Source organism: Macaca thibetana, chromosome 1 (genome assembly GCF_024542745.1).
Source record: "Macaca thibetana thibetana isolate TM-01 chromosome 1, ASM2454274v1, whole genome shotgun sequence".
Classification (NCBI taxonomy): domain Eukaryota; kingdom Metazoa; phylum Chordata; class Mammalia; order Primates; family Cercopithecidae; genus Macaca; species Macaca thibetana.
Window position 1 is genome coordinate 191,967,168 of NC_065578.1, and position 134,662 is coordinate 192,101,829.

The 134,662-nt window shown below is 38.9% G+C and overlaps 3 protein-coding genes and 1 pseudogene across 5 annotated transcripts in view; all 4 read right to left on the bottom strand.

Annotated features, from left to right (window-relative positions):
* Positions 1-27,300: 27,300 nt before the first annotated feature.
* Positions 27,301-50,624, bottom strand: FMO2 (flavin containing dimethylaniline monoxygenase 2). Its single transcript, XM_050783746.1, has 9 exons — positions 50,480-50,624; positions 49,993-50,130; positions 42,724-42,912; positions 41,755-41,917; positions 39,076-39,218; positions 34,553-34,752; positions 33,001-33,356; positions 30,860-30,932; positions 27,301-29,865 (listed from the first exon to the last, which is right to left on the bottom strand). The coding sequence occupies exons 2-9, from the start codon at positions 50,122-50,124 to the stop codon at positions 29,514-29,516; spliced, it is 1,608 nt and encodes a 535-aa protein (XP_050639703.1). The 5' UTR covers positions 50,125-50,130; positions 50,480-50,624; the 3' UTR covers positions 27,301-29,513.
* Positions 50,625-54,482: 3,858 nt separating this feature from the next.
* Positions 54,483-55,559, bottom strand: LOC126960025 (peroxisomal membrane protein PMP34-like; annotated as a pseudogene).
* Positions 55,560-84,699: 29,140 nt separating this feature from the next.
* On the bottom strand, positions 84,700-110,154 carry LOC126950496 (putative dimethylaniline monooxygenase [N-oxide-forming] 6). Its single transcript, XM_050784135.1, has 8 exons — positions 107,684-110,154; positions 102,631-102,819; positions 99,798-99,960; positions 98,579-98,721; positions 96,586-96,785; positions 94,128-94,483; positions 92,169-92,241; positions 84,700-85,653 (listed from the first exon to the last, which is right to left on the bottom strand). The coding sequence occupies exons 1-8, from the start codon at positions 107,813-107,815 to the stop codon at positions 85,311-85,313; spliced, it is 1,599 nt and encodes a 532-aa protein (XP_050640092.1). The 5' UTR covers positions 107,816-110,154; the 3' UTR covers positions 84,700-85,310.
* Positions 110,155-128,283: 18,129 nt separating this feature from the next.
* Positions 128,284-134,662, bottom strand: part of FMO3 (flavin containing dimethylaniline monoxygenase 3) — a 24,105-nt gene continuing 17,726 nt past the window's right edge. For all 3 annotated transcript variants that reach the window (XM_050783969.1, XM_050783978.1, XM_050783988.1), the window contains 3 exons: positions 131,732-132,087; positions 129,821-129,893; positions 128,284-129,001 (listed from right to left, as the gene is read on the bottom strand). In XM_050783969.1, coding sequence (XP_050639926.1) covers positions 128,659-129,001; positions 129,821-129,893; positions 131,732-132,087 — 772 coding nt within the window. In that variant the 3' untranslated portion in view covers positions 128,284-128,658. The remainder of the gene's footprint in view (positions 129,002-129,820; positions 129,894-131,731; positions 132,088-134,662) is intronic.

Here is a 134,662-nt window from a genome sequence, read left to right on the forward strand (position 1 = left end):
CACAAGTATACATATGTAACAAACCTGCACATTATGCACATGTACCCTACAACTTAAAGTATAATAATAATAAATAAATTAAAAAAAAAAAAAAAAAACCTTGGCCTAAAGCTGTCTCTACATGAAGCAAACTATAACCTAATACATGTATATATATCATATATAACCTACCTTAAGACTACATTCTTGTAACCAGCAACTGAGTCTCAACAGTAGCAACTGAGCTTTTGGTCAATCACAGGCTGGAAGCTGCTCAGACATGTCCCAATAAGGCAAGTGCTAGGCTGGAACAAATCAGGCTATTTCGGTATGTCACTTCCTTATTCTATCTAAAAATATGGACTGCCCACATTGCCAGGTAGAGTCTTCTGAACCTTTACTGGTTCAGGGTACTGCCCAATTCATGAATCATTTGTTTGCTCAAATAAATTATGCTAAACTTAACTTGTCTAAAGTTTTTATTTTAATAGCATCATACTGTTTGAAATGCTTGTTCCTTGGTGCCATAAAGAAATAACACTTGAATATAAATTTAATTTCCTCAGCAAGGCCACTTCTATACTTTCTGCAGAAAGGGTACACTCACCAGCAGTTTTGCCATGAGGGTACCCTGAACAAAGGAGACAGGGTCATTTATAACTTGACACATCCACCTTACTGCTGTGTCCGGTTTCCATTGGCTAGAACAGGACCTCACATTCTGTGTTTGTCCCGATTGGCTAACACATTAGAACTTTTTAAAAGAGGCAAAAGCAGAGGAGAACAAAGGAAGGAGGAAGTAACTTGTAGAATGCTGAGAAAAATAAAAACACCTTCAAATAAGGAAGAGAAACATGCTATGACCTAATGCTTGCTTGGACTAGTATAAGCATGCAGGGCAAATATTTAGGCTAAACTATAAGAGCTAAGAACACAAAGTACATTGATTTCTTTATTACGGCTAGCAGATATTTAAGAATGTTAGTATAGGTCTTTGAATAAATTTTGCTTTTAAGAGAAGTTACTATTTATTCCTAATCAGATGGGGAGAAAATCTTTCAAGAGGAACCTCTACTTTTTACAATTCCTCCTCTTCTTATTTCACAATTCTTCTTCAAACTTGTTTAATATGTTTTGACTTAAATGCTTTGTTTGTCCTTTTAAGAGAAGTAATTTTTCTGAATCGGGTGGAGGAGAGTTAGGAGTTAACTCTGTAATCATGGCAGAGACAAGTTTTTTGTATAAAACTTCGAAGGTAGGGAATAATATAACAGAGTACAAGAATAAGTACACCAATAACAAGAGCAGATGAGGTGAGAATTGAAGTTAAAATTTCTTTTTATCTACTGAACAAATGTTCTATTATTTTAGGAAAAGGGTTGTTTATAATTTTTGGCAAGTTTATTGGATAGGGCTGTTAATTCTTGTAGCACTTTTGTTATAATTCTGTCAGAGGCAGTATTTTTAGGAAAAAAGGTATAACATTAAATTTTAATTATGACACACACACACACACAAACATCTTCTTTTTCTGCTGATATTATATTTAAAGTTATTTTATTTTTCTAGGCCATCTGGCTGGTATGTCCTAATCTGGACATACCAGTCTGGGCCTCTGGCCTACCATGCATACACGCATAATAATCACTTTTATTTAAAGTGCAAATAGAATATTTAATTCATTCCAGTCAGGCATTTGCATCTTGATATTTTTGTCTTGATGGCTAAGGTCTGTCTTATATCTCTTATTTTTACAATAGACACCTTAGTTTTATTATTAGATGTAGGAGCAACCGGTGTGGGATCTAGAACTGAGGCTACTGAAGAAGGGGAAGATGGGGGAATAATGTTTAAATTTTTAAACATTTTAAATGTTTAGAACAATGAATATTTAAAAATGAATAGTTTAAAAATGAATATTTTAAAACTACTTATGGGGTCTTTTCCATTTATGTCAATCTCCGTACCATAGAAGCAACTAAGGGCTGGTCTAGAGTTAGTTAAGGTGGAGGTGGTGATAAAGAGAAGGACAGAGTTACATTGATAATGCTGCCAGTTAGACAGGGTAGTCCTTTTGGTGGAATAGATGAGGGGTTTTAGATCTGTACAAACCTTTTTTGTGGAAGTCCGACTTCGCTCCTAAGTAGTTTAAAGGATGTAGTCCTATTTACTACAAGGTTGCCAGGCTGCAGGAGCAGAAAATCGGTGTCTTGGCTGCAGGTGATCACAATGATGAGTGCTAGGGGTAACTGTGTCCATTAGAGGGCCGGGTCATAAATATTTATGTGAAAAGGCTAACTGTCATTGATCTTTTACATCTCCACAAGGTATGGCAGAGCAAGCACTAAAGGCAATGGTCTGAGGTGAGTCAGACTTAGTTACATTAATAACAAAGGAGTTAGTAACAGAATAAGGAAAGGAAAGGAAGCAATATAGAAGGCATATGAAAATTAAGCTTTCTTTAACTTTAACTTAGTAGGGCTTGATCTTAGTACAGTAACTTATGATTCTGAAGAGGTAAATGTTTTCTTGACTCGAGTATGGTGGCTCCATTCTTTCTCAGCTGTGCGGACAGCAATCTCAGTGGTTAACAGCATAAAATAGGGTTCTTCCCAGGCTGGTTCGAGTGTTTTTCTTTCTATCTTTGGATGAGAACGTGGTTTTCAGGCTGGTGCTGGTGTACTGGAAATTCTAGGAATGGTACTTGTGCTAAAAGACTTTTAGTTCTGAGGGAAGGGAAAGTGGAAGATAAATTAAGTATGTAATTTCTGCTGCATATCCTGGGGCTTGAGGCCTCATGGTGACACCTCCTGCTCCATCCCCGCTCAGCACCACCCAGGGGATGCTGTGGCCTTGCCCTCTCTTAAGGTCTTGGCCTTCTTGTGGCCTTCACTGCCCCTGTGCGCTGTGACCTTGGGGATGAGGGGCCTTGTGACTTACCCAGCCACCTTTGGGCCTTAAGAAAGCTAAACACCATTTTACATTTGACAGTGTTTTTTGTATGATTTTATACCAGATAAGTTAAATTTAACTTTTATGTTAATGTGCTATTAATGTTAAACTTAATTTTAATAAAATATTGTAGACATTTATCTAATTTTAATGTCTGACTAGAAGGTAAGACTTTTATAGACTCTTTTTAACTTTTTATAATTTTTGTTAAAGAGCAGGTTAGTGCTTAAGAAAAATCTATTGTGCTTTTACTTTAACGTCAAGTTCACAGAAAAACTAGATGATATCTCTTTAACTTTCGCCATCATGTTTACACCCAGAATTTCCTTTACAATTAACATTTTAAAACTTGCTTAAACTTTTAAAACAAAATATATATTTTTTAACTTTTTAATGTAGGTAAAAATCTATATTCTTATGCCTCCTTATAATCCTGTTATTAAAAGTATATTTTATTTTTCATACATACCTTGTACATAAACTGTTTTTTAAATAGTTTTACATTCAGGAGGCCTAATTACTTTTAAATTATACAATATTTCTTGCATGAATTCCTTTCCATAACTTTTCTTATGACTTTCACAGACGATCTTCAACTTGTCTTAACTTTCTGCCTTCCTTTTACACTATTTCTTTTCGTAGTTTCACCCTCTGTGTCTTTCTTTGATTTCTGTCTCTTCTAGTTTCTCTCTTACTTACTCTTTCCATCTATTTATCTGTCTCCTCTCATTTGGACTCTACTTTCCTCTCTGTCATCCTCTGTTTCCTTTTCCCCTCCGGAGTTCTCCAGCTCCTACCACAGGCAGGGCCAGGCCACAGCATGGACTCCACCCCTGCGCACGTGCTGTCATCTGTTTCTCCTGTTTTTTCTTTTTTCCGATTTCCCTTTTTACTTTTTTCCCCCTCTTTCTTCCTAGACTTAGTTTCTTGGACTGGGTGGGTTTTGTGCAGCTGCAGTCCTGGCCCCAGGGGCCATCCCCCACGTTCTCCTCCTGGCGCCAGCCCCTGCCTTCTTTTTCACTTAGAGCCTGGCTGGGGAGAGGGACTTAACTCTTGGTGTGCCTGGCTGTCTGGTGTCACACCTGCTGTTTTTGCTCTTTCTCCTTTCCTTTCCCCTAGGGGAGTGAGCGGTGGGAGTGGAGCTTAACCTTTTCTTTCCCTGAGAAGAAGGAAAAGGAGAATGTGAATATATATGTGTGTGTGTGTGTATATATATATATATATATATATATTTTTTTTTTTTTACCACCAGAGGTTTTTGTGAGGTTCAACCCCTCCACCAATGGGGATTTCTCACTTCTTTTTGAGATTGAACTTCTTATCAATGGGGATTTCTTTCTTTTTTTTGAGGTTCAACCCTCCTATGGCGATTTTTCACTTCTTTCTGAGGTTCAACTTCTTTCTTAATGGGGATTTCTTACTTCTGTTTAACTTCTAAGATGTCTTGACTAAGGAATACTTCACCACCCCCAACAGATTTTTTTCCTTAGTCCTGACTAACGAATGATTTACACCCCACCCCGCCATGGTCTTTTTGGTATGTCTTAACCAAGGAATGCTTTACTGTCTTGGGGCTTGTGGCTTTTTCTTTAGTCTTGACTACTAAGGAAATACTTAACTGACTTTTCTTTTTTTTTTTCTTTTTTGTCTGTGTGCAGAGTTTCTTAGTTCACATGATATGTGAGGATCCTTTACTCCAGATTGCCAGCCAGTTTTTGTTGTTGTTGTTATTAACTTTCTTTTTTTCTTTTTTCTTTTTCCTTTTTTTTTTTTGTGTTGCAGAGGATCTGGGTTTATTCATCACACTGGATGGATCTTGAGTCCTTATCCTTGAGGCCACTGCAATGAGTCAGAGGAGCATGCTTCTTCATGATAGAGGACTGGAGACCACCTCTGTAGGAGAATGTATCCCTACACAGGCCACCAAATTATTTGAAATGCTTGTTCTTTGGTGCCGTAAAGAAATAGCACTTGAAAATAAATTTAATTTCCTCAGCAAGGCCATTTGTATACTTTCTGCAGAAAGGGTACACTTGCCAGCAGTTTTGCCATGAGAGTACACTGAAAAAAGGAGACAGGGTCATTTATAACTTGATGTGTCCACCTTACTGCTGTGTATGACTTCCACTGGTTGGAATGGGACCTCACATTCTGTATTTGTCCTGATTGGCTAGCAACTTAGAATTTTTCAAAAGAGGCAATGGCAGAGGAGAACAAAGGAAGGGGGAAGTAGCTTGTGGAATTCTAAGAAAAGTAAAAACACCTTCAAATAAGGAAGAGGACCAGGCTATGACCTAATGCTTGCTTGGACTGTAGCAGGATGAACTGTAGAAAAAACTCTCAGACATTGAGTTAAAGAAGGAAGGGGTTTGTTCAGCTGGGAGCATTGGCAAGACTCCTGTCTCAAGAGCTGAACTCCCTGAGTGAGCAATTCCTGTCCCTTTTAAGGGCTCATGCTCTAAGGGGGTGTGCGTGAGAGGGTCATGATCAATTGAGCAAGCAGGGGGTACATGACTGGGGGCTGCCTGCATCAGTAATTAGATCCGAACAAAACAGGATAGGGATTTTCACAGTGCTTTTCTACACAATGTCTGTAATCTATAGATAACATAACTGATTAGGTCAGGGGTTGATCTTTAACTACCAGGCCCAGGGTGTGGTGCCAGACTGTCAACTTATGGATTTCATTTCTGTCTTTTAGTTTTTACTTTTTCTTTCTTTGGAGGCAGAAATTGGGCATAAGACAATATAAGGGGTGGTCTCCTCCCTTATTACCCCCTTTGAGACTCTCAATAACGGGAGTTCTCACTTTCATTTTTACTACCTATGTCTTTTTGCAAGACAGATTGATAGTGATTCATATAGTACACTTGTGCTGAAACATTTTGATGAACTAAGGTAGCGATGAAGCTTTTTATCATTTGAAGAAGTACAGGTAGCAAACAAGGGAGCAGTAAGCAGGTTCCTATTACTATTATAACTCTTATTATAAGAGTTTTAAATCCTCTTAGTGCTGGGAACCATTTTCCAAACATGGCCTCAGGATCAAATCCATGCCACACTTACACAGGCACATATGCCAGTTTTATCATATCTCTAACTATGTCTTCAACTACTTGCCCTTGATTATCTATGTGTAGGCAGCAATTAGTAAGGTTAAATTTCTTCCAGACCTCTCTTTCAGCTGCTAGCAAGTAGCTGAGAGCTAATTTATTTTGATAGATAGCATTTCTCATCTGAGTTTCTTGCCAGGCCAGAATAGTCAAGGCTCTGCTGGTTTTATTAGTGATTATTTTTAAGACAGTTTGTAACCATATGATTTGGTTGATCATGTAAATGGGGGTCCAGTATCCCCACGAGTTGTCTTGTGCCCAAGTAGCAGGCCTAAATATTGTATGAGTCTCTCAGGGGGCCATTTATCATTTTTTCAATTTCCTATAGCTATGCTTCTTTTTTGTGGGAAGCATAGACAGGGAAGCCCAGGAGTTCACCTGTTTTTATGGGCAGTAGGAAGAAAGATGGTTTAATAGTGCCAATAACACAACTACCTGCCCGCTGGTCAGGTAATTTGGCATAAACTCTATGCCCACATATCCAGTATAATCCAGTGGGGGCTGTCCAGTCCTGGTGGGACTCTGGGTGGGTCCACATGGTTTGCAACTTTGGAAATTTACTAAATGGACTTCTCTCTGTGTGATTTGAACTCCACCAAGTGACTGTTTTTGTGGTATCATTATACAGTTTCTGTCTCAGACAACTAAGTTGTCCTACAGGGTGAGTGAATTCTTTTCCTTTGCTAGTTATGCAATATTGTCCAATAATTGAGGTTTTCAGGGCCCAGAAATTATCAGGGCGATTCTTTTGAGCAGGGAATTCATCAGGAACTGGGTCTCTAGGTACTAATTCTTTGGCTTCTCGTGGCCATTGATCTCCTATTATACTTCCTCCACATACATAACATAAAGTGACATTGAGAGACTGGGCTACATGCTTGGCTAATTGCAGAAACAAATTTCTTGTTTTTCCTGGAATTTCTGGTACTGGCACATTTAGTTCATCATAGAAAGTTTGAAACACTGGCTCAGGAGAGCGTTTGTAAACTTCTCCTCGAACCAAGATATTTACTCGAGGATCCAGTCCGGCCCCATAGATTCTTAAGGTCACATGCTCCTCTTTTTTCTAGTGAGGATCAAGGGGATTTGTTATTACTAGATCTAAAGGGCTACATTGTCCCTTAGTACAGGAAGGGTCATTTTTTCCTTTCTGAAGGTGGACTGGATCCTTTTCATTTTTTTTTATCCAAGTGGCCTAAATGACAGAAGACCAGTATTTATATTTATTTCCACACAGTCCTAATTTATGACAGATGTACTTATTTTGTGCTATATAGCCTCTTTTCTAATTAAGAGAACCACACCTTATTTCTAACTTACTACTATTAATGACAGCACAGGCATCAAATTTTAAGGTGACTTGTTTGGCCACCCCTTTTTCTTCTGTTTTGCTAACATTTTACTCATATCACTTCTGAGCCCCACCAGTCCTCAGTCCTTAATCTTATTTTAAAAACTGTGGTCACGGGAGGCTCAGATGGGTCTTAACACACATCAGGTTGGTCATTTCCTGGGCAACATAGCTTGAATAGAATAGCATTACACAAACAAGTTCTTTTTAGAGTTCCAGTACACTTATAATAATCATAAAATAATAGGACCGTAGCAACCTTTTGTCCTACGTCAGTGACTTGATATGTACACTGGGAACAGTCCTCAGTCTGAGGAAGGTCATTTGAAGTCCTTACTGTAAAAGTCCAAATTTTAAGGAAAATGGGTCGTGCACTGAGTTTTCTCATGCTTCAGCCATGCGTGGACCAGTCAGCTGCCGGGTGTGACTGGAGCAGGGCTTGTCATCTTCTTCAGAGTCACTTTGCAGGGGTTGGTGAAGCTGCTCCCATCCACGTACTGATCATGGTCTACTGATGTTTAAGATGGTCTCAGAGGTTGGGCCTGCTAGAAAAAACTGAGTCCAACACCTCTACACAGTTATGTTCAACTGGGCTCTCTGATACCGGGAGCAAGGTGGTGGGGTTTAGGGTGTTGCAAACTTCAATGGTTATGTGGGGATTTTCACATAGCAAGCTTTGATACTGAGTTAATCTAGCATTTGTTAACCAATGACGTCCTTTGGTAGTCATTAAAGTTACCACGGCATGGGGGGGCCTTTATATTCAGGTTTTGCCTAAGGGTTAGTTTATCTGCTTCTTGTGCTAACAGGGCCATTGCTGCTAGGGCCCTTCGACCTTGGAGCCAGCCTTTGGAAACCCTGTCTAGTTGTTTTGAGAGATAGGCCACTGGCCTTGGCCAGGGCCCCACAGTCTCGGGTTAAAACTCCAACTGCCATTTTTTTCTCTTTCTGACACATACCGCGTAAAGGGTTTTGTCAGGTCAGGTAGCCTCAGGGCTGGGGCCGACATGAGTTTTTCTTTTAACTCATGAAAAACTCATTGCTGTTGGTTGTAATAGATGCAGTTTATCTAATCTACATTTTTATTAACTGTCACCTACCAAAATATTGACTCAAATCCTGCAGCTATTTGATTTCAAGCTTTAAATTAATCTGCTATTCCTCGTGGGACTCCAATTGTGTCTAAATAGACAGGAGAATCGAAAGACGTATAAGGGCCTTTTCTTGCTTTACAATGTTTTATTTTATTTTTTTCCTTCTGGTTGATGAAATGCCAGGGTGAAAGGGATAGCCAATTGTACTAAAGTACAAGGGCCACTCCAGCTTTTCGGCACATTGCCCAGTAAAGGTCCACCACAATACCACTATACATCTGCTCGGGGATGAACAAGGGCTGATTGATTGACAAACTCTTGAAAATTCTTAAACTTACTGCATCCTTTCAGGTCTCCAAGGAATTGCTAAGTTTCCTTCCTGTCGTGAGAGACATGAAGTGAACTTAGTGTTGGGAGACAGAAGCTGGATGGCCCTCAGGGGCTGACCTGCAGGGTGCCAGACTTTGGTTTATAGCAGAGAGAACTTGGCATGACTTATTACTCCAGGCTGTAGAATCCTGGAAAAGAGCTACCATGCAGTCCACACCTGGTCGACTGGAGGACCACCTTAGTGGAAAGGGGACAATCTGGGCCTCTGGCCTGCCATGTGCACAAGCCTAACGTTTGCTTTTGTTTATCGTGCAGATGGAATATTTGATCCGTTTTAACCAGGCATTTGCATCTTGGTATCCTGTCTTAATTGTTAAAGTTTGTTTTAAGTCTTTAACTTCTATGATCCTCTAGTAAAATGAATGTATGGTTTTAGGAAATTACAAAAACTGGTTGGGACAGTCCATCCTTGCTCTTTAGTGGTCCACAGAATTTTGGACCAACTATATCATGAAAGCTCCACATCAGGGGGCAAGGCTCCTGGTTGTCACTGGGGTCTTTATCAAAATCTCCCCAGATTAAATGGTCCTAGTTTACTAATGCCCAGTCTGAGGAGAGTCAGGAGGGACAGAAGTACTTTTCTGAAGTAGAAAGTTGTGTTTGACTTGGCAAGTCCCCACAGGTTATAACAAGGCAAGCATTAAATGCAATAGTTTGAGTCAAAATTGACTTGGTTATGTTAATAACTAGATGGTCAGCAACAGAGTGAGGAAAGAAGAAAGAGTAATAGATTAGATGAAAAGAGTTAAATTTTTCTTAGCTTTAGTTTGGTAGGGTTTTCCCCTGGGTCTATGGCTCATGACTCTGGAGGGGGTGGTGTTTTCCTGAGTCAGGTGTGATGAGTCCATCCTTTTTTTTTTTTTTCTTCTTCTGTATGAACAACAGTCTTGGTGGTTAGCAGCACAAGGCAGGGTCCTTCCCAGGATGGCTCGAGTTTTTCTTCTTTCCACCCTTTGATGAGAACGTGATATTCAGGCCGGTGCTGGTTTGCTGAAATTCTAGGGTGGTACATGTACTAGAAGACGTTTAGTTTTTGAGAGAAAGGAAAGTGGAAGATAAACCAAGTATATAATTCTTAAGAAACTGACCTTTTGTTTTAAATGAGGGGTCCTTGGCCGGGGACTTTATAGTCCTTAGTGCCTTTTTACTGAGATATTTCCTTTAGCACCTATTTTTATCAGTTTTTAAACCAAAGAAAGCCAAATACCACTTTATATTTAACAATGCTTCTCATGTGATTTTTATACCAGATACACTAAATTTTATCTTTATATTAGTGTATTAATGTTAAACTTAATTTTAATAGTAGACATATTTATCTAATTTTTAATGTTTGATTATAAGGTAAGATTTTATAGACTCTTTTTAACCTTTTATAATTTTTGCTAAAGAGCAGGTTGGTGCTTTAAGAAAAACCTGTTATGCTTTTACTTTAATGTCCAGTTCACAGAAAAACTGGATGATACTTCTTTAACTTTAGCTAATATGTTTACACACAGAATTTTCTTTACAATTAACATTTTAAAACTTGCTTAAACCTTCAACACAATAATTTTTTGAACTTTTTAATGTAAAAATGTACATTCTTATGCTTCCTTATAATTCTTTTACAAAAGGTATATTTTACTTTTTTTTATACACCTTGCACATAAACTTTTTTAAAAAATTTTCAATAGTTTTACATTCAGGAGGCCTAGTTACTTTTAAATTATACAATATTTTTTTGCATAAATTCTTTTTTATAACATTTTTGTCTTTCCTGACTTTTGCAGACAATTCTTTGAGATGCCTCAACTTTCTGAGTTATTACAAATATTTCTTCCTTTAGACAACTAGTTAATTTATTTCAGGACAAGAATTTACCATATAATACTCTTTTTATATAAATTCCACCCCCCCTTTTTTTTTTCCTTAGGATACTTTTGAACTGGTGAGGTGTGCTCACAATGAGGTTTCTTCTAAAAGTTATTTTTTTTAACATTTTTTGTTAGCAAAGCAGTTGCCGCTACAGATTCAATGCATTTGGGCTATCTGTGGGTTACTGGGTTAAGGATTTTTGATAGGAAGGCCTCAGTGCTTTCGGGATACGCCCTTGTTTACACTGACAACAAAGTGGTATTGGAGTGGTATAGGGTTACTGAGAATACCTTCAATGAACAATTATAGGTTTTAAATTTATCTTGGCTTTTAAAGGAATAAGGTACACTTTTTTCTTTTTTTTTTTTTTAATTATACTTTAAGTTCTACATATGCACAACGTACAGGTTTGTTACATATGTATACTTGTGCCATGTTGGTGTGCTGCACCCATTAACTCATCATTTACATTAGGTATATCTCCTAATGCTATCCCCACCCCTTCCCCCACAATATGCCCGTGTGTGATGTTCCCCTTCCTGTGTCCAAGTGATCTCATTGTTCAATTCCCACCTATGAGTGAGAACATGCGGTGTTTGGTTTTCTGTTCTTGTGATAGTTTGCTGAGAATGATGGTTTCCAGCTGCATCCATGTCCCTACAAAGGACACGAACTCATCCTTTTTTATAGCTGCATAGTATTCCATGGTGTTTATGTGCCACATTTTCTTTATCCAGTCTGTCACTGATGGACATTTGGGTTGATTCCAAGTCTTTACTATTGTGAATAGTGCTGCAATAAACATACGTGTGCATGTGTCTTTATAGCAGCATGATTTATAATCCTTTGGGTAAATACCCAGTAATGGGATGGCTGAGTCAAATGGTGTTTCTAGTTCTAGATCCTTGAGGAATCATCACACTTTTCCACAATGGTTGAACTAGTTTACAGTCCTACCAACAGTATAAAAGTGTTCCTATTTCTCCACATCCTCTCCAGCACCTGTTCCGTTTCCTGATTTTTAAATGATTGCCATTCTAACTGGTGTGAGATGGTATCTCATTGTGGTTTTGATTTGCATTTCTCTGATGGCCAGTGATGATGAGCATTTTTTCGTGTGTCTGTTGGCTATATGAATGTCTTCTTTTGAGAAATGTCTGTTCATATCCTTTGCCCACTTTTTGATGGGGTTGTTTGTTTTTTTCTTGTAAATTTGTTTGAGTTCTTTGTAGGTTCTGGATATTAGCCCTTTGTCAGATGAGTAGATTGCAAAAATGTTCTCCCATTCTGTAGGTTGCATGTTCACTCTGATGATAGTTTCTTTTGCTGTGCAGAAGCTCTTTAGTTTAGTTAGATCCCATTTGTCAATTTTGGCTTTTGTTGCCATTGCTGTTGGTGTTTTAGACATGAAGTCCTTGCCCATGCCTATGTCCTGAGTGGTATTACCTAGGTTTTCTTCTAGGGTTTTTATGGTATTAGATCTAACATTTAAGTCTCTAATCCATCTTGAATTAATTTTTGTATAAGGGGTAAGGAAAGGATCCAGTTTCAGCTTTCTACTTATGGCTAGGCAATTTTCCCAGCACCATTTATTAAATAGGGAATCCTTTCCCCATTTCTTGTTTTTGTCAGGTATGTCAAAGATCAGATGGCTGTAGATGTGTGGTATTATTTCTGAGGGCTCTGTTCTGTTCTATTGGTTTATATCTCTGTTTTGGTACCAGTACCATGCTGTTTTGGTTACTGTAGTCTTCTAGTATAGTTTGAAGTCAGGTAGCATGAAACCTCCAGCTTTGTTCTTTTGGCTTAGGATTGTCCTGGCAATGTGGGGTCTTTTTTGGTTCCATATGAACTTTAAAGCAGTTTTTTCCAATTATGTGAAGAAAGTCATTGGTAGCTTGATGGGGATTGCATTGAATCTATAAATTACCTTGGGCAGTATGGCCATTTTCATGATATTGAGTCTTCCTATCCATGAGCATTGTATGTTCTCTCCTTGAAGAGGACCTTTACATCCCTTGTAAGTTGGATTCCTAAGTATTTTATTCTTTTTGAAGCTATTGTGAATGGGAGTTCATTCATGATTTTGCTCTGTTTGTTACTGGTGTATAAGAATGCTTGTGATTTTTGCACATTAATTTTGTATCCTGAGACTTTGCTGAAGTTGCTTATCAGCTTACAGAGATTTTGGACTGAGACGATGGGGTTTTCTAAATATACAATCATGTCATCTGCAAACAGGGACAATTTGACTTCTTCTTTTCCTAATTGAATACCCTTTATTTCTTTCTCTTGTCTGATTGCCCTAGCCAGAACTTCCAACACTATGTTGAATAGGAGTGTGAGAGAGGGCATCCCTGTCTTGTGCCAGTTTTCAAAGGGAATGCTTCCAGTTTTTGCCCATTCAGTATGATATTGGCTGTGGGTTTGTCATAAATAGCTCTTATGATTTTGAGATACGTTCCATCAATACCGAATTTATTGAGAGTTTTTAGCATGAAGGGCTGTTGAATTTTGTCAAAGATCTTTTCTGCATCTATTGAGATAATCGTGTGGTTTTTGTCTTTGGTTATGTTTATATGCTGGATTACATTTATTGATTTGCGTGTGTTGAACCAGCCATGCATCTCAGGGATGAAGCCCACTTGATCATGGTGGGTAAGTTTTTGATGTGCTGCTGGATTCGGTTTGCCAGTATTTTATTGACGATTTTTGCATTGATGTTCATCAGGGATATTGGTCTAAAATTCTCTTTTTTTGTTGCGTCTCTGCCAGGCTTTGGTATCAGGATGATGTTGGCCTCATAAAATGAGTTAGGGAGGATTCCCTTTTTTTCTATTGATTGGAATAGTTTCAGAAGGAATGGTACCAGCTCCTCCTTGTACCTCTGGTAGAATTCGGCTGTGAATGCATCTGGTCGTGGACTTTTTTTGTTTGGTAGGCTGTTAATTATTGCCTCAATTTCAGAGCCTGCTATTGGTCTACTCAGGGATTCAATTTCTTCCTGATTTAGTCTTGGGAGACTGTAAGTGTCCAGAAAATTATCCATTTCTTCTAGGTTTTCTAGTTTATTTGCATAGAGGTGTTTATAGTATTCTCTGATGGTAGTTTGTACTTCTGTGGGGTCAGTGGTGATAACCCCTTTATCATTTTTTATTGTGTCTATTTGATTCTTTTCTCTTTTCTTTTTCATTAGACTTGCTAGCGGTCTATCAATTTTGTTGATCTTTTCAAAAAACCAGCTCCTGGATTCATTGATTTTTTGGAGGGTTTTTTGTATTTCTATCTCCTTCAGTTCTTCTCTGATCTTAGTTATTTGTTGCATTCTGCTAGCTTTTGAATGTGTTTGCTCTTGCTTCTCTAGTTCTTTTAATTGTGATGTTAGGGTGTCGATTTTAGATCTTTCCTGCTTTCTCTTGTGGGTATTTAGTGCTATAAATTTCCCTCTACACACTGCTTTAAATGTGTCCCAGAGATTCTGTTATGTTGTATCTTTGTTTTCATTGGTTTCAAAGAACATCTTTATTTCTGCCTTCATCTTGTTATGTACCCAGTAGTCATTCAGGAGCAGGTTGTTCAGTTTCCATGTAGTTGAGCAGTTTTGATTGAGTTTCTTAGTCCTGAGTTCTAGTTTGATTGCAGTGTGGTCTGAGAGACAGTTTGTTATAATTTCTGTTCTTGTACATTTGCTGAGGAGTGCTTTACTTCCAACTATGCGGTCAATTTTGGAATAAGTGTGATGTGGTGCTGAGAAGAATGTGTATTATGTTGATTTGGGGTGGAGAGTTCTGTAGATGTCTATTAGGTCCGCTTGGTGCAGAGTTGAGTTCAATTCCTGGATATCCTTGTTAACTTTCTGTCTCGTTGATCTGTCTAATGTTGACAGTGGGGTGTTAAAGTCTCCCATTTTTATTCAATGGGAGTCTAAGCCTTTTTGTAAGTCTCTAAGGACTTGCTTTATGAATCTAGGTGCTCCTCTATTGGGTGCATATATATTTAGGATAGTTAGCTCTTCCTGTTGAATTGATCCCTTTACCATTATGTAATGGCCTTCTTTGTCTCTTTTGATCTTTGATGGTTTAAAGTCTGTTTTATCAGAGACTAGTATTGCAACCCCTGCTTTCTTTTGTTCTCCATTTGCTTGGTAAATCTTCCTCCATCCCTTTATTTTGAGCCTATGTGTGTCTCTGCATGTGAGATGGGTCTCCTGAATACAGCAAACTGATGGATCTTGACTCTTTATCCAATTTGCCAGTCTGTGTCTTTTAATTGGACCATTTAGTCCATTTACATTTAAGGTTAATATTGTTATGTGTGAACTTGATTCTGTCATTATGATATTAGCTGGTTATTTTGCTCGTTAGTTGATGCAGTTTCTTCCTAGCATTGATAGACTTTACATTTTGGCATGTTTTTGCAATGGCTGGTACCGGTTGCTTCACTTATGAAACTTAGTTTGGCTGGATATGAAATTCTGGGTTTAAAATTCTTTTCTTTAAGAATGTTGAATATTGGCCCCCACTCTCTTCTGACTTGTAGAGTTTCTGTCGAGAGATCTGCTGTTAGTCTGATGGGCTTCCCTTTGTGGGTAACCTGATGTTTCTCTCTGGCTGCCATTAACAATTTTTCCTTCATTTTAACTTTGGTGAATCTGACAATTATGTGTCTTGGAGTTGCCCTTCTTGAAGAGTATCTTTGTGGCATTCTTTGTATTTCCTGAATTTGAATGTTGGCCTGCCTTACTAGGTTGGGGAAGTTCTCCTGCATGATATCCTGCAGAGTGTTTTCCAACTTGGTTCCATTTTCCGCATCACTTTCAGGCACACCAATCAGATGTAGATTTGGTCTTTTCACATAATCCCATATTTCTTGGAGAATTTGTTCATTCCTTTTTACTCTTTTTCTCTACACTTCTCTTCTCACTTCATTCCATTAATTTGATCTTCAATCACTGATACTCTTTCTTCCAGTTGATCGAGTCGGTTACTGAAGCTTGTGCATTTGTCACGTAGTTCTTGTGTCATGGTTTTCATCTCTGTCAGTTCGTTTATGGTTTTCTCTGCATTGATTATTCTAGTTATCCATTCTTCCATTCTTTTTTCAAGGTTTTTAGTTTCTTTGTGCTGGGTACGTAGTTCCTCCTTTAGCTCTGAGAAGTTTGATCAACTGAAGCCTTCTTCTCTCAACTTGTCAAAGTCATTCTCCTTCCAGCTTTGTTCCATTGCTGGCAATGAGCTGCATTCCTTTGGAGGGGGAGATGTGCTCTGATTTTTTGAATTTCCAGCTTTTCTTCCCTGCTTTTTCCCATCTTTGTGGTTTTACCTGTCTTTGGTCTTTGATGATGGTGACATACTGTTGAGGTTTTGGTGTGCGTGTCCTTTCTGTTTGTTAGTTTTCCTTCTAACAGTTAGGACCCTCAGCTGCAGGTCTGTTGGAGTTTTCTTGAGGTCTACTCCAGACCCTGTTTGCCTGGGTATCAGCAGCGGAGGCTGCAGAAGATAGAATACTGCTGAACAGTGAGTGTTGCTGTCTGATTCTTGCTCTGGAAGCTTCATCTCAGAGGTGTACCCAGCTATGTGAGGTGTGTGGTGTTGGTCTTCACCTAGTGGGAGATGTCTCCCAGTTAGTCTACTCAGGGGTCAGCAACCCACTTGAGCAGGCAGTCTGTCCATTCTCAGATCTCAAGCTCCATGCTGGGAGAACCACTGCTCTCTTCAATGCTGTCAGACAGTGACATTTACATCTGCAGAGATTTCTGCAGCTTTTTGTTTAGCTATGTCCCATCACCAGAGGTGGAGTCTACAGAGGCAGGCAAGCCTCCTTGAGCTGTGGTGGGCTCCACCCAATTCGAGCTTCCCGTCAGCTTTGTTTTCCTACTTAAGCCTCAGTAATGCAGGCACCCCTCCCTCAGCCTCACTGCCACCTTGCAGTTAGATCTCAGACTGCTCTTCTAGTAATGAGGGAGGCTCCATGGGCATGGGACTCCCTGGAACAGGTGTGGGATATAATCTGGTATGCCGTTTGCTAAGACCCTTGTAAATCACAGTATTAGGGTGGGAGTTACCTGATTTTCCAGATGTTTTGTGTCTCAGTTTCCCTTGGCTAAGAAAAGGAATTCCCTTCCCCCTTGCACTTCCCAGGGGAGGCAATGCCTCGCCCTGCTTCAGCTCTCGCTGGTTGGGTTGCACCCACTGACCAGCACCAGCTGTCTGACATGTCCCAGTGAGATGAACCTGGTACCTCTGTTGAAAATGCAGAAATCACCCGTCTTCTGTGCCGTTTAGGCTGGGAGCTCGAGGCTGGAGCTGTTCCTATTCTTGGGTGCCGCCCCCCACTTTTTTTTCCTTAACTACTTGTATATCTCTCTTTCTTTCTCTCTTTGACTTTGTCTCTCTCTCTTTGACTTTCCTCTTGCCTCTGTCTCTTCCTCTCTCTCTCTCTGCCTCTCTCTTTCTTTCTTTCTCTCGCTCTCCTTGGCTCTCTCTTTATCTCTTTTCCTCTCTGTCTCTTCCTCTCTCTCTTTGCCTCTTTTCCTCTCTGTCTCTTTCCTTTCTCTCTCTCTGCTGGTCTTTCCTTGCTTCTGCCAGCCACTTATGCTGCTGTTCTTTCAACCACTGTGCGTTGGGGGAGCTAAAACCAGCTGTAACCAAGTGTCTATGTACGGGAACTGGTCTGGGTTCCCTGGCTTACATGTTACCTTGTGCCATACCTTTGAAACAAGGGACCTGTCCAGATTTCCTTCTAATGGCCAACCTACCTCTAATGCTGGCCAGTCTATCTTACACAAATATTTTTTTTTAAATATACTTTATGTTCTAGGATACATGTACACAATGTGCAGATTTGTTACATATGTTTACATATGCCATGTTGGTGTGCTGCACCCATTAACTCATCATTTACCTTAGGTATATCTCCTAATGCTACCCCTCCCCCCACCCCCAACAGACCCTGGTGTGTGATGTTCCCTTTCTTGTGTCCAAGTGTTCTCATAGTTCATTGTTCAAATCCCACTTACACAAAGTTTTAAGTTTTTCTGGTGTCATAGTACTCCATAGTCTCCCTTAAATTCTTTTTTGAAATTTTTCAACATAGTTCCTAGTAGGGTGGGCTTATTTGTGCCTGATCTATGCTTCTTTGAGACAAAACACCACGCTCACACCACATGCGCCCTAGAAAACAAAGAATGGTAAAAAGGGCACACACACACTTTTGCAGTTTGTACCAAACCAAAATCAAAACCAAAATCAGAGTTTCCAGAAATCCAAGCCAGATCAAAACCAAAACCAAAGTATCAAGCAATCCAAGTCAAGTAAAAAACAAAAACCAAAGTGCCGGTACAGGAACACTGTGGATGATCAGGTCACGCTTCCACTCAAATGGAGTAGAGTAGGCAAGTTCCCGAGACCAATCCTGTCGAGCAATTCAAGCCAAGTCAAAACCAAAACCAAAGTGCCAATAAAGACATGCTGTGGGTGATCAGGCCATACTTCCACTCAAATGGAGCGGGCAAGTTCCTAAGACTGGTCCTGTCAAGCAGTTCAAACTAAGTCAAAACCAAAACCAAACCAAAACCAAAGTGCTGATAAAGGCATGCCATGTGTGATCAGGCCATACTTCCACTCAAATAGAGTGGGCAAATTTCAAAGACTAGTCTTACTAAGTTTTAGATGTCCAGACTCCAAGTGCCCGTTCCTTCCTGGTGTTCAGCAACTGCGTTGATACTCCACAGGGTCCTGTCACACACTGCTCTGGTGAGGTATCCCACTGGGGCAAATGCCTACCCGGGAGCACTCTCAGGATCTGCGTCACTCCGGTTCATTGGAGTCCCCCACAGGGATGTTCCACAGGGCAGGCTTAAGCTGCCTAAGGAGCTGCCTCAACCATTGGCCAATCACCTTGCTTCCCTGTCAGGGAACCAAGAAATGTAGCAGGATGAGCCACAGACAAAACTCTTCAGACACCGAGTTAAAGAAGGAAGGGGTTTATTTGGCCAGGGGCATCGGCAAGACTCCTCTCTCAAGAACCGAGCTCCCTGAGTGAGCAATTCCTGTCCCTTTAAAGGGCTCACAACTCTGTGGGGGTGCATATGAGAGGATCGTGATTGAGCAAGCAGGGAGTATATGACTGGGGGCTGCATGAACCGGTAATTAGATCCGAACAAAACAGGATAGGGATTTTCACAGTGCTTTTCTATACAATGTCTGTAATCTATAGATAACATAACCAATTAGGTCAGGGGTCAATCTTTAACTACCAGGCCCAGGGTATGGCGCCGGGCTGTCTGCTTGTGGATTTCATTTCTACCTTTTAGTTTTTTCCTTTTCTTTCTTTGGAGGCAGAAATTGGGCATAAGACAATATGAGGGGTGGTCTCATCCCTTAGGCCAAGTATAAGCATGCCAAGGCAAATATTTAGGCTAAATTGTAGAGCTAACATAAAGTACATTGATTTCTTTATTATGGCTACAGATATTTAAGAATGTTAGTATAGGTGTTTGAATAAATTTTGCTTTTAAGGGAAGTTACTATTTATTCCTAATTAGATAAAGAGGCAAGTCTTTGAAGAGGAAACTTTACTTTACTTTTTACAGTACTAAAGAGTGGCAATGTGGCTTCTAGATACAAGTGCCAGTTACCATGATAAAATGACATTCAATTTAACCACCATAAAAGCATTGACAGTGGATGAATTAGGATTATAGAATATTGGATTTGATAGACTTTAGTCATTATCTGCCCTCTATTATATGCTGAAATCAGAAAACTAAGTCCCAGAGAGGTAAGGCAACTTTTATAGAGACTGCAAAGGTAACCTAAGAGTAGAAGGCAAGAGGGTAAACATTATTGCAGAGTTAAAACAAAATGATTTGTTAATACAGAAGCAGAGGAGACTATTTTTGGCTGGAGGGACTCAGGAAAGCTTCAGGGAGAACAGCATTTGACCTAGGCATTGTAGGAAGGATGGAATTTTAACTATTTGAGGCTGAGGAGGCAATAGTGGAGTAGCATTGAGACAGCCAGGTGGGAGGAGATCCCCAGAAAAACTCCAACCAGCATGCACACAGGGGTGGAGCCTCAAAAATTTGTACCATTTGCAGTGGGGAAGAGCCTGGCCCCTCCTCTTCCTGTGTGAAATTTGAATGGCCAGGTGGGAAGCACTCTAGCAGGGGACTCTGGCCTTGTGGAGAGTCACTGTTTCCTTTTTTTCTTCCTTTTCACCCAATAAAACCCTGTCTTACTCACCATTCAAATTGTCTGAAAGCCTGAACTTTTGTGGCTATGAGACAAATAACCCTATTTTTAGCTGAACTAAGGAAAAACCCTATAACATTTTTGGCACCCAACATGGGGCTTGAGAAGTGGCAAGTGAAATGGAGACTCAAAACCTCTCACCGTTGGTTTTAAGCCTTTTCATCCTCAGACTTCTGAGGGTAGGGGGAACCATTCCCCAATCCCCTGTTGTTCCCAGGCCGTTTCCTTCCTTTTTTGAGACTGACCAGCAAGCAGAAACTCCCCACTGCTCTCCCCTCCCTTCTGGGGCTGGAATGCATGGCCCAAGGGTCGTGTACAGCCAACTGGCTGGTGTTTTCCACCATGCACCACCAAAGTCTTCACCTTCCCCTGCTAAGGCGTTTTACTTCATTGAACAGTAATTAAACTTTTCTCCTGGTGCAGGAACCAGTTGTATAAGAATAAAAGGGTCTGTCCCAGACATTTTGAAGCTTTTTTCTTTTCTCTTCCTCACCCCATTGGCAGTTAACCTTTAATTTGTTTTTTCTTTTAGAAGACGTTTTTTTACCAGGCCAGGCCCCACACCTGTCACCGTTCATATTTTCTGCAAAGATTTTGTTGTGAAATCAAGCCTCCGTTTTGTTTTACATCCTGAGGCGTGGCTGGTAACCACTTGGCAAGGTTTCACTTAGCAATCTTGCCTTAGGGGATGAGCCCTCTCTGATTTGATATCTGCATGTTTTCCTAGGCATGTCTCTTAAAAGTTCCCACCCAGTGACTGGGTTTTCTTCTGCTTGTCTGCGTGTGTACTTGTGTAATGTCTGTAAAAAGGACTCTAATTAATCTGGCCCAAAGAAGGACAAACACTTGAATCTAAGATTTTTTAAAGGAAAGATAAAATCTCTGATGCCTTTCAGTTCACTTGACCTTAATCTTTAATAAATAAAAACGGCCCTTAAGACTATTGGTAAAATGCAGGTCAGATGCAAGATTTGCTAAATTTTTTGAGGTTACAAACTGCTTTTTGGGTTTTGAGACCTGTCTGTCTTGCCTGCTTCACAATTGGTAGTGCCTGGGGATATATCGAACTAAACATGCCCTAGATTAAGAAGGCAAACCTTGGCAGCACTTACCACACAAGTAAAGCAATTTAGCAGGTTTTACATTAAAGTTAAAAATTGCCAGGAGTTACCATTATATCATGTAATATAAAAATAGATTTACATGTAAAATGCATAAGAACAGTAAAATGTGTTTTTTAGTAAAAGGTTATAAGAAGACATGGAAATGTAAACTTCTGCCTTGGGTTAAATGATTGTTTTGAGTTAGATAGGAAAAGCTGAACATTCAAACAAGTGGTAGAAGCATTGTGGAAGTTAATCTTGCTGAAGAGGTTCTCTATGTGAACATACTGACGAAATTCAAAGGGTTATAAAAGGTTTTGCTTCTTTAAAATTTATCAGTCATCATTTTGGCAAAATAAATAATTTATGGTAACCTGGAATTCTATTTCATAATATCAAGTGCTTTAAACAAATTTAATAGGCTTCCCAAAATCAAACTTCAGTTTCCAAATGGTCTTTCCTGACACTTAACTCTTTGGATAGTCTAGAGAGTCCCTAGAGTGTCCAGAAAAGAGAGGTAAACAGGATTATTTGACATGTTTGGGTACATGGTATTGCCAAAATGATGTTCAATCTTCTTTAGGTTAAATCTTGGTAAATAATGCTAATATATGTTCCAATATTGTGTGGGATTTCTAAAATTCTAATGTCTAAGTGTATGCTATCAATCGTATTAAGATTGTGATGTTATTGTAAACCATGGAGATAACCAAACTTCTTTGTCAATTTTGTTTGTAACTGTAACTACCCTGGACATTTTATTATTCACAGACAATTGTTGTCTTGCTTTAATCCTTTTCAAAAGATTCTTTATAATAAGTTACAGAACTTTAACAGGTGTTCTCAAAAACAGATTTCTGATAACTTTAGAGATTGTAACATTGGAATAAAAGAAAATGTACAGGACTCATAAAAAGCTGAAATGTTCACAAATATCAAGCAAAACAAGAGTTAACTAAATGGACTGAACTGAGAAAGCTGAAGCAAACTTTTTGACTTCTGTTTGTAATATTGCTGATCCTTGTTTTGTTTTTCAGTCAAGGAAACTTATTTTGAGCTATTTGTGGTCTTTAATAATTAAGAAATGTGTACTCCTATTATCAAAAATTGGAGCATGTTTGTTTCTCTCTGCCCCGTTCTTTCAGAATTTAGAACATATCTGTGAGTATTCTTAACTTATGGCAATATAGTTGTTTGCATCCATGTAATAAGAATCCAGTTTTCTTTTGCAACAGGACACAATTGGAGAAAGCGTTTATTGTACCAAGGCTTTGACTGGAAGGGTATACTTCCTTTTAAGGAGTTAATCTCAACTTACAGAGTCAATGAAAGCCCAGTGGGGAAACTGGTCTCATACCCTTGTCTACACAGTCCCTGTACAGGGTTCCTGACCTGTGGTCAGTAAAGAATGTCACTTTCTAACAGGTCTAGGAGCTCCAAGTTTATCTTGGGACCTTAAGAGGAGAGGATCACCCAAATCACAGGCGTTTAAGGATACAAACCCATGGATGGGCTCAGCTTTAAAAGGTCTTATCTGAGACTCCTCATTGAACAGACTTCCATCAAAGCCAGTCTAAAAGACCCATGTAAAACGAATTATTCTTGCTGCACTTTATGCAAATAATCAGGCCAAGTATAAGACTAAAGTCTATTTAAACAACTAATTCCTATGATTTCTTAACAAAAATGAGGACTGGAGAGAGAGAAATTATGTTCTAAAACTTATCATACATTTGTCACTAAATTCTAAACTCATTAGTTGTTTTTGAGTTTTTGCCTATGTTTTAGACTAACCCTGCTTGCTCCTGTGAACCAACCAGCAATCCCTGGCTGCAGCTCAGAAAGAACAAAAGGGATAGGTGACATAGAAATCTGGATCAATAGTTTAGTTCTGAGCAATTATCCTGCAGATCCTGCCAGGTGATGAGAATAAATAGCATGCCCCAGACTTGGAGGTTTTCTTTTTGGGAAAGTAAGACCAAGGGAGCTAACCAAAGCAGAGCGCCATGAACTCAAATCTCAGCAAGCATAACTACAGCTACCAGTTTCTGGATGTGTCACAAGATGTCCTTTCCTCTCCCTTGTTCAAGGAGGACTTAATTCCACAGCCTCACTTTAGCATTTGCTTATGATAAAGAGTCCATGTAACCCCCAAGATACATTCTTGTCCCAGACTCAATTCCAAGTGTTGGATCAAAGCCCTAGGAAGAAAACTGGATCTGGGGAATCCAGGGGCAGAGAGCAACAGATGTTAAAAGGCACAGAGCGCAGGTGAGTCTGACTCATTTCTGCTGATTAAGCCAAGCCCAAGCTTCCTGTTTCATGGATAAAGGCTATATTAATATCCATAGCATAAATGCGATCTAGGGAACTCCAAGGCTACTGACAGCAGGGGAAACAGGGCATACATGGGTAAGAGTGGATGACTTCCCCGCCGAGCCCCCCTGCTTCACGAGTGCAAGCCACTTTAAAACCCATGCAGCACCTGCCAAGGTCACTGGAACTTGGCGATGCAAGGATGGAAGATGAAAAGAGGACATTCTTCCCTCTCTCCCTCCTGTATCCCATGTATCTGCTAGGGAAAGAAGGGAACCAGAGATGCCTGCTCTTCTGTTTCTAGATGGGTAGTGATTCATCTTCAGTCTATACCCCTTTCGAATGCATCCTGAACCCCTGGGACGCCTTTAAAAACTGCCTTAAGTTTTCCTTTTTCCTCCTCAGTTTTCTCTTCACAAATAGGTAATTGCATCTACATACTGTGAGACACTTACATCAGATGCATCCTCCAAACTGGAAAGAGTTAATTTCCCAAACCTTAAACTTGTTGGCTTAGGATTGGACTCAGGGGAGGGAAACCCAGAAGCCCAACATTCTGGCAAAAAGGTGAAGTTTTTTACTTTTCTCCTTTTTTTTTTTTTTAAGCAGTCAGGCTTTTGGCCTCCCTCTCCCTGTGCAAACTGGTAAAAGGCCTTGGAATTTTTGAGCTGTCTTTACCTCTCCCTTTGTTTTGCTTAGATATATGTTTTCTAATAACCTGGTTTGTCTGTCCTTGCCTTCAGGTCATCAAACTCCAAATGGTCATGCACCCAGAGCATCTGACAATGGCCCCTTTTGCCAGGAACCCTTAAATAGGCCTCTAAGGAAGCTCTGTCTGCTGTTTCCCCAAAACAGTGCCTCCTGTCAGCAGGAAGCAGTTAAGATTGGTCTTTGTCCTTATCCTTATTCTAACCACAGTTAGATGTACTTCTTTAGAGGGGGAATGAGACAGCCAAGTGTGAGAAGGTCCCTGAAAAAACTCCAACCAGACTCTTCACTGGGGTGGAGCCTCAAAAATTTGCACCATTTGTAGCAGGGAGGAGCCTGGCCCCTCCTCTTCCTGTGTGGACCCTGGAGTTTGAACTCCAGGGCAGGAAGCACCCTAGCAAGGGACTCTGGCCTTGCGGAGAGTCCCTGTTTCCTTTTAATTCTTCCTTTTTACTCAATAAAGCCCTGTCTTACTCACCATTCAAATTGTCTATGAGCCTGAACTTTCATGGCTGGGGGACAAAGAACCCCATCTTTAGTTGAACTAAGGAAAAGTCCTGCAACAGCACAAAGCAAGACCAAGTGCAGCCATCTCTGTAGAATAGTGAGTCATGTGGTTTGGCCGGAAAGCAAGTATGGTTGGCATAGCAGTGGGAGGTAAGGCTGAGAAGATAGGTTACGATCAATTAGAGAGTTTTGATTGACAAAGGAGGCGATAAACCTGTGGCAGTCATGAGAATGTGCCTCATGGATCTCTAATATAGTTAGTATAGGCAGTATAATTGACCAAGCTCTTCAACTGCTGTACTTGAGATACACTTCTGTGCTTGTGCTAAAGTCTTGCTTTCCTATGAGCTGTTTTCAGCCAGTGGCTAAGTATGTTAGAGAGACTTGGGACACTTTTGGTGGCTTGAAGACTTCTCAATGGTGAATCTTCCTGCTGAATCTTCCTTAGCCTGCACAGCAGTCTAAGATGTTTCTACCCAACATTTCTTCCCTCTCTTTTTCACTCAGTATCAGACTTGTATTGCAAGCTGATGACTCTTCCAGGTTTTCACTCCTTTATTTTAGTCTTCTTTCAGTTACTATAGCAGAATATATAAAGCAAAAGAAATTTATTTCTTTTACAAAGAAAATAAATTTATTTCTTATAGTGCTGAAGGCTGGGAAGTTTAAGATTGAGAAGCTGTCATTTAGTTGGCCTCTGGTGAATGTCTGATCTGCAGTATAACATGGCAGAGAAGTGAAAGCGGAAGTGGACATGTGGAAAAGGAAAGGTGTGGCTGCATGAATTCCTTCGTGATGCTGGAACCTTCCTGACCCAAACACCTCTCACTAGGCTCTACCTCCCAACACTGCTGCATTGAGGAATTAAGGTTCCAACTCATGGACTTTTGGGGGACACACTAAAATCTTGGCATACTCTCTTATTTTCCTTCATACAGGTATTTTGCTTAATAAAATCCTTGCATATTTAGTCTTATTTTGATATCTGACCTGGATTAAGTAGAATTTAGTCTTAGAAGCCTTTGACTTAGCTTCATTAATCCATTTAGTCACCAGGCATAATGGACAAGAAAGTGAATCCTGTTCAGTGTTAACACATTCTGCCCCCTTGGAAACAGCCAAAGTTGCAGGTCAGTAGCAGCAGCTTCCAGGATGAAAGACTGATGATACAAAAGAGGCTTCCCTTTTTATCCTCATTATAATGTAGATGCTGTATTCTTTCTGGGTTAAGCATCTTCAATCTTTATTATTTCAAGTTATTGTTTCAAATTGTATTACATACCATGTCCCTAGTATTTTATTTAAAATATCTTTATTTTTCTGTAAAGAACAAGTGTGCCATATTTAGCTTTTGATAGAAAAAATTAAGAAACTATCATAAAGAGAATAGTTAAAAGAAACGCTAGTAAAGGGAGCCAACACAAGGAGAGATTTTGGAAAAAGGGTGGTGTTTTAGTCCATTTTGTGCTTCTATAACAGAATATCTGAGACTGGGTTATTTAAAATAAACAAATTTATTTGGCTTAGTTGTAGAGGCTAGGAAATTCAAGACCAAGGGGCCAGCATCTGATGAGGGGCTTCTTGCTGTGTCCACCCATGGCAAAGGAGAAGGCGGAAGGGAAAAAGAGTGTATGGGGAAAAGAGGGAGCCAAACTTGCTTTTATAACCAACACACTCCTGAGATAATGGGATTAATCTTTTCATGAAGACAGAGACTTCACCTAATCACCTCATTAGGCCCTACCTCCCAATACTATTGCCAGTTTCAAACACATAACTTTGGGGGACATATTGAAACTATTGAAGGTGATAACCAGTTAACATTCTTTACAGGAGAACAAAAATTGTAAACTGCAGCTAGAGCATTAAGACTGAACAGAAGGAGGAATTTGTCCTTGAAGAATGGGAAATTTTGTGCGCTACTCTCTGAAAGCAGTTTTTATTTTTATTTTTTGAGAGATTTCAGACTAATGGTTTCTAGATTTAATGCACACAGGAATCTTCTGGGGGAGCTTATGAAAACTGTGGATTTCAGCAGAGATGTCTATTCAGCAGATCTGAATTGTTACTATATTTATATTCAGGAATCTTCACTTCTATAAGCTCCCTGAGTTTTTGTGATGTAGGTGGTCTGTGGCTAACAATTTGAAACAAACTACTCTAGATGGTTTTCCTGGGATAGTTTGATGGTCAGGATATATGGAGGCAGAAGGATAGATGGATGAGTCTTCTTTAACCTTTGAGTCAACCTCAGAGGCAGAGTTCTCTATAAATAAACTATTTACATTTTTCAAAGATACCAGAACATTTGGAAAGATTTCAAGAGATTTCTAAAAATTTTAGGGACATAAATTTAATAATATTTTCCTCGTGGAGCTATATTTCCGCACTGATTTAGCATTAACCTGACAAATGCTTTTCAGTCTCTTCCACTGTAGAAGTAGGAAAACAACCATAGCTATTAAATGGGTAGTGATAATGACAAAATAAGGCAAGTTATGCAAAACAGGACAATGCCTTACATATTATAAAGCAGGAATTGCCAAAGTTTTGCTGTAATGGTGAGAATGTAAGTATTTTAGCTTTGTGGGTCACATAGGTTCTGTTGTGACTACTCAACTCTAAAAGTGTTGCTTGAAAGCAACCACATAAAATAAATGAATGAATGTGGCTGTGTACTATTATAAAAATTTATTTACAAAAACAGGTAGTGAGCTAGATTTGGCCCACAGGCAGTAGTAATTCACTGACCCTTGCTATAAAGGCTTGATAAATTTTATTAGTATTATTAATACAATGGCTTACAAAAAATCTTTAATACTTAACAAAGCAATATATTTTTTAACCAAGAACTAAGTATATACCTCATTTACAATTTTTTAAAACAAATTTGCTTATGGGAGCAATGAAGAAAAAAAATCTTGCCTGTAAATCCTGGTATAACTTAATTGAATTTTAAAGAAAAAAATTTAACTACAGAGACTGACATTCCATTGTTCTAGGTCCCTGAGGGAGAAATCCAGGCCAAAATGAAGAACAATGTTCACAAAGGCTTGGTAGAAATAAGAGGAGAAATTTGTTGAAATCTTCAACATCTCTGACCTTTGTTCTCTCTTGGAAGGGTTTGGTTTGGACTCACGACAGAGCTCATTTTACAAAGCACAGTTCATGGAAGGAGCAGCTGTAACAAATGTTCCATTAGGAGATATTTGTCTATTACGTTGCTCAATGTCTATTGACATTGAATTGCTTTTGTTTGTTTTAGACTTCAATTCTAAAAAAAAGTTTGTCTCTCCTAACAGACCAGTATACTTCCTTTTACCAAATGTTAGAGGTTACATATTGTTTATTTAGCTTTTTGCCTTGGTTATCTGTAAGACTGGAGTTAGATACAAGTGTCAATCAATATAATGCTTTGCATCTACTTGGGAGATACACCTTTTTTCCCTCAATTCTTATTTTTCCAAAATGTCAAAGATTATCCTAAATGTTATTGCATAGGTATCTTTCATTGTAAATTCCTTCAGATGCTTTTTAGATCTAGCTGAAATATAAATCAAAAATTATAAATAAAAGTAATTTGGTCATATTTGGCAAAAAGAATGCTGTTTTCTATGTAAAGGGCCTCCCAAAGTAACAGATATATGAGTATAAATAAGATAAACTGTTAATAAATTCTTTATAAATAATGAAGTGTTTTGTAAATAAATATATTACAAGACAACATTATGATCTTTAGTTCTAGAGTTCAACAAACCTGGGTTCCAATTCCAGCTGCCTCACAATATCAGCTGCTCTGAATCTTAGTTTCATCATCTGTGAAATGACTATAATAGCTGTAACCATCTCACAGAATTGTTGTGAGAATTAAATGAAATAATACATATGATGTGCACATAGCGTAATGTCTGGCCTACAATAAGCATTAAACATTTATATTTGTTAGGTAGCTATCATGACATTTTAATTTTTCTAGCAGTATTTCTGTCAAAATATAGGAAATGTGGCTATTTGCTTAGCTCTAAATATGAGGTCCTAAAAGTTCATCTGAGCAATTACTGATGTTTTCTAAATCTATCCTCTCACTTTTTCCTCTAGTAGTTTGAGTGATCCCCGACTGAGCAGATGAAACATGACCTAACATCTGAGAACTCTGTTACCAAGTAGGGTGGATAGAAGACCATCAAAAACATTGTTTGGGAGTCTTAAATATTTACCCACAATTTAAATTGTCTAATAATTTAAACCATGGGCTGCTTTTCATGCTGTGTAATTCTATTATTTTTCCATACAACTCCCGTATATCAGGGCTGGCAGCACTATTTACCTGAGCCGGTCTTTTTTTTTTTTTTTTTTGAGGCGGAGTCTCGCTCTGTCGCCCAGGCTGGAGTGCAGTGGCGCGATCTGGGCTCAGCGCAAGCTCCGCCTCCCGGGGTTTACGCCGTTCTCCTGCCTCAGCCTCCTGAGTAGCTGGGACTACAGGCGCTGCCACCGCGCCCGGCTAATTTTTTGTATTTTTAGTAGAGACGGGGTTTCACCGTGGTCTCTATCTCCTGACCTTGTGATCCGCCCGCCTCGGCCTCCCAAAGTGCTGGGATTACAGGCGTGAGCCACCGCGCCCGGCCACCAGTCTTATTTTATTTTACTTTTTGGTAACTTTCGTGAACTGAGGGAAGCGTGGAATGGCAAAATTGCATGACACAATTTGGTTTTGTACATAGACCCAATTCTGCTAATTCTCTACAATTTCCCCCTCACCTGTACTACCTAACTCTAAAATATATTATTAGAACATGAATTTAATATTTTTTCTTCTAGTTTTTTTTTTTTTTTTTTTTCTTTAGGAGGTAGTGACTGACAAGATAATAAAGCCCAAAGTGTTATGCTGACTAGGACCATTGAAGTTGGCAGAAAAAGGCCACAACAACAGCAACAAGGCCCAGGATTTTCAACAGAAAGGAAACTGGGAAATTAGATGAATCCTTCAGGACCCGAGTCTTTAGTGGCTTCAGTATCCTTTGTTTCTGGGTGAAGATGGCACTCCTGGCTCCTTCCCATTGCCCAGGCCCAGCTAGGCGATACTGATAGGAGTTGCAGGGTCCGAAAAACAGTCTCACAGCCAGTTTAGGATCTTTGAACAAGAGAGAGCAGAAATCTGGCTTCGCACCTATCTCTAAGGCGAGCTCATCCAAGTAGTCAACATAATTGGTCTGCAACGTCTGGCTCTGGCTTTCTCCAAACCTTAGTGAAGAAAGTAAAAAGGGAATATTCACAAAATGTTCTCAGTTTTCTAGAATATTAGGCATTCAAAACTGCTAAAGGAATGAAGGAATGAGTGAATACATGAATGAGTTTTGAATGAATCTCTGGTGGAAAGTATGAGTTTATTGTTCCAGGAGGCTCATATCTCAGATTGAGAATAGGCCCTCAAAGAGCCATGAATTCATGGATGCTCTAGAAATGTGACAAGATGATCACCATTGTTTGGCATTTTTTAAGCAGTGGCAAATCTCCAGGCAAGTACATACTAGTCAGGATGGCGGCAGGGATTCATGAGATAATGCGTATGAAAGCATAGCTTGGTGTCTTGCTCACAGGAGATGCTTAATATTTGCTTGTTAAATTACTAAAGTACCTGGCAGTCTGGATGACATATAGTAGATAATCAATGTTAGGTAAAATTGAATGTGAACAAGAGAAAACTCCCTACACCTGATGTGAACCCCAAATCAACTTTCCAAGGGTACTCGATCACTGTTGAACCTCATTTTACCTCATCATAAAGTACAAATCCTTGAACCTTCACACCAACCCCTTACTAATTTATTTTGATGGGGATTCTCCAGCTAACTTTTCACAGCTATTCAAGCTACTATCACCACCGTCTCATCCCATTCCCTCTCTAACCACGGAGTGTAGGTGGCTTGAGAAGTTACGGAATCTGACATGGGCATCATATAGAACTGAGATGAAATTAAGCCAAGGAGAAGTGCTCTGATTTGGTACAATTCTTATCTTTAAGTATTTGGTTCTTAACCTAGTATGTATAAGAATCGCTTAGGGAAAAGATAAAAATGCAATTTTTAGCCTCACACACAGAGTTTCTGATTCAATCATCTGGGCTCTAGCCCAGAAATTTGCATTTTATCAGGCATCTAGGTGGTTCTTGTAAGTAGCTAGATCACTGTACTTCAAGAAACACTGCTTCATTTAAAGAATTAAAAAATATTCTTACAGGTCAATTCTTTTTTCATTCCTTTTGATAATGTCCATCATCATAGTTCTCTCTGAGGGCAGGTGACACAAGCCTAAGGAATAAAAGGTTGGTTTGAATAGTAAGTTTGAGTCAATATCATTACTTTATCTAGTTATTGATTCTTAAAATTAAACTCTGGCCATTGAACCATGTCATACCAGTCAGGGCTTCTGTGCTGTTGAACTTCATGGGGTGCCACTCCCATAGCACTCCATGTGACGCTGTCCAGGGAGCACAGTCTACGGCATGGACTACAAGATGGAGAGGGCCAAGAGAAGAGGCTGGAAAAGGGAAGCATGTCTGGAAGCCTGGCAGCCATGACTAGCAGTTTGGCCTCTATCCTAAAGGTGATAGGAGGCTGTGGAAGTTTTCTGCATGAAGTGAGAAGATCAGATTTATTTTTTGGAAAGATCTGTCTGGCTGCTGAATTTAGGAAAATGGACTCCAGGGACGCAAGCCCAAAGTTGGGGAGACCGGTAAAGAGGCTGTTGAAATAAACCTGGTGAGAGATGAGAGTCGGGCAGTAGAGATAGGGAAAGATTGATGCAGGAGTTATTATTGTGAGTTCATGATTACATTGCCTGCCCACAAATGTCCCCTGAGCTTTGAATGTGTTGAAATATGGTCAAGTCCCCTTGCCTAGAGTCATCAGACATCTGATACTCAAGCAGTCCAGGCCTAAGTTCCTCACTGAAGCCCTCCTGTCCAGACTTGCATCATTTTCTGCACACCCCCTTTTATTTACAGCACTACTGTCTACCTGGTTTCCAATGCCGGAGATCTGTAAGTCCTCCTTGATTCCTCTCTATTTCCCTGACTTTCCCACACTGAACCAATCATAATGTCCTGCTGATTTTTCCCTTAATGCTTTCTCACACTTATGGCTTCCTTTCCACTTTGTATCTCTGCCCTGGCCCAGGATGCATCATATTTTAGCATAAGTTACTTCAGTAACTTTCTCTTTCATCTGTGAGGCTGTAGTCTTTCCCCACTTTCAAATCTATATTCCACACTACTGATGAAACAATCTATCCAAAGTGTAAATCTGCTAATGCCTGTTCCTTGCTTATAACCCTCCATTGGTGCCCCGGGCTGAAGAGCTTTCTAAAATGCATATTCCAGGTCCCTTGGCCAGTCTTACTTAATCAGGGTCCCTAAGGATCCATCAGATGATTTTCATGTGTAGCCATATTTGGGAAGAACTGATCTATAATTTATAATCTAAGCGCCATAGCATGTCTTACAAAATTCCTGTGTCCTGTCTCCTTCTTCAAGAGTAATCTCTTTTCTCTCTCTGCCTCATATGTCATGCTCTAGGAATGTCAAATATAATGTGCCTTTCCATATGTATCATTGCCTCTATGCTTTGTTCAGGCAATCCCCTTTTCTGCCCCTGAAAAAATGCAGTTATCCAGGACGTTTTCCTTTATCATGTGCCCTCTCCTTTTTCTACCATGATAAGTGCCCTTTTTCTCCTTCCCTGAGCACTCCATATATTACTCAATCAAAGCATTTGTCGTATTATGTTGAAATGGTTTGTTTAAATTTCTCTCAGTCCCACCAGTTCACAGCGTAGGGCTAGGTATTCAGTAATACCTAGCTGAACAGAATTGAACGCTGGAGGCAGGGAGATAACACTGTTCTGAGGAGTATGAAGTGCTACACAGGCACTCAGAAATAAACCTTTTAATAATTTTATAACTTGTAGGGATTTGTGAAGTTGAGCTACTCAGGTATTAAGAGTTAAATTGATTTGCACATATGCTGAGGACGTTTTAAACACCACATAGGTAACACCAGGAGACACAGATGTTTTTCTTAAACTTATTCTCTCACGATTCAAAGAAAAGTTAACATGCACTTAGCTTTATGCCAGTTGAAATTCTCTTGACAGTCTAATAGTTTAAAGGGATGATTGCAGGTATTTATTATGACCAGATTCCTGTATTTGTTAATCTTTGAATTCTCCAGTAACTTTTTAGAAAGCTAATCTTGTGAGAGCAGCCAAGGTTGTCAAACTTTTTCTTGGCAACCGTTTTATCTCAGGCAACATTCTCATCATTATTGATAAACTTCACCAGATCTGAAACACTTAGCCACTCCCCTGCCCACACACTTACCTTTGAAAACTCTTGTCACCCAACGAGCTTGAAGTTCAGCAGTTGGGAAAATGGAACCTAGGGGCTGGATGAGACCAATGCATGCAAAGGTTGACTTCTCCAGGTGAGCTGGGAATATGTACTTATACAGTGAGACCATATTATTCTCTACTTTAACAAGTGAATCTTCAAGGAAGGGAAAAGAGAAACTATATCCTGTTGCAAAAATGATGACATCAATGTTCTCCTCCACTGTTCCATCCTCAAAAATGGCAGAAGTTTCTGTGAGCTCTTTCACTGTAGATTTCACCTTGATGGCTCCACAGAGTAGACGACTTGGGACATCATCATTTAGTACAGGTTCCTTCATAATGTATCTGAGACATACAGAAGAAAAACATTCTGAAGGATCACTTCCTGAGGAATCTTGAACCCTCTTGACATTTTTGGGGTATGGCTCTGAAAATAAAACAGCTTTTCAAATATCTGTAAAACTTTAACTTAACTGGTTGTCTGTGCCAGTCCTTATTTTCTGACTTAATTCTCATGTCACAAATACCTCCCATCAATAAATAAGGGAAAACATGTAGGCGATGTGAGTGAAAGAGATTTTAAAGAAGGAAGCATCCCCTAGGGCTTAGACAAAATCCCTGAGTATTATGGTGGTTATTATACCATTTCTGTTTTTAACCTTTGTCATGCTATCTAGCTTTTATTATTTTGCTGTTTTATTTAACTCCTATTTGATCATAAGTAAGGAAGACAAAATTTGCTAAATTTCTACTACTTTTGAAACCTATGAAGGGATCAATGTGAAAATTAATGTATAAAATTAGGTTTGGTGATATTTGTTAGTCCCAAATATCCATGGAGTCTCTGTTAGTAATAACATGGATGTTGATGCAAAGTCTGCTTATATTTTTTTGTAGATTTGAGAACATTTTCTTTTTCTTTTTTTAATAGACAATACATGGCACTTATGTCCGATCTTAGAATATGGTAGTTACATGGCAGGCATTTGTTAAAAGATTCTGAAGCTCTTCTGTTTTTTAAGGGAAGAAACCTGTAACAACTAAAGCAAAAGAACCATTCATAACATTTGCTTGTGCTTAAATCACTGACATATAACTGACATCAACAGAGATGTGTCTTTTAGCAAAGAAAAAGGAATGTGTTTCAAGGTTGCCCATGGGAAGAACCTTCATGGTATAGGGTTAGCAAAGCATAAATTATTAGATGGAGAATTACGTGTTTCCCACCACACCCCTCTGAAAGGCAGTTCATAGTCTCTTGAAACAGTTTTCTCCAATGTTAGATAACTCTGGGCATTAGAAAGTTCTCTCCTAGTTTTGCTTTCTGGAGCAGCTTGTAACACTTTTGCTTCATCGTCTTAAGTGTTTTTTAAAGGTATACAGAACAAATTTAGAATCCAAACTCCAGGACCTATAAGGTACTCATATTGTTAGATTGTAGTTTGAAATACTGCGTTAGCAATTTGAATCTTTGTTAAGGGAGACACCTTCAGACAACTTTGCTCACCAACGAGTATACCATTAAAGCAAAATAACTCTACTTGTTTTGAGGCTCAAGGCCATAATTTTCATGGTTGAACCACCGATTCATCTGTTGTTCTATCATCCATTTTACAACTGTTCGTGGCAGTACATTGCGGAGCATAGAACGAAACCGGGTGTGGAACACCGAGTCCCAAGGATAACCATCTTCAGAGACACGACTCATGACCCAGGTGCCATGCCTGGTGCTGATAAAAACCTGGCAAGCAAAAAGAAATGCAGTTTAAATTAGGGCATTGTCCCATTTAGGAGGAATCTACTACGAAGGTAATGTATCACATGTGTAGCCCCAGAATTTACAGAGATTCTGTTTTAAAGATGATTGACCTCAATGTAAAGTATCTCCTAAACAGGGGTACCCCATGGCATTTACACTGTTATAGGAAGACTGCAACAAAGTCTTGAGAACTTCATGCAGACATGAGAAAGTCTTTGGGCTAATTCTGATGATGAAATCCACAAGTCTTTCCCATGTTTACAGTTGTGGTTTGCTGCTCCTTAAGAGAAAGTTCCTCCCTCCTCTCATGTTTTCCACCCACCTAAGTTTCTTCTATAGTGCAGGTAGAATGATTATAATCCTTGGAAACATGTGATTATAGCCTAGTGACTACATAAGTATAAGTATATGCATCTGCATATCTCTGGATGGAGAATAACAAGGGAAATAATCTTCCTTCCATACTTAAAAGACTTTATTATTGTGTGTGTGTGTGACAGGGTCTTGCTCTGTCACTCAGGCTGGACTGCAGTTGTGAAGTCATGGCTCATTGCAGTCTTGACCGCCTAGGCTCAAGTGATCCTCCCACCTCACCATCAGACATGACCACCACATCAAGCTAATTCAAAAAATATTTTTGTAGAGATGGTCTCACTATGTTGCCCAGGTCAGTCTCAAATTTCTGGGCTTAAGCAATCCTCCTGCCTCAGCCTCCCAAAGTGCTGGATTACAGGCATGAGCCATAGTGCCTGATATGTATTTTAAAAGTTAAAAACTGTGAACTTATACTGTGATTCTCTGTCTCTTAAAGTGCACATCTGAATCCTCTTTCAGATGTATTCTTCACCTTGTTTACTAAGATTTCTCATTTCCAAAATGTACATTTAATCTCTTTTCAAATGTATATTTTGCTGTGTTTACTGTTACTCCCTCATTGTCCAAATGCATATTTGAACCGCTTCTTAAATGTTCACATACCATCCAATGAGTTTTGTTTAAGGCTATACTTGATAAACACATAAGATTCACTTGCAAGGTAACCAATTTACTTAAGAGGATTGGATATGGGCTGCTTGGGTTTGAATCCAAATCACACTACTGTGGGTGAACTATTTCAATCTGTGTTGCCATAGGTGAATGATTTCAATCTGTGCCTCAGTTTCTCTCTCTGTAAAATGGGGGTATTAACAGTACCTACCTCATGGCATTCTTGTGTAGATTAAATGAGGTGGTATATATAAAGTACTTGAAATATTGCCTGGCAAGTGATAAGTACTGCTAGCTGTTATTTTGTAAAGTTAGGCTGGAAAAGAGGAGTTTCATACAGTGCCTTATGTCTGGAGTGAACCAGAATTTGGAGACAAATTTTGTGGGGATGGGCCTTAAATTCTTAGCTTGTGAAGTAGCACCTACACCAAGCATTCCTGTATTGCTGGTCTGTGTGTGGTATATACCTATGTTCTGAATTTCTCCTGCCGTTGCCCTTAGGCTGACTTGGCAATACTTTGATTAGATATTAGATACAAAAATATTTCCATTAGTGTCTCTTTCCGTTATTTACTGTCCCCTCTTCTTCCTCAGGATCAAACCCTGTTTCAAATGGAATGCTCTACCTGTTTGATTCACTCTTTGTCTGTTGTGACCCTCCCTACAGCAGGGGAGTCTAACCTGCCTTAGTGACACTAGCTGCAACAGCGAGAGAAACATGAGGATTTAGGCTCAGTCTGCTTTATCTGAGACGCATGCTTTAGGTCAAAGGCCAGAGATTTGGTTTTTGGTCAGAAGTATGTAAATGACTGATATGGTTTGGCTGTGTTCCCCCACCCAAATCTCACCTTGAATTGTAATAATCTCCACGTGTAAAGGGCGGGACCAAGTGGAGATAATTCAATCATGGGAGAGGTTTCCGCCATGCTGTTCTCCTAATAGGGAGTAAGTTCTCACGAGATCTGATGGTTTTATAAGGGGTTCCCCCTTCGCTCCCATTCTGGCTCCTGCCACCTTCGTAAAGAGGTGTATTCCACTGTGATTGTTAGTTTCCTGAGGCTTCCCCAGCCATGTCAAACTGTGAGTCAATTAAGTCTCTTTTCTTTATAAATTATCCAGTCTTGGGTATGTCTTCATAGCAGCATGAGAATGAATTAATACAATGATGCAGCACCATCCCATATGATCTTGAATGGTGCTTTTGGATTGTGGTAGAGAGTGCTGTGTCCTTATAAAGGTGAATTTCTTTTAACAGAGCAGTGCACACTCAGAATTTTGGTGAGTTCAGGTGATAATTTCAAGTTACTCAGATGCATGTAGTTCTGTTCCTAGCATGTATAGCTCCTGTAAAGTCTCTGGTTAGTCTTTTCACAGAAGGCTTGAGAGTATATTACTCTGTGTAAAAGGTTTTATGATTGTTATAGATTTATGTTGTTACTCTAATAAATGTTGAAGAGATTAGTGCAGATGAATGATTATAATCCTGGAAATGTATGATTATAACATATTTAGGAGGAATCTACTATGTAGCTGATGTATCACATGCATAGCAACAGAATTTATTGAGTCTCTGTTTTAAAGATGATTGACCTCAAAAGTGAAGTACCTCCTAAAAAGGGGGCACCTAGTGGCATTTACACTGATAGAGGAAGATGGCAACAAAGTCTTTTGCACTCTGTGCAAAAGATTATTTAAGGAGCTGTAAGGCATGCAGATAGAGCCAAGGTAGTTTCTTAATACTGAATCTGGCACCATAAGGCTTTCTGTGGGGCAAGACCAATACAAGGAACTGGTTCTTGCCATCTAAGATTTGATATCTTTGGAATGAAGAGATCTAAGTCCAAATCACTGGTCTGACAACATGTAGTAGTCTAGGATGGATCTTCACTTGGCTGACTGCTACATCAGCTCCTCACATACTGCCCCATTATACACTGTTAGGCTTTGTGGGTGTTCCCAGCATGAAAGAGCCTAGAGCTGGTACTCTCACTTTCCAGCTCTGCTCCTCTCCAGGCTGTCACAGTTCCTGCCCCCTCACTTGTTCTTCACACTGAGATAAGTGACAAGAGGTTTGTTCTCACAAAGTGAAGACTTACTGGGTCTAGTAAATCTCCTTCTGGTGTTAGTGACTTGCTCTGTTCCCAGGCTGGTACTGACTGACACTGACTGATGGATGACTCTGACAGGGCCCAATGTAACCCCTTCATTAACCTGCTGGGCAGGCGTCATGTTTGCTTATAACTTTTGCCGCTGGGTATCTAGAGTCCTGAAAGTGTAAGACTCAGAATGAAAATGATTTGTTGGTTGTGCAGAGGGCCATGGTAAGCCTTGGGTGGCCAGAGATACCAGGCTGAGGGAGCTAGTGTAAGAGTGATTTGGCATCTTGTTCAGGCCTTCTTGAGAGGGGATGCTTTGGGAGAGGACCTTTAGTGATTTTTCTTTCTTTGCCTAGGTCTATCCTTGCAGAAGGAGTTTATTTTTTTGCTATTCCTTACCACCACTGTCAGCAGCAGCATCGTATAATGTTTGACTTTTTGGCAGCTCAGCTGGTGTCATTCCTGAGCAGGTGCTAAGAGGACAGTGGTTAGAAGGCCTCAGGAAGCACCTAAATATCTATGATTTTAATTGAGAGACCTACTATCCATTTAATCTTTTCTTTTAATAATATTTGGGTAACTGAAGATTATATTTCAAATATAATTCAAATATGCACTAAATTTCTAAAAGCCACTCTCCAGAATATGAACAGATTAACCTCTCATTAAACATCCAGGTAGAAACAAGGTGTCTTGGCTGGGTATGGTGGTGCATGCCTATAATCCCAGCACTTTGGGAGGCTGAGTTGGGCAGATTGCTTGAGTTCAGGAGTTTGAGTCCAGCCTGGGCAACGTGGTGAGACCCTCATCTCTACAAATATATGAAAATTAGCTGGGTGTGGTGTGGCATGTGCCTGTAGTCCCAGCTACTCAGGAGGCTGAGATGAAAGGAAGGCTGGAGCCCAGGAGGTCAAGGCTACAGTGAGCCATGTTGATGAAAGGCCTCTTTCTGGAAAATCATCTGGTCAAAAGTTCACGTTTTAAAAATGGGGGAGCCATCGCCCAGAGAAGTGAAATGAATCACTCTAGGATACATGGCTGGTTAGTGACAGAGCTAGGAGGTAAACTGGTTTCTTGACTTCCAGATTTTCTATGATGCCACAATGGGCTACCAACCAACTAGTTAATGAGGATTTGAGCCGTGATTATATAGCTGGGGTTCTCCAGTATAGCATCCCCACTTCCTCCCCTCCAGGTACATGGTAAGCAGAGAGCATCGCACCTGAGCAGCATTCTTACTCAGCTCAACAGCAATATCGGAGCCCGAGTTTCCCATTCCGATCACCAGGATGCGTTTTCCCTCAAATCCATCTGGATGCTTGTATTGGCGGCTATGGAAATATTGGCCTTTGAACCTCTCGATACCTTCAGGGGGAAGAAGAGAGAAGTCTGAGCTCCAGAGCAACTATGTCAAGCTGATTTCAATAAAACTGCATTGCCAGCTTTTCCTTTCTGCAGTCAATTTGTTTTGCCTCTTCTCTAAAGGAGTAAAGCACATAAAGTTTAGGTACCAGACCAGGTGGGGCCTGTAATCCCAGTGCTTTGGGAGGCCTAGGCAGGTTGATTGAGCTCAGGAGTTTGAGACTAGCCTTAGCAGCATAGTGAAACCCTGTCTCTACAAAAAAAAACAAAACAAAAATTAACTGGGCATGGTGGCGCATGCCTGTGGTCCCAGCTACTCAGGTGACTGAGGTGGGAAGATTGCTTGAGCTTGGGAGGTAAAGAATGCAGTGACCCCTGATTGCATCACTGTACTCCAGTCTGGGTGACAGAGTGAGACTGTCTCAACACCAAAAAAAAAAAAAAAAAAAAAAAGGACCAAAGGGGTTGATTTTGATTTCGGAGGTTCTGATAGAGACAAACAAATGGTCATGAATACAGCAGGACCAGATACTGCAGGACCAGATACTGCAGGACCAGATACTGCAGGACCAGATACTCTCTTCTGGCTTCCCATTATACTATTTTGGACTATATAATGACGCTTGACACTTTAATATCACATATTAGGCAGGGTGTAGTGGCTCAAGCCTGTAATCCCAGCACTTTGGGAGGCCAAGGTGGGCAGATCAACTGAGGTCAGGAGTTTGAAACCAGCCTGGCCAACATGATGAAATTCTGTCTCTACTAAAACTACAAAAATTAGCCAGGGGTGGTCATGCACTTGTAATCCCAGCTACTTGGGAGGCTGAGGCAGGAGAATCGCTTGAACCTGGGAGATGGAGGTTGTGGAGGTTGCAGTGAGCCGAGATTGTGCCACTGCATTCCAGCCTGGGTGATAGAGTGAGACTCCATCTCAAAAAAAAAAAAAAAATCACTTATCAGATACTCTTAAATATTTCTTAAGCACATTATGAAGTACTATTATAATTGTGTAATAGTTAGAATACAATTTAGCAATCTTATTTTCCAAAAGTAAACAAAAACTAAAACTAAAAACCAGGAACATAGGAGTTGGTTTCCATATTGTGTAAGTCAGTGACTTGCTGGTGGTTAATCACAGACAAGCTTCTCTGTGTCCTTTCCTAGTTACTATTACACTTCCCAGAAACATACGACTTTATAAAGGATTTGCCATTGACGGTGGGGTTGCTCGAAAGAATCTTTAGATTATTGGTTCTCAAAGTGTGGTCACATGGCCAGCAATATCAGCATTGCTTGGTGTTAGAAATGCAAATTCTCAGCCTCATGCCAGACCTACTGTCTTAGTTTGTCTTCTATTTTTAACAAAATATCTGAAACCGAATATTTTATAGTGGAAGGAAGTTATTTTGGCACACAATTGTGGAGGCTGAGAAGTCAAGGTTGAAGGGTTGAATCTGCTAAGAGCCTTCTTACTGGTTTGGACTCTTCAGAGTCCCAAGGCAGCACAGGGCATTGCATGGTGAGGGAGCCAAGCATGCTAACACGCTAGCTCAGGTCTCTATTCCTCTTCTTATAAAGCCAGCAATTCCACTCCTGTGATAACCCAAGAATCCATTAACTCATTTATCCACAAATGGCTTAACCCATTCATGAGGGCAGAGCTCTTATGACTCAATCACCTCTTAAAGGCCCCATCTCTTCATACTGCCCCATTGGGGATTAACCTCAATATGAGTTTTGGACAGGACATTCAAGCCATAGCACCTATTAAATCAGAAATATGGAGGGTGGGGCCTAGCAATTTGTGCTTTGAAAAGCCCTCCAGGTGACTCTATTTGGGAACAATTGCTTTAGATGAGCAGGTCTTAATCCTGACTATATATTAAAATCACCTGAGCAAACTTTCATTGCTCTAACCCTACTCCATAGTGTTTGAATCTTTGGGGGTAGGTCCCCAGGCCATCAGGGATTTAGAAGTTCCCCCAGGTGATTCTAATATGAAGCCTGGCCTACGAACCACTATATTACCATTTTCCTGAGGGCCTTGGGAAAGAAGTGTGTTCTCTGAGGAAAGACTTGGGTGGACCAGAACAGGTGGATGCAGGGTTCTATTCTTGCACTTCTCTCCCCATCACTAACCTGCAGAAGCATTTCTTTCTAGGAGTGCTCCCCTTGTGTGTGAGAATGGACCTGTGGAAAAGGCTCGGTGTTTGACAGGGTAGAAAAAGGCCAATGCAAGCACACGACTAAAAGGGCCTCTCCAACAGAGAACAAGTTTGATGTGCATTCTCTAAAATTCTGCTGAGGATTTAGTGACTTCCAAGGAAGTTGGCTCTGAGTTCTATGTGTGATGAAGACTCAGAGGCCGATAGAAACAAAGATGCTGTTTGGTGTCTTTCATCTTTTTAGCTCTATCTCAATCTTATTGAGCCAAGTTGTGCCTAGTTGCAGCAATGAATCCTGCCTGTCAATCTAAACTACATATAAAGTACCTGGAAACCTACTCCAAAAAGCTGGGAATCCCTGCGGGTCTTACCTGGAAATGACTTCAGTGGGATATGAGGTAGAAAGTGGTGGCCAGTGCAAACCATAACTGCATCAAAGACAGCACTCTGCTCCTTGCCATTGCTCTGAGTGACAACCTTCCATTGGCCAGAGGATGAGAAATCTGGACACTTTCTCACACTAAGGACAGTTGTCTTGAAGAAACAGAGAAGGCATCATTGAGAATTACTCCAGGATAACATGGGCCAAGTGTGTCCTTCTCATCGCTGCTTCGTGCAAGAGGCCTGACTCAGCAGTGGGACCAGTCTGTTAAGGGTGTTGAATACTGAGTAAGGACTTGAGAGAGAAAAGAAAAACAAGTTCTTATGAAAACTGTCAGAATCCAGATGGAGTCACTAATGTTAAGAAACCCGACAAATAGAAGTGGGAAAGGCCAGAAAGAGTGGGTTCTCATGGTGTGTGCCTGGTAACAAAAAAGACTACAAAAACCACCACCTTGCAGAAAGACCATTATAATCTTACACAAAAATGACTTCTACAAGAACATCTGCTCAGTGACTGTCCAATCTTGGACTGGCATCACCCTTGTTATTGCTCTTTATATTTATATAATTATTTCAAAACAATTATGTAATTGTATTTTTCCCCCATTTAAAAACTTTTGTCTTCCTTTAACTCCCTGAATATACACATAGTTTACCATGGCATGTACATTCTCATTACAGTGCTCTATTACAAAATAAGTTTTTTAAAAGAACTTCTGTTTGTTATTTGATAGTCTGAACAAGGAAACCAATAATTCAAGCGATCATGCAATTGGCATATGTCGGGAACGTTAAGTGTAATAACACTACTTTTTGGGTTTTACATCAGGTTGTTATATTTCAACAAACACTTAGAATGGGATAGTTTATTCATAATTGCTTTCATTATCGAATAACTTTTCTATTTAAATACCTGGACCAATGTAGAGAAACCCATTTCCCCAAAAATACCTTACCTGGAACTGAATATATTTTAACAGATCAAATTTTTTGGCAAAAATCCTGAAATATTCCAGAAGTTTAGAATTATGCAGGAAGTTTGGAAAATCTTCGGGCATTGGAAAGTCACTAAAACAGGACATTTCTTTGCTGGTGTTGGTAACGACAGATTGATAGATGCTTGCTCGGCCATCTTCCACCTTCTCCTGAAGGATCAAATACAATAGTGATAATTACACACTCAAATTTTTTGTTTGTTTTTTACTCTTCCTACATCTAACCCCTGGGTGATGCAATTGTCTTTGGTTGCTGTGGTGTGATGACAATGTTTAGGTGATGAGTGCAGTCTATGTGTTCCATCAATCATTCTGTGATGACACCAGTTTGTTGCCTGCCTGTAACACTCACTGTGAGGGGTAGGAGTGATGTGGCAATGGTGAGGTTGGGCACAGGGACAATTATTTTGGCACATTGCAAGATATCAGGATCCTGGGTCTCTACCTATTTAATGCCAGTCTTTGGGACAACCAGCTTACTTCCTGAATTCCCCTTGGGGAGGCTGTATACACCCACCAGCTCTTTAGAAACCAGTAAACCCTGGGACACTGGGCAGAGAACATAATAGAGAATTTCAGTATTCTAAAATGAATACTTTTGGAGGAAGGGAGTTTGCACATTTTGACACATTTTGATTTGAATCCCTTTACACAAATCAATCATTGTCAAGTGATAAAGGTGAGTAGCACTGATATCTTATTTATTTATTTATTTTTGAGACAGGGTCTCACTCTGTGGCCCAAGCTGGAATGCAGTGGCATGATCATGGCTTACAGCAGCATCAACCTCTGGGCTTAAGTGATCTTCCCACCTCAACCTCCCAGGTAGCTGGGACCACAGGCATGTGCCACTACACGGGCTATTTTTTTTTTTTTTTTTGTAGAGATGAGGTCTTAACCATGTTGCCCAGGCAGGTCTAAACTCCTGAGCTCAAGCAATCCACCCACCTCGACCCCTAAAAGTGCTGGGATTACAGGCATGAGCCACTGCGCCCAGCCCCAAGACCAAATAATTTTACAAGTAGCATAGAGTAGAGATAAATAGGAGGGTTCTGGAGTCAGACTGACTGTGTTGATGTCCTAATTCTGCCACTCATGGCTTCGTGACCATGAGCAAGTTACATAGGTCAGTTTCCTCATTTTCCTCTATAAAATGGGGCTCACTAATAACTTAAACATGCAACAATTGTTCCAAGGCTTTAATGAGAGTGAATAAAGTACTTAGCAGAATGTCAGGCTCGAAATACATACTTAAGAATATTGATCTCTTTTCTATTATTATTGGCCACTAGAGTTAAATTTACTAAGCCAGCCACAGTTTTGAATCAGTTAAACTAAGACGGTTATACTACAGCCAAAATGCTAGTTTTTAAAAGACCCAACAATTTGGCTTGAAAATGTGGTTGGCTCCTCTATCAGGTCAATTTTAAGGGAATTTTGAGTGATGAGAAGAGCTGATTTGATGTCTGAGGCCCTACGGTAATCTTAGGGCCGGGGCAAACTTTGGGAGGTTTTATTTTACTTGTGTAGTCTGTCAGCAAACAATAATGACCTCACAATTCTTTCTCTGAAGATCAAGTGATAATGCTTTCTTTTTTTTTTTTGAGACAGGATTTCGCTCTTGTTGCCTAGGCTGGAGTGCAATGGCATGATCTCGGTTCACCGCAACCTCCCACTCCTGGGTTCAAGTGACTCTCTTGCCTCAGTCTCCTGAGTAGCTTGGATTACAGGCATGCGCCACCATGCCCAGCTAATTTTGTATTTTTAGTAGAGGCAGGGTTTTTCCAAGTTGGTCAGGTGGGTCTGGAACTCCCAACTTCAAGTGATCCCCACCTGCATCAGCCTCCCAAAGTGCTGGGATTACAGGCATGAGCCACTGCGCCCTGGCCAAGTGATAAACTTTCATTGTTGGGTTAATTGGTAAATAGCAGCTAAAAAAAGAAACCCTTGTCTTTATATGTACTTCTTTCTACATTTAGTTTGCTAAAGTAGGTGTCTGTGTATTTAGAGAAATCTGGGTAAAATTGGCCTAGTTTTCCTAGTTATGAAGAGATGATTAACATTGATTTAATAGACAAGTATGTATCAAATGCTTATCCTGACCAGGGCCTGGGCTTGGAGTTAGGGATAAGATGCTAACCGTACAAACATAGTTTATATCTTTATGGAGCTTATTGTTGTATTGAATTAAAATGCACTTGAACTTAGAGACGTGAAAGTGGAGATAGAGGGTTTATTGTCAATCAAGAGGAGGACAGAGACAGTTTTCAAAACCGATATATTTAACTCACATATTTACTTAAGTACTCGTACTGCCTGGATAACATTTAAGCATAAATATAGATAGTCTGAATTTCCTTATATATAGAATTTGCCATAATTTTTTTAACATAAATGATCATATAATAAAGAATTCTTCTAATATAGAATTTTCAGAATGTCAGAAAACTCTAGCAAACCAAGTTAATTCAGATAGCACTTATTTAGAATTTATGATCTTTTGATCACGATCTGAATTGAAGTTTATGTTTGACTTCATGACAATGAAAAGGTTGTAAACTAAGTTTAAAGAAGATTATAAGGGTAATATTTAATCTACTCAAGGGAGCAAATTTATAAAGCAGAAACAGATTCACTTATTATAAATGTGAATTACAAAAACTTACAAATTAAACTTTTTGTTTATGAAACATCATTATATTGACCCTTACCAATCAATAATTTTGCTTTCATGGGTAGTTATCATAAACAGTTAGAAGTAATAAAATGCTTTTCTTTAAAAATACTCTGTGATTCTGTCATTTCACTCTTTTAGATGGACCTTACATCTATGTGCTCCATTACTCGAATTGAATATGTTTGAAACTCTTCTTACTTCCTTGTCCTATAGTTAGAGGCAAAATTACAATTCTCAAATGCCAGTCAGTCGACCAGTTGCATTAGAAGATGGGTCCAGATATGTGGTGGCACAAGGCTGTAATCCCAGCTACTCAGGAGGCTGAGGTAGGAGAATTGCTTGAAGCCGGAGAGTGGAGGTTGCAGTGGGCAGAGATTGCACCAGAGTCCTCCAGACTGGGTGACAGAGTGAGACTCCATCTCAAAAAAAAAAAAAAAAAAAAAAAAAAAAAAAAAAAAAAAAAAAAAAAAAAAGGCCCAGATTCCTGTATTTTAGAAGTGCTCCCTAGCTGCTTCTGCACAATGAACTTTGTGAACCACATCTCTGTTAGAGTATTGCTATCTTCTGTCATCTTTCACTAGGCTGGTGTCCCCCTTGATCACAGGCCTTGATCACTGATAGAGACCCCTAATTAAGCTCCCTGGCTCAGGTATTTCCCACCTTTTTTTCTGCTGCTTTCAGGGTAAAGGGTATACACTCATTGGCAATATGTTTGGAATATTGGATCTTGGGGGAGCCGTATTTTAAGAGAGAAAATGATATTTCAGATTGAACTTAGAGGAAGAAAATCAAGATTGAGATATGTCTAGAGAGTATTATGTGAAAATTAAAATAACTAAACATATACATCTGGAAAAGGAGGAGATCAAAATCCAAATATTAAAAGAAAACCCAAAGAAAAAAAAATGTACATGGTAACTCCCACGTGACTACAAGGTATTAGGAACAATAAAGGAAGCAGCAAAGGTTAGTGGCTGAAAGATGATCATGTTTTCCTCTATCAATACTTCAGCAAGGTTATTAAGTGTGAGAGCTCCAAAATTATAAACCCTCATTTTTTTTCCCCACCACCTATGTTCCCCTGAGCAAATTCTTTATCTGAAAACTGTTTCTTTTTAATATGTAAATAAAGATAATAATACGTACTTCCTAGCAGTATTGCGAAGAAAAGAAGGTGACGCTTGCCAAGAGCTTCCCATTGCTAGAAAGAGCTAAAAATACCTACCTGTCCCACGGTCCATATGTGCCACTAGGGGGTGCTGGAGAGTTTGGAAGAATTCTGTGTTGTCTGGGTTGGGCATAGGACAAGGATTCTTAAATTTACTTATTTATTGTTAATTTGTCACCACCAAATATGTTAAGTAATCTCAGAAGGATTTGTATAAATATAAAAATTAATAACCCATTTTAAACATTGCTTCTGGATGGTAGAGTAGTGAAGAGGCAGTTTCCCAGGGAAGAGCATGGGGCTCCCAGCATCCTTCCTGAAACTCAGTCACCTGGTAACCAAAACCCTCACATAGCCCTACTGCAGGCAGCCTGTGAAATTTTGCTTATTTTATGTTTCACTCTGAAGGGAGACTCTTTGGACTCTTTGACTTCGTTGAGTGGAGACAATAGTTTACATTCCTCTATTGGATATAGTTTTAAGAGGAATTTGAAATGTGATACTGTTACAAGTTCCACAGTTATATACTTAAACTTTAATATTCAATAAAGTCTAATTAGGTTTTAATCCAGTTTTTCTAGTGAATAGGAAGGTATCTCTAATCTGAAATTTTAGATACTGGCAATAGGATAGTTAGAGAAGTATTTTACTGAAGAAAATACCTTCCTAGAATTCATCAAATAATATTATTGGCAGACTATTCAAGCTCACTCTCATCTCTTTTGCTGACAATAAGTCCGTGGGATGTGAGCTTGCAAGGATTTTGGTATACTGGGGGAGGGAGGTTGTGGAGCCAATCTCCTGCATATACCAAGGAACAACTGTAATTTCTACATTTCTTGTTTAGGTTAAGAATCTACCGGCTGGGTGCCGTGGCTCATGCCTGTAATCCCAGCACTTTGGGAGGCTGAGGCGGGAGGATTACAAGGTCAGGAGATCGAGACCATCCTGGCTAACACGGTGAAACCCTGTCTCTACTAAAAATACAAAAAATTAGCCGGGCATGGTAGCAGGCGCCTGTAGTCCCAGCTACTCGGAGGCTGAGGCAGGAGAATGGTGTGAACCCGGGAGGCGGAGTCTGCGGTGAGCGGAGATAGAGTCACTGCACTCCAGTCTGGGCCACAGAGGGAGACTCTGTCTCAAAACAAAAACAAAAACAAAAAACTCCCAACTGAAATCTACATGTGAACCTAGAGTGGACAAAAATATCTTTGGTTAAGACAGGAATGACCAGCACATTATATCACCATCCCAGGAAAAGCTAAAATGATGTTAATCACCAGGTTTTAATAAGAAATGAATGTGATTTAAGCTGTTTTCCTTTTTGCAAAGCTACCTGTCTTACAGAAGAATACATTTCTCCCTTCTCCATCATTAACTCTGAGTGTGTTTAGATAGTAGAATGATCAGATTTTTAAATTAGGTGTTTGTGTAACAATTACCAAACTTAAAGGATTCATTTGAGATGTTTATTAAAAACCCCCAGAAGATTTTGATTCAGTAGGTCTGGGATGGTGCCCACGAATCAATTTTTTTTTTTTTTTTGGTGGCAGGTTTGTTTAACCAAAGGAGTCAATATCTTTAACAAACTCTGCATGGCTGGGAATGGTAGCCTGGGCGATAGAGTAGGACCCTGTCTCAAAAAAATATTAAAAAGAAAAGAAACCCTCTAGGTGTGGTTTATGGTCATATGTACTTGAGAAGCCTAATGTTGAATGTTAAAAAAGATCCCTGTTGGCATAAGATTAAATTTGAACTGACAAAGCACGTGCAGGTCCTGGATCACCTTGCTATCCTCCTAACTAATCAGCCTGCAGTGAGAACCCTTTGCACGGTCTCTGCTGATATGAGTTTGATTTTCATGTAGTCAAACCTTTTGCTCCCATCTGGAATATTCTTACGTGTTTTAATATCTCAGAGATACCTGATTACATAATTAAACTTTTGAACATAAACTTTTGTTTAATCTTTTACATATGTGTTTTAATATCTTACACATGTGTTTTAATATCTCAGAGATACCTGATTACATAATTCTAAAGTCATTGCTTTTGGAGTCTGAACGTAAACTTTTTGTTTAATGGTTGTAAGTCAGGGCTTATCTGTTTAGAAGTCATAGAGGCCCTGGTTTGAAGGCCAGTTCCTCCAGTTGTGTGGCCCTGGCCATCTCACTTAACCTCCCTCACTTTCAGTTTGCTCATCTATAAAATATATAGTTATTGTTAGTAGCTAACATTTATTGAATATTATAAGTCCCAAACTTAGGTTCTTTATACGAATTATCTCCCTTAATCTTCAAAATAGCACTATGAGATAATCACACTTTCCTGTTGTTATATCCATTTATAATTGAGTAAACTGAAACACAGGATGTAAATAACTTGCTCAAGATCTCACAGTTAGAAGGTGGTAAGCTACTACCTATTGAGAAGTTGTGGGAAGGAATAATTATAAATCCTTAGAGCTGTCTATGCAACTTTCTAATTTTTATACAAATTGTGAAGGACAGCGATATGGTTCAGCTCTGTGTCCCCAACCAAATCTTATCGTGAATTGTAGTTCCCACAATCCCCACGTGTCATGGGAAGGACCCGGTGGGAGGTAATTGAATCAAGGGGGCAGCTACCCTCATGCTGTTCTCACAACAGTGAGTGTGTTCTAATGAGATGATGGTTTCATAAGGGGCTTTTCCCCCTTTGCTCAGCTCCTCTCTCTCCCATTGCTATGACTGTAAGTTTCCTGAGTTCCTCCCCAGCCATGTGGAATTGTGAGTCAATTCAACCTGTTTCCTTTATAAATCACCCAGTCTCAGTATTTCTTCATAGCAGCATGAGAATGGACTAATACATACAACTAGCATTATCAATATTTGGTTTGATTAATAGAATACATTTTAATTAATAAAACATATTTAACAAAGAGTTTCACAGCAGTTATACTAGACTGTCTTTGATAAAGCTCAGTAAACAAACATGGTTCATTTGTCAGAGAAAAATACTAATGATAAGAACATGTTCTCTAAAGAAGAATTTGGTTCAATAATTGAAGCAGAAGTGATATCTTGAAGAATCCCTGTTACTTCTATTTTTGTAAAATGTTCTCTAATATTAGTGTATTACAGAATGACAAAAGTATGGGCTGTAAGACAATTGCTGAATCCAAAAGAAGACATATTTTACATGCCTGGGTCAGCTACCTGGGTTGGGTTAGTATTGACCAGGGGAGAGATGCCAGCCTATGACTTCAGTTCCATTATGGCCACGTCAATAAATAGAAATAAAATCTGATCAAAGTTGTTTAATAACTTCTCAATATGGCCCATCAGTAACCATGATTCACCCTGAAATAACACAGCCTGTTCAAGACCCAAGAAAATCTCACTTACTTTGAACCTCCACACTCCTCCAATATCTTCAGTTCTCTCAAAGCAAGTGGGCTCAAGTCCCTCATCCACACAGCACTTCAGAGAAATCAGGCCACTGACCCCAGCTCCGATCACAGCTACTTTCTTTGCCATCAGTTCCTGTCAAGGAGTTGATCAATCGGCATTACTTAACTAGGACAACAGGTAAGAGAATCCTTATGATGTGGTCAGGTAATTGGCTTTAAACATTGTAGCAGTGGTAATTTAATAAGCAGCACTATTGAAGAAAGAGCCAGTCAAAAATCCTGCTCTCTTCTTGCCTTTGAGAAAAGCTGAGTTGTCTTATGGACTTTGTTGCACACCTTGCTTACATCTAGCTTTAACATTTAAAAGCGACGCATTCAACAAAGCCAGACTATGCAGTAACATACTAGGTATGTGAGCCAAATTTCCAGCTAGAGTTCTGAGCTTTTCCTTTTCAGCTGCTTTCCCCAGCGATCAACCTTACCTTTGTTTTTGCCTTTTGGCACCGTCTCTTGACAGAATAGTTTTCTCCCTTGGTTGTGTGCTGGGAGGCAGTTGGAAGCGTTTTTAAGAGTAGGAGGTGGCTGTGAGAAATGGGAGGAGCTCCGTCTCCTCCAGCATTCTTCCAGTTGAAGCTCCAAAGACTTAGCTAGAAGTCCTAGAATTAGGCAATAGGTGCATGCTCTGAGGTCAACAGTAGTGATGCAATATCTTTACAGTAACAGCATATACTCTTACACAGTAGCAACATATACTCTTACAGATAGTTTAAAATCCTTACCGATAGATACTCATACAGATAGTTTAAAAGTCCTTTTTATAATGATGTAATAAATATTCACAAATGAACATACAGGGATAAATAACCAGAAGGTTAAGATTACTCCTAACCTCACCACCCAGAGGTAACTGCTGTTGATGTTTTGGTATATCCTTCCACCTATTTATAGATACACACACACAAACAAAAGTGCAACAGCAGTCTAATTTCCAACTTGATTTTTTAACTTTCTAGTATATCAATATTGTGCACCTATAGCAGGATTTTTCATGGTTGCATGAATCTCGTTTAGTTGGTGGTTTAATTATCTAACAAATATTCAGTTCTTATAGTTAAGCACTATTTCTGGCAGATTACCATGCCTGGATGAACAAGACAGATTATGTCCCTGATCTTATGGAATTCACATTTCTGTTCTGGCTTAGTTTTCATAGACTTGATGATTTCTGGGTCCTAGCATACTGTGTTCATCTTTTCCTAGATTGCTCACCCTGTTCAGACTCATACCTTATTTTGATTTTTCTGCCTGTGTGTTTGGTGGCTTAGATGAACCTAGTGGGACTTCTAAGATCTTTCTATCCACTGCTCTCTTTTTGCCTTGATATAGAACTGAATAATTACCTTTGCTAACAATTTCAGTTATTAGCATGCTAAGGAGACTAGCAAGCCCTTGTATACCTTACGAGTCTAACTGATGAGGTAAAGAACTTTATTTTCCAAACCGAAAGACCAGTTTCTCTAAGGACCCTGAGACATTTTACATAAATTTATTCAACAAATATTTACTGAACACTTCCTACATACCAGAAACTTTCTAAGTACTGCAGGTACAGCAATGAATAAAAGAGACAAAACACTGCCCTTGTGAAGTTTACTTTGCAGTTGAGGGAGCCAGACAGTCCATCAATAAAATAAAACAAGTGGTGATGACCACTATGGAGAAAAAGAAAACTGGAAAGGGAGGTCTGGAGTGCAAGAGTGAAGAGTTGTTCTATAATGTCAAATAAGATGTTCTAGAAAAACATTTTCCCTGAAATTTCCCAAAATAAATTTGGTCTTGATAAAAGGCCTTCTCTCTGTAATAAGTGCAGCAACTCTAAGACAACACTAACAGATACAACAAAAGTGATGATCAATGACTAAGGAACAGAAGAGCTGAACACATTTCTCAGTTAAAATGAAAAAAGGCCAGGCACAGTGGCTCATGCCTGTAATCCCAGCAGTTTGGGAGGCCAGGGTGGGGTATTGTTTGAGCCTAGAAGTTCAAGGTCAGCCTGGGCAACACAGTGAGACCTCATCTCTACAAAAAACAAAACAAAATCAGCCAGCCATGGCAGCATACACTTGTAGTCTCAGCTACTTGGGAGGTTGAGGTGGGAGGATTGCTCAAGGCTCTGGAGGTCGAGACTGCAGCAAGCTATGATTGTGCCATTGCACTCCAGCCTGGGTAACAGTAAGACCCTGTCTCTAAAAAATAAGTACAAAGGATACAAAAGAAAAATTTAAAAAAAAGAAAAAAATCAAGCAACTTCATTGACAGTTGGGTACACATTTTGTTAATAACCTGTTAACAATTCTCCAACTTTATCTTTGCAGTGTCTTCTCTAGTTAGTTATGTTGATGGAAGCCCTGTTAAAAATAATTGTGCCTGACCATCATACAGAGAAAAGAAAATACCGAGGTATAGAAGCAAATTTTAAACTGACTGAACCCTTAAAAGATGATTGAGGCAGATGGCTTAGTTCTCCTCCAGGGATAACTGATGTGGGGATATTAACACCCTTTTGTGTCAAGTAAACATACACCTGTGTTCATGGTAGCATGCATCAACTGAGGAGCAGGCATCTTCTAGGCACTAGCACCAGTTGAGAAGAACCAGTTTGCTTTATAGAGTTAGCCTTGGCTGGCAAATGGTGTATCCATAGATGAACCATAAAGCACCTTGGCCAATTTTCTATTAGTAGACCTTTAAGTTCTTTGTAAGCTTTTGCTGTTATAAAAATGCTGTGTACATAACCTAATCATTTTCTCAGGATAAATACCTAAAAACGAGGACTGCTTAATGAAAGTGTTTGCACATTTTTAAGCTTACAAAGCTCCTCAGACTTTAATGTGCAAACAAAACACTTGGAGATCTTGTCAAAATGCAGGTGGGATTTAATGGATACGAGGTGGGCCGGAAATTGTTTCTTGCAAGCTTCCAAGTGATGCCAGGTGTATCCTTAGACCATATTTTGAGTTGCAAGTTTCTAATATGCTTTGCTAAGTTGCCTTCTATGAAGTAGATATGTTTTAACAGTATCTTATGTTTACAAAGTGTTTTAAGTTGTAAAAATACTTTCACATATGTTAATTCATTTACTAGTTCAGGACCATAGGCCTTACCACCCATCCATCTTTTTTGCATGTGGAAATAAACTTGGCTTGGCTACCAGAGAATTTAAGAATAACCAAGATGGCCATGAACTTCTTAAAGCCATGTCACATAAGGGACCACTGAAGAAACTTCTGATGCTTAGCCTAGAGGAGATGTTGAAAAATCCATGATAATTGCCTTCAAGAAGGTTACTATGTGGAAAAGGTCATACAAGCCTATTTTGGGTAGAAACAAAAGTCTCTCTAGGACTACATATGTCAATGTTACAGAAAAACTGAGTTTGTCTCAATGTGAGGAAGAATTTTCTAGCCAACCATGCTGCACAAATATAGAGTGAGATGTTTTGTAAGGTAGTGAACTCCCCATCACTGTTAAGTATTGAAACAGAGGTTAGATGACCACTTGTTAGTGGATAAGAGAGGAATTCAGGCAGCATGTGAAAGAGGAGTAATGTCACTAACTGCAAGAATCTAGAGTCTGAGATGTGAAATCTTATCAATTAAAGTTTTAAGATAGGCGTAAAAATGCTGAGAAGTCTTTGGATTTGAAAGTACTCTGGTTACTATAGGAGAATAAGAGGGTTTTGGCCCCCTTCACCCCTCTACATGTTAGAGGTCCCATAGTCACCCCGCTGAAACATTCTTGGATGAGTCCAAGCTCCCTTAATTGTGTATACTATTATGAGAACAATATACATATCAGCCCTGGTATCTCCTCCTCCTTTTTTTTTTTTTTTTTTTGTGCTGACCATTTACTGGGACTTGACTGACCAGGGCTTGTAAGGATGGACACAAAACTTCAAGTCTTTCGTAATGACAGGATTGATTCAAAGTAAATATTCTAAAAATTATGTCAAACACTAATGAATAAGTGACATTTACCAATAGTTTATAAGAGAATCATTTTGGATGAGCAATTTTCATTTCACAAAATAAATCTCTCATATCCTAAAAAGACACCTCTCCTTAAGCAGGAAAACAAAAGCCCAACAAAAGTCAAGCCATGCCCATGGCACAGCCCTAATGTTAGTTTTAGGGAGGAAAACACCAACACTGAGACATACAAAAGTATTTGAGGAGAATTACATGTTATTAAATTGTCCTAGAACCTGGGGGAGGGTTCAGGGAAAGAAAACAGCTGGTATATTTAAGAAAAATTTAAATAGAAAATATTACACATGAGAGCAAAATAGTCCATTTCTCTTAAGAAAACCAATAAACACAAACTTTCATTTTTAGGTTTTCAACAAGGTTTTTTTTTCATATTCGTACAACTGCCACCCCAAAATCCAACCAGTCAGCATGACAAGGTGACAACAGGTCCAGTTGGCCAAACTCCCTGTTCACCCTTGGATGCTTTTCAAGCCAATGAGGGTAACATTTGTGGTGGCAGGAGCCAGAGTCAAAGGAGAATCACTTCTCTTCACTCACGAGGAAACCTCCCTCTTGAGAATCTTTGGAATTTTTCATGGGAAGGAGTCTCAGTGTTTGTGTGCACGCTTCAGCCCCACAACTGTGAAGGTGGCAGCTGTCAGTTTCTCATAAACAAGGAACATGAGAGCAGCAGTGAGGACTGTCTGTAGCAGTTTGGCTTCCAGGCCTTTGTAGAGTCCCAGTATTCCAAAGCGCCTTACTCGTTCGTGAAGAAGATAGAGAGTATTCCAAAGATTTCCCAATGTTCTGTTTTCTGGGTTTAGTCTATGACGCCCAAACCTCAGAATTGACTGTACTGTGTGCATGGGATAGGTGAGCTGGTGGCAGTCGCTTTGGCTACTGCACCAATGATGAACACATCCAAGGAAGAAAGCTTCATCCGTTTCTTTAAAAGCTGCTGTTTTAAACCTTCATAAAACATGAACTGGATGGCAAGATTGAAGACCAACAGCAATGAGGGAAATGTGCCATTTCATAAAGCCGAGATTCCTTCATCTCGAATGATCTGATGAAAAGCATCAATGATACCTTTGTAGTTCGTTGGTACAATGTCTTCATTCCTAAATTTTGCCCCTTGCAGCTTCAGTCTGGTGTTTACCACCCAGAGTGGAGTTGTTAGTAACACCTTAACTACTCCTGCAACAAAGTCAACTACCAGATCTTTTCCAGTGGTAGAACGTTGACCTTTGACCCAGACTGCTTTGAGGCTATTAAAAGTGTAGAAATAGACAAAATTGGAGCAGCAGAGACTGGAAATCACTGGAAACCACCCTCGATAGGGTGCCAGGAGTCCTTCTTCTTTAATGATCTCCAGGAGCACCATGTGTGTAGTTTTGGATTTTCTTTTCTCATCAACCTGAAGTCGAAGTCTAGCTGTATCCAGGGGAAAAAACTGTCATTGCTGTCACTGCGTGGACCAGGCTTTCGTAGGACAGCACGGAGGCCATTGGTGCGGCTCCTCCAAGACCCAGCCACACTTTTCCCACAGATGCCGTAGCCAGTGGAGTTAGGAAAGGCTCCTCCTTCATTTTTAACTTTCTGTTACATATTTCAACAGAAAACTCTTTAAAACCATGTTGTACTTTTTGAGAAGCACAGAGTTGTGAGGACAAGTTTTCTCATTAAGTTATCTTACCCCTTAGAGAAATAACAAACCAACAAGTTCTCATTAAGTTGCCTTACACCTTAGAGAAATAACAAACCAAACTGGTTTTCTTTTCCCTCACCCGTGACTCAAGCTTTTTTTTTTTTTTTGTATGAACTCATCTGCATTTCCTGTGTGACGTATATAGTTCAATAACTTCTGTGTGTCCTCTGTATATTTTTGGGGCAGTTCTTTTTAAAAATAATCCCTCCAAAGCTTCTGAATCAAGAGTGGACTGAGCAAGCACATTTGCTACGCCTTTCAAAAATCTCATTAAAGTGGTAAGAAAGTTATACAAAAGGACTAAATCCATGACAGCCCTGAGAAAGGGGAAGTGTTCTGTGCATCAGATTTTTAAAAAGCAGTTTGATTGTGATATAATTCATATACTATAAAATACATCAATTTGAAATGTAAAATCCAGTGGTTTGGAGTATATTCACAGAGTTGTACAATTATCATCACAATCAACATTAGAACATTTTTATCACCACCCCCACGCCCCCCAAAAAAACTCCTGTATCTGTCAGCAGTCTCTCACCATTTTGCTTCAAGCTCCCCTCACTCCCAGCCCCTGTCAACCACCAATTTACTTTCCACCTCTATAGATTTGCCTATTCTGAAATTGTATATAAATGAAATTATACAATTTTTTTTTAAACTGGATTCTCTCAGTGTAACGTTTCCAAGGTTCACACATAGTACAGCATGTATCAGTGGTTCATTCTGTTTTTATTGTTCAATAGTATTTTATTGTACGAATACCACATTTTATTTATCCAGTCATCAGTTGATAGACATTTGGGTTGTTTCTGCCTTCTGGCTGTCATGAATAACGTTTTTATCTAAGTTTGTATGCAAGTTTTTGTGTGGACATATGTTTTCATTTATCTTGGGTATATATTTAGTGGGATTGCTGGGTCATATGGTAATTGTATCTTTGGCATTTTGAGTAACTGCCAAACTGTTTATAAAGCACATTTAACAATTTTTATTCTCACCAGTAATGTAGGAGGGATCCAGTTTCTTGACATCCTCTCCAACTCTCTTTTTGGTTATACCCCTTCTAGTAGATATGAAGTGGTATCTCATGTGGTTTTGCTTACATTTTCCTATTATTGACCATCTGGCTAATGATACTGACCACCTTTTAATATACCCATTGGCCATTTGTATATTTTCTTTGGATAAATCTATTTAGATCCTTTGCCCATTTCGTGTTCCTACTGAGCTGTGAGAATTCTTTATATATTCTATATACAATTCTCTTATCAGAAAAATGAGTTGTAAATATTTTCTGTCTTTCAAGGCATTGTCTTTTAACTTTCTTGATGGTTTCCTCTGAAGTAGAAAAGTTTTAATTTTGATAAAGTACATTTTATTGTTTTTATTTTGTTTGTGCTTTTGGTATCTAAGAGGTCTTCACCTACCCGTGGACTAGATTTCAATGAAATTTCTGAAATACGGAATTTGCATGGGAGCGTCTTGAAAAACCAGAGTAGAAACCATGCCCCAGAACAGATGAGAGAAGCCTGGAGCAGAGATGGGAGGTATTCTTCTTACCAGTAGAAACTGTGAGAGGCTCCATAATCACTACCATTTACGTAGTACTTATTATTTACCAGGCACTAAGTTTTACCTAGATTAAGTTGCTTATTACCACAATGTTAATGAAAAGTAAATCTTGTTAACTGCATTTTTTTTCAGTGAGAAAGTTGATACCCAGAATAATTAAGTAAAATGCTGAAAACACAAGAAGGGCTTTAAATCTAGGCCATCTATGCACGACATGCTCTTAATCACTGTATCAAACAAACTCAGAGGAAGCATGTGTGGGAAAAGGAGTAGGTTGTGGGATGTTAATCCAATTAATTAACTAAATGAGAGCTTATGTAACAGCGGGGATTATTTTTCTTCCTTCATGCTTCCACCCATCACCTCCCAGCACGGGGATTGGGAGCAGGAGTATTTGCCTCCAGAATACGTTCTCATTAACAGAGGAAAATTCCAAGTCATATATATGATTCAAGACATTATATTATCACAACAATTTATTGAAGCATATGCATTGCTGTTCAGCTTGCTTTTTTGTTCATAGTTGTTTTTGTGAGATCTGTTTTCTAATTTAAGCAACTTTATTTTATTCTTATTATCTTATTCTTATTATTTGAAAATGTCCCTCATATAAATACATTATAATTCATTTAGCTCTTTCCCACTGATAGTTATATTCTCTCCATTTTTTTCTAATACAAACAACACAAAAACATTCTTGTACTTGTTTACTTGTGTACCAATTCAAGAGTTTCTCCAGAGTACATGCCCAGCTGTGGAATGGCTAGGTTGTAGAATATGCATATTCTCAACATTACTAGATGATGATAAATTGTTTTCTAAAACGTTAGTACCAATTTATGCTCCCTGCAACAGCGAAGGATTCTTTTTGCTTCTCATTCTATCTGACATGATATTGTCAGACTTTTATAATTTGTTTGCTGATTTTAAGATGTGAAAATATATTTTATTGTGGTTTTAAGTTGCATTTCCTTGATTACTAGTCAATGCTATGAATTAAGAGAAACTTGGAGATAGCAGTACAATCAGAGAGTAACTTACAATTGATACAAGAATTGATAGAATGGCTTCTCTCTCTCTCTCTTTTTTTTTTTTTTTGGAGACAAGACTCACTCTGTTGCCTGGGCTGGAGTGCAGTGCTGCAATCACAGCTTATTGCAGCCTTGACCTCCTAGGCTCAAGTGATCCTCCAACCTCAGTTTCCTGAGTAGCTAGGACCACAGGCACATGCCACCCTGCCTGGCTAATTAAAACAAAAATTATTTGTAGATACAAGGTCTCCCCATGTTGCCCAGGCTGGTCTTGAACTCCTGGTGTCAAGTGACCCTTCTGCTTCAGTGTTCGGATTACTGTGCCTGGCCAGAATTGGTTGCTGCTGCTGCATTTTTTTTTTTTTTTTTTAGACGAAGTCTTGCTCTGTTGCCCAGGCTGGAATGCAAGGGCATGAACTTGGCTCACTGCAACCTCGGCCTCCAAGGTTCAAGTGATTCTCCTGCCTCAGCCTCCTGTGTAGCTGGAGATCCAGGTGCGTGCCACCACTCCCAGCTAATTTTTGTATTTTTAGTAGAGGCAGGTTTCACCATGTAGGCCAGGCTGGTCTTGAACTCCTGACCTCAGGTGATCCATCTTCCTCAGCCTCCCAATGTGCTGGGATTACAGGCATGAGCCACAGGGCCCAGCCCAGAATTGACTTCTCTTATAGCCCATATACTTAACTTAGACCTTAGAGTCCCTCACCAACTTTTCCCTTAGCTTCTAGGAGGCACTAACCTTGAAGTGAAGGCCAAATTGCCTGTAAAATGCATGCAATTTCCAATGTCCACCTCATGTGCTGCCTGAGGATTATCCCATTCTCCATTCTGCTGATAATGAGAATTTAATATTCTCCAGGGAAAATCCATTCTCATAAAGAAGAATATCTTTGGTCTCTATGGTCAGGGCAGAACATAATAATAGGTTAATAGAATGAGAATATAATAGAATAACAGTACACCAGGCATGGTGGCTCATACCTGTTATTCTAGCACTTTCAGAGGTTTAGGCAGGAGGATTGCTTGAGTTCAGGAGTTTGAGACCACCCTGGGCAACATAGTGAGAGCCTATCTCTACAAAACACACAAAGTGAAGCAAAACAAAAAACGGGTAGACTGTTAGAATGACAGTAGAGATATCCCAAAGTTGAAGTTAGAAAGCCTCAGCACCATGTGGGTGACTCCAACAGTTGGTGCATACTGTGCTGCCAAGGCTGATATCATTCTACCCCATTCTTTTCTCTCGGAGGACTTCCTGCATATTTCTTTAGCTGTGTTCTCAATTCTACTTTGGTCTCCCGGAGGTTAAATTATAAGTAAACACAAACTCACATAAGTTACTAAAAAACTGGTTTTAAGCATACATTGGTCTAGCTCCAGATTTATGAAAAAATAAAACAGAAAAACAAGGCTAAACATTTTACCGGGTCTGCATGATTATAGTTTTGCTAAAACACTCAATTTTTATTCCTAAATGAAATATTTGCCTTTTACAAATACAGTTGAATGTGTGTGAACTGGTTCATGTCTGAGGTTATTCATTGAAGCAAAATAATAAAATTGAAAATGTTGGGACTTAGAAACCAATACCCCAAAATATGGCACTTTAACATGCTGAACTGAAGACGACGACTTAGGATCTCTCTGACCTTCCCTCTCTTCCTGTATCTCAATCCTCTGTATCCCCCAAAGCTCTCCCAAAAAATAGGGTGAAGTTGTTCTCTGCAGTTGCCTTATCTGCCTGAAGTCTAGATTTGCCAAAGAAGAAATCAATTACCTTTGGCCCCTTCCCTGAGTTTTCATTAACTGAACTCATACTGCAGGAAGAAAGACAGAAGTCTGTCAACACACCTAGACAGATTTGTCATAAGCCATTGTTTGCACTGTGGGCCCAACATACTTTATTCCAGGCGATTGTATGTTCTTCAAGCCCACTGGGTCCCCCTAGAGATCATTTCATAGTCACCCTAAAATCCACACTTTCTCATCTCCCTGTCACCTAAGAAAAGGGTATATAAGCATCTGTACCTCATTGCATGCTGGGATAAGCATTATGTGATTTTTACCCCCACTCCTGTGGAAGTTAATAAATTTGTGTACATTTTCTTCTGTTAATATTCCTTTTGTCAGTAGATTTTTAGCAAATCTTCAGAGAGCAGAGGGGAATTTTCCGTCAACCGTCCAAAAACTAACTCATCCTTTTTGTGGCTGCATTGTATTCCATGATGTATATGTGCCACATTTTCTTAATCCAGTCTATCACTGATGGACATTTGGGTTGATTCCAAGTCTTTGCTATTGTGAATAGTGCTGCAATAAACATACTTGTGCATGTGTCTTCATAGCAGCATGATTTATAATCCTTTGGGTATATACCCAGTAATGGGATGGCTGGGTCATATGGTATTTCTAGTTCTAGATGCTTGAGGAATCGCCATACTATTTTCCAAAATGGTTGAACTAGTTTATAATCCCACCAACAGTGTAAAAGTGTTCCTATTTCTCCACATCCTCTCCAGCATCTGTTGTTTCCTGACTTTTTAATGATTGCCATTCTAACTGGTGTGAGATGGTATCTCATTGTGGTTTTGGTTTGCATTTCTCTGATGGCCAGTGATGATGAGCATTTTTTCATGTGTCTGTTGGCTGTATGAATGTCTTCTTTTGAGAAATGTCTGTTCATATCCTTTGCCCACTTTTTGATGGGGTTGTTTGTTTTTTTCTTGTAAATTTGTTTGAGTTCTTTGTAGATTCTGGATATTAGCCCTTTGTCAGATGAGTAGATTGCAAAATTTTTCTCCCATTCTATAGGTTGCCTGTTCACTCTGATGATAGTTTCTTTTGCTGTGCAGAAGCTCTTTAGTTTAATTAGATCCCATTTGTCAATTTTGGATTTTGTTGCCGTTGCTTTTGGTGTTTTAGACATGAAGTCCTTGCCCATGCCTATGTCCTGAATGGTGTTATCTAGGTTTTCTTCTAGGGTTTTTATGGTATTAGGTCTAACATTTAAGTCTCTAATCCATCTTGAATTAATTTTTGTATAAGGAGTAAGGAAACGATCCAGTTTCAACTTTCTACTTATGGCTAGCCAGTTTTCCCAGCACCATTTATTAAATAGGGAATCCTTTCCCCATTTCTTGTTTTTGTCAGGTGTCAAAGATCAGATGGCTGTAGATGTGTGGTATTATTTCTGAGGGTTCTGTTCTGTTCCATTGGTCTCTGTCTCTGTTTTGGTACCAGTACCATGCTGTTTTGGTTACTGCAGTCTTGTAATATAGATTGAAGTCAGATAGCGTGATGCCTCCAGCTTTGTTCTTTTGACTTAGGATTGTCTTGGCAATGCGGGGTCTTTTTTGTTCCCATATAAACTTTAAAGCAGTTTTTTCCAATTCTGTGAAGAAAGTCATTGGTAGCTTGATGGGGATGGCATTGAATCTACAAATTACCTTGGTCAGTATGGCCATTTTCATGATATTGATTCTTCCTATCCATGAACATGGTATGTTCTTCGATTTGTTTGTGTCCTCTTTTATTTCACTGAGCAGTGGTTTGTAGTTCTTCTTGAAGAGGTCCTTTATATCCCATGTAAGTTGGATTCCTAGGTATTTTATTCTCTTTGAAGCTATTGTGAATAGGAGTTCATTCATGATTTGGATCTCTGTTTGTCTGTTACTGGTGTATAAGAATGCTTGTGATTTTTGCACATTGATTTTGTATCCTGAGACTTTGCTGAAGTTGCTTATCAGCTTAAGGAGATTTTGGACTGAACAATGGGGTTTTCTAAATATACAATCATGTCATCTGCAAACAGGGACAATTTGACTTCTTCTTTTCCTAACTGAATACCTTTTATTTCTTTCTCTTGCCTGATTGCCTTAGCCAGAACTTCCAACACTATGTTGAATAGGAGTGATGAGAGAGGGCATCCCTGTCTTGTGCCAATTTTCAAAGGGAATGCTTCCAGTTTTTGGCCATTCAGTATGATATTGGCTGTGGGTTTGTCATAAATAGCTCTTATGATTTTGAGATACGTTCCATCAATACCTCATTTATTGAGAGTTTTAGCATGAAGGGCTGTTGAATTTTGTCAAAGGCCTTTTCTGCATCTATTGAGATAATCATGTGGTTTTTGTCTTTGGTTCTGTTTATATGCTGGATTACATTTATTGATTTGCATATATTGAACCAGCCTTGCATTCCAGGGATGAAGCCCACTTGATTATGGTGGATAAGCTTTTTGATGTGCTGCTGGATTTGGTTTGCCAGTATTTTATTGAGGATTTTTGCATCAATGTTCATCAGGGATATTGGTCTAAAATTCTCTTTTTTTGTTGTGTCTCTGCCAGGCTTTGGTATCAGGATGATGTTGGCCTCATAAAATGAGTGAGGGAGGATTCCCTCTTTTTCTATTGATTGGAATAGTTTTAGAAGGAATGGTACCAGGTTCTCCTTGTACCTCTGGTAGATTTCGGCTGTGAATCTGTCTGGTCCTGGACTTTTTTTTTGGTTGGTAGGCTATTAATTATTGCCTCAATTTCAGAGCCTGCTATTGGTCTATTCAGGGATTCAATTTCTTCCTGGTTTAGTCTTGGGAGAGTGTAAGTGTCCAGGAAATTATCCATTTCTTCTAGGTTTTCTAGTTTATTTGTGTAGAGGTGTTTATAGTATTCTCTGATGGTAGTTTGTATTTCTGTGGGGTCAATGGTGATATACCCTTTATCATTTTTTATTGCATCTATTTGATTCCTCTCTCTTTTCTTCTTTATTAGTCTTGCTAGCAGTCTATCAATTTTGTTGATCTTTTCCAAAAACCAGCTCCTGGATTCATTGATTTTTTGGAGGGTTTTTTGTGTGTCTATCTCCTTCAGTTCTTCTCTGATCTTAGTTATTTCTTGCTTTTGCTAGCTTTTGAATGTGTTTGCTCTTCCTTCTCTAGTTCTTTTAATTGTGATGTTAGGGTGTCAATTTTAGATCTTTCCTGCTTTCTCTTGTGGGCATTTAGTGCTATAAATTTCCCTCTACACACTGCTTTAAATGTGTCCCAGAGATTCTGGTATGTTGTATCTTTGTTGTCATTGGTTTGAAAGAACATCTTTATTTCTGCCTTCATTTTGTTATGTACCCAGTAGTCATTCAGGAGCAGGTTGTTCAGTTTCCATGTAGTTGAGCAGTTTTGATTGAGTTTCTTAGTCCTGAGTTCTAGTTTGATTGCAGTGTGGTCTGAGAGACAGTTTGTTATAATTTCTGTTCTTGTACATTTGCTGAGGAGTGCTTTATTTCCAACTACGTGGTCAATTTTGGATTAAGTGTGATGTGGTGCTGAGAAGAATGTGTATTATGTTGATTTGGGGTGGAGAGTTCTGTAGATGTCTATTAGGTCCGCTTGGTGCAGAGTTGAGTTCAATTCCTGGATATCCTTGTTAACTTTCTGTCTTGTTGATCTGTCTAATGTTGACAGTGGGGTGTTAAAGTCTCCCATTTTTATTCAATGGGAGTCTAAGCCTCTTTGTAAGTCTCTAAGGACTTGCTTTATGAATCTGGGTGCTCCTGTATTGGGTGCATATATATTTAGGATAGTTAGCTCTTCCTGTTGAATTGATCCCTTTACCATTATGTAATGGCCTTCTTTGTCTCTTTTGATCTTTGATGGTTTAAAGTCTGTTTTATCAGAGACTAGGATTGCAACCCCTGCTTTTTTTTATTTTCCATTTTCTTGGTAGATCCTCCTCCATCCCTTTGTTTTGAGCCTATGTGTGTCTCTGCATGTGAGATGGGTCTCTTGAATATAGCAAACTGATGAGTCTTGAGTCTATCCAATTTGCCAGTCTGTGTCTTTTAATTGGACTGTTTAGTCCATTTACATTTAAGGTTAATATTTTTATGTGTGAACTTAATCCTGTCATTGTGATATTAGCTGGTTATTTTGCTCACTAGTTGATGCAGTTTCTTACTAGCATCAATGGACTTTACATTTTGACATGTTTTTGCAATGACTGGTACCGGTTGTTCCTTTCCATGTTTAGTGCTTCCTTCAGGGTCTCTTGTATGGCAGGCCTGGTGGTGACAAAATCTCTCAGCATTTGCTTGTTTGTAAAGGATTTAATTTCTCCTTCACTTATGAAACTTAGTTTGGCTGGATATGAAATTCTGGGTTGAAAATTCTTTTTTTTTTTTTAAGAATGTTGAATATTGGCCCCCATTCTCTTCTGGCTTGTAGAGTTTCTGCTGAGAGATCTGCTGTTAGTCTGATGGGCTTCCCTTTGTGGGTAACCCGACCTTTCTCTCTGGCTGCCCTTAACATTTTTTCCTTCATTTCAACTTTGGTGAATCTGACAATTATGTGTCTTGTAGTTGCTCTTCCCAAGGGGTATCTTTGTGGCGTTCTCTGTATTTCTTGAATTTGAATGTTGACCTGCCTTACTAGGTTGGGGAAGTTCTCCTGGATGATATACTGAAGAGTGTTTTCCAACTTGGTTCCATTTTCCCCATCACTTTCAGGCACACCAATCAGACATAGATTTGGTCTTTTCACATAATCCCATATTTCTTGGTGGCTTTGTTCATTTCCTTTTCCTCTTTTTTCTCTAGACTTCTCTTCTCGCTTCATTTCATTCATTTGGTCTTCAATCATTGATACTCTTTCTTCCAGTTGATCGAGTCGGTTACTGAAGCTTGTGCATTCATCACGTAATTCTCGTGTCATAGTTTTCATCTCTGTCAGTTTGTTTATGGCCTTCTCTGCATTGATTAGTCTAGTTATCCATTCTTCCATTCTTTTTTCAAGATTTTTAGTTTCTTTGCTCTGGGTACATAGTTCCTCCTTTAGCTCTGAGAAGTTTAATCGACTGAAGCCTTCTTCTCTCAACTTGTCAAAGTCATTCTCCATCCAGCTTTGATCTGTTGCTGGTGATGAGCTGCATTCATTTAGAGGGGGAGATGCGCTCTGATTTTTTGAATTGCCAGCTTTGCTGCACTGCTTTTTCCCCATCTTTGTGTTTTATCTGCCTTTGGTCTTTGATGATGGTGATGAACTGATGGGGTTTGGTTTGGGTGTCCTTTCTGTTTGTTAGTTTTCCTTCTAACAGTCAGGACCCTTAGCTGCAGGTCTGTTGGAGTTTTCTTGAGGTCTACTCCAGACCCTGTTTGCCTGGGTATCAGCAGTGGAGGCTGCAGAAGATAGAATATTGCTGAACAGCGAGTGTTGCTGTCTGATTCTTGCTCTGGAAACTTCGTCTCAGAGGTGTGCCCAGCCGTGTGAGGTGTGAGGTGTTGGTCTGCACCTAGTAAGGGATGTCTCCCAGGTAGGCTACTCAAGGGTCAGGGACCCACTTGAGCATGCAATCTGTCTGTTCTCTGATCTCAACCTCTGTGCTGGGAGACCTACTTCTCTCTTCAAAGCTGTCAGACAGGGTCATTTACATCTGCCGAGGTTTCTGCTGCTTTTTGTTTAGCTATGCCCTGTCCCCAGAGGTGGAGTCTACAGAGACAGGCAGACCTCCTTGAACTGTGGTGGGTAGATCTCAGACTGCTGTGGTAGCAATGAGGGAGGCTTCGTGGGTGTGGGGACCTCCAGGCCAGGTGTGGGATATAATCTCCTGGTATGCCGTTTGCTAAGACCCTTGGTAAAGTGCAGTATTAGGGTGGGAGTTACCCGATTTTCCAAGTGTTGTGTGTCTCATTTTCCCTTGGCTAGGAAAAGGCATTCCCGTCTTTTGGAACCTTGCACTTCCCAGGTGAGGCAATGCTTCGCCCTGCTTCAGCTCTCGCTGGTCGGGCTGCACCGGCTGACCAGCACCAATTGTCTGGCAGTCCCCAGTGAGATGAACCCGGTACCTCAGTTGAAAATGCAGAAATCACCCATCTTCTGTGTTGCTTGCACTGGGAGCTGGAGGCTGGAGATGTTCCTATTCAGCCGTCTTGTTCAGGAGCAAGATTTTTTCACTTAAATTTTTTTTTGAATCGTGAGAACATATAACTGTTAAAACAACAGCACAAACACAACACTTATTGTTAGCCCATGATAAATAAAGCATTGATATTTGGGTTTATTCTGATTTCAGGTTTGGCTAAGTAAAATATCTGAGCACTTGTCTTACATGGTCATTACTGAAATGATAGAGGAATGAGCAAAGGGAACAAAGGGAAGATATGCCCCAAAGGCAAATCACAGTTCCCTCTTCAGGAAGACACATACTAATTGTGCTTGTCAAAGCAACAGTTTTTCAATTTCAGAATATTCTAAGTTCTAGCCTTCATAAAACACTTGTTATGAATAAATGCTCATGATTAATTATCTAACTTACAATGCCCTGCCTCCATCTCCACCTATCAAATTTCACCCATTTTTTTTCCAATTACCCCAGCCAGGAGTTAAAGCTCACTGTTGCTACTATTGAAATATAACCTACACAAATTACTCTTATGTGCTGTACCTCTTGGACTTCTTTCCAACACTTACCAACTCCAGTTGCTTCTATCAATGTAGTTTGTCTCAAATTTGTCCTCTTATCTCTCTTTTTCCTGCCACTATCGTGGTTCAGATACTCATCACTTCTTACTAAAAGTCTTGTCTCCTCACTCTCAGTCTTGACTTACCACCACCTCCCCACTCCAACCACTTCTACTCCTCCCCCTGCCAATTCATTCTTTACACTATAGCTGAAGTTGAGAGAACTTCAGATTAATTATGGTGGACTGAACACATATTTGCCTCTGCTTCCTCTTGAAATCTCACTAAAATAAGAGTATTTTTAAAAGACATAAACTTAGAGGATAAATGAAGTAAGAGATTGAGATTACAGTAGAAAATAATTGTCAACACACTATTTGAAGGTGAGAAGTGAGTTGATGAATTATCAGAAAAGAGAAAGCTAACACCAAGGGCTTGCAAATGGGATGCCAACATGAAAAAAGTGAATGCATGCCAGATGATTTTAAGATAGCTTAGTGAGTGATTGTAGGCATCAGGAACTGCAAAGATGTTGGTAATGGGACATGACAGAGGAATTAGTTGAAGGTCTGTTTATGAAACAGATATTTCTCATCCCCATTCTGCAAACAACTATGAAACTGACCTTCCTTCATCCTGGATGGAGACTCGAGGTTTGATCTTTGTGACAATTGAACTGGTAAAGTTCCAGATCTGATAATATAAAAAGGACTCAAAACCAGGGCACTTCACCATGATATTTCAGAACCCCAGAGATAAAGAGATTCCACAACCTTTCAGAAAAGCAAATACAAGTCACATATAAAGGACAGGAAGTAGAATGAACAATGGGCTTTTAACAATACTGAAGCTCGAAGGCAATGGGGCAATGACTTTAAAAGTCTAAGTTAGTATCATTTTCAGCTTATACTTTTACATTTAGCTGAATTACTAATAAAGCATGAGCATGGAAGTAAAGTATTTCAGTTATAGAAGAGATATGACACATACCGTTTATTGGTTACCCAAAAGTTTTCAAGTTCACTTTTCTCTTTTTACCTTCCACTAGAGGCTGGAAAAATATTTATCATTATTTCAGGTGCCCTTGTACTTAGAAGTCACCATGCAATCTCCATTCTGACCAATGAGGTATAAATAGAATTCTCCCAGTGGATCTCTAGAAAACCTTTTGATTCCTCCCTCCCTCAACTCCCTCCCTCCTCCCTCCCTCCTTTCCTCCCTTCTTCCCTCCCTCCTTCCTTCCTTCCTTCCTTCCTTCCTTCCTTGCTTCCTTCCTTCCTTTGTTTTCATCTCTCTCTCTCTCTCTCTCTCTCCTATCTCTCTGGACATAGCTTATCTTTATCTTATTTGTTTTTATGAAATTAGGATATTTTACTAGATTCCTAATTTAGTGGTGCCCTCTTCTGAAAAAGTAGAAAAGTTCAGATATTTAACAGTTTTCCTTTTGCTTGTTTTAATGATGATGATTGGGGAAGGGTTTTGAATCCTCCAATTTTATGGTTCTTTTTTGTCTTATAGGACCCTAATTTTTTTCTTCCCTTTTTTCTTCTTCCTCCCTTCACTGCCAAATTGCCACAGGGTTTGTCTTCCTTCCTTTTACCTTTTCTTTTCTCACTCAGAGCTATGCGTTTCAAAGACCAACTTTTAAAATGTAGTCTATCCTTTTAAATCTCACCTGTCTCTTTAAATTGCTTCAATCCTTTTCAATGGCACCTGGTCCTTTAAATAGCTAGTATTTGAAATTACTTTCTAGTAGCCTTGATTAAATGCTTTTTTATAGTCTCTAATGTAAACTAGTTTTAATTTGTGACTTTTTGAATTGAATGTAAAGAGACTCTAGTCTGGCCAACATGGCGAAACCCTGTTTCTACTAATACAAAAATTATCCAGGTGTGGTGGCTCATGCCTATAATCCCAGCACTTTGAGAGGCCAAGGCGGGAGGATCACTTAAGGCCAGGAGTTCAAGACCAGCCTGACCCACATGGTGAAACACTGTCTCTACTAAAAATATAAAATTTTGCCCAATGTGGTGGTGCACACCTGTAGTCCTAGCTACTTAGGAAACTGAGGCAGGAGAATCGCTTGAACCTGGGAGGTGGAGGTTGCAGTGAGCTGAGATTACACCACTGCACTCCAGCCTGGGTAACAGATAAAGACTCCATCTCAAACAAACAAAATGTAAAGAGATTGACTAGTATTTACCTTTTAGGATGTCAGTGAAAATTAGTGAAAACTTTGAATAATGATTTATTTAAAAATAAATGCAGTATGATTACTTCCTGGTGTGGTGAGGACCTTGGGGAGCACTCTCTTTGCAAATAAATAATTGTTTATAATTGTTATATTTCCTAAGTTTATGGATTTTATGTTACAATAGTACCTGATTGCATTTTGTTTTCTTCAGTAGTCTGTTTTCCCATTGAAATATTTTTCACTTAATTTATTTACTTTGCAAACTTAAAAACAGAAGTCATAGTTAGCAGAAGTAAATTTTAGCTCAAACTATACCCATGACATTATGAATTTTACATAGAAATTTACTGAGACTTATAAGGAGTTAGTATGTTTATAAAGCTTCCTAGAGAGGGAGATGCTGAATTTCTTTTTATCACTCATTCTTCTTTTAGGTGTCCTCACCACCAGGAAGTTCTTTACTGTGTTTAATCAAATCCTTTAAATCACATGAACAACTGTTAAAACAAACTAAAATTGGCCCAAGGAGGCCTATGTGTGAGTTCCTAAATGCAGCCCAACTCAGCACTTAAACAAACTGAAAACCTAACTTAGGAACAGAATCTCAGCCAATCACAGGCGGCCAATTGTTCAAATCAGGTTCAAATAAGACAGATGTGAGCTATAACCAATTGGGCTATCTCTGTACCTCACTGCAGTTTTCTGTATGTCACTTCCTTTACTCTAGTTACGAATATAACCTACACATTTGGTGGGGTGGAACATTCTGGGCCATTTTTGGACTGAACTGCTGCTCAGTTCTAAAGTCACAAATAAAGGCCAATTAACGTCTGTAAAACTAGATTTGTTGTAATTTTGTCTTTTAACACAACACATTTCCAATATGACTAGTGTTTAGGAAAACAAACAACTTGAATTTTTGCTGGCTTTCTTCTCTGCAGACATATTCCTAACTTTTAATCCTACTATATTTTGTGTGATTTAAAATTATGTTGTTTAATTTTATAAGTCAAAGATAATTTCTGGTCTATTTTCAAATATTTACATGCTAGGATTGTAGCTCATATTCTATGAGAATATGCTATGGATAAAAGACATTTTTTCCATAGTAACTGGAGGCGGGATGGTAGGTGGAGGTGGTAAAGCCAGTAAATAGGTGTGGTATCTGAATGGGGTGGTATTTTTAAAGAAATGATGAATGTATGTATGTATTTAGTAAATATTTATTGAGTACATATTGTGTGCCAGGTATTGTACACACTTGAACTACTGGACAAGTTCTTGCCCAGTGGAAGTTTTTTAAGAATATACTTTCAAAAGCACGTAATGGTTTATAACTAGTACATTAATTGTGAGAATGTGATTGCTTCCACAGTATTTAAAATATTTTGTGTTGTATAATAGTTTAAGCTTTCTCTTACAAAAGTGTTTATGAAATATTCCTTTTATAGATAACGGGACACTTCAGCCATATTCTTGTCAAAATTGTCATAACTTCTGAATTGCTGAAATCAGGCCTGGATTGTTGCAGTGGCTTTTCAATGGGTGTTCTTGTTTGTAGTCTTTCCCATTTACAACACGTTCTCTGCCTTGAAGTAAAATTATTTTCCTATACTGTTAAATCAATTTTTGCTACTTCCCTGCTTAAACACCTCATTGGTTTCCTATTTAAATGTTGTTTTGAGTCATTTAATGAGCTGCAGGTGAAGAAACATGATTTTTCTCTCTACCCTGCATGAGTTCTCAGTTGGGACAGACCTTTGCAATAAAAGATTAATAAGAGAAAAAAACACAGAAGTTTAATCACATGTATATCTTATCTATATATTTTCAGGGAAAAATGAGGAGTTCCCTGGAGTAGATCTGAAACAGGTGGCTTTGACTTCGAGCTTAAATACCATGGTTCCCTGATACAAAGAAGTATGTGAGAGAGACTCAGTTATGACAAGAAAAAAATTACACCGTGAAAAGCCTGTTAAACAAGAACAAGGTTTATTATGCAGATTTTTGCTGATGACTTTTCCCCTGATAAGAATTTCTAATAATTAAGTAATCCTTCTCTTCCTGGTACAGAGAGGGAGATACCCTTACAAATTAAGATTTCCTTTAAAGATACAAATTTTCCTTACAAAAATATCTTCTGTTTTTAAAGCTTCTCTTGTGTCTGCTGTTTCTCAAAATAATCAACTTTAAATAATTTTTGTGCCAAAGAGGCATTCTTAAGGTGGCATATTCTGGTCTCCTACAGTTACATTGGGGTGGTGTGTCCTGAATTTCCTCAATATGTTATAAATATTTTGAAGCAATCACATTTTTGTTGTGTGTAACACATTTACAAAACAAAACCATTATAATATATATGAGTGAAACAGGGAGTCTGATCAACAACAAGCTTTGTCACAACCAGATATTTAAAAGCAATGCAAATACCTGTTGTTCTGCCTATGTTAAAAGTTTTGAGATGAGGGTATAGAATTATAATCTATCCAGAGAAGAGATGTGGGGAAAATATCCAAATTTTAGAATAAAATCCAATTTTCTAACTATAGTTTTCTTGGCTCTAACTGCAGAGAAAGCAAAATAGCTGTCTTTTTTCTTCTTTTCTACAACCTCTTTCTGATTGCAGATGCTTCTTTATGGCTTTTTTTACCTTTCAAGCCCGTACTGGATGTACTTGTCACAGGACAAAAAATTATGACACATGAGGAAAAGTAGTTGTGTGGACCATTCCCAGATGTTTTCAAAGGATAATCCTTTGTTAACTGGGATAAGAGATGTTAGGGTACTGAGCTGAAAAAGCCGGAGAGAATGGAATTGTTCTAATGAGAAAAGAGTGGAAGCTTGGTGGTGATGGGATTGAGAATACATTGTTTCAAAATATGACAGCTTGGCATTTGAGAAAACAGCACAAGCAGAAAGTACTCCTTGACTTTCTTGCTGTCTTTTTTCCCTGAAACAGGCCATAAAATAATTCTTTGACCTTCCTCTGAATAAGTCCCTCATTTTGAGGTACCCTCCCTATATTCAGAGGAAAGGAGCATCCTTATCTCTGAAGACACAGGGACACAGAGAATAATCTGAACAAACCAGCCTTGCTAAGTTGCCCACAGTCTATTTCCATTATGTTACCAGCAATGAGTATGGGCAGGGTTCACAGTCCTGGGTTCTTGCCTTCGTGGAAGAAAGAATTCGGCCAAGAGACAGAAGTAGATTTAAAGCAGAAGTGAAGGTTTATTGAAGTAAAGTATACTTGGAACGGATCACGTGGGTAACCTGAAAGACTGAGTGCCCCGCCTGATGGTTGGCTGAGGAATCTTATAGTTACGATTTCATGTTTCTTCTTAGTTTCCTCCCCTCATCCTTCCCCTTGGGCAGGCTGTTGGCTAATCGCAGCATAAGTAGTGACTTGCCAGCGTTTGGGAAGCACCACATGCGCTATTTGCTAGTTGAAGTCATGTGTATGCTCTTTTAAGGTAATTTCCCCTTACCAGTCTAGTGCATACAGAGAAAGGTTATGTACCAGTCAAACTCTCCTGTTTTGCCCCTCACTGTGCATGCCTGGACATGTCCTCAGAAGAAGGTGAAATGTTGCCATTTTGTCCCTTACTGTGCATGCCTGGACACGTTTGCTATTTTTAAGTTCTTATTGGGAAGTTGTTGCCCACAAGCTCAAGATATTTCCTGTTTGATAGGAAATTTTCCGCTCCCTGGTACTGGCTGTGACCACTTATCACTCCTGAGGAGATGGCCTGACAATTGCCTGACAGTTACCTGACATTGTTTGGGGCCCCATCCTGCCCTATTCATATCTGCCTGTCTACCTACTCTGACGATTGCAGCATGCGCCTTTTGTCTGATCATACTTTTCCTCAACTATCTACTTCATCAAACTTAGCTAAAAAGTACGTGTTTCCCTGTTTCTTTGGATCTTTATTTCTGAAGGCCCTTGTGTCATGTGAAACTTGTATTAAATAGATGTGTATGCTTTTCTCTTTTTTCTGTTTTATTGTTTGTTTTGAGTTTTTTTGGAGACAGGGTCTTACTCTCGCCCAGGCTGGAGTGCAGTGGTGTAATCATGGCTCACTGCAACTGACCTCTTAGGCTTAAGCAATCCTCCCACCTCAGCCTCCCAAGTAGCTAGGATTACAGGCACACACTGCCACACCTGGCTTATTTTTGTAGGTGTAGTCTTGCTACATCGACTAGGCTTGTCTTGTACTCCTGGCCTTAAGCAGCCCTCTTGCCTTGGCCTCCCTAAATGCTGAGATTATAGGCATGAGCCAGCATGCCTGGCCTTTTTTCTTGTTAATCTGTCTTTTGTTATAGGGATCTCAGCTATGAACCTTGCAATGTGTGAACAATCTTTTCTTTCCTACAGTGTGTAGATGGTGGGGGAGGCAGTTAGTTTGGAACCAAAGATGGAGAAGCTCCCGGGAGGAAGGGTTGATAAAAGGGTGGGGATGACAAGTAATCTGAGAAGAATTTGAGAGGAAACAGATCTAATGAGGAATTTTTATTAATATTTGCCTTTTGGTGTCAGGTGTATTCCTTTGTCTTCCTATAGAAAAATTGGAATTATTTGCTAACATTTCATTGAATTGGATGTACTTTTAGGGAATAGTAGAGTAAAGTGGGAACAAGAACAGGTTGCCAACAGAATTAACTTATTTACTTTAAGCCCAATGTATTTCATGTTCAAATCTATGTGTGTGTGTGTGTGCGTGCATGCATGTGCATGTGCACAAGTGCAGGTGCACAAATGCTCACATAGGGAGAAGTTCAGGAAGAATATAGATATCTTGTGGTTTGACTTTGCCTCTTCTATTCTCATAGATGTGTCTATTTTCAGATCTTGGTGACCTAATAACTACAAATAGCTAAGAGGACAGAGACAATAAAGGTTATTTGTAAGATTTTAAGCTTGGTGGATCATGATATACTAGTGTCAGTTGAAGAATGACAAGGTTCATAAGTTTGTAAAGGAGAGCTTTATTTCTCATAAATGGTTATAGCCTGAAGGGTGGCCCTTCTGATCAGCTGGGAAGCATGGCCTTTGGCCAGAAGCTAGAAGCAGACACTTTTGTGAGTAGGGGGGAGGTGGGGCAAAGGGAACATGAACTTATGTTGAGCAGGGTGGCTAAATATGCAAATTCAATATACTATAGGAGGAATCATAAGTGTTTATGAAATGAGAAACATTTACGTGCACAACTGAACTTCATCTTCCTTCATGGGACCCATGTTCAAAAAATGGCAGGATTAGCATGACCCAAGGGTGGCATTTTTGGCCCTCTGATGTCAAAAGGTGAAGCAGAGGACACAAAACCCTCACTGCACCTTCTCTGCAGACTGGCCAGAACCACTCCGTGGTTGTCGGTGATCTCTTATCAGTCAGGCAGTTGGTTGAAATCAGGCATGGAATCTTTTGAAAGGGCTGGTTTCTACACACACACACACACACACACACACAGACACACACACACACACACACAGAAATATTATTCAGCCTTAGAAAGGAAGGAGATCCTGCCATTTGCAACATGATGATCCTAGAGGACATTATGCTAAGTGAAATAAGCCACAGAAAAAAAGTACTCCACATCTTTCTTACATGCAGCATCTTAAAAAATGCGGAATACACACAAATAGAGTAGAAAGGTGGTTACCAGAGGTAGGGGGAGATCAGGAGATGTAGATAAAAAGAAACAAAGTTACAGTTTTGTCAGATGAAAAAATCTAGAGGTCTGATATACAGCATGTGGACTATAGTTAATAGTTTCACTGACAGAGGATTTTTCTCAGTCACTTTTGCCAGCTGGAAGTGTCTGACTGGTGATGCCCCAACCTGGGCCTGACTCGGCCCCAGGTCTGCTGCAGTAGGTACTGTACCCGTTTGACAGTGACTTGCACACTGGCTCACCCCATGACTGGCCCAGGAGTGCCCCAGCCCACCTGTATTACAGTTCATACCCGTGTTCAGCAATTCTTGTGTTCTTGTCATGCATCCAAGAGGAATGAGGTTACATTGACAATTGAAGGGTGAGAAGGGCAGAGAAGAGCTTTATTAAGTGACAGAACAGCTCTCAGCAAACAGGGGCCATGAGGGTGGTCCACCACATGAAGTCGGGTGGTCTCCCCTTCAGTGTGGCTGGGTCCAGGGCTTTTATGGGCTCAGATTGGGGGAGTGGTGATTGGTTTGTGAGTATGCAAAAAAGGTTAAAACAAAGGCACAACTCAGTGGGCATGGCAGTGTAAAAAACCAATTAGGGAAGGGTAGGTATATGTAAAATAGGTGAAGGGTAGGGATCATTCAGAGGAAAGTGCACCAAATGGGAAGAGAGGTTCTCAATCCAGTCTGTAGATTTGACTTGTAGCTTGGCTTTCAGGCTTTAAACTGTCTTTGGCTTAAAGGTGGGGTTTCACCAGGGACCTGCCCCTGTCTGCCTACGCGTTTGCCTGCCTCTTGCAGATATCATTGTATTGTACACTAGAAATTTGCTAAGAGAGTAGATTTTTGGTGCTCTTACCACATACACACACACACACACACACACACACACACACCAATTAGGGAAGGGTGAGATGATGGAAATGTTAATTACCTTGACTGTAGTAATCATTTCAACATGTATATGTAAGGATAGTTATGGGCAAAGAGGAATGAAGACAATGGTCCCCAGGAAAACCACTGTGCAGAAAGAGTACAGATAAATAACAAAGAGCAGGAGTTGTGTGTGGGATGATGGAAGGTATCTGTGACCAGGGAAACAGCATGAATTGGACAAAAGAGGTGAGGATCATTATGGTATGAGTTTAGGAAATATCACCAGTCCAATGCTACCAGAGTATTAAGAGGGAGCAAGGAAGAGGTAAAAATGAGAAACAGTAGAGCCAGATCACAGAGGACCTCAGTTGCTGTTAAGTTTGGGCATTATCCAAAAGGTGACGAGAAGCCTTTGAAGGGTTTTGAGCAGGACATGCTGTGGCCAGACTTGCAGCAGAGCGGAGGATAGATGGGGAGGTGGCAAGGCATTATCACAACCTATGGTCATCTCTTTCCAGATCTCAGCATTGATCTGGGTGACGCATTACGAAAAAAATTACATATATTACCTGGGGACTTTTGTGATTCCACTATTCTTCCCTTGCTCATGTGCAGGGCAAAGAGGCTGAGATCCATAGGCTGAGATCTTTGAACTCCCTCTGAACGTTGAGAATGGTGACTGGAAGATGACAATTCATGTTGTTTTCAGGAAAGGTAAGGAGAAGTTCACAACTTGGACTCAATCTTTTGTTGGCTTATCTACAACTGTGTATTCTGCTAAAGTACATTCTAATGAGCGTATACCTCATTAGTCACAGTCCTCTCTGGCAGTAGCACAATTAATATTGTTATATAATGCACAAACACAATCATCTGAATGCAGGGAGTGGTAACATGACACACAGGACAAAGTAGTGTCATTGAGAACGCAGAAAAGTAGTTTGCAGTTGAGACTAAAATTCATACACAAAATCTTTCATTTTTCTCTTGTCTTCACAAGGTTCACCAATTGCTTTCTAGACTAAATGATACCTATTTTAAAAATTATTTTCTTAAATATAAAACAAGTCATGTATGAAAATGTCTTCCTTGAAAAAACTCAAACAATACAAAAGTATGTAGAAACAAAAGCACAAAGTTCATACTCCTTCCTCCCATTTCCAGCCCCAATCTAATTTTCAGAGAAAACTACTGATGACAGTTGGCTTTCAGACATTTCCTTTTGTGTATACATAACATTTATATACACATAGATACATGGACTTTACATAAATGAAGAAATACTGTCTATTTTATTACTTGCTTTTTTCATTAAACAATATATTTTGAAAAGAGTTCCATGTCAGTATATATAGGTTGATCTCAATGTTTTACTGTATATTATTTTATACTGTTATAGATATTTGAATTGTTTCCAGGTTTTCATGATTACAAGTGAGACTGCAATGATTTTCCTTGTTCATCCATCTTTGTGCATTTATGCAAAAATATCTATATAACAAATTCCTAGAAATATTCCTTTTTAAATATTCTATTAAGTTATGAAGACTCTAGTTTGGAATCAGTTTAGTGTTTTGCTTTGAGTTGTTGAGCAGGTAGCTGTCACTTCCGCATTTGAACCTCTTTCTATGTCACAGGGCTGGTGTCCACCACTATGAATGATTGGTGGCTGTACTGGGTAAATGCCAGAGGCAGTCAGTTATCTGAAGGCTGCTCTAGAGGGTAATGAATGAATTTTGTGTCCAAAGAGGTGTTAAAGAGGAGGCTGGATATTGTAGAGAGAACACAAATATCAACCAAGGGTTAAATTAGGAGAGCTTTAAACTCCCTCTGAACCTTGAAAATGGTGGCTGGAAGATGGCAATACATATTTTTTCCAGAGAAGGTAAGGAGAAGGTCTTGAATTGCAGGTTCTTCGGCTGAAATCTGCCCTTACTGAGTTTTCTCCAGCCCATCTAAGACTTACAAATCTTTTTTAAAAAGTTGTTGCTAAACATTAAAAATCCAGAAAATTACAGATGAAAATATCAATACAAGGCTTCTCTAAAAAGTTTAGAAAATCTGGTTGTTGTCCTGGGCCTGCAAATATCTTTGTGGAAGTAAAGGATGATTTCTCTATGTTTAATGTGCCAACAGAATGATTAATATGCAATCTGTCTGCTTTACTCACTTATTTTTTCAGTCTAGTCCCCAGAGGTATCTGGGTTTGGATGTCTCATTTGTGGCCAAAGCTTAATGGAGCTTAAGGATTTTCTTAATACATTAAGAAGGCAGGTATATAACATGAGTTGGTTCTTAGCTACGAAACTCATTTGATGATTAGTTGGGTGGGGTGGTGATGAATCTGTGACATATTAGTAAACCAAATACCTGAAGATTACGTTGTCTTATTTCAGAGAGGAGAAATTAATGAATGTAGTCATAAAGGCTCTCACAATACTTCTTTTATTGTAAGAAAAGGTAATCTGTGAAGCTATCTACACCTTATTAAATCTAAGGAGAGGGCAGTTGAAGGCACCTAGGTCACTGCAGTTCAATGTAAGATGTAAATTTTAAATATATGCATAGAAATTTCAGCTATCATTTCCTTGTGGCTTAAATATCAGCTATCATTTCCTTGTAGCTTACATTTTTTTATCTAATATTCATTTTGCCTTCAAGTACTTTTTACTAAAAAGCCATATTATGACATTGCATCCAGATATACATTTGTTAATTATCAAAGTATTATAATCATCAAAGTAATGTATAAACCAGATTGTGGTTTATGTCCTTAAAGAGATTGGTAGATACAGAGCAAGGCGCCATGTCTAACTGGCCTGCCTGTTGATCTGTGTGGCTGCCCAGTAAGGCCCAGACCCCTGCTGAGTATTTAGTATAAGAATCTCCCTTATCACTAGAGGCATTGCCTTCCTCTCCAGCCTCATTTCTAGCCTTTTCCCTCCCAACTCTGTTCGAAACCATAAAGGATTTTCCCCATTTCTTCGAATGCGCCGTGTTTTTTCTTGTCTCCAGAACTTTGCAGATAGGGGCCTCTCAGTAGGGAGCACTCTTCCCGCCACTTCCCCTTCCCTTTGGCTTTCTTTTACTCATCACCATTCGAGAAAGACTACTTTTTATCATACCCTGCCAGCTTTGCTAATTTTCTATTAAATCTGTTTTCCTAATCTTAGGGTTAAAATGGCATTTTATTGTTTGAATTTGCATTTTTTATGTTAATTGAGATTGAAATTTCAAAAATATGTTTATGTTTCATGTTTTCATCCCGTGACAATTTTTTTTGTTTAAATCCTTTGCCATTTTTCTCCTATCTCCTCTTCCTCATAATTCTTTCAGATGGATTTTGGAATTGTCCTGTTGATGGGCAATTTGTTGGGTTTACTAACTCCTTGAAACTCCTTTTACTATACCCCTGCACATTACTCTCTCCTGATTTCCTTTTCTACCTTTCTAATTATTCCTTCTTAATTCTGTTTTTTCCCTTTCCCAACTAGGGTTCTTTTCTTATTTTCTTCTACAGTTCTTTCTTTCGTTTACTTCTTTCTTTTCCTATTTGGTTCTACACCCTCTCCCTGGCTGGTTTCATCCCTGTCTGTGGCTCCAGTGGCTATTTTTAACCATACTAATCTGAAATCTCTCTTTTCTGCCTTCCAGATTCAGATTTCCAGTTTTCTTGGGGGCATCTTCACAGGCATCTCAAATTTAGCTCATCCTAATTTTTGTCACTATTTTGTACTGAAGACCTAGTCCTTTGGGATTACTTAGTTCAGATGGAAGAGTTGTGATCTACTCAGTTTCTCAATGGAAACAGTAATGTTTTCCTTGATTCTACCGTTCCATTTACCCTGTACATTCAGGTAGACACTTGTCCATCCTCCACACTACTGCCAGAGCTCTCTTCCTACAAAATTCAGGTCATATCATCGCCATTTCCTTAAGATCTCTGTGGTAGACATCATCAGTTACAAACTCAGCATGACATGTTAAGCTCTTTATTGTCTGACCTAGGCTTCCTATTCATCCTTATTTTCTACCACTTGCCTGTTTACATTCTTTACTCTTAGCACTGAACTTGTTTTACCACGTCTTTGAAGAATGTACTCTTTCTGCTTAGAATACTCTTTTTCATCTTCTCCTGCATATTCATAGTCCAGATCAAATGGCACCTCCTCTGGGAAGCCTTTCTTGAGATACCAGGACAAATTTCTCTCGCTCTCTACATTAGTCCCTTCACATCTCCTTTATGATTTTGGACACACACACACACACACACACACACACACACACACACACACACGTCATATTACTCATTATGAAGTGGGTAATATTCTTTGTAGGTATGATTAAATGCATTGTGCCCATTTTATATACATATGCATATATAGTATATACATATATATTGTGCCCATTTTATATACATACATGCATATTTGTGTGTATTAGATACACATATAGATCAATAAAATAGGCACAATGCATTTAATTATATTTATGAAGAGTACCGCCTATTTCATATATGAAAAATATTGCATAAGTAGTGATATAACTATGTCCTTTTGGCTCTCAATTCTCTCATGTGCTGTTTAGAGAAAATAATAGCCAAATAGTTCTTGGAGAGAACCTTGGATTGGAAAGCAGGAGGCTTAGCTTTGCCTCTATACTACCTCAAAGTTTCAATTTCCTCATTATAAAATACGGCAGAGTGACATTAACAGAGGAAATGCCATATAAATTAATAGATAAATGTTTGTAAAAGATTCAGATGTGACACTATACAAATATAAGAGAGAGAAGAGGATCAACATTAGTGAATTCCTATTACTACAATGCTGTATCTATTATTTTTATTTTTTTATTTTTTTTAGTTTTTAGAGACAGAGTCTTGCTGTTACCCAGGCTCTAGTGTACACTGGTGTGACCATAGCTCACTATAACCTTGAACTCCTGGGCTCAAGTAATCCTCCCACCTTAGCCTCCCAAGTAGCTAGGACTACAGGTGCATGCCACCACACCTAATGTATCAGTCCATTTCTAACCAAGCAGCTTGGGTTCAAAGTGCGTTTTAAAACTTTGTTTTCTTTCCTCCTTTCTCCCCAGTTTCAAGATATAACTTGGAGAAATCCAGCCTTAGAATGTGCTGTGAACCTCCACTCCCTTTCTTTTCCCATTCTATGCTCCCATGCCTTATGCACATTTATTAACTCAGATGCTTGTTAAGTGCTCACCAGTCTCACTTACCTGGTTATATATTTCCTTAGAAGCTTTGGGAGCCAGATCCTGACAGGGACAAAATAATTCTGGAATTCTCTTCTCAGTCAAGGCCAAAACTCACCCTTGGCTAGAAATTAATTGCAAGATGGACTGCAATTAATTTGTAACCTGGTTGGGTCCAGGATGGCACTGGCCCCTTCACCAAATGGAACAATAATTCAAGATAAGCCACTGGAGCACATCATGCCACTCGACACCTCTAAGCCCTCTTCCCCTCCTGCATTCCAAACCCCTGTCACTTAAAAACAAACAAACAAAACAAAACAAAAAAACAAAACAAAACAAAAAGCCCTGCGTTCCTTCCACAAATTGAAGAGTGGAAATTTTGGGGAAAGAATTCTGCCCACTCTTCTTGCTAACACGGATCATAAAACTCACTCTTTCTCTGTCACACTTTGCTCTTGTTATGTTGGCATCTTTCTACAAGCGGCAAGCAGCAGGACCCTTTTGCCAGTTACACATTTTGTGTTGCTATAAAGAAATACCTGAGACTGGGTAATTTATAAAGAAAAGGGGTTTATTTTGGTTCATCATTCTGCAGACAATACAAGAAGCATGGCACCCACATCTGCTTCTGGTGAGGCCTCAAGATTCTTACAATCATGGCAGAAGGTGAAGGGGTAGCAGGCATGTCACACGGTGTGAAAGGGAGCACTAGAATTGGAGCAAGAGAGAGGAGAGGAGGTACCAGTCTCTTTTAAACAACTATAATAGCTCTCATGTGAACTAATAGAATGAGAACTCACTCATTACCCTGGGGAGGGCACCAAGCCGTTTATGAGAGAATCACTTCCCACAAGGCCCCACTTCCAACACTGGGGATCACATTTCAACATGAGATTTGGAGGGGACACACATCTGAATCATATAACCTGGCTAATTTTTTAATGTTAATTTTTTTTTGTAGGACAGGGTTTTGCTATGTTGCTTAATCTGGTCTCAAATTCCTGTGCTTAAGCAATCTTTGTGCCTGGGCCTCCTAAAATGCTGGGATTCCAGGTATAAACCACTTTTATTAACCCTATTTTAAAAATATGTTAATTTATGCTAGGATTTTAGAGGCAAAGTGAAACATTAAAAATATGGTTTCTTCTGTATCTCATGATGTAAAACAGTAGTTTTTTAACTGTGAGATTTGCTATCAATCTGATTGAAAAGCTGTAATTGTCTTTGGGAATCACCTGGTAAGAGTTTTATTTGGTGAGTTTATTAATGGGTTTGTCTGGCATAGTCCTTACACTAGATTCAGTCACAGATTGTATATACACACAAACATAGATTTCACAGATGAGCAGGCTGCCCAATCAGAAGAATGAGGTGCATGAGTTAGCTTTGAGTTGGCATTCTCCCTCGCCTTTTGTCACTCCTTAATGGCTCTTTGTTCTCATTTTATTTTGCATAGTTGGTAAAGACGATGGGAAGAACCATACTTCTGTCTACTTACTACACAGGACCAAATACACAGAAGTTATAAGCAGCATTCCATCAAATTCAATTTAGTGCAAAGTAATATTATCCGTATGATTGAATAAAATATCAAGAAGTCTGAATTACAAAAAAGTTTCTAGTTGGCCCAAATAAACTAAGTCTGAAGGGCTCAGCAGTCCACTTAGCCACACTTTCACCACAGTCTTGATTGAGGAGAGCATCCCTCTAGTACCAGGTCTGAGGAGGGAACGAGACTCTCACACCCTGAAACATGTTCCAGAAACAGAGACCCCCACTCAAAATATTATTTTTCTTGTTCTTCCCAAGTGTCTCTCTCCAAGATTCCAGATTAGTCTTCATTGGTAGTCCCCAGATTGAACAGAGGACTCAGAGATATTTGCATAGGATATTTGGAAAATCAGCTTATAATTCTTACAGACTCTTTCTGTTATACAATCTAGCATCATACTAAACACAACACAACACTAGCATGTGTGTTCACATACACACATGGACATGAGAATACTTTGGAGACACATCTGGTTTGAGCCAATTTTGATTAGGATAAATTATATATATTCTAAAAACTAACTGAGATAGTTTGGTATACATTTTTCTTTTCAAGTCTGAACTTCCTCTACTATGTCTTATCCATCTCTCCAATTAGACAAATTGAGTTAGAATGTTCATCCTGCTTTTATTAGATACAAATAATATGGATGTCATAAGCATCAATGTACTTACTATATTCTTTCCTAAGGGAATATTAGAATTGTTCTTAATTTTGACGAAATCCAATTTACACAGTTTTTAAAATGAATATTGTGCATTTAGTAGTGTATGTAAGACATTTTTGCCTAACTCAAAGATTTTCATTTTCTGCTGGATGTTTTAGGGTTTTAGTTCTGTAATACTCTTTCAGTTACTTTTTATATATAGTGCGAAGTATTGACTGAAGGTTTTTTTTTTCATATCGCATGATATCCAATGATTCCAGCACCATTTGTTGAAAAGACTCTCCAATCTTTACTGAATTTTCACCTTTGTCTATATCGTGTGATTCTATTTCCAGACATTCCATTCTTTTTTATTGACCTATTGTTTATCTTCACAACATAACATACTGACTTGATTATTGTAGCTTCATAAAATAAGAAATTTTGAAATCGGAAGTCAGGTAGTATTAGTGCTCCAGATTTTTTTGTTTTCTTTTTGAGACAGAGTTTCACTGTTGTTTCCCAGGCTCAAGTGCAATGGCACTATCTCTGCTCACCACAACCTCCACTTCAAGCGATTCTCCTGTCTCAGCCTTCCAAGTAGCTGGGATTACAGGAATGTACCACCACATCTGGTTGATTTTGTATTTTTAGTAGAGATGGGGTTTCTCCATGTTGGCCAGGCTGGTCTCGAACTCCTGACCTCAGGTGATCCGCCTGCCTCAGCCTCCCAAAGTACCGGGGTTACCAGCGTGAGCCATTGTGCCCGGGCTTTTCAAAGTTATTTTTAACAATTCTAGGTCCTTTAAATACCTCATTAATTTTAGAATAAACTTCTATAAAAAAGTATGTTAGGAGTATTGCATTGAAACTATGGATCAATTTGGGGATAATTGACATCACCACAATATTGGTGGTCCAACCCAAGATAAGTGTATCTCTCCATTTATTTTGACCTTTAATTTCTCTCTGCTATGTTTTCTAGCTTTCAGTGTATAGATTTTACCTTTCTTATGCTGGCTTATCCTAAATATTTCATATTTTTGGATGTTATAAATAATAGTTTACAATTTTCTATTTTTCCATTTACTGTTAGTATACAGAAATACAATTATTCTAGTAATTTTTGTGTACAGTTCAAAATTTCTGCATAGACAATCATGTTGTCTAAGAATAAAGAAAGTTCTACTTCCATTCCACTTTTGATATCTTTTCTCTTTTTTTTTCTTTATTGCACTGGCTAGAAACCCCAGTAGGATGCTGACTAGAAGTGGTGAGAACCAAGACCTTTATATTATTCCTGATCTTAGAAATACTGCAGTTAGTTTTTCACCATTGAGTATGATGTTAGTTGTAGGTTTATCATAGATGCTCTTTTTCATGTTGAAGTTTCCTTCTATCACTTTGTTGTTTTCTTCAGGAATGGATGTTGGCTTTTGTCAGATGCTTTTTATGCATCTATTGAGATGATCATATGGTTTTTCATTTTTAGTTTACAAATGTGGTGAATTACATTGACTATTAAACCAACATTGCTTTCCCAGAATAATTCTTACTTGGTTATGTGATTTATTTTATATACTGTTGGATTATATTAACATTTGTTAAGAATTTTTGCATATATCTTCATGAAGGATATTGATCTATATTTTACATTTTTAGATTGTGTTTGTCTTGTTTAGGTGTCAGGGCTTTGATGACCTCGTACAATGAGCTGAGGTTTATTCTGTCCTCTTTAATCTTCTGGAAAATTTTGTGTATAATTGGTCTACTGCCTTCTTAAATGTTTGACAGAATTAACCAGTGAAGCCATCTTGGCCTGTTGTTCTTTGTGGAAGAGTTTTTAAACTACAAATTCAAGTACTTTAATAGATTTAGGTCTATTCAGGTTATATGTTTCTTCTTGGGAGAGCTTTGGCAGTATGTATCTTTTAAGCAATGTGTTCATTTTATCTTTGTTGTTGTCTTGGTATGAACTTAACTCTCTATGTTGATTTAATGTCAAGAACTTCAGTTAATGTGAAAAATACATTTGGTTGATATACTATAATGGACAAAATAAAATGCCTTTACATTTTATTAAACTTTGTTCAGCCTGAAAATCCATGCTCATGCATATTCAACTTCCTGTCTTGTCTTAAGCATCCCCAAATTTGCCAATTCAGCATGTGAAAAGCCTTTTAGAGAACAGATTCCCAACAGAGAGAGAGGCTGAGTATTTTCCATTTTACTTATACTTTAATTCAAATGGGCCAAGACTGATTTTCATATCTTCAGGAAAGGAGAGAGGAACTATGTTGTGATTGTGTGTGTGTGTTGTATTGTGTGATTACACTTCTACTCTGAACTTTGAGACCTCAAAGACTTTCTCATTAATAAAATGTAAGTGTAGCAGCCAGAAGGAGTAATGGGAATGAAAGCATTTTAAGCAAATTGTAAAAGGGGTGGGGTCGCTGAGCTTCACTGACAACTGTTGTCCTGGTTGGCTTCACTGTCCGGTTCCATTGGGTCAGGATGGCATTTCTGGCCCCATCCCACTTCCCTGGTCCCATCAGTCGAAACTGATATGGGCTGCAAGGGCCAAAGTACACCTCCAGGGCCAGGCGGGGATCTGTCAGGAAGAGCCATGGTATGTTAGGCTTGGCCCCTATGAAAGAGCCCAGCTCATCCATATATGTGATGTAATCTGTCTGCAAAGTCTGGCTCTGGCCAAACCTGAGGAAAGAAGAGAACATACTGCAATAAGTGTTACAGTTGCAATTAAGACCATTAATTTCTTATGTTTTCTTTCAGAAAAATAATATTTTAAATGGCAATTCCATTTATACCCCCCTTTTCTACAAAATTGAATTTATTGCTTTTTCTTTGGCTAAGCGAGCTGCTTTTCTCCTCCTTCCTAATCTCTATCTGAGTTTGATGTAATGTTGGACTTTTGCCTTTGGCCATGTGGTGTGGAGTAAACTGACCCTCTGGTTTAAGGAGACCAATTAACTTAGTTTACTCATTAACACATTATTCTTTATAATACATTGCTTAGAATCTGCCCCAATGTTAGACTTTCAGATTAGTTTGTTTAAAAGTGGGATCATGGATGGTTTTAATGCTTCTATAATCTAATAATATACATTGTTTCATACTAAAGAAAACAAAAAGTATTTTACTGCAAAATATATACTTCCTCGAAAGATTTTGAGATGGCCATTCAGAGGGCCTGCAGACAGAAATAGCCCTGAAAAGCTGCCTTTGTGAAGGAGATTTTTATCTGTGGGGAAAATAAAGGGAAGTAAACAGAAGATGGAAACTAGGTTTCTCGGAGGCCTCCCTTGCCCACTCGAGGAAATATTAACTCGCAGGAGAGAGAGACTGAGAGTCAGGCACCGCTGAATGTCTGACAGAGAAACTTTCATCATAGGCTACTGACTCTGAGAGCTGCTCTCTGTGAGGTTTCATCTGCAGAACAGGACAGCCTTTGTTTGACATGCTTTCCTCCCTTCAGTCTCCTATATCCTGTGATGTTACCTCTGAAATCACCTTTAAAAATATCATGACTGTGAAAAAAATGTAATCACTCCATCTTTCTTCTAATCTCCAAGTTTCCGTTATTCATTCCTGAGCATAGGCCAAGCTAACTATGGGAGAAATTTAGTTTATAGTTTAACTTTGAAACAAAGATGGTAACAGCCCTTTCCAGAAACAAACCCCCTCCTTGCTTGGGGGTCAGACTGCTCTTGTAGAACTAACAAATTAGCCACAAGGTAAGAAATTAGGGCTCAGGAGTCATGCAGTCAGAAGTCTCCAATTGCTCCTGTGGATAACATCACCATTGTACAGCCTAAGATTGGTGCTCAAGATATTTTTCAGACCCTGCATTCTGATGGGCCAGCTGGCACTACCCGGACTGGTAAACTGGTTCATCTTGTCATGTGGTCTCCTCCCAGGAAGACCAGAAGACAAGCTTTGACTCCTTGTGGTTTCATCCCTGATCCAACCAATCAACATTCCCCATTCCCTAGCCCCAGACTACCAAGCTATCCTTAAAAAAACCTAGCCTCTGAATTTTCATGGAGGCTGATTTGAGTAGTAATAAACTCCTGTCCTTCTGTTTAGCTGGCCAGACCCCAAAAGAGGGTTCTTGGACCTCTCACAAGAAGGAATTCAGGACCAGTCCATAAAGTCAAAGCAAGTTTATTAAGAAAGTAAAGAAATAAAAGAATGGCTACTTCATAGGCAGAGCAGTGGCATGGGCTGCTCAACTGAGTATGCTTATAGTTACTTCTTGATTACATTTTAAACAAGGGGTGGATTATTCATGAGTTTTCCAGGAAAGAAATGGGCAGTTCCCAGAATTGAGGGTTCCTCCACTTTTTAGACTAGATAGGGTAACTTCCTGATATCGCCATGGCATTTGTAAACTGTCATGGTGCTGGTGGGAGTGTCTTCTAGCATGCTAATTCATTAGAATCAGCATATAATAAGTAGTGAGGATGACCAGAGGTCACTTTTTTCATCATCTTGGTTTTGGTGGGTTTTGGCCAGCTTCATTACTGAATCATGTTTTATCAGCAAGGTCTTTGTGACCTGAATCTTGTGCTGCCCTCCTATCTCGTCCTGTGTCTAAGAATGCCTAACCTCCTGGGAATGCAGCCTAGGGGTCTCAGCCTCATTTTACCCAACCCCTATTCAAGATGGAGTCACTCTGGTTCAAATGCCTCTGACAGCTGTGTGTTTATTAAACTCTCCCTATTGGAAAAACCTGCTGTTCTCAGTGCATCAGCTTTTCTGGGCAGTGAGCAAGATGAATCTGTTGGGTGATTACACCTCCCCCAAAGCACAGAGAAACTTGGTCTGGGCTGCTGTTCTTTGGACTCATTAATTTCCTCTGAAAAATCATTTACTTTTACACTTCCATCTCCCCTATCCCCAGTGAAGAGAATATTTAAACATGAACGAACTGGCCCTCCTTTGAGTTCATGTTTTCTAAGGCTCTTATGCACACATGTGCACATAATAAATCTGTTATGTTTTTCTCTTGTAACCTGTCTTTTGTTATAGGGGTGTTGGCCATTACCTTTTATGACAGAAAAGAGATCACCCCCTTTCTGCCTCTATAGTTCTTTTAGTTGGAACGTGGCCTAATTTGCTTTTTGAAACTCTGAAGAGCAGCTTATCATTTAAGCAATAAGATGAACATTTTAACCTGTTTCCTCATCTTTATTCCTACTGGGCTCTAAAGGAAAAGGTATCAAACTGCATGAATTGTTAGCACATAAAAGTGCCCAGCTCTGAGAGGTGTTCTGTGAACTGGATGAAGTTGAGCAGAGGAGGTTTTGTTGAATCTGAGGATTCCATTTCTTTTCTTCTCTAGGCCCTGAGTGGGTGACTACATTGTGGCATTCAATGTGAGAGAAGAAAAATAGCTCAGAGTAGTCTGTGCTATGTGGGGTATGCAAAATTTATCAAGCTCAGATAGCCAGGCATACGGGACTTGTCATGCTGCCCTCTACCAATGTCTGGGGGCAATTGTTAAAAGGCATTTTGATTCCTGACTAGCTGTCTCACCCATCATCTTCATGTTCCTGGAATTTGTGATACAAAGAACAGTGTATAGCCAATCAATAGCTTATATAATTTTAATGTAAGTTCTTGGTAAACAACTTAGAAGTTGACTTTTGTTTTTCCTTTAAAAACCTACTTGTAACTGCTGCTAATGGAGTGTATATTCAGGGCAATTTGCCTGTGCTCCTGGGTTGCAGTCCTCAAACTTGGCCCAAATCAGTTCTTTTTATATTAAATTTGTCTCCGTGTTTTCCTTTAGGTTGACATATCAACGCCATGTTAAATGTTTGAAAAAGTAAAGAAACTCCCTATATTCAGTTGACTTTGGAAGAACTCAGGGGTTAGGGGCATTGAGTCCTCTTGCAGTCAAAAATCCATGTGTAACTTTTGACTCCCCAAATGCTTAACTCTTATTAACCTACTGTTGACTGGAAGCCTTACCAATAACACAAACAGTTGATTAACACATATTTTATATATCATATGTATTAAATGCTATTCTTACAATAAAGTAAGCTGGACAAAAAATGTTATTAAGAAAATTATGAGGAAGAAAAAATATGTTTACTATTCATTAAGTGGAAGTGACTTATAAATATCTTCATCCTCATCATCTTTATGTTGAGTAGGCTGAGGAGGAGGAGGAGGAGAAACAGAAGGGGTTGGTCTTGCTGTTTTAGGGGTGGCAGAAGTGGAAGAGATGAAGGAGGTAGAATTGGGGGCAGGAGAGGCAGACACTTTGGTGTAATTATGGAAATACATTATAATTTCCGTCTGACTTTTGCTTTTTTATTTCTATAAAGATTTTCTATATAGTAGTAATCCTTCCTCTATCATTTGCTTTAGTTTCAGTGCCTGTATCATAGAAGGGTCTATGTTATAAAAGAAGTCAAAAGCAGTCTTGAATAACTGGAACCCGTCTGCCAGATTATCTAATGTCAATTTATTTCTGGCATGGCTTTTTCTATATCTTCTTTCTCATATGGCACTGCTTTGGAAGCACTCATCTCCATCAAGTCATCTTTTAGTTCCTCTAGTGTGGAATTAAAAGTGTCTATTAGTGGTGTCTATTAGCTCTTGAATTTCTCCATGATCCATATCTTGAAACCCTTCATCCTCGCCTTTTTATTTTGCCATATCCACAATCTTTTTCAAGATTGGCTCTGTTGTAAATCCTCTGAAGTCATATATAACATCTGGACATAGTTTTCTCCAGGATAAATATGTTGTTTTAGGATTGATGGCTTTCATGGCTTTTTCTGTAATAATTAGGACATCTTCGGTGGTATAATCCTTCCAGACTTTCATGATGTTCTCTCTATTGGGGTTATCTTCCACAGCATTGACAATCTTTTCTATGGAGTACGGTATGTGATGAGCCTTAAAGATCCATATGACTCCCTGATATAAAGGCTGAATTAGAATGTTGTGTTTGGGGGAAATTAGACCACTTAGATGCCTTCGATGTTGAACGCATGGGGTTCTGGGTGGTCAGGGGCATTGTCTATATCAAAAAAAAAAAAACTTTAAAAGGCAGTCTCTTATTGGCAAGGACTTTCTGACTTCAGGGACAAAGCATTGACAGAGCTAATCCAGAAAAAGGGTCTTGTATAACCAAAAGAGAGGAAGCTGATATTCATCTTTTCCCTTCAAGGCTTGAGGGGGTAGCTTCATAGATAGGGGTTGTCCTGATCATAAATCTGACTGCATTTGCACAAAACAGTAGTTAGCTTATTATTTCCCTCCCTAATCCTGGTGCTCACTTCTCCTCCTTATTAATAAATGGCCTTTGTGACTTGCTTTTTTTTTTTTTTTTTTTTTTTTTTCCAGAATAGGGCACTTTTGTCTGCATTAAAAATCTGTTCAGGCAGATATCCTTCCTCCTCAATGATTTTCATAATGGCATCTGGGAATTCATCTCCTCCTTCTTGGTTGTTAGCAAGCACGTCTCCTGTTATCTTGACATTTTTTAAGCCAAAGCTCTTTCTAATATAATCAAATCATCCTTTGCTGGCATTAAATTTTCCAGCTTTAGATCCTTCACCTTCCTTTTGCTTTGTCATATAATGACTTCACTTTTTCTCAAATTATATTAGAATCTATATGTATACTTTCTTATAGCAATCCTGAACCCACATAAAAAGCCGCATTTTCAATACAAAATAAAAATATATTTTACAAAAAGTGCAAGATGTCATGACTGCTGGCATAGCTGCACTAGATTCATTTATCTTGAAATGGTGGGTAACTATAGCTGCAGAACTCAATGTATAGTATATATTAAGCAACTCAATTTTTTTCTTATAATGTCATAACTTTTCTCTGCTTCTTGAGAGCACTTCCAACATCATTAATGACACTTCATATGGAGCCCATGGTGTTATTAAAGGCTTAAGGTATTGCACTAAATGTGATAAAAATATGTGAGAACCTTGAGAGATCACTTTTTACTGTGATGCAGAATTTACTGGAGCTATGAGCTGCTCAGGTGAAAATAATTAATGTCACACAGAATTTTAAGTAGATACTCAAAACACTTGAGCTCACTGCAATACCAACAGGAGGTGGCTACAAAATTATTATACTAGTACATCATGTACTACCATTAATTTTATGCAATTATGACAATATTGCATCTTTGTTTGTTTACATTTCTCTTGGCTATGAATGGTGCCATGTATAGTCTGTTAGAGTTTGTATGCATTAAGTTTTGATAAATTTTAATTTTTTAACAATAGATTTGTGTATATTTCATGTAGTAAATGATGAAACAGACTAGTATCTACATATATTTTATACATGCCATCTTTTTCTTAATTTATTCAATATTTCTAGGCTACACAATTCATCTTTGAGGTTTTTAAATTGCTGCAAATCTCCAAAAAATTGCAATTTTTTTTTTTTTTCGAGATGGAGTCTCACTCTGTCACCTAGGCTAGAGTGCAGTGGTGCGATCTCGGCTCACTGCAACCTCCACCTCCCTGATTCAAGTAATTCCCCTGCCTCAGCCTCCTGAGTAGCTGGGATTATAGACGCACGCCACCGTGCCCAGCTAATTTTTTTTGTATTTTTAGTAGAGACAGGGTTTTACCATGTTGGCCAGACTGGTCTCGAACTCCTGACCTCAGGGAATCTGCCTGCCTTAGCCTCCCAAAGTGTTGGGATTACAGGCACGAGCCACCGTGCCCAGCCTGCCATATGTTAATTGAAAAAAATTCATGTATAAGTGGACCCATACAATTCAAATCTGTGTTGTTCAAAGGTCAACTGTAGTCATTTATAGAGTCGTTTCTTAACCTCAGCACTATTGACATTTTGAGCCAGATAATTATTTGTTTTGGTGGACTGTGCTCTGCATTGCTGGATGGTTAGCAGAATCCCTGTTATCTACCCATAAGATGCTGGTAGCATGCCCTCTCCACTCACAATGACCAAAAGTGTCTCCAGATTTTGCCATATGTCCTCTGGAGGGCAAAATTATCACTGATAGAAAACCTCTATTCTTGAGTTACACAAAAGAAGTGTAATGACTGTTTACTCTCTAAATATTGTTTGATTATTGCACGTGTTCGAAAAACGTAAACTCTAATGACAATATTTAGAGCATATAAATGTTTTTCTGCATATAAAGGCACATTTTAGGACTTGCTCTATTAGCAAGTACAATTGCTTACCACTTGAGTTTTTTCCCCATTTTCTCATCAATGTCATCCATCATTTCATTCATAGTTGGCAGGGTACATGAGTCTAGAAAAGAAATGAAGAGAAAAATATTGAAAAAAACAAAGACATCAGAAATGCATAATGACATATGATGGAATTCATTTGGTTTTTATGAACTGTATTCCTGAAAATTTTTGTATCAAGAGGAGCTGTCTTTGATATTTTTAGCAAAATACCAGTTCATAGAAACAAAGACCTGAAAAGTTAATGGACCTTCTTTGGGAATGGCAAAGCTGGCCTGTAGTGAGATAGGGACAGCAGAGACAGTCGTAACTTCAAGTCACTCAGTCTCTTATTTCTGTAACATTATGGAGGACCTAATCCTCAACATATGTGCTCAGTACACTTCATGCATATAATAGCTTAATAATTTCTTTTTTTTTTTTTCTATATCTTCTTCCTAAAACTTCTCTGAAGAAAAAATCTGGTAAAACAGTTCCCTTTAAGGTTTCTGGCATTTTAAAATGAGAAAATGGAAGGAAGCATAGGATTTTAAAGATCTTCTGCAGCTATTTAAAGTGTTTTAAGGGGCAGTAGACACTTTTTAGCTTTTTGCAAATTTCACTACATCAATGCAACTTCTTTTAACTGATGATGGTAACTTATTTGCCTTTGTAACAATGGATGAAAGTTGCTCTAAAATTTGCAATGCATGAACACTTCACAGTCATCGTTAGGCTCTTATGTCAGCCTGGTAGTACCCTATGATTGATATTGGCTGGACACCCTGCTAGAAAGTACGAGGCCAGATTTTTGTTCTGCTTCATTTGTTGTTGTGTCCTAAATGCCAGGTTAGAGTCTAACACATAGCAGGTGTTCAGTAAATATTTGTGGAATAAATAAATGATACCATTTGCTTCATGAAAATGTCCTAGGTTTATGAACTGTATCCAGTCTTCTCATAATACCTCAGGCTCTTGGCATTGTTGTGCCTTTCAAAGGAAAAAGGCAATGGAAGTATTTTGCAGGGAGCACGTTTACAAAATATTTAATGATGGGGTTTATTTAAATAATGATATTTCATGGTATATGTGAAATATAAATTTATCCACAAAAATTTTAGATAATAGATATATATTTCATGATTGTTATGTTTTACTAATTACCAATAGTGTAAGTTTTTATAGATTAGTTATGTTGGGTAAGTTATACCTATATTGTTCAATATTTTGGAGAATACTTGAGTAAAAGAACATTTTTAGTAATAATGATAATAATAGTATGACTGGAGTAAATTAAATCAATATATTTGAGACATTGCCTTTCTCCATGTCATCCTCATATTCTTGATTTCCTCACATAAGCCTACTTGTAGTCCCTGGAGACCATGAGGTCTAGAGTAGAGGGAGGGAAGAAGAAGATTGTCACGAGAATCAGAGTGGCCTGACTTTGTTATTCTGACAGAAGTTGACACCAGTGAGGTTTCTGGCATACCTCCAACACTCACCAGGGCCCTTCCAACCTTCATAATGTAGCCTGACATTGCAGTTATCCTCTGCTAGTTTTTTCTTGCTTAAAATCTTGCAAAGTCCTTCTAAATCCCTATGAGAAGTTTAAGCTCTTTAACATGACTTATAAACCTGTATTTCTTGCCACTCCCTGCCTCTGCTTTATATTCCCTTCCCACCAAAATGTTTCTGGGTCCTTACACATTTCATGCTTTTCCTCACCTTTATGACTTCCTGCATGCTGTTTGCTCTGTGTAAAATAACTCACTGTCCAACTCCTCTCGCTAGAACCCCCCAAATTTCCCTATTATGGCATCCTCCACAACCCGTTTTAAGCTCTGAGAGGTCAAGGAACATGATTGTCTTGTTCTCTTTGTATCCCTAGCACAGTGCTTTGCATATAGCACATGTTCAATAAATGTTCATTGATAAAATGAATGAAAGATGGAATGGCCCGCCTACTTGCAAATACTTTAGCAGCCCAGCGGGCTTGCAGGTCTGCTGTGGGGATGGCAGCTCCAAGGGACTGAACCAAGCCAATCACAGCTAAGGTTGGCTTCTCCATTAGTGGGGGAAAGATGCCTTTAAACAAGGTGACCTCGTTGTTTCTGCTTTTTATGATGGTCTCATCAAGGAAGGGGTAGGAATAATCATAGCCTGTTGCAAAGATGACAGAGTCGATAGCCTCAAACACGGTCCCATCCTCAAACACAGCTGAGGTTTCTGTGAACTCCTTCACACTGGGCTTGATGGACACAAGGCCACACAGGATGCGGGACGGGAGCTCATCATTGAACACAGGCTCTTTTCTCAGGGAACTACAGAAATGAGAGGTCAAACATCCTTGCTGTAAATAGCTCATTTCCAAGACATACCTGCAATAGCCCATAACATTGAAATGACATCGAGCAGTTAAACATCAGCATGAGTGCTATTGAACTCTCTTCTCTCATGGCAATTCCTTTTCTAAATGAGAATAAAACTAATTTACAGACATAAAGTGGTTAAGAATGCCAACTCTGGAAGCAAATGGCCCAGGTTCATAACCTAGCTCCATCTCTTACTAGTTGTTGCTTTTCTGTATTTGTTTCTTTATGTGTAAAATTGGGGATGGTGATGGAATCTTCCTCATAGGTTGTTGTGAAAATTAAATGACCAATTATCCTTAAAGTACTTAAAACAGTTCCTGGTACATGCAAGCACTGTTGTTATAAGTGCACTATTATCATAACTTTAAGGTCTTGCTTACATGGGGGAAGTCAAACTTGCAGTGGTGGGAAGTTTTATTGCCATGTTTGGTTTTCTTTCATCAGCTGTGTCCACAAAAAAGTATAACAATGTTGATATTGCATTTTAGTTGCCAAAATTCTAGGAATAATATTTTTCAGGACGATATATTTCATTTTGATTTAAGTTTCCTTTGAGATTCTGGAATTTCCTGCAAGTATCTCAGACACAAACTTTGCAAATCCTGAAATGTGTCTCTACTTCCATATCATTTTCTGTCTATCTAATCCTGCAACCTCTTCTTTTACCTTACAAGGTAGCAAAACATAGATCGCAATGAAACCTGTTTTTTCTCCCCCTTTCTCCCTCCAGAAACTTTGGGTAATTGGAATCCTTTCCAAAAGGAAGCTTAGTTTTTAGAATGAATGAATCTCCAAAACTATGTTTTAATTGTCAAAATGGAAAGGCCAAAATATAATTTATAGATACTCTTACAAGATAAAAAAATCTTAACCAGCTCAAGCTATGGGACTTATATTAAGCATAATTTTTAAAAACTTTTATTTTAGGTTTGGGGGTCCATGGTTTGTTATATAAGTAAACTGTGTCACAGGGGTTTGGTGTACAGATAATTTCGTCGCCTGGGTAGTAAGCATAGTACCTGATAAGTATTTTTTCTAATCCTCTCCTTCCTCCCACCCTCTACCCTCAAGCAGGCCCCAGTGTTAAATGCACAAAATCAACATTTTTTTTTAGAGTTATAGCAGTCTGCATGACTTGGTAGAATAAGTGCTTTGGATTGACAGTTTAGCTCCTAAATCCGGCATTTGTTCTTTTGATTTGCAGTTCCTCCTTTTTCTTAACCTTTCTCTAAACACAATGAAACTTTTGGCTAGCATGGGCTAGGAGATAAAATTTCTCAGTTCTTTCTTTTCTTATCAACTTAAATATTCTTTTTTTCTATTGATATGCTGGTTCTTCTGCCTGGAGTAACCTTCCTAATTACTAAGTGTTGGGCCTTGTCTCTATAAAGAAGTAAATAAATGAACTGACTAATCTTACGGGCCGTGTTAGTTCTGTGACTCTCCATTGCTTTACGTGTTCCATGCCTCCTTACGGTTCTGCAAAAATGTCAGCATTTCGGGGTGGAAGAAGTGTGCACTTTTGTTTTGAGATGTCCTACTTGCTGAGACATGTTGATTAACACCGTTTTGTTATTTGCTCCTTCGAAGCACATTAAAAAATTTGAGACTAAGAAGAACCAATTTTTTTAAAGCTTTATCATTTACAAAGCAATTTTTATATTTTTGTATTACTGAATACCACAACCATCTTGAGAAGCAGGTATTATTATTGATATCCCCTTTCACCCATAAGCATGGACAAGATATTGTTCCAAAAAACCAATTTAAGTTTGTTCAGCCCTCAAAGTTCTATGTGTTAGCTTGTAGCTACCACAAATGAATCATGCATGGCAGGGTGATTTATCTGCCAGCATTATCTCCATTTCAGGTTTTTCTATACCCTTTCTGTACTGGACTAATTTCAATAAGGTTTCCAAGCCATGCATGGTCTCTGGGTATATCCTGTCACCTGTGAAACCTTTAGTTTAATGTTACTAGGCTCAATGAGACAACAAAAGTAAGTTCTAGAGAGAATAAATTCACTTAAATGAGTGCCCCCATTTAAGTACCCATTTAAAGGTATCAGGCCATAGTTCTCATGCTTAAACCACGTGTTCATCTTCTGGACATATAACCAGTCAGAGACGAATGAAGGAAGGACATTCTGGAGAAAGGATGCAAAGCGGGTAACATACACCATATCCCAAGGATAGCCATCATCCCAGACCCGACTCATGACCCAGGAACCACTTCTGGTACTGATAATGACCTGGTGGGGAAAGGCAACACAGATTTCAGTATCACTCTGTAAGAAATAAGCAAACACAACACACTTCTTTGGGCACTTCCATGCATTTTCCTCAATATCCAAGTAGGAACACTTTTAAAAGGTGGGTCTAAATAAATTGATTAGCAACCATAAAAAAGAATGAGTTCATGTCCTTTGCAGACACATAGATGAAGCTATAAAAACCATCATCCTCAGCAAACTAACACAGGAACAGAAAACCAAACACCGCATGTTCTCACTCATAAGTGGGAGTTGAACAATGAGAAAACATGGACACAGGGAGGGGAACAACACACACCGGGGCCTGTCGGGAGAGTGGGTGGCTAGGGGAGGGAGAGCATTAAGACAAATACCTAATGCATGCGGGGCTTAAACTCTGGATGAAGGATTGATAGGCACAGCAAACCACCATGGCATATGCATACCTATGCATGGTCTGTACGTGTATCCCAGAACTTAAAATAAAAAAAAAATTTTTTTAAGTCTAAAATTTAAACTAGTAGAGACAGGACTCTCTCACCACCCCTGAGGGCTGGTGTGTAGTTGTTGAAAGGATTAGAACCATACCTCTAAGAGCAATAGGGCTCTGTGTTCAACTGTGATGGTTTAATCTTCACGTACTCATAGACTAACATGGCAAGTCTGGTAGGGACCAGATGATCCAGTGAGCCCCAGTGGCTGTGGCTGGTGATAGTGGGCTAGGTGGGGGAAAAATGTAGCTAAATCTCCAGCTGAAATTAGGCTGATAAGATGTCAAGGATTTAATTCTGTTCTCTGTCCCTGGTTGTCTTTTCCAGTTCTCCCTATACACATACCCCAAGGACTTCTCCTGAGCAACCCAAACCATGGCAACCGCCTCAGCCCTGAGACAAGTCTGGCTGCTTATCTATTTTACCATCTTTGCAAAATAGACTTTAACTCTGTGATAACTGAAGGAAATTTTTAGTTTAAAAAATTTAGGTTTTATTTATATCCCTTTAAGAATTTATTTATTGAGAGCCTATTTTCTTAAAAATATGTTGTTTCTTTAGGGTCTATCGGTGATACATGATTCAGCTTGGAGTCCTCTGGGAAGTCTTCCTTGACCTTATCCAGGCTAAGTTAGATTCTCTTTTCCCTGTGTTGCTATTGCCACACCTAATTCTACTGGAAGACTCACTACCTCCTTTGGTAATAGTCTGTGTGTACCTGCGAACCTCATCTCCATCCATTGACTCTTCCTTGAAGTCAGGAACTAGCTTAACTTATTTATGCATTTATTTTTAGTTTTTCATAGTTCTGACACATAGTAAGCATAGTAAGTGCCCAATATTTGTTAAGCACCTGCTGTTGATTGAATTAATGTTAGTAAATACCAAATCATGCATATCTTTCAGAACTTCAGGGTGGTAAACACAGTGCTTTTTGCATGATAGGTTGTAATTAATACTGTTAAATAAATAAAGATTAACTCTGACCAGGAACTAGTCTATTTGGAGGTGATCGGAATATAAAATGAAAACAAGAAATAGACACATACACACTCACCTATACATACACACACTCATGCACTTATCTTTGGATTCAATGGAATGTACTTCCTTACTAGCATGGGCCACATTACCTGGCTTCACATGGAGGATGTCTCAAGTCCTCCTTGATTTAAAGGGCCACATACAAAAAGTGGATCTCTTGTGATGTGACATGTAAGTACCATCCTTAGTGCCTTGGCTGCTGACTTAGTAGCACAGCCTTACCTTAGGTTTATTTCCCAAAACCTTTATGTCATGTACCTGTGTAGCCAGACGGCTGAGCTCAACAGCAATATCAGATCCCGAATTCCCCAGACCGATTACGAGGACCCTCTTCCCCTTGAAGGCTTCTGGATTCTTATAATCCCAGCTATGGAGGTAGTTGCCTCGAAACCGATCCAGGCCTAAGTGGAACATGGTGAGTGGTTTGAACTGATTTTCAGAAATTATGAAGATGTTTTCTTTGTGTCTTTTTAAACCTATTATCGGTTTTAATTAAAAAATTCCCCAGTTGAAGTGTATTTATCCATTTAGCATTTTTTGACATTAAGCCCCCTAAAACTTACTTTTAGTGTCTTAAAAAGTCTTAAGGCATGAGAATTTATGTTTCGATAATAATAATGGTTAATATTTATTGAGTTAACTCTGTGGGCTAGATCCTCTGCTAAATGCTTTACGTGTTTTAGCCATTTGATCTTGATAACATCCCTGCATGGTAGGCTATTGTCCCTATTTTAAAAGATGAGGAAATTGAGACAAGTTAAGTGGTAAAGAACTAGTGGAATAATAAGTTGAACCCAGGTGTTCTGATCCCATGCTCATAAACATTAAATATACTGCCTGTTAACATTAAGAATTTTAATCTTATTTTCCTTCTGAACCTTCACTCTTTAATTTGCCTTGGCCTACAGACATCATACCTAGATATGGGAACTCTAATATCTTTGAGTAGACTGTGTTCCTGTGGCATGGAAGGCACCTATATGTTGTATTTATTTGAGGTTTGCCACTTTTGGATGGTAACGAAGCGTACTGCTATACACACACCCATGCGTGTACCCACACACAAATCACTGAGATTTCTAAAGTTTATTTGCAAATTGTGGATGAAGATGAAATTAGAAACTTAGGAGTCTCCTATAAATAACATAAGCCATTTGGCAGTTGGACTCCTTTTTTTGAATGTAACTGTGCTCGGAGATCCCGTGTGCTGTCAGAACTTATATTTCAGTTACTGTCTGTAAAATAGGAACTTGTGTTTGTCTGATCTCTGGCTTGCAGGTCCTTGATTATTTTAATATAAGGACTTGTGAAGCTATTTATTACTACATCTATCCTATCATTAAACTTAATTTTTTTTCTTTTGAAATCTTTGGGACTTTAAGAATAATCATTATATAATATCTATAGAAATATATGTTTCTAACTCTTGAGGTTTGCATATAAAGTCCCTAGATTATTATATATTTTTCAAACTTACCAGGAAAGGAATCAGTTGGCAGATTGGGGTATACGTGATGTCCTGAACAAATCATTACAGCATCAAAAATAGTAGATTCCTGTTTCCCATCCTTTTCAGTAACAACAACCCATTGGCCCGTGACTAAGAAGCTGGTACATTTCTTTATACTGGAAACCAGGGTCTTAAAGAAAACCAGAAAATTTATTTTTCTATTTACAATTCTGTATGTGAAAATTTTTTTCCTTTTTGCCTTGTTTCTGTGGAAGAAATAACTGTTATGAGCTCTCTTGGTCATTCAGAGATGTATAGAAAGATATTAAAATTGGAGTCACAGTGAATCTTCAGTGAGTATTTGAATCTCACAAGAAAAATTACTCACTGGAGTACATTTACTTTTTGACATCAAGTTAGTAGATTTAGGGGTAAATCACACTGAATATTTTTGTGAATGATGTCATCTAACAAATCTGTGTTACTTTCTTATGGCTACCCTCTACTGACTTCCTCCTTTTCTGACCTCGTGTTCCATCTACTCAATAAATAAGGGACTATCTCAAGGTTTGATCGTTGGCATCTCTTTTGCTCTGCATAAATACTCTACCTTAGAAATATTAGCAACTTTCATGGTATGAATATACAAATACATCTATCCTTGGTTTCTCTTCTATCCAGTTTAGCTTGACCTTTCCATCTGGAGGGCCACCTAATACTTCCTCATATGTAGCAGGTTTTGATTGACCTACTTAAATTTCCTTTGAAACTGGCTTCTGACTTTATTTCTTTGAATGATGACATGAACCTCCCAGCCACTTATGCTTCAAATCCATGACTTCTTTTCCTTGTTATTTCTCCATCCTTGCCTTATGTTTAAACAATAATTTCTCTCCCAATCTCACGCTTTCTTTCCATGATTGCTAACACTGCCTTCATTCAAGTTCTTATCACTCCCTTGCATGGACTATGGCAAAAACCTATAACTAGCCTGTCTTCAACCTCCCATTTCCTACAAGCCATCCTTTGTCCTGCTTGTCAGATTAATCTTTCTAAAGGACCATATTCATTTCATGTCTCCTGCTCAATTTCTGTTACTTCACAGCCTCTAAAACTTATTCTACATTTCAAATGCGATTACTATTAAGTCCATGCAATTTTGTTCCAATGTACTCTTTTGGTTTTATTTTCTGTTATTCCCACAGACTTTTCTGGAACATATGCTGCAGAGTGCTTCCCTAATGTCCATTCTCCCTTCATTCTTACTAACAGAACCCTGATTTTGTTTGGAGTGACAACATACCCAGCAAAGGGATGCCTTTTCCAGGTTCCTGTGCAACTAGGGTGGCCTGTGAGATATAAGCAGACAATGTTGGACAGGTTTTTCAGGAGAATTTGTAAAAGGGGAGCTGATTCAGCTGGGAGAACATCCGTTTGCCCTTCATTCTTTCCTTTTTTTTTTTTTTTTTTGGCCTAGAAGGCAGATGTGATGACTCCAGCTTCAGCAACTGTTTTGGACCACAAGGCAAACCTCATGATGTAGGCCTCATGCTAAGAAGGGTGAAGCTGAATCTTTGATGACTTTGGTGCCATCACAGAAGCTCTGGGTGTCCCATCTTTGGACTTGTTTTACATGGTTGTAAAATAATCCTCTGTTTTTCAAAATCACAGTATTTACACACTAGTTTACTGATATATGTGGCCATATCTCATCTTAGCAGATATATCTCCCTCCTAGCCAACTTGGTTTGCCCACTGTTCTCCAAATGAGCAGGGCATTTTCCCACCTCTCTAATTGTACTCATGCCACTCATTTATCTAAAACACCTACTAAATACAACTAAATTTTACCTCCTGTAGAAAATACCTTCCCCCAAAGTGTTGCCTCTTGCTTCATGATCTCCATAGCATTGTTTTATTTATAAACAAATCATAGATAGCTTTAAAAAGTTTTCTCTTTGTTTGAAATTGTTACTGGAATCTTATTACTTACTCTTTATATATTTATTTTGAAATAACTTCTTGAGAGCTGAGTCTTAGACCTCTTTTTCTTTTACATGTAGCACATAGCACAATCCTAGCACACAGTAGGAACTTCATTAATGTTTGTTGATATTAATACTGTGATGGAAGCAAATGAATGTAATGAATGAATGGAATAAAATGACTATTGGAAAATTTTATTTTCACTATACATTTGGGACTACTCCAGGTAAAAGAATGATGCAAATATCATCACAGTTCATAATTCTGCTGATTGTTTTTCCCACTATATGCATGTGTTCTGCATTTAACAGCAGTTAATTGAGTTCCAAACATATGGACAGAAATGCTCAATAAAGAGTCCCAAACAAATGTAAAACATTATTCTCACAGAAACAATGCTGAAATCTTAAGTCTTTTTAGTAAAAAAAACTTACGAACCGAGTGGGTAAAAATGGGGGCAATGACTATATTTCCCATTTAAGTTGTTAACCTTTTCATAATGTAATGGGAGAATTCCTACCAAATGCTGTGGTTTTTTGAACCACAACTCGTTGGCATTGAACTGACAAAATTCCTAATATATACTAAAGAATTTTGGATTATTTCCAAAACATCAGAGCATGAGGGTGGAAAGTGGACAATGACGGGATAGTTGCCTCCATTTTCTAAGGTAGTCTGAAAGCTCTCAGGGAGTAGTGGACTAATAAGTCTAGTAGAAAAAAAAATCAATGCATGAATGCTTTATAATCAGAGCCAACCTTTGATTACTGAGGTGCCCAAACATTTGGCTCTAATTTTTATAATAGTTTGCTGTCTCCTTTTCTCTAATCTACACGTATATTAATTTCAACAGTACAAGTTATGACGCCCCTACCTCAAACTGTATGTATCTTAAAAGATCCTTCTTTTGAGCAAATGTCTTTATATATTCCTGGAGCTTGCTGTGGTGCATATAGTTTGGGTAATCATCTGGGTAAGGGAAGTCTGGAAAGCACATCATTTCTTTGGAAGAGTTCGTGAACACAGACTGGTAAATGCTGGCTCTGCCTTCTTCTGTGTGGTCCTAGGGAGAATAAGAAAGCTTAAAGAGAAAGCCAAGAATTGTGTTCCCTTCAGCGAACACAGCGGTTTAATTCTTGGTTGACTAAAGAACCTGTTAATATTTAAAAGCATAAACAAAAATTAAAAGCTCTCAGTAAGATATGGAATGGAAAGCCCTTCGCGTAGCACCTGGCACAGAACTGGAGATCTTTCTACGTGAATCCTCTTGCTGTAATTACACTCAGTGTTAGCTCTGTCTTTATAGTCACTTAGTGGTTTTTGCTTTTTCCTGTGCCACCACTGGATCTGACCTTATACTCAGGTTAAAACAAACAAACAAACAAAAAACAAAACAGTTTACAGGAGGCTTTGACTTCCAGCCTATATATTTGCTATTGGAGTTTAGCAAACTCTTCGTTGGCAACAACCCGATATTGAAGTGGTTTCCCAACTTTGGCATAATCAGAATCACCTGGAGGGCTCCTTAGACCATAGATTCTTGGGCTCTATTCTTAGAACAGATTCAATCTGTCTCGGGTAGAGTCTGGGGTGGTTTGCATTTCTAAGAAGTTCCTGGTGATGCTGATGCAGCTGGTTTAGGAACCACACTTTGACAACCACTGCTCTGTTGTAAATGAACCCTGTTCTTTAGCTCACCAGTTGCTGGCCTTCACTCCTCACCAAAGAAACACAGGAAACCAGAGCCCTTAGAACATGTGTTAGATCTTGGCACTTCATTGTAAAGCCTCTGTGTAATTGAAAAGTGGCTTATCTTTTAGAGGCAGTCAAAGGCTACATTGAAAATAAACATTTCCTCTCAGTCGTGAGGGGAGGGTAAAAGTGCACACAATGTGCTGCCTTGAACATACATTTCAGAGCTGGCAGCTTCTGCTTCCGAGGTCCCGAAGGGACGCTTGTGCAATGGGGGAAAGAGATGGAATGTCACGTTGCTGATGGATTCAAGATGTGTATCTCCCTCTCACACCAGATGACCTCTGGAAGAGGGAGACAAAAAGTGCTGGAAAGGGTTGAGAGGATTGTGTCCCAGTAGGGAAGCAGGCGGCTGCCCGAAGCCTCAGTATTTTTTCTGAAGTTGAAAACCCAATCTTCCTCTATTCATGGTTGCTGTATTTCTCATAAGCATGGAAGCACAGGAATTTAAACTTTTAAAAGTGTTTGTGGAGGTCAGGAAAAGGGTGAAGGCTCAGGCCCAGCAGTTTGGCAGGCTGAGTGCTTCCCTTTCACCCACAACTAGTGCCTTTTACTGATGGTTGTGAGGAGGAGGAGAGGTTGGAAGGCGTTTTTTTTTCAGCTGCCCATTGAAAGGAGGCAGGGCTGAACTGTGGGATGGAGCCTGGTTAAAGAATGTGAGACTCTGTTCTGGGAAACAGATGCTAAGGCCTTGGACTATTTCCATCTTGAAATATTTTTATGCCCCTTGACCCCAGGCAATTATAACACAAGGAGAGAAGAGTATGTACACTACAGCTCCTTGGAATTTTTCCTAAAACACTGTTCTCCAAACAAACACAGAAAACAAATGTATTATATAACAAGTCAGTTGCTCCAGGGAGCATGCATTTTTATTATTTCAATATGAGGTGTGGTTTGAGCCAGTAAGGAGGAAATTCAACTTAGGCTCTGCCTCTAGCTGAGGGAGCTTGCCCTAGAACCAGAGATCTAAGCAGCTGTGGGCACCATCTGTCTTAGATGATAACTGTGTTCATCTCTCATCTTTCCCACGAGAACATAAGTAACTTGAGGGCAAAGGCAAGGTTAATTTCAGAATGTTGTACATGCATCTGAGCAGTCTACCTTGATCTTCTTTCCTATTCCAGCTCTGCTTATGAGTCCCATATCTCCTTGTCTAAATATGCCCTTGAAATACGCTCAAAAGTTGCCTTCAACTTTCTCATGCCTTTCCTTACCTTCCCTCTCAGCTACTGCCAAATCATCTTTAGCTTTACTAAGCTCCCATTATCCTTACTGCCCTCATTATATAGTCACTTATAGTTATTCTAATACTTGTTTTCTCACTGCTTTTACAGTGCTGACTGGTCTCTTATCTGCAGCTATGCTTAACATAGTACCCTACACATAATGTACTCAGTATGTATTCATCGAATGAATAAATGAATAAATGAGTGGGAAAAAGTTCAAATAGTCCTGGTTACAGCTGTTGCAATCAAAATGCTACTAACCTATTGTTAAGCTTTTTTTTTTTTTTTTTTTTTAAATGGTGTCTTTCTTTGTTGCCCAGGCTGGAGTGCGGTGGCATGATCTCAGCTCACTGCAACTTCTGCCTCCTGGGTTCAAGAGATTCTCCTGCCTCAGCCTCCTGAGTAGCTGGGATTACAGACACCCACCACCACACCTGACTAATTTTTGTGTTTTTAGTAGAGATGGGGTTTTTTCGTGTTGGCCAGGCTGGAACACCTGACCTCAGGTGATCCACTTGCTTCAGCCTCCCAAAGTGCTGGGATAATGGGCGTGAGTCTTCACACTTGGCTGTTAAGCAGCTTGTTATTAAGGCAGTAATAAAATCTTTTGAGGACATGAGGCCCTATTTAGGAGTGGATGAAACTGAAGACACACTCACATTCAGCCTGCTAGTATGTAAATCCCATTTGGTTTTCATTTCTCAGAAAAAGCAAATAGTGAAAAGTTCAGAATTATCAGGTTTCTGTCTGCTAGAACACCTTCTAAAAAAGGCTTGTAAGATAAAGTCTTATGTAACACGTTAAAAAAAATTCCTCTCATTATATATTGTGCCAAGCAACTTTTCTAACAAAAGAAGGAAGGGTTGGGGTGTGTGGAGGGGGCTAAAGTTTTCAGTATTTGTATGGGTCCATCTCCTCACCAGGCCTTTGAGTAGAATATTGCTTACAGACATGACCTTATGGAAAAGAGGAATTTCCTCTTGTGGATAACTCAGAATCCAACTTTGCATCTTATTGATAACTCAGAATCCAACTTTGTATGTTATTGATCTTTGTATCATATTATTGCTTCCTTAAATAAAAACTTTCTGATCTGGCTATATTAGCTAACTCATGGATCCCTCTCTGCACACACCATATTCATCGTCTTTTCTGTGCCTCCTGATTGTTAGTCTCTATTACCTGGTGCTGGTACACAGCCAATGCCTGCATAGGTCTATGGAGTGCCATTCGCAGACTCTGTTGGGAAATGCACTCTCTAGGAGTTGTGTCACAGGGTGTCCTCTATTTTGCTTGTCTGGGGTTATCCTTCAAGGCTAAGTGTCATCCCTGTGGGAGGTTTACTTTGACCTACTAAGATTTCCGTAGTCCACCCTCTTCTAAAAGCTCGAGGTACTTGTCCATTGAATTGATGGTGACAAGGTCTATCTTGTTGTCGTGATTATGTAATCTCTTATTTAAAAGTCTTAGGCCAGATATATTTTGGAACGTGTACATTTTTGGATTTCGCTCCATAACACTCCTAGACAGATCTGGGGCAGCAATCTGTCAAATGCAATAAAATTTCTGCTGTACAACAGAAAGTGAGCCTTAGCCTCATGTTGATCCAATTCACGTTTTTTTAACCTTATGATTTCAGAAGAGATTCTGCTATCAAATGAGTTTTTGCCAATTTGCTATCAAAGGATTGTGGAATTATATTATGGTTTGCTTAATCAAATGAAACGGAACAATTTACAAAGAGTGATTGTATTCCATATTTGTCATTCCAGTACTTAGCACAAACTACCAGAATAGATGCTCAAGCATAATTTAATTGTTACTAGGGAGATGGTAGAAAGCCATTTTATGATTTAGTCTAAGCTGTCCACATTTCCCTGAGCAAATGTAAATAAGGAAAATTAAATTCTTGAAAAATATTAACTCTTGATTACCCCCTACTGGGAAATAAAAATTAATGACCTTATATCTCATGGAGTGCTTTAAGGGTTACAAAACCAATTTTTTTTAAAAAAAAAGCTTGGAGAAGAATAAAGATGTGTTCTAAGTTAGCACTAATATACTCTGCTGGAGGAGGCTATTGGTGCAGGCAGGGCAATAACTGAGACCAGGACAGGAAGTAGTTACAAGACGAATGATGTGAATATAATGTTTTCAAGCCAAATATGTATCATCTACAACTGATTACAATGACTGGGAAATTCAGGACAGAAGAACTAGAAGTTTCTCCAAACTTGGCTTTGAAATTTAAAAAAAAATGTGTTTACAAGGACTATTTCCTAATTATATTATTTCTACGGTGAGTCCAAATGGCAAAGACCATAAATTTTCTCTTTGGATTTGGAGCCGATAGACTATTCAACAACTGCACGCACATCACACACAAACATCATCTATAATAATTTCTATCTGCTCAATAGACGTAAGTTAATTATAGAATCATATCCTCTGCATTTGACAAATGGGCATTTGAGGTCCAGGGAAACAAAAGCAACTGGCCTGAAATCTATCTGCTTAGAAAACCTACAAGTTGAAATTAGAACTCAGGACTTCTGACCTCAGGATCTCAGTCCAGGTTTGTTTGCCTCTTTTCCAACCATGTTCCTAGCATTTAAGAGCAATAAAGAATAGAATCGTTTCAGTTACCTGGGAAGGCCATGGTACATTTTTAACTAATTACTAACATTAGTGCCCTTTACAGCTTGGAGATCTGGACTTCACCATGCAGGTGATGATGTTTTATGAGCTGAAGATGTCCTTGTCAGGACACATTTTGCTGGTGTGAAATAGTTTTTTGGGCATTAGTATGATGGGAGAGGTAAGATTTTACTTTCCAGATCTGGAGCTTTTGTGACCTGCCTCCTAAATCTGAATTAGAATTGACCAAATTTGATTTGCACTGGAACCCATCTCCTTTCACTGGTGTTCCAATGATGTGCCACTCACTGAGAATTTCCACAGACCTCCAACATCATTGCTCCTTTCAAAGCAAGTGGGCTCCAGCCCCTCCTCCAGACAGCACCGTATGGCAGCCAAGCCACTGACTCCAGCTCCGATGATGCCAACCCTCTTGCTCATGATTGCCTGTAGGAGAGTCTGGAGAGAACACCTTCAGAAGAGTGTCTTTAATACTTACGATTTTTTCAGTAGAAACTATCAGCCAAGGTTTATGTATCAGGAACCTCACTCAAACATAAGAAGACATAGATGCACATTGATAGTACATGCTCATTATTTTTACCACTTTTGCTATAATAAGATACTAAAACTAGCTGCTTCTGATTATTCAATATGTCAAAAATAGCAGAGTCAGTGAATGCTAGAGCAGGAAGGACCTTGAAGATCATCAATCCAATGCTCTCAATTGCAGATGAAGCTTTGGCATGCCGAGACTAGAAACTACTTCTTCAAGGTCTCAGAGGTAACAAATAAAGGAATGGGAAATAGACGTTTAGCCTACTGCATGACATCCTCTGTACAAAATCACTTCTTATTTTGAATGCTCTAAGATGCTTCATCTCTTAAGTAATCACCTTTCTCTCTCCAGAGAATTTGCAGTTCTCTAAATGTGGAAGAGAATGGCATTTAACAATATCTTTTGATGTAAAAATTGGGAAAGGGGGAGGAGTTATTCTTAAAGTAAAAATTCCTTTTTTTCCTTGTATTTTTAATGGTATAGGGCCCTAGTAAAATCTGAAAGCGAAGGACTGAGTGTGGTAGGGATAAGAGAAGAACAGGGGAGGGGTGGGTGGAGTAAAAAGAAGAAAGGGGGTAGGAAAAGGGCAAGACTGAAGTCCCTGGTTCTTGTTACAAAAAGTATAAAACAGTGATTGCCATGGCCACTGGAGCTGTAAGGTGAAACTCCTGGGAGATTAGGGGAACAATGATTATTTTATTTATTTTTGCTTTGGAAATATAGAATATATAAACAAAGGCTATGCACCTGGACTATAATGAAACGTTTTGTTGTGCCAACAGTGAAAAGTAGCTCAGATTTCTGGAAACTTAGGAGGGCCTGATCTGAGTTGCTGATCTAACTCTAGTAGAGGAGCTTGTAAAACTAGTGAACTCAAAAGATAGAATTGTGGTCTTTGAAGCTTGTCTCTGGCTCCCTCATGTTTCTATACCTGTGCTTCCCGCTTCTGTTTCCCTCCTTCCCTTCCTCTGGCCATTCCTTTTACTGTACTGACAGCCTTCTATATGTCAAGCATTATAATAGTCTTTTGGGGGATTCAAAGATGAGAAAACACAGTGCTTTCCATCCAGAACCATGAAGTCTAGTGGCGAGACAGATGATAAATGTCACAGTGGAAGTATGGTTCAGTGTAATGCTAGCATGTAGGAAGAAAAATCTAAGTCCACCTGGAGGAAGAATAAGAGAGGCTTCAAGGAGCGTGAGAAGAGCGCACTAAATCATGCACTTCTATCATTCTTCCTTCAAGCTGAGTCTTGAAGTAAGAATAGATGCTTTCCAGACAGATAAGGGACAAGAAATAGAAAACAGGCAGAGAGAAAAATATGTGCAAATGCATAGAAAAGTAAGAACGCATGACGGGGGAACTATAATTAGTTCAGTTTTGCTGGACCATAGGTGATGGGAATAGCAGAATATGGGTTAAACATGCAGGACCCAGGTTATGAAGGATACTGAAGTGCCGCAATCACAGGTTTGGATACCACCTTCTGGATCATGATTGTCCATTCGAGAATTTTGAACAAGGAAGTGACAACATCAGACCAGATCAGATTCACATGGAGACTGGAGCAGATGGTGACTAGAATCAAGGAGACCAAAAACCCAAGATGTTATTTCAACAATCTAGGCCAGAGAGGCTGAGGACTTAAATTAGAGTAGCATCAGAGAAATGGATAATAGAGACAGGATATATGAGATATTCAGGAATTAGATGTTTGGGGACCTGCTGACTGATTATATGCTTAATGCTTCAGCAAAAGTACTCCTGTTTTTTAAGATTTCATATTATGATTTATATGCATATGCTCATGATTTAGTGCAGGAGATAAAAAACACTATATTTCCTGAAGAAAGGTGTATAATACAGGGAATTCGGTGCTTGCAAAAGGTCGAAGAGCTGAAATAAGCAGAAACTAGGAGATTGCTGCAGGAACCTCCTAGACCTACACCACTAGAGCTACTATCCAGAGGGCAGGAAACTGCTTCTATCACTGCAGATGCCTCCAACATACAAACTGGGGGGCTAAAGTGTGGAACATGGAGTTCAGCTGATGAAAGCACACCTGTTGGACTATATTTGCCCATCAACATTGTAACAAAAATTTAGCTTTAGCTTCCCTTTGCCTTCTGAGCCTAGATGACTATCTCACTGGCAAAACTAATTGCATCCAAGCCCTAACTGTAACAGAGTCTTAGAAATGTGGTTTTTAGCTTTCCAATTCTTGTAATACATATATTAAATGAAAGCCAGTTCTGCCTTCTTATAAATTTAAGAAATATTCATACTATTATCTAATATTATAGTTAAAAACTCAGTTATTCATCTCTTTGTATATTTTCTGATAATTCTTGCAGGAATTTAGATCTCCTGTAAAATAAGCAAATAGGATTAATTAATTACTAATGTCCCTTCAACATTTTGTGAGTCTCTTAACTTCCTGCATATACCTCAGTCAAGCTTTTCAAATATAGAAAATATAATTTTCTGAAAGGGTTAGAAACTTTTCCATCAACATCATGGGGAGGAGGAGTGAAAGCATAAGGCGATAAAGGAGAAAAGCCTCATGCTTCCTTTCCAGGACCCCAGGCTTCCCCTAGCTGCAGACTCAGCTGGAGGTAATACCGAAAAGATTACAACTGAAAGGAAAGCCCAAGGTTTTGATTATCACATATGATGGGATCTATTTTCTGGATTGAGACTGTGTGTGTGATTTAATGAGATCACAGAAAGGCCTGTTACTCAAAAATGATCAGGAAAATCCGACCTTGTGGGTCTTCTGCCTCCCCCTGCATTCTCACAACTCGGCAGTGTCTTTAGAGCTATAAGAATGTGGTATCCCAGGTACTTAATCAACTAAAAGTTGATTTGATAGGAGTTATTTGAGAGGCCAAAGTGAGCAAGACCATGAAACAAAGGGAGAACATTGTCCACAGTGTCTTGTTCTTCTTCCTCAGTGCCAGGAGCTCTCTACCGGTGAACCCTTTCTGGGCTGGTCCTGAGCACCATGGAGGACCCAGGAGGAAGAGACATGTTAAGGCCAGGGAGAAAGGTGGTCATTTCCAGAGCTCCTCTACCTCCCCCTCGGCTGGGAGTTCTACCTCTCTGTGGTGTTTCCATGTCTCCTTGTACTTAAAGTTCCATGCTTTTCCCTTACAGCTCAGGGCTCTCTAGGCCATACCACTGAGGCTGGCAGCCCCCAATGGTTCACATTAGCCACTCCAAGAACAGGATTAAGAATAGGTTGAGATTAATGAACATCTTCAGAATGCTGACAAGAATTTGGAAAGTGCTTTTTCATGTATTTTCTTCCATTAACCTTGTAAGGCAGGGATTATTATTATCCTCAATATACTAATGAAAAACTGAACTGTTCAAATTTGCTAAACCAGCAAAAAATGATGACTTGATGCTATGTTTTTTCCAATACCCTATAAACGGGAATAGTGAGAAGACATACTTCAGAGAGTATGAAGAAGATATTCTTACTTTAGAGAGTATGGAACCTTCAGAGGGTTATTCAACAAGTATTAATTGAGCATTTACTGCATGCCAGGCATTGTTTGCAATATTAGAGATACAGTGGCAACAAAAAAGGACAGAGTACCATCCCCTAGGAAGCTAAGTTCTAGTACAGACTCTGGGACATGGTATATAAAATGCTTCAGGCTGTGCCTCACAGTCAGAAAATGATGGGGGAAATACCACTAAAAATAATCACTTTAGAATGTGCATTCACTGGGTGCCAGGCACTAAGCTAAGCACTTTAGATGCATTATGTTATTTGTTTTCAAAAGTACCTTATAAGGCAAATATTACTGTGGCCATTTTTCTGAAGAAAGACTGGGACTTAGCAGGTTAACCTGGCACAGTGATACAACTAACATGTGGCAGGCTATGAAGATGTGCTGCCTCCCCTTAAGAGAAAGAAAAGAAAAGGAAAATGAATTATTATGTACCAAATATTTAATAGGTATCAGTCACAGCATTAGGTCAGATAGATGGGAGGAAGACACATACATTGTTAACTATGCTACAGCTTTGACCATGATTCACATAGTAACAAAGCTTAAAAGGAGCTATTTAAACCTAGAAGAGTGAGAAATTTACTCTGTGGGAGGGGACTGGAGGAAGATTTGCAGTTGCATCAGTGTTTGAAAAAGGACTTGAAGAATGAAGAAAAATGTGTGGTTTGAAATGGGGGCAACGTGTTGTCAGCTACAGGGACCATGGGAGCAAGAGCACATACCCGAGAGTGCACACAGAGAGTTGGGCAGAGGGCAGAATGCAAACCATGAGGTGGGGTGTATGACAAAAACTGTACATATTTAAGGCACAAAACATGGTAGATATGTGTATGTGTATATATATATATCCCCATTGTGAAATGATAAGCTATTTAACGTATTCATCACCTACCATAGTTACCATTATTTTTGAGTGAGAACATTTAAGATCTACTCTTTTAGCAAATTTGAAGCGTACAATACAGTATTTTAACCATAGTCACCATATTGTATATTACATCTGCAGAACTTATTCATCCTGCATGACTAAAACTTTGTACCATTTGACCATGATTACTCAATTTCCCCCACCCTCAAGCCCCTGGCAACCACCCTACTACTCTTTGCTTCTGTGAGTTTATCTTTTTTAGATTCTTCACGTAAGTGAGAATGATCAGTATTTGTCTTTCTGGGCTTGGGTTAATTTACATAGCAAAATATCTGTCAGGTTCATCCATATTGTTGCAACAGGATGTTTTCCATTTTCAAGCCTGAGTAATACTCCACTGAAGGTAAGCACCACATTTTCTTTATCCATTTGTTGATGAGCGCTTAGGTTGATTCTATATTTTGGTCATTGTGAATAATGTTGCAGTGAACATGGGAGTGCAGACATGTCTTTGACTTACTGATTTCATGTCCTGTGGATATATACCCAGAAGCAGGATTGCAGAATCATAGGTAGTTCTATTCTACTTTTTTGAGGAAACTTCATACTGTTCTCCATAATGGCTATTCTAATTTACATTCCCATGAACAGTGTTCAAGGATTCCCCTTACTCCACATCCTCACCAACACTTGTTATCTTTCCTCTTTTTGATAATAGCCATCCTAATAGGTGTGAGGTGATATCTCATTGTTGTTTTGATTAGTGTTTTCCTGACGATTAATGACATTGAGCATTTTTTCATATGGCCATTTTTTTTGAGATCTTTATTCAGGTCCTTTACCCATTTTCAAATCAGGTTATTTGTTTTCTTGCTGTTGACATGTTTATGTTTCTTATATATTTCGATATTAACCCCTTATCACATGTATGGTTTGCAAATCTTTTCTGTCATTCTATAGGTTGTCTCTTCACTCTGTTGTTTCCTTTCCTGTACAGAAGCCTTTTATTTTGAAGCAATCACATTTGTCTCTTTTTGCTTTTGTTACCTATGGTTTTGGGGTTATATCTGAAAAAAATCATTGCCCAGACAAATCTCAAAAAGCTTTGTCTCCATGTTTTTTTCCAGTAGTTTTACAGTTTCATGTTTTATATACATGTTATACTTACAGTTTAAGTCTTTAATATATTTTGAGTTAATTTTTGCATATTGTGTGAACTAAGGATCCAATTTCATTCTTTTGCATGTGGATACCCAGTTTTTTCCAACACCATTTATTGAAGAAACTATCCTTTTCTCATTGTGTGTCCTTGGCACTTTTGTCAAAGATTAGTTTGCTGTATAAGTGTGGGGTAATTACTTGGCTCTCTATACTGTTTCATTGGTCTGTGTCTGTTTTGGTGCCAGTATATTACTGTTTTGAATACTATAGCTTTGTAATATATTTTGAAATCAGGTAGTCTGATGTTTCCAGCTTTGTTCTTTTTGCTCAAGACTGCTTTGGCTATCTGGGATATTTTTGGTTCCATATACATTTTAGGAATGCTTTTTTCTATTTATGTGAAAAATGCCATTTATATTTTGAAAGGAATTGCATTAAATATGTAAATTGTTTTGGGTTATATGGACATTTTAACAATATTCTTTCAATTAATGAATGCAAAATATCTTTGCATTCTTTAGTGTCTTCCTTAATTTCCTTAAGGATTATGGTTTTCAATGTCCAGATTTTTCACCGTATTGGCTAATTGTATTCCTAAGTATTTTTTTTCTTTTTGATGCTATTTTAAATGGAATTTCTTTCTTAATTTCTTTTTTGGATAGTTTGTTGTTGATGTATGGAAATGCAATCAATTTTTTTAGTGTTGATTTTGTATCCTGCAACTCTACTGAATGTGTTTATTAGTTATAAAAGTTTTTGGTGAAGTCTTTAGGGCTTTCTATATAAAATATGTCAGCTGCAAACAAAGACAATTTACTGTTTTCCTTTCTGATTTGATTTTTTTTTTTTTTCTCACTTGATTGCTCTGGCTAGGACTTTCAGTTCTACACTGCATAGAAGGGGTAAGAGTTAGCTTTCTTGGTTTGTTTCTGATCTTAGAAGAAAAGCTTTCAGCTTTTTACCATTTTGCATGAAGTTAGCTGTAAGCTTATCATATATGGTCTTATTATATTGAGGTATATTCCTTGTATATGTAATTGTTGAGAGTTTTCATCTTGAAAGGATGCTGAATTGTCAAACACTTTCTCTGCATTGATTGAGATTATCTTTTTTGTCTTTCTTTTTTGTTAATTTGATGTATCACATTTACTGATTTGCATACGTTAAACCTTCCTTCTATCCCAAGGATGAATCGCATTTGGTCATAATGTATAATCATTATAATGTGTTGTAAACTCAGTTTGCTAGCATTTTGTTAAGGATTTTTGTATCTATGTTCATTAGGGATATTGGCCTAGAATTTTCTTTTCTTATAGTATCCTTGTCTGGTTTTGTTTTGAAGATAACACTGGCCTTATAAAATGAGTTTGATTTCCTCTGGTTCAATTTTTTGGAAGAGTTTAAGAAGGATTGATATTATTTATTTGAATGTTTTCTAGACTGTAGCTATGCAGTCATCTTTTCCTGGGCTTTTTTTTTCTTTATTTTCTTTATTTTTTTGAGACCGGATCTAGCTCTGTTGCCCAGGCTGCAGTGCAGTGGGGCTATCTCTGCTCACCACAACCTCCACGTCCCTGGCTCAAGCTATTCCTCCCACCTCAGCCTCCTAAGTAGCTGGGACTACTGGTGCACACCACCTCACCTGGCTAATTTTGTATTTTTTGTAGAGATGGTGTTTTACCATGTTTCTCAGGCTGGTCTCAAACTCCTGGGCTCAAGCAATCCACCTACCTCAGCCTCCCAAACTGCTGGGATTATAGGCATGAACCACCATACTCAGCCTGGTCCTGGGCTTTTCTTTATTGGAAGATTCGAAATTACTACTTAAATTTTTTTTGTTTATCTGTTCAGGTTTTTATTTCTTCTTGACTCAATTTTGGTTTGTTACATGTTTCTAGTAATTCATATATTTCCTCTAGGTTATTCAATTTGTTGGTATATAATTGTTCATAATAGTCTCCTATGATCTTTTTTGTTTCTGAGGCATCCATTATAATGTCTCTTCTTTCATTTATTTAAAAATGTAGGCATTTATCTCTGTAAGCTTTGCTCTTAGAACTGCTTGTGCTGCATCCCTCAGTTTTGGTATTTTTTTTTCTCTCAAGATATTTTAAAATGTTCTTTTTGATTTCTTCTTTGTCCCAGTGATTGCTCAGCAGAATATTATTTAATTTACATATATTTGTGAATTTTCCAAAGTTATTTCTGTCATCGACTTCTGATTTAATATCATTGTGGTCAGTAAAGATACTTGATATTATTTCAGTCTTCTTAAATTTGTTAAGACTTGTTTTGTGGCCTAACATATTCTCTATCCTGGAGAATAGTCTATGTGCACTTGAGACAAATGTGGGCTCATAGGTGGAAAGGATTAATCTCCAGATAAGATGTTGGACTTGAGACTCGGAACTTGGGACTTTTAAGTTCATACTAGAATGAGTTAAGACTTTGGGGGACTATTGGGTAGGGCTAATTTTGCAATGTGAGAAGGACATGAGATTTGGGGGCTGGGGTGGGGGAACGATGTAGTTTCGGTGTTTGTGCCCTCCAAATCTTATGTTGAAATGTAATCCCCAATATTGGAAGTGGGACCTGGTGGGAGATGCTTGGATCATGGGGTCATATTGCTCATGAATGGCTTATTGGCATCCCCTTGGTCATGAGTAATTTCTTGCTCTGGTAGTTCACTCAAGATCTGAGTGGCCACCTCCTCTCTTTCTCTCTTGATCCCTCTCTGGCTATGTAACATGCTTGCTTTTCTTTAGTTTCTGTCATAATTGCAAGTTTCCCAAGGCCTTTACCAAAGGCAGATGCTGGCACTATGCTTCCTATACCACCTGAAGAACTGTGTGTGAAAAATAAAACCTCTTTTCTTTATAAATCACCCAGCATCAGGTATTCCTTTATAGAAATGCAAGAACAGACTAACAACACACCATGTATAGTATTCTTGTTTGGCATTTTATTTTTCTTTCAGCATGTTGAGTTTATCATTCCATTTTTGCCTACAAAGTTTCTACTGGAAATCTACTGATTGTTTTATCAGTGTTCTCTTGTATGTGATGAATCACATTTTTATTGGTGCCTTTAAACTTGTCTGTCTTTGACTTTTGTTAATTTGATTATGTGTCACAGTGAAGATCTCTTTATGTTTAATCTAACTGAGTTCTTTGGGATTTATGGATCTGGATGTGTAGTTCCCTTTCTAGATTTGGAAAGTCTGCTGTCATTATTTCTTTATATAAGCTTTCTACCTCTATTTCTTTGTTCTTCGTGGGGTTCCCATAATGCATACATTGGTTCACTTGATGGTTTTCCACTTGTTTTGTAGACTTCCTTTACTATCTGTCATTCTTTTTTCTTTTTATTTCTCTCACTGGGTAATTTCAACTGATCTGTCTTAAAGTTTGCTGATTTATTTTTCTGCTTGATCAAGTCTGCTGTGGAAGTTCTCTATTGAATCTTTCAGTTCTGTAATTGTGTTTTTCAGCTTCAGATTTTTTTGTGTGTGTATTTTTTGAATCGTTTTTATGTCTTTGTTAAACTCGTCATTTTGTTTGTGTATTTTCCCCCTGATTTCATTTAGTTGCCTATCTGTATTCTATTTTAGCTCACTGGAGTTCTTTAAGGCAATTACTTTACATTCTTTTTCAGGGAGTTTCTAGATCTTCATTTCTTTAGTGTTGGTTTACTGGTGCTTTATTCTGTTCCTTTGGTGGTGTCACATTTCCCAGATTATTTGTGATCTTGTGGTCTTGAACTGCTGTCTACAGATTTTAAAAAGTAGGGACCTCTTCTAGTTGTTAGAGACAGGTTTTGGCAGGGAGATCCCTTTACAGTCAGACTGGGCAGAGATTCTTGGCAGTCTGACATGCAAGGTCTGTGACAGGTTTGCTACTGAAGTCCTCAGGTGAGTTGGCTTGGTGCCTAAGTTAGCAGGTGAGCAGGTCTGATGCCTAGGTTCACAGAGGTCAGCTTGATGCATAGGTCCATGGGAAAGACTTGGAGTCTGGGTCCGCCGGGCTTGGCCTGAAGCTGCAGCCATGTGGACAGTCCTGGTGCTTGCATTCACAGGGGCCAGCATGGCTCTGTGGTCAACTGGGGTGGGCTTGGTGACTGTCCATGGGGATGGGCTTGAAGCTTGTGTCTACAGGACCTATCCTGGCACTGGGGCAGTTCTTAGGCCCAAGTCCACAGGGGCTGGCCTGGTACTGGGGTGGGCCTAAAACCCGGGTTCTCAGTGGTCAGTCTGGTGTCTGGGGTCATGACGGCTGCTTACCTTAAATCACAATCAGGCCTGAAAAACTAGGTTCATAGGAGTTCTCCTGCAGCCTAGGACCATTAGATATGGCCTGACACCTGGAGCCTGGGTCTGTGAGGACTCACCTGGCCCTGGGGTTTAGTAGGGCAGGCCTGGTAATAGGATCCAGAGTAAAGTTGCATACTCATTTTCTTCTCCTTACTTAAAAGGAGGGCATCTGTCTCCAGACTGTGTTGCGTAGGCATAGGGGAGGTGACGCAGGTAGTGTGAAACTGTCTCTCCTATCCTCTTCGATGTGTTTTTTTCTTATTTCTGTGCTCCATTCAGGTGCTATAATCTCTCACCTGGATTCCTTTGGTCTTGTGCAGCCATTTTTGTTGTGGATGGTTATGAAATTGATATTACTGTGAGAGAATGAGCACTGAAAATTCCTGTTCCACCAGCTGACGCTCTCTAGTGTTTTCTTATTAATAACACAGAAAAGTGATTAAATTTATCTGCCAGAGGATTTTAGGCTCTCTGGTACCCTGGGATTTGGAACAGACTTTATTTCTTACCACAGGAATGCTAAGAGCCATTTTTCCTTTGTTTTGAATATAATATGCTATGTTTATCTTTTCAGGCAAGTCTATGTCAAATACATTTTTTGGTCATTACTACTGGTTGCAAAACACATTCTCTACATTTGTTGTGTTATGGGAACCGCTTCAGGTTTGGATCCACTTAACTCTTTCTTTTGACATGGTCAAGGGGAGGAGTGAAGGAAGACAGTGAATTAGATGCTGAGAAGTTTTTCAAGTTTGAGATTAGGTTAATCACTATAAAAAGAATATATTTTATTTTATTTCCTCAAGTGGGCATTACTGTTTAATTGAAGCATTCCCATATTCAGAATCCCCTATTATCATTCAAGTCTGACTTCCTGGACTGACATTCAATTCAGTTACATTTATTCACTAAATAATTTAATCATTCATTTTCACACAAATACACACATACACATACGTATGTGATGTATTATACTCTAGGTCTAGTTCTAAGCACTGGGGATTCAGCAGTGAACAAGTTCAACAACTAGCTATTGAGAAGTCAGAGGCAATATGGAAATAAATGAAATACTGTTCTAGCATTCATTGATTTTTTTTCTAATATGTATGTATTTGTGTATGGAGAAAGATGACAACGAAAAGGGGAGAGATTAAGACAGCTATAGGGATAACTGTAGTACATGGCAAAATATAAGTGACCCCAAAAAGCATGTAAGTTGCTGTAGAGATTCTAGAGAGAGAGAAAAACACATATGTAGAGAGTAAATTAAGAAAGCCTCAAAGGACGAGGATTTAAACCCATTTGAGATGGGTTTAAAGAAGTCTTCCCGATTAAGTTACTTTCTCTCAACTTCAAACGTTCTTTTATGCTGTGCTTTATGTTGCTGGGGCTGGGACTCTGCAAACCTCATTCCTTTTCGCTCCTTCCTGGTTGCTTCCTGTTCATGTTAGTATTGTTGCAGAAAAAGGTCTTCACCTCTGCAGCCATGCTGGTGCTGTAGCTAGTTCCGATTTATAGTTGTTCTCAAACTCTTAGGACAAGTTTCTTCATGTGACTTCAGGGAGAGCAACACCAGCCAGCTGGCACCCTCTTTGGAGATGAGATTCCAGCTCTGCAAGTTCCTCCTAAGTCTCTAAGTTTTAATAATACCAACCTGTTTCTGTTTTCTCTTCAGGCATAGGAGAGGCAGCTCCTTCTTAGAAACTATCTGTGTGATACTCTTAGTTCTCTTTTTGCCTTTAAGACTCTCTGATACCTTGCTAATGCTTTTAAATATTATATTTGTATTAGTCCATTTTCACATTGCTGATAAAGACATAGCAGAGACTGGGCCATTTACAAAACAAAGAGGTTTATTGGACTTACAGTTCCATGTGTCTGGGAAGGCCTCAAAATCATGGCAGAAGGTGAAAGGCACATCTCTCATGGCAGCAGACAAGAGAAGAGAGCTTGTGCAGGGAAGCTCCCCTCTTTAAAACCATCAGATCTCATGAGACTTATTCACTATCATGAGAACAGCACAGGAAAGACCTGCTTCCATGATTCAATTATCTCCCACTGGGTCTCGTCCACAACACGTGGGAATTCAAGATGAGATTTGGTTGGGGACACAGCAAAATGATATCAATATTCTCTTGTTAAAATTATTGAAAAGGTTTCTCTTTCCTGAAAGCATCCTAACTGATACAGAAGTTGGCGCCAGGAATGGTCCAAGAAAATGGGCACTTAAAAATAAGATACTGGGATTGGTTTGGTCATGTCCTTGGACTTGAATGCAGTGCTGAGCTCCTTAAAAATTGTGAATTGTGATACAGTAATCCATGCAAGCAATGGCATCACAATTAACCAGATTATCACCTGTCTTTGATTGTGAGGAAGTGCCTACTGAAGCAAGTCCATTGGTGGGGCAGTGACGGGGTAGGGCAGATGACAAGTGGCTGCTACATTTACCTGCATGATGACAGTAATGACCACAAGATCAAGGGTAGGGATGTAACTTCTGAGTGCACTGAAGCACTTAAGAAAGAAGATGACAGGCATAGGTTTTTCAACTCTTGGCTCAAGTCGTGCCAGACAGCCAGAGTGCTCCTGTGGTGGATTTAAAATAATCTTTTATTTGTTGCAACAAAGGTTCAACTTGTCTGAAAATCAGAATAAATTTTAATTTTGCAGGTTTCAGAATGACAACTTATGCTGAATACCCAGCCCCATCAAGTCTTTTAATGAAGCTGAGAATCTCAAACCTTTGAATCACTTTGAGCTTCTCTTTCTAGTGGAAGCAGCCCACCACCCCAAGTCTGAGGATGCTGAAAAATCCTATAATAACCTCATCAGTGGCAATTGCTTTGCGAAAGGATGGCTATTCTCAAGATGTACCCCAATCCAGTGTTTGCTGCCCTTAGATTCATGACTAGAGTTAGATCTCAGCATACTCCAGGGAAACAAGTACAAAGTCTGACCCCAAAGGAAATAATTTAGATTTAAGATGGGTTTGACAAATGCCTGGATTTCAGGCATTTTTATATGGTTATACATTTCATGTATTACCATAAATATATACATGAAGGTGGGTTCATTCAGGGAGAAAACTCTAAATAGCATAGTTTGTCTGTCACATAGTTACAAATAAGACTGGAAAAGTAGCTTTAGTCATATTGGGAGGCCCCTTGCATGAGATTTAAATGGGGAGAAAGAACCAGTAAAGGATTTTATGCAAGTGTAAGGTGTTTTAGAGGCTCACTTCGGGAAGATGAATCTGGCAGTAGTATACAGGATAAACTATGACAGGGAAACTAAAGTCTAACTGGCAAGTTAGAGGCCTATTCCAACAGTCTCAGAAATTATGATAGCTGGGATGGGGCGATATGTTCCATGTACTTGGGAGGCTCAGATGGGAGGATTGCTTGAGCCCAGGAGTTCCAGGCCAGCTTGGACAACATAACAAAAACTTGCCTCTAAAAAAACAACAACAACAACAACAACAACAACAACAAAATAAAACATGAACAAAAATAAATAAATAAATAGAATCCCAGGCAGCAAAAGCAAAATAGACAAATAATACTATATCAAAATTTAAAAATGATAGCCAGATCTAATTTGCTGGAGTGGGACTTATAAGATTGAAAGAGGCAAAAGACATGTAGAAAGTAGACTTTATAGAACCTATCCTTAGATTGCAAATAGGGATTCAAGCCAGGGGAAGAGAGAATGAGGCTGAAATATTGAGTCTGGGTATGATAAAAATCAGAAAGGGAGAGAGAGAGATAAGAAATGATGAAATGATGAAATGAATTGGTTGAAGGCAAAGTGGGGTGGCAACAATGAATGAAGATGCCAAAAAGGAGCATTCTGCTGACTTAGAATGAGATCTTACTAGGATAAAATAGAAGGAATTGCAGCTGGATTTCTGCACTAGAGATTAGGGAAATATAGAACTTCAGAATATTGAAAAATTGACTAGAAATCCATCAGGTTAGGGCTGATACACTGTAAGTAATATCGTTTCAGTAACTCAAGAAAAAGTACACCTGGGACTCAAAGGGAGTTGGTAAACATTGGCCTCACGTGTTTCCTGGGTCGCTTTGCTTTACAACTAGAGGACTGGACTAGATAACTTTTAAGGCCATTTATTTTCTATTATTCGATGTCATGATATGTTCTTCTCTAATAATTTTAATTTTAATTTTTTTTGAGATGGAGTCATGCTCTGTCACCAGGCACCAAGCTGGAGCACAGTGGCATGATCTTGGCTCACTGCAACCTCTGCCTCCCATGTTCAAGCAATTCTCCTGCCTCAGCCAGCCGAATAGCTGGGACTACAGGTGCATGTCACCACACCTGGCTAATTTTTGTATTTTTAGTAGAGACAAGTCTTCACCATGTTGACCAGGATGGTCTTGATCTCTTGACCTTGTGATCCACCTGTCTCAGCCTCCCAAAGTGCTGGGATTATAGGCGTGAGCCACAGTGCCTGGCCTGTGTATTTTTAAATAAAGTATTTTCCCCTGATAGAATGTGACTTTCTTAAAAGTGGTATCATTTTAATCTAATATCCTGTTGAATCACCAGGTCCTAGAATATACCCTAGTATATAACTAGTACAAAAACTGTTGGTAGAAAGCATGAATTCTGTTTGCCCTTTACTATTATCATTTTTATGGAAACTTTTGCACTGGGAAACATTATTCTGGAGCTGAAAATACTGTGCTATGATTTGGATATACTTTGCTTGGCCCTGTCAAGTCTCAGGTTGATATTGGATCTCAATGTTGGAGGTGGGTCCTTGTGGGAGGTATTCGGATCTTGAGGGTGGACCTCTCATGAACTACTTGGTGTCATTCTCACAGGAGTGAGTTCTCACTCTTAGTTCTGTGAGAACTGGTTGTTAAAAAGAGTCTGACACCTCCTCCTCTCTCTACTGCTTCCTGCCTTACCATGTAATTTCTGCAAATATCAGTTCCCCTTTCCCTTTCATCATGAGTGGAAGCAGCCTGAGGCCCTCATCAGAAGCAGATGCTACTGCAATGCTTCTTGTACAGCGTGCAGAACCATGAGCCAAAGAAACCTTTTTCCTTTATAAATTATCCAGCCTCAGATGTTCCTTTATAGCAGCACATATGGGCTGAGACACAGTGGCACTGGAAAGCTATTTGCAGTAGAGCAGCAGTCTAAAAATAAGCAGATCATGTGACCCCCACTATTATCTGTCTGTTTTATGTTCCACAGGAAGAAAACTGCTTGAAAACAGGCTGGGGCAACAACATAAAACACTGACAGGAGTAGCGTTATCTGACAGGATGCAAATGACATAGTGAAATTTAGATAACCATTTGCCATTATCTTGCTGGAAAATTTTCAAAAGTTTAACACTTATCTTTGAAGGCCCTGAGCTGCAATTCATAGCTTAGAGCCCCTCCTTAATTTACTCAAGCTTGGGAGAGGAGGATTAATAATTGCCAGTTGTGCCTTCACACAGAAGCACATTTTCACCTAAACACAGAGAAATTTCAGTCTGCTAAGTCTGCTGTTCCTGATCACTAAGCCAATCAGCACCAAGGTGGAAGGTGAACAATGGTCAGCTGCAGGGTCTGGAATTAGTCTTGCTTTGGTAATATTAGTGTCTGGTATAAGCTCTGCACCTGTTCCCTCACCAAGCCTTTGGTAAATCCTATTGAGCTGGCTCCTTCTGGTGGTCATGAGAAGTTGCAGATCTCCAACTACAGGGACCATAATGACCAATGGACCCAAACTACAGGGAGCATAATTGACTAATGGATCCAAGCTGCTCATTGAATGCTGCCTTTGAACTGAGGTTATACTTATTCAGGCTGTTCCCAGCCAATGACTCAGTATGGCAGAGATACCTAGGCAGGCCTCTTCCTTATAGACACAGGACTCCTCTGATGCCCAACTTTGGTCAGACATTCCCTTACAGCATTGCCAAACCATTCCTAGACTGCTTGGCAGTCTGGAATGTTTTCACCCAACTCTCCTCCCCTCACTTCTTTACTTGGGGTCATACTTGCATCCTTGTCTGACAGCTCCCCCTGTCTTTTCCAACTCCTTTCCTATTATCTTTCACAGGTATTCTCCTGATCAATTCCTTGCATGTTTAGTGCTATGTTGTCATATGCTCCTTGGAGGACCATTCTTAGAGAATATACCCATGCTCTATGACTTGACTTACTGGAGCCTTATTCTGACCTCCAGGCCACTTGATTGGGACTCTGGTATTCGCTCTGGTTCTTAGGAGTATCCCTTACCTGTAATTAGGAGCTAAATCTTTTCTTCATGTCATTTACTTCTGGCTGGAGTCTTATTCCACCAATGTGTGGGCTATCTAGAATGACATTGGTCTTCTGGAACCATTTGTAAGACTTTGACTCTTGTTACAACTGACGAACTCATCCTGTCCTCATTGTAGCTATGACTGAGAAACCAAGAAACTCACTAGCTCGTCCTCTTGGATGCCGGCTATAAATTGAATCAAGTTGGACCCTGGAATTTTGATCACTTGCTACCTTTCTGTCATTGTCAGATAAGTTGCATAAGCCTGTGGTATGCATGGCTTTGGACTATGTTCCTTTTCACACTGGCCTACAGTTGAGGTACCAGATTCTCATACATCAGTAATTAGAGTAGTAATCACTTATATGAGATGTTGAAATGTACTCCCTTCAAGAAAGGTGACATTTTCAGCTGTTTTCTTAATGGGAAAACATTCTTAGTGGGAACAAATTACAGATCCTTTAATGAGATTAGTATGAAAGCAGAAGAAATGTGAAGGCAGTGGCTATTTGAGTGACATGAAAATATTCCAAGGGGCACAAAAGCACAAAGGGAAAGCTGGTAACTTCACAGTAAACCTCATTGCCTCCATAGTTTTTCCCAATATCAGGAAGTGCCTTTCTACAAACATGTGTCACAAACTTAACACAGAGAGAATTGAAATTTCTACTTGTTGGATAACTATACAGTTACGCAACAAACAGGAGGCTATGCATTTCCATGCGGAGACTGATATTACAACTTAATCCTTTTGGCAATCAGAGATGGGCAATTATCCTAACCAACTTATGTTTCCAACTTAGAAGGCTCTCTAATTTCAGGGCTTTATCCATACTTAAATCTGGTAACCAAGCCTATGAAAAGAAGTTTCAAATACAGCAGGTATAAATGTCTATAGGAAAAGGCTTGAGCAGTGTAGGAACCATCTCAGAATTATAAGAGCATGGACAGAACTTCTTTTGTTAAATACTATTATCTTAACCCAAGAGAACTGTTAATAGAGAGCTGAGTTCCTGCATTATGGGTGCTTCCCTCCTATGTCTTAAGATTAGCCAGCAGCATGCAAGGAATTGGAAGCATGTCCTTACATGACACAGCAAGAAGGATGACAAGATCCTATTTGTGTTTGAAAAAGTTTACTCTTGCTGCTGCATACAAAATGAAATGTTAAGATGCAAGAATGGAATCAAGTAGGAGGCTCTTAGAATAATGGGTAAGATTTAATGGTGGATTTGACCCAAGTGGAGGCTATGGAGGCAGACAGAAGTGAGAACATTTGCTGATGCTGTAGGTAGGGGAATGGTGAGGTGTTATGGACTGAGTTGTGTCACCCTCAAATTTATATGTTGAAGTTCTAACCCCTAGTACCTTAGAATGTTACTATATTTGAAGAGAGCATTCTTAAAAAGGCTATTAAGTTAAAATGAGGTCATAGGGTGGTCCCTAATCCAATATGATAGGTTTCTTCACGAGAAGAGGAGATTCAGTCACAGGCACATACAGAAGAAGACTGTGTGAAGACACAGGGAGAACTTATCCACAAATGAATGAGAGAGGCCTCAGAAAAAACCAACATTGCTGACACTCTGATCTTGGATTTCTAGACTCAGGAATTGTGAGAAAATAAATTTTTATTGTTTAAGCCACCCAGTCTGTGATACTTTCTTATGGCATCCCTGGCTAACAAATATAGGAGGCAGCTAAAGAAATTGAGGATTATGCCTAGTTTTGTGGCTTGAGAAATGGCGTATTTAGAAGTCTCATTACCAGAATAAGTAAGATTGAGGAAAGAACATGTTTGGGATCCACATGGGAACGTTGTTGGTGGGGAGAATTGAGAGGTAAATGTAGCAGTTTATGTGTGAGATGCCTATGCACATACAAGAAAAGATATCAAGGAGGCAGTGGTATGTGCAAATCTAGAAATTTTATAAATTCTTATGCAGATGATTTAAATAAATAAATCTGAACCCTCTTGTCCATTCTCAATCCCTTCTGGATTTCAACAAAAAGGGCTGGTTATATGGGGCTAGCATCATATATCAATGTCAGTAAGTTAGATTGTCCATTATTTTGTATTGAGTAGAACTACGTGCTACATGATTTCTGTGTCTCTAAAAGTCAACAGACCTTGGACAGACCCAAAGGGTTAAATGTCACCCTAAAAACCACTCTAAATTAGGAGGCAGTTGCAACATTCTAAACAAATTTACTAGAATACATATCAAGAGATATGGCTTTGGGTTCAAACTCTTTTTAGATTAGTGTTCTTGGATCATAATCTCGGAGACTTAGATTTTTCATTCATTTTATGATGACTCTCATTAGGGGTACTTCACTTGATTTAGGGTATTTTTGGAATTTTCAGGGTCAGTTTTTGTTGTTGCATGATTGAGAAGTTCTAGTTATTAGAAGCTCTGTGAAGTCCTGCAAAATGATTGGACACAAAGTCCTCTTGGATGTGTACTTACAGTTGCACAACTTGAAAAGATTCTATACTTTACAATTGGGCTACAGTGACACACACACACACACACACATTTAACACATCTGTGTATTAATTTTACTTCAGGACTGTAGATAAAGTGTTACAAAATTCTAGCTATTAAAAGGGGGCATTGCACTAAGTTGTGTTGTGTTGAGAACCACTGACCTATAATATCTTTTTACTGCATTTATTATTTTGAATGGACACATAATAATTGTACAATTTATGGGGTACATGTGATATTTTGATGCATGTATATCATGAATAGTGATCAAATCAGGGTAACTAGCATATCTGTCACCTCGACCATTTGTTATTTCTTTGTACGTGGATAAAGAAAATGTGCTGTGTGCATTTGTCCATTGATGAACACTTAGGTTGATTCCATAACTTGGCCATTGTGAATAGTACTGCAATAACCATGGGAGTGCAGATGTCTCTTCATATTGCTTTCCTTTCAATATGGTATATAGCAATATATATATACTCACACACACACACACACACATATATGGGGGATATAGAAATGGAAGAAAGGAAGAAGATCACGTTTTTATCTAATGCTTTCTTCTTTTCTATTGTTACTTTCTTTATGTTTTTATCTTTGAAGCTCAGATTTATCATAAATGCTATAAACAATTTTAAATATTTTCCTTTTCCTAATTGTTTATGGTAGCAAAGTAACATTCTGCTTTTAAGGTCTTCTTACCAGATGTGAAATATTCCCAAATATTCCCAAATGAAGCAAAACTTTTCTTGAAAACTTGTGCCCTAAATGGAATGAAGTAACTAAAAATTAAACACAGCCCATAAAAATTTTTTTACTTCATGTTATAAATGCCAGTACAAAAAATGGAAGATTAAGTTGCTATAATCCAATTTTTAATATCCTTTTTTTGTATGATGCAATGGTTTGAATGTTTTTTTCTCTCCAGATTTCATGTTGAAAACTAATCCCCATTGTAGCAGTGTCGAAAGGAGAGGCCTTTAAGAGGTGATTGGGTTATGAGGACTCTGCCTAAATAAATGGAAGCATCATTTATGGATTAATGAATTAATGGATTATCACAGGAATGGGACTGGCAGACCTTTAAGAGGAATATATATATACACACGTATATTTCCTCCATTGATCTAAGTTGGAAGTGAAGGTTTAGTAAGAAATACGTAATATAATAACTGGTGGAGCCCTCTGACGACTGATGATTCTGACAGATGGTTTTATCTGCCTATGATGTCAAAATTTAAAAATTATAATTATGAAAATTTTAATTATAAAATGTAATACGTTATAAAATATAATTTTAGATTTATTCTGGTACCTCAGAAGTTTAATCTATTGGGGTAGACTATATAAGACTATAAGTCTGTATAAGCATTAGATTTTGATCACAGTTTTGGCTAAATATTTAATTTTTTAAAAGATTTAGCTAAAAAGGTGTATTTGGTACTAAACTCATTATTATTGTTGTTATTCTTTTGCTGCTAGAAGTTGAAAAGTTTGTTTCCTTGTTGAGAATATAAATAACACAAATTACTTTGTGTTAACTTTCAGTATAGACTAGGTCCTTATGCTATGTTTCTTGGGCAGGGGAGAGGAGGTCTTACCTGGATTATGTTGCACAAAACAAACAAATGAAAAATAATATAATAGCCAAACTCCCCCCTTGACCCTGCAAATAGCTTATAGAAGTAGCCTGAGAATATCATAATTATTCTGCTTAATTTGCTCTTTGTTTAGATTTAAAATACATCTTTCAAACATTGTTTAAAGGGAAAAAGGAATCATGTCAAAATGTTTCAGGAAATGATTTAAGTTAAATATAAAGAACATAGTTCTGATTTTGAAGTGTTAGTGGAACCCAAACAGAAATGATTAGTACTCTCTCAAGATTATGATATGATTCTTAAAGTGGCTATTTCAAAGCCTAGAAATAACACTGTGCTACTGACTAATGTCTACAGAGTACTGCAAAAGATGCTGAATAGAAAAGTAGATGGTGTGAAAATTTTAATTTTTAAATAGCAAAGCCGTTGTCTGGGTATTGTCAGCAACTTTCAGAAATCCTAGAGAAAATGGTGATTACGTCAATACAAGGAAAACAGCAATTAACAGAATAGGAATTGCAAAGAGCTTCAGCCAATGGAAAAAGAAGCGAGGCTTCTGAAGACTCCCGACAACTCGTGTCTGCAAGGGTTTCAACGACCGGTCCCACTGGGTCAGGATGGCATTTCTGGCTCCTGGCCACTTCCCTGGGCCCACCAGCCTAAACTGGTAGGAACTACAAGGGCCAAAATAAACTTCCATGGCCAATTTGGGATCTGTGAGAAACAGCCATGGGATGTTGGGCTTTACCCCAATGAAGGAGGAGAGTTCATCCATATAAACAATGTAATCTGTCTGTAAGGTCTCGCTTTTGCCATACCTAGAGATGGGAGAGAAAACACCACAGTGGATACCCAAACTCTGTGTAGAAACAGAACAGACAAAATGGCTCACAACTTTATATCAGTGAGAATTAACATCGATCTCTCTCTCTCTTTAAAAAAACTTCCCACACTACCCTGACATAAAACATCAATTTCTTGTGTAAGGAGAATATCATTTGTTTATCCTGTACTTTGTAGTTTTTAAAAGAACTTTCATATTGGTTTCATTTGGAAATACCCCAACACTGCAATGTAGCTGAGAAAGACATTTTTTATCCTTATTTACAAATGGATAGATTGTCTCTTGCTCAAGTGACGCTTCTATAATAGTTCATGGCCACTGAGCTAATTAGTGACAACTAGAAATGAAGCCCAGTTCTCCAGATTCATTCTCACTTTTCTGAGTCATTTTCATTAGAGGTATACCTTTGAAATATCGTCTACATCTTAGAGGATTTATGGTCTAGAGAATGGAAGCCCACATCCATGTATTCCCAAACTCTTCCAATTTCAAATCCTTTCTAGGTCTTCTTTCTATGATATATTACAGGAGGCATGGAGGGCTAAAACTGACTATGTAATGTAGATTCTCAATCCTATTATTCACTCTGTGCCTTGCACTAAAAATAACTTAATACAATGTCAGAAGCAACGTAGGTCTTCAATTAATATTTGTTGAATGGATGAATATAGCTTGTAGCTGTCATTTCAATGACGTCATTCAGGATCATTTAAGGTTAAAACAGTTCCAAGCATTCACAAATTCTCACTTTTCTATGGAAATTCTACACTCCTATTACAATAGGTACTCTTACCATTTGCGCTTTCTCTCCATTTTCTCATTAATATCATTCATCATGTCTTCCATAGAAGGCAAAGTACAAGTTCCTGAAAAAGAAGGAAAGACATGATGGTAGTTAAATGAGTCTGGCATAGGACCAGCCTACAATTTTCCCTTTTTAATAATGAGTTATGAATCACATTAACTGGTGATCATTTTCAGACAGACATCAAATTCAGTTCTAGTCTTCTCAGAACTCATATTTTTCATAAAAATTAAAAAAACATTACCTAAATAGCTTTGCTCTTAAACTGGTTACAAGGTGTTTAAACTCAATTTCATAGATATATTTTAATCTCTCAGTCATATTTTAAGAATGTTATATTTTAAATTATAGCCAGAGGTGAATTGGCATCACTTTTCCAAGATTTATGAAGAAAAAACTTCATAGACATTAATCTTGCTTTGCCAGAAAATGGAATTTCCAGAAGATAGAGAATTTGGTGAAGGGCTAAGTTTTTCTATGGAAAGCCAATAGTTCTTGAATGTGACTGAGGATATGGACTGTCCACAAGTCAGAAAGGACATAAGGGAGACCCAGGAGACTAGCCCTGGCTTGGGGCTGCCCCAGGATCCAGGTTTACATAGGTTTGCAGAGTTCCCTGAAACCCAGACCAAAACAGGCTTTGTGTCCAGAAATTCTTCATATTTAGGATGATTTCTTTGGCAGTCTTGGAATTAACTTGAAAGAGAATAAAACTCTCAGCCCAGATATGATTGCTCAAAACCTATAATGGCTTGCTTAATTTCCCATTTCTACACTTCTTACAGGGAGGGTCACTTGAACAGCTTTTGTAGATGTGGCCTGGTTCCAGGCCTTGGAACTTGTCATGCTTTTCAGGGGAAGAGAATGAAAAGAAAGAGACTGCTTTTTAGCCCACCAACTATTGCCATTGGGTTGTTGTAACTAGCCCCTCTTGTCTTGGTACTTTGGTTTTCCAAACCTAGGTTGTTCGCCTTGTCTCTCGTTTCCCTTAAGACAGCCTGTGCCTTGTACATCAATTTTCCCCATAAATTGCCTTGTTTCCTTTCTTCAGAGCCCAAGTTACAACTCTTGTCCTCAGACAGAGTGAGGGTCCCACCCTTCCTTTAATGCCAGCCTCTCTGGGTCTGAACCCTAAGTGGAACGCTGAGTGAAATTTCATGCCTTTACCTTCCTGGCTACCTGGTCATATGATCTGCATCTTCCCACAACCATATTCCAACCTGCTGCTGGGAGATGCTGCCTGCCTTTCTTGCCTGACCCCAATCAAGTTTGTTGTTTCCTTTGTAAAATATAAGGACTTAGCATTCTTATGTATTACAGACTGATCATCTACCACACTTAGCACTTTCTGCCTCTATTGATCCACTGTTTGTTCTTAGCACTTCCTGCTTCTATTGATCCACTGTTTGTCCTTATTTTGTCAGGCAAGAAATGGTAGTAGAAAAGCCATTGCCTTCCAGCAATCATATTTTCCATGACTGTGGACATTCGAAGTTGGCTAGATATTGGCTTGTAAACATATTTTCTTACGAACTTTTCAAGCAATGTAACTCTACTGAGTTTTGCAATCATAATTTTTTAAAGTTGTCATTCACTTAGTCTTAAGTGGATGCAAGCTTTGGTGGTCTCAAATCTAATGAATGATCTTGGGTAATTATCAGCTGTAAGAAGTTATAAGTCACAAAATACCTCCTCTAATAATATCTTGTACTATTGCATATAATAATCCAAACTGGTATACTTTAAATTGCTTACAGAATATAGCACCAAAGAATATAGAATTCTAAATTTTCAAAACTGAAGGGGACCCTGTAACTAGGATTATTGTTTTCACAAATATACAAAGTTATTGTCACTGGCATTCATCTTCCCAATCCATGAGCCTTTTTATTGACTTACCCTTTATTACTCGTGCTGCCCAGCGGGACTGGAGGTCAACTGTGGGAAAGGCAGCCCCAAGGGACTGGACAAAGCCAATCACTGCTATGGTTGACTTCTCAAGTAGAGGAGGAAAGACTCCTTTAAATAAAATGATCTCATTGTTTCTGTTTTTGATGATAGACTCATCAAGGAACGTGTAGGCATAACTATAGCCTGTTGCAAAGATTACACAGTCAATGCCCTCAAATGTGGTCCCATCCTCAAAAATGGCCGAAGTCTCTGTGAATTTCTTCACATTAGGCTTTACGGACACAATGCCACACAGAATGCAAGCTGGGAGCTCATCATTAAATACAGGTTCTTTCCTCAGGACTCTGTATGGAAAACAGAGATAATTATTAGAAGTGTAATGTTTCCCTCTTGTTTTATTGGTCCATATATAAATGGATAAGCAAAAAGTGGCCCAATTTTTTTTTTCTGAGCCATAGAGTATCTCCAATATGGCTGAAGAACAAAATTGATGGGAGGCAACATTGGGAAGTAAGAGAAGTTGCCGTTTGCTGGCCCCATCTCTATTTTCTGTGATCCTTCTCTTCCATGGAGCTCTTTCCAAATCCCAGAATAAAGACTTATGCCCAGTTCCCTGTTAAAGCCTGTTTCAGGAAAAACTCTGAAGTGAGGGTTCTTCAGTGTTTACATTTTTTTAATTTGCTACTTATTCAGTGGGAACTTTGATAAGATTGTTTTTTAAATTCTTGGTGTCTCGTATTTCTCATCTGGAATGTCAGTAATGTTTGTACTACCTCAGAAGTTCCCTAAATTATATAAAGAGTTTTGCACAGTCTCTAGCATGTGCATAGAGCTTGAAAATGTTAACTGCTATTCTTAATTCCGTATACTCCAAGTTGGTCATCATAATGTGGAGAAGATCAAATAGGAGGAGGAAAGTCAAAGGTGTGAAAGCTGCAGCTGGGCTCTTGAGGGATGAAGTTTGAGCCCTGTGCAGACAGAGGCACCAGTCAGGTGAAGGAGGGAGCACCCAGGAATTTAAATAAGGCCAGAGGGAGGGTGCCAGTTTGAGGTTTTGGCGACTGCAAATCTGAAAAGAAAGAGCTTTGGACTACTTTTTATTGAATAATATCTGTAGTGGGAGCAGAGAAATCTGAACTTGGGAATGAACGTGAATACAGTTGAAGGAAAGAGTGTTGTTCTTGTATGGCTGTGGGAGCTGTGAGAGAGTGCTACAGGCAAATTCCACTGGAGAACAAACTGAGTTGGACAACGAGATTGGTTGGAATCTTGGAAGAAGGCTTGACTCACTTGCACTTACTACCTGCCATGTATGTTAAACCTGTGGCCATCAGGTTTTCACCTCCACCACCACCACACTGAAACGGCTCTTGTCAAGGCCGTCAGAATCAGGCTCTCAGATCCAGTGGTCCACCCTCACTTTCACTTTTACTCAACTTAGCATTTAACACAGTTGATGGTTTTTTCTTTCTTGAAACACTGTATTCATTTTGTTTCCATGTCATCACTCTCTCTCAGTTCCTTTCCTACTTTCCTGGCTATTCTTTCTCTGTCTCCCACAGATGTCTTCTCCTCTTCTCCTCTTCTCCTCTTCCTGATTTCTGACAGTGGCATACCTCAGGACTCAGGCCTCAGATCTTTAGTCTCCTCCATTTACACACATTCAAGAGATGTCATCTAGTTTCATTTCTTCAGGAAAAATTTTCACATGACTCCAAAGTTTTAACTTCTGGTTTGAGCCTGAAAGTCAGTGTTTCCCACTGCTGGTCAACATTCTTCTACCTGAATGTCTAATAGGCATTCTAATTTTAATATGTCTAAAACTGAACTTCTGTTCCTCCTGTAGTTTTTCACATTTTAGTAGATGTCAATGTCGTCCTTTTTCAAGTGTCTTGAAAGACATTCTTACCCCCTCCTTGCTCTCTCATCCACTATCCAGTCCACAGGAAATCCTATTCGGGTCTACCTTCAAGCTATCCAGAAATCTGCCCTATTCTGACCACTCACTGCTAACAATTTTGGTCCAGACCAACATCCCCTCTTATTCAGGTTTTTGAGAGTAGCTTTTTAACTGGTCATTTCGTTTCCTTCCTTGCCCTGCCCTTACATTGAATGATGACCACAGCAGCTGATCAATCTCTGCAATGCTAACTTAGGTCTTGTCATTCATTTGCTCAGATGCCTGCTGTGGTTTCCCATTGCTTTCAGCATAAAAGCCAGAGTCCTTACAATGATCTACAAGGCCCATGCCATCCAACAATTTTTACGTCTCTGGTTTTATCTCCTGGCGCTCTCCCCTCATTCTCTTTTCTCCAGGAAGAGAAGCCCCATTGTTGTTTGTTGATCATGCCAGCTCCGCCTGTGAAGAGACAATGCCCTGGCTGTGTCCTCAGTCTGGAATATCCTTCCCCAGAGACCCTCATGACTCATTCCCTCAACTCCTTCAGAGGTTTTCTTTAAAGTCTCCTTCTCTCTGAGACATACTCTGACGACTCTGTTGGAAATTGTCCTGACAGCACTTGCCATTACCTTTATCTGCTTTGTTTTCTTCCCCAAAGCACACATCGCCATATCTTATGCTATTGTTTGTTGTCTGTTTCCCATCACTTAGAATGGAGATTCCATGAGGACAGGGATTTTTGCCTGTTTTGTTCACTGCTATATCCTCAGGGCTAAACACAGGACCTGGCATATAATAAACGTGTAATAAATGTTTGTCAAATTAATGAATTCACTTTGTTGTAAACAGCTCATAACTTGGGTTTTTCAACTCGTGTCAAAGTCATTTCTTGTTATGTTGCTGGCTTGGAGGATCTTATAGGAGAAGATGGGAAGGAGACTGAAGATGCAAGCATTGGCATGTATGTGTTTAGTGAGAGGGGTCCATTAAGGAGTGGGTAATGAAATGGAAAGGGAAAG

Bases quoted from the DNA above. Each gene is read 5' to 3' on its own strand.
- FMO2 (XM_050783746.1), bottom strand. From the start codon at position 50,124: ATGGCAAAGAAAGTAGCTGTGATCGGAGCTGGGGTCAGTGGCCTGATT. The intron at 41,918-42,723 runs GTAAGGTATTTT...TGTTTCTTCAAG, and splicing joins TAAAATATATTCAGTTCCAG to ACAACTGTCCTTAGTGTGAG. The intron at 30,933-33,000 runs GTAAGTGTGTGG...TTTATTCCTTAG, and splicing joins GGTGACAAGAGTTTTCAAAG to GCTTGTGTCACCTGCCCTCA.
- LOC126950496 (XM_050784135.1), bottom strand. From the start codon at position 107,815: ATGAGCAAGAGGGTTGGCATCATCGGAGCTGGAGTCAGTGGCTTGGCT. The intron at 102,820-107,683 runs GTGAGTGGCACA...TATTCTCCCTAG, and splicing joins GAGGTCTGTGGAAATTCTCA to GACCACACAGAAGAAGGCAG. The intron at 99,961-102,630 runs GTAGGGGCGTCA...GTTTTCTTTAAG, and splicing joins TAAGATACATACAGTTTGAG to ACCCTGGTTTCCAGTATAAA.